This window comes from Babylonia areolata, chromosome 16 (genome assembly GCF_041734735.1).
Source record: "Babylonia areolata isolate BAREFJ2019XMU chromosome 16, ASM4173473v1, whole genome shotgun sequence".
Lineage (NCBI taxonomy): Eukaryota > Metazoa > Mollusca > Gastropoda > Neogastropoda > Buccinidae > Babylonia > Babylonia areolata.
Genome location: NC_134891.1, coordinates 25,275,816 through 25,413,315, shown reverse-complemented (window position 1 = coordinate 25,413,315; position 137,500 = coordinate 25,275,816). Strand labels below are relative to the sequence as shown.

The 137,500-nt window shown below is 43.8% G+C and overlaps 6 protein-coding genes across 7 annotated transcripts in view; 2 read left to right on the top strand and 4 right to left on the bottom strand.

Annotated features, from left to right (window-relative positions):
• The window catches only part of LOC143291254 (exocyst complex component 3-like), a 40,080-nt gene extending 11,668 nt beyond the window's left edge, over positions 1–28,412 (bottom strand). Inside the window, exons 1-18 of the mRNA XM_076601063.1 lie at positions 28,267–28,412; positions 27,289–27,433; positions 25,178–25,234; positions 23,170–23,282; positions 21,843–21,933; positions 20,355–20,461; positions 19,061–19,142; positions 17,649–17,797; positions 16,108–16,221; positions 13,930–14,035; positions 12,255–12,338; positions 8,643–8,716; positions 7,791–7,883; positions 6,335–6,401; positions 4,792–4,884; positions 3,941–4,034; positions 1,960–2,030; positions 231–403 (exon numbers count right to left, since the gene is read on the bottom strand). Coding sequence (XP_076457178.1) covers positions 231–403; positions 1,960–2,030; positions 3,941–4,034; positions 4,792–4,884; positions 6,335–6,401; positions 7,791–7,883; positions 8,643–8,716; positions 12,255–12,338; positions 13,930–14,035; positions 16,108–16,221; positions 17,649–17,797; positions 19,061–19,142; positions 20,355–20,461; positions 21,843–21,933; positions 23,170–23,282; positions 25,178–25,234; positions 27,289–27,414 — 1,694 coding nt within the window. The 5' untranslated portion in view covers positions 27,415–27,433; positions 28,267–28,412. The remainder of the gene's footprint in view (positions 1–230; positions 404–1,959; positions 2,031–3,940; positions 4,035–4,791; positions 4,885–6,334; positions 6,402–7,790; positions 7,884–8,642; positions 8,717–12,254; positions 12,339–13,929; positions 14,036–16,107; positions 16,222–17,648; positions 17,798–19,060; positions 19,143–20,354; positions 20,462–21,842; positions 21,934–23,169; positions 23,283–25,177; positions 25,235–27,288; positions 27,434–28,266) is intronic.
• An 11,568-nt stretch (positions 28,413–39,980) lies between these two features.
• LOC143291253 (uncharacterized) lies at positions 39,981–45,350 on the bottom strand. Its single transcript, XM_076601062.1, has 3 exons — positions 45,175–45,350; positions 41,965–45,137; positions 39,981–40,491 (listed from the first exon to the last, which is right to left on the bottom strand). Exons 2-3 carry the CDS (start codon positions 44,417–44,419, stop codon positions 40,094–40,096), a joined length of 2,853 nt encoding a protein of 950 aa, XP_076457177.1. The 5' UTR covers positions 44,420–45,137; positions 45,175–45,350; the 3' UTR covers positions 39,981–40,093.
• An 8,939-nt stretch (positions 45,351–54,289) lies between these two features.
• Positions 54,290–89,922, bottom strand: LOC143291252 (zygotic DNA replication licensing factor mcm3-like). The gene is made up of 22 exons (XM_076601061.1): positions 89,791–89,922; positions 88,178–88,290; positions 86,885–87,007; positions 86,330–86,415; positions 85,215–85,345; positions 83,659–83,733; positions 81,736–81,819; positions 80,412–80,491; positions 78,070–78,175; positions 76,914–77,044; positions 74,962–75,018; positions 73,791–73,888; positions 72,453–72,661; positions 70,115–70,204; positions 68,130–68,214; positions 66,207–66,336; positions 65,424–65,577; positions 64,574–64,714; positions 63,017–63,126; positions 61,061–61,155; positions 58,829–58,937; positions 54,290–55,069 (listed from the first exon to the last, which is right to left on the bottom strand). Exons 1-22 carry the CDS (start codon positions 89,857–89,859, stop codon positions 54,868–54,870), a joined length of 2,478 nt encoding a protein of 825 aa, XP_076457176.1. The 5' UTR covers positions 89,860–89,922; the 3' UTR covers positions 54,290–54,867.
• Positions 89,923–90,152: 230 nt separating this feature from the next.
• On the top strand, positions 90,153–97,617 carry LOC143290944 (tRNA-splicing endonuclease subunit Sen34-like). Its single transcript, XM_076600517.1, has 6 exons — positions 90,153–90,261; positions 90,914–91,051; positions 91,326–91,426; positions 93,481–93,697; positions 95,047–95,208; positions 96,071–97,617. The coding sequence occupies exons 1-6, from the start codon at positions 90,159–90,161 to the stop codon at positions 96,256–96,258; spliced, it is 909 nt and encodes a 302-aa protein (XP_076456632.1). The 5' UTR covers positions 90,153–90,158; the 3' UTR covers positions 96,259–97,617.
• A 16,482-nt stretch (positions 97,618–114,099) lies between these two features.
• Positions 114,100–129,398, top strand: LOC143290943 (programmed cell death protein 2-like). 2 transcript variants are annotated; one of them, XM_076600516.1, is made up of 8 exons: positions 114,100–114,596; positions 115,853–116,013; positions 116,245–116,396; positions 117,086–117,480; positions 120,094–120,254; positions 122,500–122,613; positions 127,046–127,194; positions 128,757–129,398. In XM_076600516.1, exons 1-8 carry the CDS (start codon positions 114,510–114,512, stop codon positions 128,882–128,884), a joined length of 1,347 nt encoding a protein of 448 aa, XP_076456631.1. In that variant the 5' UTR covers positions 114,100–114,509; the 3' UTR covers positions 128,885–129,398. The 2 variants fall into 2 exon arrangements, with proteins under 2 accessions (XP_076456631.1, XP_076456630.1); XM_076600515.1 differs by having other exon boundaries at positions 114,103–114,596; positions 122,497–122,613.
• Positions 129,399–137,224: 7,826 nt separating this feature from the next.
• Positions 137,225–137,500, bottom strand: part of LOC143291020 (solute carrier family 35 member F3-like) — an 81,778-nt gene continuing 81,502 nt past the window's right edge. The window contains exon 9 of the mRNA XM_076600607.1: positions 137,225–137,469. Coding sequence (XP_076456722.1) covers positions 137,225–137,469 — 245 coding nt within the window. The remainder of the gene's footprint in view (positions 137,470–137,500) is intronic.

The window sequence follows — 137,500 nt, the reverse complement described above, 5'->3', positions numbered from 1 at the left end:
ATGTGTTAAAATGTTTGATGAGGTTGTGATATAGAGTGTCAAGAGTACAATGTGTTAAAATGATTGATGGGGTACACAGTGTTAAAATGTTTGATGGGGTACACAGTGTTAAAACCTTTGATCGGGTACAATGTGTCAAAAACATTTGAAAACAAAAACAAACAACAAACAAGAATGATGACAGCAAAGCGACGGCTGAGAACATGCCATGAAGACGGCAGGCGACCCACCAGTGGTTGCCGATAGCAACAAACTGCTCCGTCAGCTGCTGGAAGCGGTCTTTGCGGATGGTGTCCGTCTCCTTCTCCCTCCCCTCCTCCTCGTACTTGTCGCTGTCCAGGTAGCGACTGCGCAGCTCTCGCATGTACTCCCCAAAGCTCAGGCAGTTGTTGATGTTGGCCACCTGCCACACACCACATGTAGGTCTCTCAGGTTGTGTTGTGTTGTGTTGTGGTGTGGTGTGGTGTGTTGTGGTGTGGTGTGTTGTGGTGTGCTGTGTTGTGGTGTTGTGGTGTGTTGTGTTGTGTTGTGCTGTGTTGTGGTGTGCTGTGTTGTGGTGTGTTGTGATGTGCTGTGTTGTGTTGTGTTGTGCTGTGTTGTGATGTGCTGTGTTGTGGTGTGTTGTGTTGTGGTGTGGTGTGGTGTGGTGTGTTGTGGTGTGTTGTGTTGTGGTGTGGTGTGCTGTGTTGTGCTGTGTTGTGTTGTGTTGTGGTGTGCTGTGTTGTGTTGTGGTGTGCTGTGTTGTGTTGTGGTGTGTTGTGTTGTGCTGTGGTGTGGTGTGTTGTGATGTGCTGTGTTGTGTTGTGCTGTGTTGTGGTGTGTTGTGGTGTGCTGTGTTGTGTTGTGTTGTGTTGTGTTGTGCTGTGTTGTGTTGTGTTGTGCTGTGTTGTGTTGTGCTGTGGTGTGCTGTGTTGTGTTGTGTTGTGGTGTGCTGTGTTGTGTTGCGTTGTGTTGCATTGTGCTGTGGTGTGCTGTGCTGCGTTGTGTTGTGCTGTGGTGTGCTGTGTTGTGCAAAATATTGGCCATTGTATTGTTTTGTGGTATGGTGTGTTGTGCTGCACTGTCCTGTGTTGTGTTGTGTCCTGTGCTGTGTTGTGCTGTGTTGTGTTGTGTTGTGCTGTGTTGTGTTGTGGTGTGCTGTGGTGTGTTGTGCTGTGTTGTGTTGTGCTGTGTTGTGCTGTGCTGTGCTGTGCTGTGTTGTGTTGCGTTGTGTTGCGTTGTGCTGTGGTGTGCTGTGCTGTGTTGTGCTGTGTTGTGCTGTGTTGTGTTGTGCTGTGTTGTGTTGTGCTGTGCTGTGCTGTGCTGTGTTGTGTTGTGTTGTGTTGTGTTGTGCTGTGGTGTGCTGTTGTGTGTTGTGGTGTGCTGTGTTGCATTGTGTTGTGGTGTGTTGTGCTGTGTTGCATTGCGTTGTGCTGTGGTGTGCTGTGCTGCGTTGTGTTGTGCTGTGGTGTGCTGTGTTGTGCAAAATATTGGCCATTGTATTGTTTTGTGGTATGGTGTGTTGTGCTGCACTGTCCTGTGTTGTGTTGTGTTGTGGTGTGCTGTGGTGTGCTGTGTTGTGTTGTGGTGTGCTGTGCTGTGTTGCATTGTGCTGTGGTGTGCTGTGCTGTGTTGTGTTGTGTTGTGCTGTGCTGTGCTGTGCTGCATTGTGGTGTGCTGTGGTGTGCTGTGTTGTGCAAAATATCGGTCATTGTACTGTTTTGTGGTATGGTGTGTGTGCTGCACTGTCCTGTGCTGTGGTGTGTTGTGCTATTGTGTTGTGCTGTGTTGTGCTGTGCCGCTTTGTATTGTGTTGTTTTGTTTTGTTCTGTAGTTGTATTTCATTGTACTGTATCTGAATGATATCGCTTGAAACTGAAAACGGTATTGTGGCTGTGATGTATTAAGTAGTACTGTGTTACATCACAGGGAAAGGACAGCGGATCAAAGCGAAAGGGAAGACGAGCGCAGAGCACTGACCATGAAGTGGACGTAGAACCTGGGCTCCTTCCTGTTGGCCAGGTGCTTGTCGCGGTACACCTTGATGGCATCTGCACCACAGGGGTCCACACGTCACTCACCTCCTCCTCTCTCACCTCCCATCTTCTTCCCTCCCTTTTCTCCCCACCCCCAAATTACCTGACCCCCATCCCCACTACCTCACCCCTACACCCCCCCTATCACTTCACCCCTAATTAATTACCTCACCCCACCCTCCATCACCCAACCCCCAACCCCATCCAAAAATTACTTCACTCCCCCCCCCCCCCCCACCCCCCCATCCATGATTATCTCAACCCCCCCCCCCAACCCCGTACCACCAACCCCCTCGCCCCCCATACTCCCCCCAAGTTGCTCCTTCCTCCTTCCTTCTCCCCAACTGTCACACCTTCTCGCTCTCCCTCCACAGTGCTGCACTGTCTAGGTTAACGGTTCACGTTACTGATTAAACCGAAAAACTTTTCTTTTCTTTTTTTTTATCACTGAATAGATTGAAAATTTCCACTGCTAAGTAAATTTTTTAAACAATTTTCATCACTTAATACATTGATCAAACAATGTCCATCACTAAATAAATTGATCAAACAATGTCCATCACTAAATAAACTGACTAAACAAACTTCATCACTTTATAAACTGACAAAAACAGTATCTATTATTAAATATACTGACCAAACACTTTTTAACAATAAATAGATTAAGTAATTTTCATTATTAGAAAAACTGATAAAACAGTTTTCATCACTGAATACCCACCCCCACCCCTGTGGAGTGATGGCCTAGAGGTAACGCGTCCGCCTAGGACGCGAGAGAATCTGAGCGCGCTGGTTCGAATCACGGCTTGGCCGCCAATAATTTTCTCCCCCTCCATGGCTAGACCTTGAGTGGTGGTCTGGACGCCAGTCATTCGGATGAGACGATAAACCGAGGCCCCGTGTGCAGCATGCACTTAGCGCACGTAAAAGAACCCACGGCAACAAAAGGGTTGTTCCTGGCAAAATTCTGTAGAAAAATCCACTTCGATGGGAAAAACAAATCAAAATGCACGCAGGAAAAAAAAAATTTTTTTTAAAAAGGGTGGCCCTGTAATGTAGCGACGCGCTCTCCCTGGGGAGAGCAGCCCGAATTTCACACAGAGCAATCTGTTGTGATAAAAAGAAATACAAATACAAATACAAAAACAACAACAATAAAATATATATATATATATATATATATATATATATATACAACAGCTAACAAGAGAGGGGAGAAAAGCAGGACATCATTTTTTCAGGTCATGAAGACATGGTAAAATCAGAAGAAAAAAAAGAATACACTACAAAAATCAGGCCAAGATAAATACACAGATAATCACAAAGATAATAAGAAGAAGCAGCAGCTGAAGATGAAGCAGGAGCAGGGGAAGGGGAGAAGAAGAAGAAGAAGAAGAAGAGGAAGAAGAACAACAACATATATATATGATAGTCAGTCAGTCGTGTCCAACTATGACCATCAGAACAGCAGAGGAGGCAACTGCTGTTCCGACTATTCGGGCTAGAATTTGATTATAGCGGAGAGTGTCTTGCCCAAGTTACATCCCCACTCTCTCGGCCAAGAGAGTTTTAGGACAGTCGGCGTTGGGATGGTTCCCAAAGACCAACCAGCCTACAAGGCTGCAGCACTAAGAGCCAGTGCAATTTTGCCTCCTAGTTTGAGAATCACAGTCCTTCACAAAAGACCAAGCTGTAAATGATTTCCCACTGACTGGAGAAACCATTGATAATACAGACTCTCACTTTGCTGTTGGCCCAAATGCAAACTTATGTCTATCTGTGATATAAGCCGAGTGTTGGGCAAAAAGAAGAACAACAACAAGAACAAGAACAAGAAGAAGCAGCAGCAGATGAACAAGAAGAAGATGAAGATGATGACGACAAAGGCAAAGCAGAAGCAGCAGTGGGGGCTGTGGGCAACATACTGTTGAAGTCGTGGGCGAAGTGGTTCAGTTCCTGTGTGAACAACTCCAGCACCTTCTTCACCATGTCTCTCCCGATCATCTTGGCTACTTGGAGCTGTGCACACACACACACACACACACACACACACGCACACACATGCACACACACACACACATGAACAAAACACACACACACACACATGCATGAGCGTAAGATACACATGCAAACACACACACACAAACACACACACACTCTCTCTCTCATGAGCAAAACACACACACCCACCCACACACACACACACACACAAAACACACATATATACACACATCCGCACCCCCTCCTCCCCCCCCCCCCCCCCCCCACACACACGTTTTTGCTATCATTAGTATGTTTTTCTACTGTCATGTAGATGTTTAACTCACTGTCGTAATTCATGTTATAATTCACTGTTAGTCACTATACAGTCCTTCGTAGCTCTTCGTTTTCCACTACTCACTATATAGTCATCCCACCACCTCTTCTCATGTACCCCCCACACCTCATCTCATATGCGCACATACTTTTTTTTTTTTCTTTTTTTGTACCCGTCTTATTTCACTAAACAGTGAAAAGACGTCAAACTAAACTAAACAAAACACACACACACACATTTATTTATCATTATTATTATTATTATTATTATTACTACTTTTTTTCTCTCTCTCTCAAGGCCTGACTAAGCGCGTTGGGTTACGCTGCTGGTCAGGCATCTGCTTGGTAGATGTGGCGTAGCATATATGGATTTGTCCGAACGCAGTGACGCCTCCGTGAGCTACTGAAACTGAAACTGAAAACACACACACACACACACACACACACACAGAGGACGTACATTCTGTCCCATCATCTGGAAGAGGATGACAGGGAGCTGTGTGATGTAGTATCCTTCACTGTCCGACTCTGGAGGGGCGTCCTGGTGCCATTCCTGTCATCACACACCACATCACATCACATCACATCACATCACATCACACCACATCACACCATCACTGTGTGATGTAGTATCCTTCACTGTCCGACTCTGGAGGGGCGTCCTGGTGCCATTCCTGTCATCACACACCACATCACATCACATCACACCACACCATACTACATCACACCACACTACATCACACCACATCACACCATCACTGTGTGATGTAGTATCCTTCGCTGTCCGACTCTGGAGGGGTGTCCTGGTGCCATTCCTGTCATCACACATCACATCACATCACATCACACCACATCACATCACATCACATCACATCACACCACATCACATCACATCACATCACACCACATCACACCATCACTGTGTGATGTATATCCTTCACTGTCCGACTCTGGAGGGGCGTCCTGGTGCCATTCCTGTCATCACACACCACATCACATCACATCACATCACATCACACCACATCACATCACATCACATCACACCACATCACATCACATCACACCACATCACATCACATCACATCACACCACACCACATCACATCACATCACATCACACCACACCATCACTGTGTGATGTAGTATCCTTCACTGTCTGACTATGGAGGGGCGTCCTGGTGCCATTCCTGTCATCAAACACCACTTTGCATCATAACGCAACGCACTGCATCGCATCGCACCACACCACACCACATCACACATCACGTGTCATGTCATGTCATGTCACACCACACCACACCACATCACACATCACAGCACATCACATCACACCACATCACACAACACCATATCACACCATATCACACCACATCACATTATCACACACCACACACATCACACCACAGTACATGACACGACATCACATCACACCACACACACCACATCACATCACACACCATGTCATCACATTACATCATCACACATAACATCACACCACATCAAATCACACACATCACACCATACATTACATTACATCACATAACACACATCACATCGTATCATATCACATCACATTTTAAATCACACATCACATCATATCACATCACACATCATCATCATTGAATGATGTTGTATCCTTCACTGTCTAAGTCAGTGACAGGGCATTCTGCTGCCAGTCTTGTCGTAACATGTTAACACAGGACACACAGTTCACTCTCGGAAACTCTTCAGAATTATGTCCAAAGTGTTTGGAGTTTTCACTTCTCCAGAACACACACCTTGCTCACTGCTAACATTTTAGCTGATACAAAAACAACAGTAATTGCCATTTACAGTTCCCATTTCTTTCAGCACAATGTAAGTTACAAAGATTGTTGTCACTCTCACTCTCTCTCTCACACACACACACACACACATACACACACACACACACACAAACACACACATACACTCACACACAAAGACACACAGATACACACACAGATACACACACACAGAGCTCACCTTCTGATCTGACTTCAAGGTGTTCTTGCTCCACTCTGATATGTTCTGCTGCATGTTCTTCATATACCTGTTCACAAAACACACACACAATGAACGGTGTGTATAAACGTACATACCCACAACTTTAAAATACTACTTTAATTTCATAGCTGCCGACCTTTCAGACACCAAATAAGGAGTCCTGTCGGGCAGTGGGTTTGGGAGGGGGGGCATGGCATGAATTGATAAATGAAAACAGTTCCTTATACTGTGAAGAAAAGCACTGAAAAACACTGTTTTTCTCTGATTTGCTGCCCACCTCACATCCACTTTCACTGCTCAACGCCATGTTGGTAAAACAGCATTGGCACCTTGCACATTCGCAGTAACTGGTTTTTCCAGTTTAATAACATAGATCGGTGTACGGACCCAGCAAACGATTTCAATTTCTCACATTTTGGGGTTGTTTTTTTGTTTTTTGGGTTTTTTTTTTGTTGAAATATCAAAATTCGGAAAATTATGCAGAAACAAATTTTGGAATTGATGCTAAAAATTAGGAATGGTTGGCAGCTATGTAACTGTCCATAAAGCATGGAAAAGTGTCCTTCAGATGCATGTATGACATCAAACATTTCCACACATTTAAAAAAACAAATATCCATGGATAAGACAAGAGACATGCCAGACTGAAACTGACTCCATTCCTTTTCTTAACCCCCCCTTCCAATACCCAACAAATCAGCACTCTACCCCTCCCCCCATCACCCCCGCTCCTACGTGGCACTAAAACAGCATGCTCATCTTACCCCATACATTTAAAGCACATGTTATATATTGATGCCCTTGACCGCTCTCACTGGAGGATGCTGTGCTCTAGTGGCATAAAGACATTTGAAAACAAGAGAACGCTGGCAAGTAAGGAGAAGTGTGAGCGAAGGAAGCAGGGCTCAACTTCTGGAGACGTTTTCCCTTGCAACACCTGTGGGAAGTGTTGTGCATCCAGAATCGGCCTCTCCTCCCATAATTATATGAGGACACACACCGACAGATAAGCCTGTCTGCCTACTCATCCGTCGATCCGACAGGAGACTCAAATATTATATAAGAATACCACTGAAGAAAAGAAAACAAAAAATTGAAAAATGAATTAAGTAATCATTAAAAAAAGAAGCAATGTGCACTAGTTATAAAAACACAGCACTCAAAAGCAATGAACAAAAGTAAGTATAAGTATTTCATTTACATAAATCATCACAAGCTTAAACAAAAGGTATAAATGCCGAAATCCCAGCAAATGTGTGGATTTAGAAAATAATAAAATAATAAAAGACCTGCTTTCTATCGTATCTATTAGACACACCCACTTAATCCAAACATTTCCACATTTACTAACTGGTTCTGCAGGTGGATGATGACGACGATGATGATGATGATGATTACAGTATAAAATGATAACCACAGTTTAAAGGATACTAACTGGTTCTGCAGGTGGATGATGAAGGAGTTGTCCAGCAGAGGCCCAAAGTCCTTCATGTCCAGGTTGATCTCAGGGCACTTCATGATATCTGGTCTGTACACACACACACACACACACACACACACGCACACACACACATAGAGCATAAATTGAACACATACACACAGAGTACACACACACACAGCAGACATTAAACACATTTACAGAGTACACACACACACACACACACACACACACACACACACACACACTCACACATACATAGATAGACCACACATACATGCAGACCCCCCCCCCCCCTACACCTCCCCCACCCCCACCAACACACACACACACACACACACACACACACACACACACACAGACCAAAAAACATAAATCCCTATCCACACATCCCCCCCCCCCCATACACATAGCATATGTACAACTACACATGGTGCATGCACACACATGCACGCATATAAAACACACACACAGAGACACAAACAGTCACAAACACAAACACACACACACACACACACACACACACACACACACACACACACAGATAGACCACACATACATGCAGACCCCCCACACACCTCTCCCACCCCTTCCAACACACACACACACACACACACACAGAGCATAAAAAGATAAATCCCTATCCACACGCCCCCCCACACACACCCTTCACCCCCTCCACACACACATACACACAGCATATGTACAACTACACATGGTGCATGCACACACAAGCACGCATATAAAACAGACACAGAGAGACACAGTCACACACACACACACACACACACACACACACACACACTGTCACGCACTCCACAGGAAAACAAAGGGGGACCATCCACTCACTCATAGTTGCCGACCCATTGTAGAAGGGAGACAATCTCATTGCCTTCCAGTTCCTGGTGAATCAGCTCTTGTAGCTGTGGGGAAAAGCAGAAACCTTGGTCAACATTACACTGCTATGATGTAGATATACAGCAGCACACCACTATGATGTAGATATACAGCACACTGTTATGATGTAGATATACAGCAGCACACTGCTATGATGTAGATATACAGCAGCACACTGCTATGATGTAGATATACAGCACACTGCTATGATGTAGATATACAACACACTGCTATGATGTAGATATACAGCAGCACACCACTATGATGTAGATATACAACACACTGCTATGATGTAGATATACAGCAGCACACCACTATGATGTAGATATACAGCACACTGCTATGATGTAGATATACAGCACACTGCTATGATGTAGATATACATCACACTGCTATGATGTAGATATACAGCACACCACTATGATGTAGATATACAGCACACTGCTATGATGTAGATATACAGCAGCACACTGCTATGATGTAGATATACAGCACACTGTTATGATGTAGATATACAACACACTGCTATGATGTAGATATACAGCACACCACTATGATGTAGATATACAGCACACTGCTATGATGTAGATATACAGCACACTGCTACAATGTAGATATACAGCACACTGCTATGGTGTAGATATACAGCACACTGCTATGATGTAGATATACAGTGCACCACTACGGTGTAGATATACAGCACACCATTATGGTGAAGATATACAGCACACTGCTATGATGTAGATATACAGCACACTGCTACAATGTAGATATACAGCACACCACTATGATGTAGATATACAGCACACTGCTATGATGTAGATATACAGCACACTGCTACAATGTAGATATACAGCACACCACTATGATGTAGATATACAGCACACTGCTATGATGTAGATATACATCACACTGCTATGATGTAGATATACAGCACACCACTATGATGTAGATATACAGCACACTGCTACAATGTAGATATACAGCACACCACTATGATGTAGATATACAGCACACTGCTACAATGTAGATATACAGCACACCACTATGGTGTAGATATACAGCACACCACTATGGTGTAGATATACAGCACACCACTATGATGTAGATATACAGCACACTGCTATGATGTAGATATACAGCACACCACTATGATGTAGATATACAGCACACTGCTATGATGTAGATATACAGCACACTGCTATGATGTAGATATACAGCACACTGCTACAATGTAGATATACAGCGCACCACTATGGTGTAGATATACAGCACACTGTTATGATGTACATATACAGCAGCACACCACTATGATGTAGATATAAAGCACACTGCTATGATGTAGATATACAACACACTGCTATGATGTAGATATACAGCAGCACACCACTATGATGTAGATATAAAGCACACTGCTATGATGTAGATATACAACACACTGCTATGATGTAGATATACAGCAGCACACCACTATGATGTAGATATACATCACACTGCTATGATGTAGATATACAGCACACTGCTATGATGTAGATATAAAGCACACTGCTATGATGTAGATATACAACACACTGCTATGATGTAGATATACAGCAGCACACCACTATGATGTAGATATACAACACACTGCTATGATGTAGATATACAGCAGCACACCACTATAATGTAGATATACAGCACACTGCTATGATGTAGATATACAGCACACTGCTATGATGTAGATATACAGCACACCACTATGATGTAGATATACAGCACACTGCTATGATGTAGATATACAGCAGCACACTGCTATGATGTAGATATACAGCACACTGTTATGATGTAGATATACAACACACTGCTATGATGTAGATATACAGCAGCACACCACTATGATGTAGATATACAACACACTGCTATGATGTAGATATACAGCAGCACACCACTATGATGTAGATATACAGCACACTGCTATGATGTAGATATACAGCACACTGCTATGATGTAGATATACAGTGCACCACTACGGTGTAGATATACAGCACACCATTATGGTGTAGATATACAGCACACCATTATGGTGAAGATATACAGCACACTGCTATGATGTAGATATACAGCACACTGCTATGATGTACATATACAGCACATTGCCATGATGTAGATATACAGCACATTGCTATGATGTTGATATACAGTGCACCACTATGGTGTAGATATATAGCACACCACTATGGTGTATTCTTCTTCTACTTCTTCTGCGTTCACTCGTATGCACACAAGTGGGCTTTTATGTGTATGACCGTTTTTACCCCGCCATGTAGGCAGCCATACTCCGTTTTCGGGGGTGTGCATGCTGGGTATGTTCTTGTTTCCATAACCCACCGAACGCTGACATGGATTACAGGATCTTTAACGTGCGTATTTGATCTTTTGCTTGCATATACACACGAAGGGGGTTCAGGCACTAGCAGGTCTGCACATATGTTGACCTGGGAGATCGTAAAAATCTCCACCCTTTACCCACCAGGTGCCGTCACCGTGATTCGAACCCGGGACCCTCAGATTGACAGTCCAACGCTTTAACCATTCGGCTATTGCGCCCGTCCATTATGGTGTAGATATACAGCACACTGCTATGATGTAGATATACAGCACACTGCTATGATGTAGATATACAGCACACTGCTATGATGTAGATATACAGCACACTGCTACAATGTAGATATACAGCACACTGCTATGATGTAGATATACAGCACACTTTTTTTTTCCGATCTCCCAGGTCAACATATGTGCAGACCTGCTAGTGCCTGAACCCCCTTCATGTGTATGCGCACGCAGAAGATCAAATACGCACGTTAAAGATCCTGTAATCCATGTCAGCGTTCGGTGGGTTATGGAAACAAGAATATACCCAGCATGCACACCCCCGAAAACGGAGTATGGCTGCCTACATGGCGGGGTAAATAAAAAACAAACAAACGGTCATACACGTAAAATGTTACATGTCTGTCTGAGTGTGTATGTGTGTGCGTCTGAAATCTGATTGAATGACACAGGAAACGAATGATGAGCGCCCAGTGGCAGCCGTCAGTCGGCTCTACCCAGGTAGGCAGCCTGTGGTGCAAATGTCCCCGTGTATGTAAAGCGCTTAGAGCTTGGTCTCTGACCGAGGATAGGCGCTATAGAAGTATCCACATCAATCAATCAATCAATCAATCACACTGCTACGATGCCAGAACTGAGGGACAGGTCTCACGTGCTGTGACAGGGCTGAGGGGAGGAGGGGGGAGAGACAGGGAGAACTGAGGGACAGGTCTCACGTGCTGTGACAGGGCTGAGGGGAGGAGGAGGGAGAGACAGGGAGAACTCAGGGACAGGTCTCACGTGCTGTGACAGGGCTGAGGGGAGGAGGGGGGGGAGACAGGGAGAACTGAGGGACAGGTCTCACGTGCTGTGACAGGGCTGAGGGGAGGAGGGGGGAGAGACATGGAGAACTGAGGGACAGGTCTCACGTGCTGTGACAGGGCTGAGGGGAGGAGGGGGGAGAGACAGGGAGAACTCAGGGACAGGTCTCACGTGCTGTGACAGGGCTCGGTGGTACATGGACGTGTAGGTCTTCACGATCTCATAGTCTGGCGGACACACTGGCGGCAGTAAGGACTGCAACATACACCATGACCTTTGACCTTTCAACGTTCAAACACACACTGACGTCATGACATCAGAACATCCTTTGACCATTCAATGTTCCAACACACACTGACCTCATGACATACAACACAATCGTGGAACTGTCAATGCTCAAACACACACTGACTCAATACACACAACACATTTGTTGAACTTTCAACGCTCAAACACACACTGACCTCATGACACACAACACATACATTGAACTTTCAACGCTCAAACACAAACTGACTCAATACACACAACACATTTGTTGAACTTTCAATGCTCAAACACACACTGACCTCATGACACACAACACAACCAATGAACTTTCAACACTCAAACACACACTGACTCAATACACACAACACATTCGTTGAACTTTCAACACTCAAACACACACTGACCTCATGACACACAACACAACCAATGAACTTTCAATGCTCAAACACACACTGACTCAATACACAAAACACAATCGTTGAACTTTCAACGCTCAAACACACACTGACTCAATACACACAACACATTCGTTGAACTTTCAACGCTCAAACACACACTGACCTCATGACATCACAACAACCTTTGACCATTCGATGTTCCAACGTATACTGACATCACGACATACCACCACAATCTTTAACCTTTCAATACATCTTCCAACACATACTGACATCACAAAATATACCACAACCTTTCACCTTTAAATGTTCCAACCCATTCTGACATCACAAAATACACCACAATGTTGTCTATCATGTGTTTACGTGTCGTCTCCAGGTGTGATGACTTACCTTGACCACCTTGATATTGTCCATCATCAGTTGACATGTTATCTCCAGGTGTGATGACTTACCTTGACCACCTTGATATTGTCCATCATCAGTTGACATGTTATCTCCAGGTGTGACTTACCTTGACTACCTTGATATCATCCATCATGTGTTGACGTGTTATCTCCAGGTGTGACTTACCTTGACCACCTTGATATCATCCATCATGTGTTGACGTGTTATCTCCAGGTGTGACTTACCTTGACCACCTTGATATCATCCATCATGTGTTGACGTGTTATCTCCAGGTGTGATGACTTACCTTGACCACCTTGATATCATCCATCATGTGTTGACGTGTTATCTCCAGGTGTGATGACTTACCTTGACCACCTTGATATCATCCATCATGTGTTGACGTGTTATCTCCAGGTGTGACTTACCTTGACTACCTTGATATCATCCATCATGTGTTGACGTGTTATCTCCAGGCGTGATGACTTACCTTGACCACCTAGATATCATCCATCATCAGTTGACGTGTTATCTCCAGGTGTGATGACTTACCTTGACCACCTTGATATTGTCCATCATGTGTTGACGTGTTATCTCCAGGTGTGACTTACCTTGACCACCTTGATATCGTCCATCATGTGTTGACGTGTTATCTCCAGGTGTGATGACTTACCTTGACCACCTTGATATCATCCATCATGTGTTGACGTGTTATCTCCAGGTGTGACTTACCTTGACCACCTTGATATCATCCATCATGTGTTGACGTGTTATCTCCAGGTGTGACTTACCTTGACCACCTTGATATCATCCATCATGTGTTGACGTGTTATCTCCAGGTGTCTCACCAGCCACATCTTGTTCTCCTCTCGCGACTCCAGCTGACTGCATTCAATCCTGTACAACACAATCTGTACTGCACTCAATCCTGTACAACACAATCTGTACTGCACTCAATCCTGTACAACACAATCTGTACTGCACTCAATCCTGTACAACACAATCTGTACTGCACTCAATCCTGTACAACACAATCTGTACTGCACTCAATCCTGTACAACACACAATCTGTACTGCACCCAATCCTGTATAACACACCATCTGTACTGCACTCAGTCATTGTACAACACAATCTGTACTGCACTCAATCCTGTACAACACACAATCTGTACTGCACTCAATCCTGTACAACACACAATCTGTACTGCACTCAATCCTGTACAACACACAATCTGTACTGCACTCAATCCTGTGCAACACAATCTGTACTGAACTCAATCCTGTGCAACACAATATGTACTGAACTCAATCCTGTGCAACACACAATCTGTACTGCACTCAATCCTGTGCAACACAATCTGTACTGCACTCAATCCTGTACAACACAATATGTACTGAACTCAATCCTGTGCAACACAATATGTACTGAACTCAATCCTGTACAACACACAATCTGTACTGCACTCAATCCTGTGCAACACAATCTGTACTGCACTCAACCCTGTGCAACACAATCTGTACTGCACCCAATCCTGTACAACACACCATCTGTATACTATATTATTGATGCTTACATAGCACCTATCTTCAGTCTGAGACCAAGCTCAAGGTGCTTAACAAAAGGAAATTTTCTATCTAAAATTACGTTTAAATAACATACTTACCATGACCCAACTAGTGCAGACTCCGGCAGGGGTCTGACATTCCTGTCCTGTGCAAACTACTATCCGCCTATGCGGAGCAGACGAAACTACGGCCGATAACCTCCCGGAAGTAGGTAACCTCCCTTTTGTCCCGCTGGTTATCGCCCTCTTTTTCCGGCAGCCATCATGACTCCTGTTCCTGTGCTCTTCATACGGCTAAGTTTTTTTCGTATTTTCTGTCTGTCTGTTGATTCTCTGACGTTCTTGTTTGTGGTCAAATTATGTCTTCAACCAGGTCACATAATTATGTAGCTCGATTGGGGAATCGTGCTAAAATTAAGGCGCGATCGCAATCGATTCCAGTAATTTACACAACACGCTGCCTACCCTGGTAGACCCAACTGACGGCTGTCTTTCTGACCACAAAAATGATATCTGGTCATAACAATAGCAAATCAGAGATGAAAAATCTGCTTTCTTTTTCACTGGAATAAACTTTGTCGAATAAACTTTGTCGCACCACAGTCTGTTCTCGTTAGGTGATTGTTTGTTCTAAATGTGGTTGAGGAGACTGTACTTTGTGCAAATGGGATAGTTCTTACAGAAATGTCTACTTGTGGTTATGATTTTTTAATGTAAAATGTTTTCTTTTTGATATATTTCACTCATGTGACATGTCTTGAGCAATACTGCATTTTATTGAAAGATGCAATTGACATAAACTATTGTCGTCATTGTTTGCCATTTGTTGTTCTTGTTTTTTTCCTTTATTTTTAATTGCTGTTTTGTAGAAAATAAAATAATACTATAGTTGTGGTTTGTTTTTTGTTTTTCATTTTTGGCTGTTGTTTTGTAAAAAAAAAAAAAAAAAAAAAAAACCCATAAAATAATATTATCATAATGCTTCTTATTCATTTTTGGTTGTTGTTTTATAGAAAATATAATAATATTATCATCATATTGCTTTTTTCAATTTTGGTTGTTGTTTTGCAGAAAATAAAATAACATCATTATTGTCTTTTCAATTTTTGGTTGTTTTGTAGAAAATGAAAAAAAAACCACTGTCATTGTTTTTAGCTTCTTTTTTTTTTTTTAATTTTGGCTATTTCGTAGATTTTTTTTTCTTTCCATTTTTGGTTGTTGTTGTGTAGAAAATAAAATAATAATAGCAATGGATGGGGTTTTTTTGTGTGTGTGTGTGTTTTGTTTTTGTTTTTTGTTTTTTCATTTTTGGTGGCTGTTATGTTGTTGTTCATTGGACATCAAATGACTTCCCTTTAACTAGACAGACAGAGTGAGCGAGCAGTGTGAAGGGAGAGCACTGACCGGGCGGCGATGCTCTGTTCCAGCACAGTGAAGCACTGCTGTCTCCACCTCTTGGGCCGGCCGGGAGGCATGAACCCTGTCTGCTCCTGCTTCCTGGCCCAGGCCACGTCCATTCTGCACACACACACACACACACACACACACACACATGCATGTGCACACACATACGCACAAAGACACACACTCACACGGACACACAAATAGACAAATACACACGCTCAAACAAATATAAAAAGACAAAACACTAACACAGACACAAAAAAAATACACACACTCACACTGACTCACACAGACACACACACGCACTCACACACACAAACACATACACACAGTGTGCTTACTGATATATGTTTTCAAACTTTGTGTTGTGCAGATGAAATGTTAACCCTTTTTTATATACATATATTTTCATGTTATCTTCTTGTCAGCAAATCTGTCAACACTTTCTCTTTTAGACCAAAAAAAAAAAAAAGAAAAAAAGAAAAAGAAAACAGAAAAAAGTATTCTTGTATTTTGTATTTTGATCTCCCTATTTTGTGTGTCAACACTCACAAACTTCACTCAAATATGTTAATAATGAAAACTTCACTCAAACATGTTACAAAAAACTTCAACCAAATAAATAACACACAACCAGTATGCAACCTCGTCCAGCATCACACGCCAAGCCCTGACCTGGAACCCGCAGGGAAAGAGGAAGAGAGGCCGGCCTCGCAACAGCTGGAGGCAAGATACCGAGGCAGAGCTGAAGCAGCAAGGGACCAACTGGACTGGAATGGCCAGAGCAGCACAGAACAGAGTGCGATGGCGAGGGGTCGTCGATGGCCTATGCTCCACCAGGAGCGATGGGCAAAATGAATGAAGTATGCAACCTCAGCAGCCACGTTAATCAACACAGCCAACAGGCGCAATAGCCAAGTGGTTAAAGCGTTCGACTTTCAACCTGAGGGTCCCCGGGTTTGAATCTCTAACGGCGCCTGGTGAGTAAAGGGTGGAGATTTTTCCAATCTCCCAGGTCAGTACATGTGCAGACCTGCTTGTGCCTGAACCCCCTTCATGTGCATACACAAGCAGAAGATCAAATACGCATGTTAAAGATCCTGCAATCCATATTAAGGTTTAGTGGGTTATGAAAACAAGAACATACCCAGCATACACACACCAGAAAACAGAGTGTGGCTGCCTACATGGCGTGTGGGGTAAAAACGGTCATACATGTAAAAGCCCACTCGTGTACATACGAATGAACGTGGGAGTTGCAGCCCACAAACGAAAAAGAAGAAGAAGAATTAACACAGCTGAGAACCCCACCTCTCCTACCCTTCAATGATGCACAAGGTGGTAACAATGAGGGTGGGTTATAGTACAACACACCACACCACACCACACCACACACCTCCCACCTCTCCCCCATTCAATGATGCGGAGGGCGGTGACGATGAGGGTGGGTTATAGTACAGTACAGTACAACACAACACAACACAGTACAACACAAAACAACACAACACAGTACAACGCACCACACCACACAAGCCTCCCACCTCTCCTCCCGTTCGATGATGCGGAGAGCGGTGACGATGAGGGTGGGCTCCCTGCGCACGGACAGCAGCATTCTCTGGATGATGACCCACAGCTGTTTTCCCAGCTCCTTGGACAGCTCCTGCACCTCGCAGAAATACTGCTTCAGCATCTGTCACACAGAAATACTGCTTCAGCATCTGTCACACACATAGAAGTACTGCTTCAGCATCTGTCACACAGAAATACTGCTTCAGCATCTGTCACACACATAGAAGTACTGCTTCAGCATCTGTCACACAGAAATACTGCTTCAGCATCTGTCACACACATAGAAGTACTGCTTCAGCATCTGTCACACAGAAATACTGCTTCAGCATCTGTCAGACAGAAATACTGCTTCAGCATCTGTCACACACACAGAAGTACTGCTTCAGCATCTATCACAGAAATACTGCTTCAGCATCTGTCACACACACAGAAGTACTGCTTCAGCATCTGTCACACAGAAATACTGCTTCAGCATCTGTCACACACACAGAAGTACTGCTTCAGCATCTGTCACACACATAGAAATACTGCTTCAGTATCTGCCAGAAACACTGCTTCAGCATCTGTCAGAAATACTTCTTCAGCATCTGAAACACACACACAGAAATACTGCTTCAGCATCTGCCAACCTCTTCAGCATCTGTCACACAGACATAAATCTATGTAACACACAGAAATACTGATTTTTATAGCAAATTCATACAACTTCATGCACTTGCATTTGGCCAAAGATAGTTCACTGGCCAATATGAATGTTGCGCACAACACACACCAGATACTAACGCAGTTGCTTCACTTACGTCACACACTGGCTAGAGAAAACTTAGCAAGTTTTATCTTTATCAGCACAATGATATGTTAATGGTGAAGATTGGTGGACACTGGCACAAACAGCTGTACATGATACAGCCATATACATTATCACAGTCAGTGTTAACAAAAAGTGCCACAGTGTTTGTCATACAGATGGAATATATGTCCTCACTCCTAAATCTTATTCATTTAATTATTTTTTTCATACTAATGTTACCGCAGCAGCAGATACTAAGGTAGACATACGCCTAAACACGACAATGTAAATGTATGACATGATGATGCAACCCTCTGACATGACACTGTAACTGTATGACATGACATTGTAACTGTGTGGTGTGACAATGTAACATTATGACATGACACTATAACTCTATGGCCGTATGACAATGCTGTAATCTTGTGACATGACAATAATGTGACAGAACCATGTAACATAACATCGTGACCCTGACATGACAATACAACGTAACCCTATTACATGGAGATGTCAGTGCATGACATGACGCTGTAACCCTGACATGACGGTGGTGTGACAGTGACAGAGAACAGTGACACGGGAGGTACTGACATGGTTATCGGTGGGGCTCTGGTTGGGCTGACGATGTAACTCCTGCAGCAGGTCGTCACGAGACATCTCCAGGTCTGCCAGACTGCAACCACATCATGGTACACATCAACACATCATGGTACACATTAACACATCATGCTACACATCAACACATCATGGTACACATTGACACATCGTGGTACACATTATAACATCGTGCTACACATAAACACATCGTGGTACACAGCAACACATCATGGTACACATTGACACATCGTGCTACACATAAACACATCATGGTACACATTATCACATCGTGCTACACATAAACACATCATGGTACACATTATCACATCACGCTACACATCAACACATCATGGTACACATCGACACATCATGGTACACATTATCACACCATGCTACACATCAACACACCATGCTACACATTAACACATCATGCTACACATTAACACACTACCCTGCACATCAACACATCATGGTATACATTAACACACCATGCTACACATTAACACATCATGGTCAACAGCACCATGCTACACACTAACACACCACGCTACACATCAACACAACACACTACACATTAACACACCACACTTCACATCAACACATCATCATGGTACACATCGACACATCAGGCTACACATTAACACAGCACACAAACCACATCATGCCCCTTGCGGTGATGCCAGAGCCTATCGCAGCACATACAGCATCCCCACCTTGAAATTATGTTCCAAAAATTTCCATCAATTTCTTCATTTCTGCCTATTTCCTTTTTTTTTTTTTTTCTGTTGTATTCAACGTTCTTATTTTCTGTCTCAGTGGTCCATTAACTCTCTCTGGACGAAGGAATGCATGAGCATTCCTACATAAAATGTATTTGGTTTCAGACGACAGAATGGAATAGCATTTTCAAGAAATAAAAATCCATCACACGCTGTACACGTGATTTTGTGATTAGCCAAGCAGAGTGCGCTATTCTGGGTCACTCCACAACCGAATGGTATGATTGGCCAGCCTGCCATGTGGCGAAGTGAGTGAGGGATGTGGCGATGTGAGTGAGGTCACAATGTTGGTGAGGGACATGGCAATGTGGGTGAGGGATGTGGCGATGTGGGTGAGGGATGTGACAATGTGAGGCAGGGATGTGGTGCTCTGAGTGAGGGATGTGACAATGTGGGTGGGGGATGTGGAAGATACATGTTGATACATGGGAGGCATGTATTGATGTGGGACATATGTATCGATGTGGGTGAGGCATGTGGTGATGTGGGTGAGGGATGCGGACACTGACTGTTTGTGTGCCTGAAGAAGCTTTCCCTCGTTGATGAGGTCCCTGGTCTTCTTCACACTCTCCGGCACCGTGAAGATGTGCTTCAGATTCTCCTGGGCTGCTGCCAGCTGTTCACACAGACACACACACACACACACACATTCACATTATTCAATTACCAGAAACTTCCCTCATCAACAAAATATATAAGTCCATGTACCAACAAGAAAATACAACTTCCCCATGGTTGATTTTTGTTAAAAAGATACTCGAAATTATAGGCCTTGATCACATTTGGAAAAATCAATTCACATTCAACGTACATAGACTGAAATACGTCGTGTATAAAAAATTAGAAAATGAATATATCAAATACTGGAAAGAGAAAAGAGAAAAAACATTAAAGCTAAAATTTTACAATACGATTGTAGCAGAGTACAAAACTGAAACCTACCTTTTAAATATATCAGATACAAAACACAGACAAGCTTTAACGAAACTCAGAATAAGCGCGCATGACCTAAAGATTGAGAAAGGTAGATATTTAAATATTCCACAAGAAGACAGATTGTGCAACAAGTGTAACATCCTGGAAGACGAAATCCATCTTCTTGATCATTGTATTAAATATAAAACCTTAAGGCAACAATTTTTAAAGGATATTCAAAATTCGAATAACACAGGACATATTCCCAGTCAGGTGATGCTAACAGATGATGAATATATACAAACAAGATTAGGAAAATTTGTGTATGAATGCTGCTGCAATTTACCGCATTAACTGATTGATAAATTGTGTGTTTTTCATTCGTTCATTCATTTACCATTGCAATTGTGTCTTATAAACCTTACGGTTTCATGACAATAAAATCTATTCTATTCTATTCTATTCTATTCTATTCACACACACACACACACAAACAAACAAAACAAAAAAACACATATACAAACACATGCACACACACACACACACACATACAAAAGCACTGTGCAAAAAGAAAATACACACACCATTGTAGACTTTAAATACATTATTAAGCACCACTCACAGAACCTACACACCCCCAAGCTATACTCTGACAAAACAGGTAGCATCCTCAGTTATCGTTTTGTGCAAATACTAACAATCGCACACAATCCAAGGGACGTAATGCTCGTACCTTTATTTAATTTTACAAGAGTTATAGGCCTGGTAGTTACTATGGCGTCGCCTCACTAATGATCTTAAAGAAACCATGCAGACATTACAATATCATGAAACAGAAGTAACAAGCTGAATTCTGATCACTGAAGTCACAGTGACAGATGACAGAGAATACAATGACAACAATGACAACAGCACGAACAATGACAACGATAACAACAAACAACAAAACCTTACGAATGATGACAAGAATGACAAAACGTATCAGGAGAATCAAGCCAGTCCTAAAAGAGGTCACAGCGACAGGTAATGTGTCGTAGGTAAAAAAAAAAAAAAAACCCAGAAAGTACAGGTAACAACTGTACCTGACAAAACTTGCTGTTCTCCCCCACCAGGGCAGCCAGGGAGGTGTGTAGAGGCTGGATGGTCTTGTACGCCTCTTCCACCTGGTCCAGGCTACACACACACACACACACACACACAATAAGCAAAACATTCTGTGGGTGCCACACACTGTCCATGCCAATCCCAAGCGCTCTCTCTCTCTCTCTCTCTCTCTCTCTCTCTCTCTCTCTCTCTCGAGTTCAGTTAGTCCTTCGTCATTCTCCACACAACATGTCACACACCCAAAAAGAAAATGTCACACAAAAATCGTGTCACACAAAACACCGTTTTCACTACTATGTCATGTAAGGAAAACCCCTTCAAATATTGAATCAAAGAATGACAGAAGAATGAGTATGACATGAGTTGTGACAGTATGCATGTTTTTTTGGTGCCTCCTTGATACTGAAACAGAATCTAGCTTCTGGTTAAGTTATAACCCTCATTTCAATGCCACTCACCTCTGATGACACAGACATCTCACAATGACAACTGTGTCACTGCCCTATGTTTGATGTCATTACTCTGTTTGATGTTGTCACAGACATCCTGCAGTGATAAAGGGACATGACTGACCTCTGATGTCACAGTAAAATGACACAACTGACCTCTGTTTGATGTCACAGACATCCTGCAGTGATAAAGGGACACAACTGACCTCTGTTTGATGTCACAGATGTCCTGCAGTGATAAAGGGACACAACTGACCTCTGTTTGATGTCACAGATGTCCTGCAGTGATAAAGGGACATAACTGACCTCTGTTTGATGTCACAGATGTCCTGCAGTGATAAAGGGACATAACTGACCTCTGTTTGATGCCACAGACGTCCTGCAGTGATAAAGGGACACAACTGACCTCTGTTTGATGTCACAGATGTCCTGCAGTGATAAAGGGACATGACTGACCTCTGTTTGATGTCACAGACATCCTGCAGTGATAAAGGGACACAACTGACCTCTGTTTGATGTCACAGACGTCCTGCAGTGATAAAGGGACATAACTGACCTCTGTTTGATGTAATAGTCGTCCTGCAGTGATAAAGGGACATGACTGACCTCTGTTTGATGTCACAGATGTCCTGCAATGATAAAGGGACACAACTGACCTCTGTTTGATGTCACAGATGTCCTGCAATGATAAAGGGACACAACTGACCTCTGTTTGATGTCACAGACATCCTGCAGTGATAAAGAGACACAACTGACCTCTGTTTGATGTCACAGATGTCCTGCAGTGATAAAGGGACATAACTGACCTCTGTTTGATGCCACAGACGTCCTGCAGTGATAAAGGGACACAACTGACCTCTGTTTGATGTCATAGACGTCCTGCAGTGCACTCTGCAGCTGGTTCAGCCCTGTACGCACACCGTCCAGCTGGGACTGAACCGCCGTCTTCAGCATGGCCTCCACTGATGCCTGCAACACCAACACACCCCTCACTGTCTGTCCCCTCACCCCCTCCCTTACTTTTCGTCCCCTCATCCCACCCCACTCTCACTCACTGCCCACCCGCTCATCTCCCCTCTGTCACTTTTCATCCCCTCACCCTCTCCCTCCTTCCTGCCCCTCAACATCTTCAGCATGGCCTTCACTGATGCCTGCAACACCACACCCCCCTCACTGTCCATTCCCTCACCCCCTCCCTCCCTCCTCGCTACCACTACTGTCCATCCCCTCACCCCCTCCCTCCCTCCTCCCTACCACTACTGTCCGTCCCCTCACCCCCTCCCTCCCTCCCTCCTCCCTACCACTACTGTCCGTCCCCTCACCCCCTCCCTCCTCCCTACCACTACTGTCCGTCCCATCACCCCCTCCCTCCCTCCTCCCTACCACTACTGTCCATCCTCCTCACCCCGTCCCCCCCTCCTCCCTACCATTACTGCCGTCCCCTCACCCCCTCCCTCCCTCCTCCCTACCACTACTGTCCGTCCCATCACCCCCTCCCTCCCTCCTCCCTTCCACTACTGTCCGTCCCCTCACCCCCTCCCTCCCTCCTCCCTACCACTACTGTCCGTCCCCTCACCCCCTCTCTCCCTCCTCCCTACCACTACTGTCTGTCCCCTCACCCCCTCCCTCCCTCCCTCCTCCCTACCACTACTGTCCATCCCCTCACCCCCTCCCTCCCTCCTCCCTACCACTACTGTCCGTCCCCTCACCCCCTCCCTCCCTCCTCCCTACCACTACTGTCCGTCCCCTCACCCCCTCCCTCCTCCCTACCACTACTGTCCGTCCTCTCACCCCCTCTGTCCCTCCTCACCCCCTCCCTCCCTCCTCCCTACCACTACTGTCCGTCCCCTCACCCCCTCCCTCCCTCCTCCCTACCACTACTGTCCGTCCCCTCACCCCCTCCCTCCTCCCTACCACTACTGTCCATCCCATCACCCCCTCCCTCCCTCCTCCCTTCCACTACTGTCCGTCCCCTCACCCCCTCCCTCCCTCCTCCCTACCACTACTGTCCGTCCCCTCACCCCCTCTCTCCCTCCTCCCTACCACTACTGTCCGTCCCCTCACCCCCTCCCTCCTCCCTACCACTACTGTCCGTCCTCTCACCCCCTCTGTCCCTCCTCACCCCCTCCCTCCCTCCTCCCTACCACTACTGTCCGTCCCCTCACCCCCTCCCTCCCTCCTCCCTACCACTACTGTCCGTCCTCTCACCCCCTCTGTCCCTCCTCACCCCCTCCCTCCCTCCTCCCTACCACTACTGTCCATCCCCTCACCCCCTCCCTCCTCCCTACCACTACTGTCCGTCCCCTCACCCCCTCCCTCCCTCCTCCCTACCACTACTGTCCGTCCCCTCACCCCCTCCCTCCTCCCTGCTGCAATCAGCACTCTTGCAATGCTCGCATTTCCGCCATCATGGTGTTGAACCTTGCTGTCTGACCACAGATCTTGCACACTGACCACGTGCCTCACAAACACCCCTCACAAAAGACCCTGGTGTATCTGCATGTACTTTGTAAGGCTTTGCTTAAGAAATTCAAACTGTCAGGTATCTAGTGAGCACCTGTATGGACCCCATGAACCCAACCCTGTTGTTGTCACTAGATCTTTCAGATGTTTTCTATCTGATGGAGCCACTAAAGATGATGCCACTAGATCAGTCATATGTTTTCTTTCTAATGCAGCCACTAAAGATGATGTCACTACATAAGTGATATGTTTACTGTTTAATGCAGCCACTAAAGATGTTGCCACTAGATCTTTCAAATGTTTTCAATCTAATGCAGCCACTGAAGATGTTGTCACTAGATCAGTCACATGTCATCAATCTAATGAAACCAGGAAAGATGTGGAGGGACAGAGTGACTCACCTTTTTGCGAGCCACACGCCTTTTGAACTGGTCCACCTTTTCCAGCTGTTCTGGTTTCTGACAGTAAAATAAAGTGATACATTTCACAGCTCTGCTTTCTGACAGCCAGTAAACCAAAGTGACATCATATCTCTGCTTTCTGACAGCCAGTAAACAAAGTGACATCACAGCTGTGCTTTCTGACAGCCATAAAACAAAGTGACATCACAGCTGTGCTTTCTGACAGCCAGTAAACCAAAGTGACATCACAGCTCTGCTTTCTGACAGCCATAAAACAAAGTGACATCACAGCTGTGCTTTCTGACAGCCAGTAAACCAAAGTGACATCATATCTCTGCTTTCTGACAGCCAGAAAACCAAAGTGACATCACAGCTGTGCTTTCTGACAGCCAGTAAACCAAAGTGACATCACAGCTGTGCTTTCTGACAGCCAGTAAACCAAAGTGACATCACAGCTGTGCTTTCTGACAGCCAGTAAACCAAAGTGACATCACAGCTGTGCTTTCTGACAGCCAGTAAACCAAAGTGACATCACAGGTGTGCTTTCTGACAGCCTGAAAACCAAAGTGACATCACAGGTGTGCTTTCTGACAGCCAGTAAAACAAAGTGACAGCACATTTAGTTACACTGTGTCATCAGCTCTTACATCATGATAGATAATTAACAAAGCAATGATGAGAATATGCCCTATATGATACTGCATTATGAGATCTTACAGCAACCACAAAGAACAAAATGATAATTTGTGTTGATTTCATTAAACTAGACTTCATATTAATCTCTGTCTATTCATTTTCTATCTATTCATTTTCTATCCCTCTGTTTTGTTTAACAAATTTGTACTTCACCATATGTGATTTTTAAAATCTAAAACATGCAACATTTCAAATCTGGAGTACATGGTCATGAAATACAGCATAAGTGGCACACACACTGTTACTGGTCTTTGAAATACCAGCTCCAAGGTTCATGGAATGGACACTTTCTTTTCTGTTGTAAATACCTTTAATTGTGACTTAATTTTTCTTTAAACTGGTTAGATAGAGGTGGTAAGTGTATGTGACACAGCACACGAAAACCCACATAAAGTAATAGCCAGCTATTCTTAGCTATGCACGAAACACGTCATTATATACAGAGTCAGACTAATGAAAATCGAGATTTTTCACCAGATTGCATACTTTAAGTCTTATCTTTGCTGTCAGGAGGTATATTAATATAAAACTTCCTAGTAAAACTGCATGGAGTATTTCTAATGTTTTCATGTCTGTATCAAAAGTCCCAGGGACTTGACAAGTATGGAGATTGTGTTGTGTGTCAGATTAGGGAGTGAGTGCATGCAAGTGTGTGTGTGTGTCTGTGTGTGAGTCAAGTGCACGCACGCACGTATGCGTGCGCACCCACGTGTATGTGTGCATTTGTGTGCGTGTGCGCCCACCTGTACTTGTGTGCACTATGAGCATCTGTGTGCCTATGTTTGTGTACGTGAGTCATGTGAAATTGTGTGTGTGTTTATAGTGTGTGTGTGTGTGTGTGTGTTTGTGTGTGTGTGAGTGTGTGTGTGTGTGTGTGCCACGGTTTGAGCACTCAGTTTCCCTGTCAAACTTATAGATTAAGTGTGAAAAGCATAGGTTACACACACACACACACACACACACACACACACACACAAACAAACAAACAAACAAACACATACACACACACCGGGCAAATCTGCACACTTCTAAACACAGGAGAAAATCTTGTTTTGCTGGCACTTTAAAGCTCACTTGTGTTAAGACTGTCTAAATTTGATCAAAACAATATACTTCACTCTGAGATGGAAGTGTTGTGTTTGGCAAAAGAGTTTGTTGGACAAATACTCAACCGCTGACAAAAACACAACCACTGACAAAATCAAACACTGACAAAACACAAAAACTGACAAAACACACAAAAACATTGACAAAGACACAGACTGACAAAACACAAACACTGACCAAAGACAAACACTGAACAAAAACAAACACTGACACAAACAATGACAAAAACACATGCACACTGACAAAAACACAAATGCTGACAAAACACAAGACAGCATGACCACAGTGACCTGACACATTGTGTGTACCTGCAGGATGCTGGCTACATGTTTGGCTGCAGCAGCTCGAGCATCCACCTCCAGACGCCCAAGGTCTAGTGGTGCCGGTGCCGGGCCCAGACTGGACTCCGGCGGAGGATCCTCGTCAAAGCTCATCCTCTGGTGTCCCTGCTATCTGCTCAGGTAACAATACATACATCTGTATGTGTCCCTGCTAACTGCTCATGTAACACTACACACATCTACATGTGTCCCTGCTAACTGCTCATGTAACCATACACACATCTATATGTGTCCCTGCTACCTGCTTATGCAACACACATCTACCTATGTCCCTGCTACCTGCTCATGTAACACTACACACATCTACATGTGTCCCTGCTACCAGCTCATGGAACAATACATACATCTCTGTAAGTGTCCCTGCTACCAGCTCATGGAACAATACATACATCTGTACATGTCCCTGATAACTGCTCATGTAACCATACATGCATCAATATGTGTCCCTGCTAACTGCTCATGCAACCATACATACATCTGTATCCGTCACTCATCTACCCGTTTGTGCGCGCGCGCGTGTGTGTGTGAGTGTGTGTGTGTGTGTGTGTGTGTGTTCTCCCAACTCAGGATCATATATATTTAACCATTACAAAGCTTTTTTTTTTTTTTAGACATATCTCATTGACTTAACAACAACAACAATAGTGTTGATAACAATCTGATGTGGAGGATAATTTATCAAAATTTAAATACAACAGATTATAGAATATCAAATTATAATCAGCAATATATTCAAAATGAGATAAACGTTATGACAGAGTGATGCATCAACAAACGTCTGATATTTGAGGCCTCGTGATATGGATCTCAGTCACCTTTCTGTTTGACGTCTACACGCCCATTTCCTGCAACTTCTGCCCAGAGCAAAAACATCGAAGAGGCATCATTATCATCGTAAGATGACATGATGTTGCCCTTTTCCTAATCGTAAAGAAATGTCCTCACCTTAAGCAATGACCTGCAAACACGTCAGTCTACAGAATAAATCCTGGGGTATGTTATCTGCTATAATAGATCCGCAAGGCTTCTGCTGGCTTTCTTTCGACACTGTCTCAGTCTCTGTCGTCTGCCATTCGGCTTCTCTCAGTTTCTCGTTTGTGGCGAGAAAAACCAATGACGCACCAGGGATCCACAATTACTTCGGTGCAACCCCTGAGCTAAAAATAGCTCAACATCATGTTGAGTAAGGTGTTAGCTTCGAAGACAGGTAAGACGCAGAACTCGAAAACCAAGTTTTATCAGAGGCTCTCTCGTGTTTGGCTGTAGCATGAAAGGATGGCATAGAGTGCAGGCACATCGCATAGTTGCTGACGACAAAACAAGGAGATAATTTTCGAGATTACCATTAGCTGCCAACTTCGAGTGACTGGCGAACTGCGTGACAATCAACTGCAGTTCAACGATGAAAAAAAACAACAAAAAAACAACAACAGACTTCTTGTTAACTGTTCCTCTTAAGTTTCGGATGGCACGATAATGCGAGGTCCCATGTGCAACATCATTAGAAACCAACAACGACAAAGGAAGGAATTTTGTTTAATGTCCAGTCACACATATCGCCGGTGATTGAAGACATTTTGTTAAAGTATTTATGAATACATCTGAGTATTATCGGTTAGAAGGGGTGGGAGATGTAGATGAATGGAGGGTTGGGGGAAACTGGGCAAATGAGGGTAAAAATGTGGGTGAAATTTGGAAGAAAAAAAACACCCTCTAAATACAGTTACAGGAAATTACTTAAAGGACTTCGTAAAAGAGAAGTCGTTAAACTGACAAGCGAAACAACTGATAATGAATGCAAAAAGTCAAAAACATCAACGTTCTCAGTCACTTGTGAAGACACACTTTCGTGTACAAAAGGCTTCATCAAGCTACAGTGAAAAATTATATGATGCTCAGTTGTCAGGTTACTAAAGCATATGCACTTGACATTAGAACAATACTTGGTCCGTAATGAATTTGATAATAGTCTGAGAGCTAAACTCAGAATTGGTCTGCGAATCGGACCAAAGTCGAAACAACGACGAAAGAGCTGTACCTGGCAAAAAAAAAAAAAAAAAAAAAAAAAAAAAAAGTCCGAGTGAATGCATGTGCGTGGTTGAAGCCTGATTTTGTGACATAGTCCGGGAAACGAATGATGAGCTCCATAAAGCAGCTGTCGGTCGAGTCTACTCGCTGACTGAAGTCCGGGTGGGCTTTCTGAGTCTGTGTAGCAAGTGACTGCAAAGCGCTTGGAGTTTGGGCTCAGACCGAAGGCTATAGGCGCGATGTAAGTGTCACTGATATAATATTATAACAAGAGAGGCAAGGCCTTCAAGACTCACTTGTGATACACTATAAATAAAAAAATCCAAGCTTTTTATGTATTGAGTATAATTTCAAAATGTAATGTTTAAGATGAGAAAGATCAGTTTAAAGCAAATTAAGTTCCCTAGCATTAATTACAGAGTAATTTCCCTTTTTTACTATCTGCACCAAAACGTTTGCAAAATAAATAAAACTTCCATGCTGAGCAAAAGAAGTTCCTGTTTGGACAACAGAAAATGATAATAATGACTGCTCTTGTTGTTGGGTCAGAATATCAGATCAAAGTGCCAAGTTTACAGAATACAAAAATATATAAATATAACAGTAAATGCAGTTTGCATATAATTAGGCTTCATTCTTTATTTTTTTGTGCCCATCCCAGAGGTGCAATATTGTTTTAAACAAGATGACTGGAAAGAACTGAACTTTTCCTATTTTTATGCCTAATTTGGTGTCAGCTGACAAAGTTTGTTTTGGGCGTAGAAGCATCGTCTGATAGCAGTCGGCCTCCATAAACAATCGGAGTGAAAGGATGAATAAAACTTTAAACTATATTTCTTTTAGATAATGAACACTCTCCTAGATCATTACCTTGGCTCGTTCCGATTCACAGTGACTCCTTCCCACTCTCCTAGATCATTACCTTGGCTCGTTCCGATTCATAGTGGCTCCTTCCCACTCTCCTAGATCATTACCTTGGCTCGTTCCGATTCACAGTTACTCCTTCCCACTCTCCTAGATCATTACCTTGGCTCGTTCCGATTGACAGTGACTCCTTCCCACTCTCCTAGATCATTACCTTGGCTCGTTCCGATTCACAGTTACTCCTTCCCACTCTCCTAGAACATTACCTTGGCTCGTTCCGATTCACAGTTACTTCCCACTCTCCTAGATCATTACCTTGGCTCATTCCGATTGACAGTGACTCCTTCCCACTCTCCTAGATCATTACCTTGGCTCGTTCCGATTGACAGTGACTCCTTCCCACTCTCCTAGATCATTACCTTGGCTCGTTCCGATTCATAGTGGCTCCTTCCCACTCTCCTAGATCATTACCATGGCTCGTTCCGATTCACAGTTACTCCCCACTCTCCTAGATCATTACCATGGCTCGTTCCGATTCACAGTTACTCCTTCCCACTCTCCTAGATCATTACCTTGGCTCGTTCCGATTCACAGTGACTCCTTCCCACTCTCCTAGATCATTACCATGGCTCGTTCCGATTCACAGTTACTCCTTCCCACTCTCCTAGATCATTACCTTGGCTCGTTCCGATTCACAGTTACTCCTACCCACTCTCCTAGTACCTTGGCTCGTTCCGATTCACAATTACTCCCCACTCTCCTAGATCATTACCATGGCTCGTTCCGATTGACAGTGGAGTGGAGTTATGTGGAGTGATGGCCTAGAGGTAACGCGTCTGCCTAGGAAGCGAGAGAATCTGAGCGCGCTGGTTCGAATCACCGTTCAGCCGCCGATATTTTCTCCCCCTCCACTAGACCTTGAGTGGTGGTCTGGACGCTAGTCATTCGGATGAGACGATAAACCGAGGTCCCGTGTGCAGCATGCACTTAGCGCACGTAGAAGAACCCACGGCAACAAAAGGATTGTTCCTGGCAAAATTCTGTAGAAAAATCCACTTCGATAGGAAAAACAAATATAAAAAAAAAACAAAAAAACTGCACGCAGGAAAAAATACATAAAAAAATGGGTGGCGCTGTAGTGTAGCGACGCGCTCTCCCTGGGGAGAGCAGCCCGAATTTCACACAGAGAAATCTGTTGTGATAAAAAATAAATACAAATACAAATACAGTTACTCCTTCCAACCCTCCTCGAGCCTTGTACTCATTGTCACTCGTTCCCATTTACTCATTTCCTCCCAGCTGAATTCCGCTTTCTTCCTTCCTTCCTTCCTTCCTTCCTTCCTCCTCTTCCCGCCTATACATACATCATCCAACTTTACCAATATTCGTTCTGCATTTCTGTTTCAGACGAACTCCAAATCAGTTTAATTTTTTTTTTCCTGTTTGTTTATTGGCCTCAAAAGTACCCTTATTGGGACATCTGATAATGATGATGAAAATGGTGACTGAAAAATAATAGTTTGTTTCCTCACATAGGTGGGCATAGGGAATAGAATGGGCGCACCACTTCTCATGCACGCCGTTTTCCAATTCAAATTTACCGGCCCAGTCATTTCTACCCGAATAAGATTCAGGTTGTTTTGTTGTTGTTTTTTGTTTTGCTCCCCCAGTTCTCTCCCCTATCACTGTTCACTGTTCGTTTTCTTCCATTGCCCTTTGTGTATTTAAAATACACCCTTTCTGTTTTTTCAAGTGAAGAGAATTGTCTCAAAATGGCCGAATGCCATTTTTTTTCTTCATTATTTTCATACAAAACCTCTTGGGTTTTTTTGTATCCTTTCTAGTACCATTCACGCCACCCGTTTCCGAAGCCTTCCGACCGCTTCGCCCCCCTCTCCCCCTCACCCCTACGCCTCCCTCCAGCCTCCTTTCCATCATCATTTGTTTGATTTGTTGTACAAGAGAAAAGTGTGTGGATGTACATTCATGTCCTTCAAATGCATGTCTTTATGTCTTTGCTGTGAGCATGAAGAAGATCACATGAAAATTTCTCTATGGAGATGGTAAAGTTGTCTTGGCTCCTGTGTTTATCTGGGGCCGGCCATTTCGGATCAGACTCTACATCTGTCCTTCAAAGAGCATAATTATCTCAATAATTCACATCAGTCCTTCAAAGAGCATATCTCAAATATTTGCTGGATAGCATACATGGGAGAATAGATATAAGTCGCCATCACTGCTTGTCCATAGATAGATGCAACCAACATTCTAACCTGCTCGTCTTGTTCTCTCCAGGCATTCTGACAGCAATGCTTTAACTCAATCAGTACGGCCAGTCCTCTCTTCTCCTCTACACAGACCCCTCGGATGTCCAGTGGGTGTCTGAATGACCCAACCTTTAGCTTCCGTCGTCAGAATTGTGGTATTCTTTGTCAACATTCACGTCTTCAGTATAAGAGCCTTCCGCTTGCAATATTTTGATGATGGTAATTGGGGTGAAACGCTGTTAACGTCGTCTCTTTCGCCGTTCGTATGGAAAGAGTTAATTCCTGGCTGCCACCCAAATGCACCTGCTGCGCAAGGCGCTCAAAAATCTGGGCTCGGTATAAAACGGAGCAATGCACCGATGCTGATTCTAAAATTGCACAGTTTAAACATATATCGCCTCTTTCCGAAATCCTTGCACTGGCTCCCAAACGACCATCTACCTGAAGATCTAGTCATCAGCTCCATCCACATGTAATATGCAGCTTCTGTTGAAACGTGTGTGTGTGTGTGTGTGTGTGTGCAGTGCGTGCATGTGTGAGTGTGCACAAGTTTTTAAATTGATATGCACTTGTATGTATCCTAATTTCTATTGTATCTGTGCCTGTGTATGATTTTCGATTTATGTCTGTATCTTGTAACCCACCCCCCAATATTCCTTGTGACCCCGGTACACTTGGTAATAAAGACATATTCTATTCTATTTTCGTCCAAGATTTCGAAACAAACTCTTCAGCCAGCTTCTCATCTGTCACCCTACAGCACTGGCCCTGAATATCTCTGACATACTTACGGTCACTGCCACACCCCATCTGTGCGTGCATGTGTGTGTGAGAGAGTGCGTGCGCACGTGTGTGTGCGCACGTATGTGTGTGTGTGTGTGTGTGTGTGTGATTAAAGTAAGTGCTTGAGTTGGATGACGTGCGTTTGCACCGAGTGTGATAATTGATTGATTTTATTGGGTCATCTACAGATTCATAAATTTTGTACATATAAAGAGCGCTGAGCTATGAGCAATAGAAATACTGATTGGCATGTGTTCAATGATGCCTGCTTCACTGACGATAAAGACAAATGACGCAAGCTGAGCACGACACAAATGACGTAAACACGACACACATTGGGTAAACATAAACTGCAAACGAAATTAACATAAACAATATGACGTCCACAGCAGACTGCAGCAAGCTGTGACGTAATTATTTCTCACGTTGTGTCAGTAAAGGATATTTGTACGTCAAAAGTCCATATATATATATATATATATATATATATATATATTGACGGAGCCGAGCGAGGATTAAACGACACACAACACACACACACACACACACACACACACATTGATCCTGATTTATTTCCATTTCAAAATCAATCTTTTTCTGATTTGACAACGAATAAATCACCCCAAACCAACTTCCTTTGGCATACAGGTGTATGCGATGAGCAGTGTTTAACGTCTCATGGAACGAACTCTTCAAATAATTGTAATGAATCCATCCAATCAACACGTTATAATGATCTGAACACAAGTAGGTCTGCTTAGAATGAGAGAGAGAGAGAGAGATGTGGGTAGAAGAGGAAGGGAGAGAGAGAGATGGGGGGTGGAAGAGGGAGAGGGAGGGAGAGAGATGGGGGTGGAAGAGGGAGAGAGAGAGAGAGAGAGATGGGGGTGGAGCAACGCTCAAATACAAACACAAGAAAGTAGGAAAGTTGTTTCAATACCAGGGATACTAACGAAAGGAACGTGACAATCTGTAAGCTCAACAAATCAAGCACCATCTACTAATTCATTCAAGAATCAGCTGGACAGTTCTTAAAGTTCTCAGTCATTTACTAATAAAATAAAATAAAATAAAACAAAATAAAACAAAACATAAAATAAAGTTCTGACGAATGAAAACATCGGCGGCTTACTGGGCGTGGAGCCACGACCAAATCTGATTATAAGCTACATCTTTTACGACACATTGAAGGGACTTAACTGTGCAAAAGCTTCACAGTATATTATATTGTCCCTATTCTACTACCACTGCTACTACTACTGCTGTTACTACTGCTGCTGCTGCTACTTGGTCCAGCTTACGAGCTTTCGTTGGCTTTGTGCAGTGAAGAATGGACTTCTTGAAGTGAAGGCCGCAGTGTGCGTCGTGCACAGCTGGCACTGAGCTTGGTCCTGTAATTCAGTCTCCTCCACGTGATAGCGATGCGGAAGCGAGTAAGGTAATAGTTTTATGTGAACACACCGTGACGGTGCGGTGTTAGTTTCGCTGATGTCAGTGACACACGGTGTTAGTTTCAAGTGTACACGTGATGTAAGTCTCACTGATGTCAGTGACACACGGTGTTAGCTTCATGTGTACACGTGATGTAAGTCTCACTTATGTCAGTGACACACGGTGTTAGCTTCAAGTGTACACACGATGTAAGTCTCACTGATGTCAGTGTTAGTTTCAAGTGTACACGTGATGTAAGTCTCACTGATGTCAGTGACACACGGTCCGTTAGTTTCAAGTGTACACGTGATGTAAATTTCAGTCGCTGTTGGCAGTGACACACAGCGTTAGTTTCATGTGTACACGTGATGTAAGTCTCACTGATGTCAGTGTTAGTTTCATGTGTACACGTGATGTAAGTCTCACTTATGTCAGTGACACACGGTGTTAGCTTCAAGTGTACACACGATGTAAGTCTCACTGATGTCAGTGTTAGTTTCAAGTGTACACGTGATGTAAGTCTCACTGATGTCAGTGAGACATGGGCCGTTAGTTTCAAGTGTACACGTGATGTAAATTTCAGTCGCTGATGGCAGTGACACACGGCGTTAGTTTCATGTGTACACGTGATGTAAGTCTCACTGATGTCAGTGTTAGTTTCATGTGTACACGTGACGTAAGTCTCACTGATGGCAGTGACACACGGTGTTAGCTTCATGTGTACACGTGATGTAAGTCTCATTGATGTCAGTGACACACGTCTTAGTATCATGTGTACACGTGATGTAAGTCTCACTGATGTCAGTGACACACGTCTTAGTATCATGTGTACACGTGATGTAAGTCTCACTGATGTCAGTGTTAGTTTCATGTGTACACGTGACGTAAGTCTCACTGATGTCAGTGACACACGGTGTTAGCTTCATCTGTACACGTGATGTAAGTCTCTAACTTATGTCAGTGTTAGTTTCATGTGTACACATGATGTAAGTCTCACTGATGTCAGTGTCAGTTTCATGTGTACACGTGATGTAAGTCTCACTAATGTCAGTGTTAGTTTCATGTGTACACGTGATGTAAGTCTCACTGATGTCAGTTACACACGGCCCGTTAGTTTCATGTGTACACGTGATGTAAGTCTCACTGATGTCAGTGACGCACGGTCCGTTAGTTTCATGTGTACACGTGATGTAAGTCTCACTGATGTCAGTGACACACGGTGTTAGTTTCATGTGTACACGTGATGTAAGTCTCACTGATGTCAGTGACACACGGCCCGTTAGTTTCATGTGTACACGTGATGTAAGTCTCACTGATGTCAGTGACACACGGTGTTAGTTTCATGTGTACACGTGATGTAAGTCTCACTGATGTCAGTGACACACGGTGTTAGCTTCATGTGTACACGTGATGTAAGTCTCACTTATGTCAGTGTTAGTTTCATGTGTACACGTGATGTAAGTCTCACTGATGTCAGTGTTAGTTTCATGTGTACACGTGACGTAAGTCTCATTGATGTCAGTGACACACGGTGTTAGCTTCATGTGTACACGTGATGTAAGTCTCACTGATGTCAGTGTTAGTTTCATGTGTACACGTGATGTAAGTCTCACTGATGTCAGTGACGCACGGTCCGTTAGTTTCATGTGTGCACGTGATGTCAGTCTCACTGATGTCAGTGACACACGGTGTTAGCTTCAAGTGTACACACGGCCGTGCAACCTTTGATTATGAAGCACTCTGATTTCTCTCTTCACAAGATGTAAAGTATTTGGTAGTAACAGCAGTGCTTACAGTAGAGGTAGCAGTAGTTGTAGGGGTAGCAGTAGCAGTCACATGAGTAGCTGACGTCAGCAAAAAAAAACTGAGGTGCTGCCACCAGCACGCGACCTTCAGTACAGGCTGCCCTGGAAAAAAACAACAACAACAACAACAAAAACAAGAGAGGCAAGGCCTTCAAGACTCACTTGTGATACACTTAAAAAAAAAAAAAAATCTAATCGTTAAAATGTGTTTTGTGTTTGTTATTATAAAGCTTCGGGTTTAAAAAAAGAAAGAAAAAAAAGAAAAAAAAGTCCTAGTAGCAGATTCGAACCCCGCGTGTTCGGGTGAGAAGAAACTGTCTTACCCATTACACTATCGTGCCGCCCTCATTGACGTTCAAAAATATAATATTTAAACATGCTTTTTTAAAGGGCGATAAATCGATTGCAGTATTCGCAGTGAGAACGCTATTTAAATCATAGTATTCTGGTATATCTTGGGCTTTAAAAAATCTTTAAGTGCACTTAAAAATTCTTTTTTAGTCCGCGGTAAAGGAGACGTGGCTATCGTCGCAATCACATTGCAACATTTAGCCGTTTTCTCTGGATCTAGATAGATGTACAAGTTTAGTTACACCTGGTTGACACGGTCGATTCAATTTCTCTTTTATGTTCATTCTAGTTTGATAGTTTTAAAGTTGATATGAAAATTGAGTATTTTGTTAAACTAATAACATGTAGAGCCAAGTACAAGGACTTCTAAACGTAATTCAAGGGTATTAAATCTCATGGTTTATTATTTTTAACATTGAATTCCGACTGATTCTGTGGATATTTTTATGGCAGTTTGGGCCATAATCCAGTAAGTGATGAGGCGTTCACAAATCTTTCTCTCGGCATAAATATTTAACGGTCTCCTTCTCCAACCTTCCATCACATGTTATCATGTATTGTCGATTGAATATAGGATTGAACGGGCAGGTCAACAAATTGAAACAAAATGGCGTCGTTCGCGTTCGCAAAGAATATGAGCACGCGCTTTGAATATGTATAAATATGTGTATGCAGTTGATTTTTGCCCATGACCTTCAGGGCTCAGCCAATAGATCTATAAGGTCCACTCGTATTGATTTTAGTATTTTCCGAAAAAGACCACTTGGGCGAATGAACATAGTGAAAGCCCTGTACACTGAGAGTAAAACACACAAGCTTTTTATGTATTGAGTATAATTTCAAAATGTAATGTTTACGATGAGAAAGATCATTTTAAAGCAAATTAAGCCCCCTAGCATTCATTACAGATTAATTTCCCTTCTTTTTTTTTTTAACTATCTGTACCAAAAACATGCAAAATAAATATAACTTCCATGCTTAGAAAAAGAAGTTCCTGTTTGAACAAAACATGATAAAAAAAATTACTGTTCTTGTTGTTGTGTCAGAATATCAGATCAAGGTGCCAAGTTTAGAGAATAAAAAAAATATAAATATAACAGTAAATTCAGTTTGCATACAATTTGGCTTCTTTTTTTAATTTTTTGTGCCCATCCCAGAGGTGCAATATTGTTTTAAACAAGATGACTGGAAAGTACTGAATTTTTCCTATTTTTATGCCAAATTTGGTGTCAACTGACAAAGTATTTGCAGAGAAAATGGCAATGTTAAAGTTTACCACACACACACACACACACACACAGACAACCGAACACCAGGTTAAAACATAGACTCACTTTGTTTACAGAAGTGAGTAAAAAAATTTTAAAAAACAACAACAAAAAACAAAACAGTAGACTAGTAATCATTTATTAGGCCAGGCTAGAGTGTGGACCGACCGAGAGACATCAGCAACGACGAGCATAAGAATGCTGTTGACACACTGTCCTATATTTACGGAAAATGCAGACACTTGAGCACTGCTGAAAGTTGAGAGCTCCGTCAGCAGCGGAAGAAAGACGGGAAATGGCCAACAACTCCTCACTTCCTCTCTGTTGAGCATCACGACACTTATCAATCCACAGTGACTGACAGGGAAGAGAAAAGTCACAATATATAGTAGTAGATAGTCACAGAAGATAATTGCATTCTTTTTCGTTAACTAAGTAACCAGTCAACTGGCTCACTAACCATGACATATGTACTAGACATATCAACAAGAGATGTTAATCGCTCCCAAAGGAGTCAGCAGTGGTTTTCAATGCCAGTTAACACGCTTAGACAACACGGCACAAGGCATCATGACACGGCACAACACAGCACGACACAGAACAACACTGCACGAGCCAGTACAGCGCAGCACGGCACAATACAACATGACACAGCACATCATGGCATGGCACAACATGGCACGGCACGGCACAGCACAGCACCACAGCACAGCACAGCACAGCACAGCACAGCACAGCACAGCGCAACACAGAACAACACTGCACAACCCAGTACAGTGCAGCACGGCACAATACAACATGACACAGCACATCACGGCATGGCACAACACGGCACGGCACAGCACAGCACCACAGCACAGCACAGCACAGCACAGCGCAACACAGAACAACACTGCACAACCCAGTACAGCGCAGTACGGCACAATACAACATGACACAGCACATCACGGCATGGCACAACACGGCACGGCACAGCACAGCACCACAGCACACCACAGCACAGCACAGCACAGCACAGCAGCACAGCACAGCAGCACAGCACAACACAGCCCAGCAAAACACAGCACACCGCAGCATGAAGACAGCCTTTCACCACTGCTGACACTATAAAGGTTACACTGAGGCAGGAAGTTCTGACAGAGAAGAGGTGGATCAAGACAAGGTGACAGTCTCAAGACGAAAAACTATGCACTGGACTTGAGACACGTGCTGGACTTGTACACGTGAGAGGGAGTGTGGCCGCCCAGCGACAATATTCCTGACACACACCTGCACAGCGCGTGAGAGGGCACGACGCGTGCCGAACAGTGTGGGGGACTGACAGACAGCTCATGTTTCACTTTCAGTTTTGTTTCAAGGAGGCGTCAGATGTGCGGACAGATCCATATACGCTACACAACAGCTGCTGGAAAAAAAAAAGAAAAAAAAAAGGTGCAAATGCCTGACCTTCCAATAGTTCAACGCGCTGATCAGGCCTTGAGCACATGCCGTCATGACAAACAGCCAGGGAGACAGCATCAGCAGGTCCACCAGTGAAGGCATGACGTCATGACAGCATCAGCAGGGCACCAGTGAAGGCATGACGTCATGACAGCATCAGCAGGGCACCAGTGAAGGCATGACGTCATGACAGCATCAGCAGGGTAACGATGAAGGCATGACGTCATGACAGCATCAGCAGGGAACCGGTGAAGGCATGACGTCATGACAGCATCAGCAGGGCACCGGTGAAGGCATGACGTCATGACAGCATCAGCAGGGAACCGGTGAAGGCATGACGTCATGACAGCATCAGCAGGGCACCGGTGAAGGCATGACGTCATGACAGCATCAGCAGGGCACCGGTGAAGGCATGACGTCATGACAGCATCAGCAGGGAACCAGTGAATGCATGACGTCATGACAGCATCAGCAGGGTACCGGTGAAGGCATGACGTCATGACAGCATCAGCAGGGCACCGGTGAAGGCATGACGTCATGACAGCATCAGCAGGGAACCAGTGAAGGCGCAGCGCTTGAGCGACAGCCCCCTGTCCCCGTATTGATGCACCGGGCTGAGGGCCCGCATCCACACCACCTCCCCCTTCTTCACCCACACCACCGCCGTGCCCGTGCCACCCAACTCCTCGCCACCCACACAGCAGCGGGCCTCCCCGCCACACACGATCTGCCCGTGCACAGTGTGACGGATCTCCCGACAGGCCACAGTGCTCGTGAAACAGTACAGACCAGCGTCGGGAGCTCTGAAGCGGCCCGTGGCGGCGTCGTAGTGACCTCCCTCGTTGACCCCCACCGTGGTGAAGGTCATGGGTCGGCCCTGCCCGGTGCGGGACTTGTCCAAGCCGTACGCGTGAAACAGAAGTCTGCCTTGGCCTGTGGTTCGTACGGACACACACACACACACACACACACACACACACACACACACATGTTGGACTGTTGGACTGTTTTTCACAGTGTAATGGTGTGTAGTGCAGTGCAGTATATACCCTTTTCGCCGCCACAGGCGACTTCAGTCGACAAGACTGTTCACCACTTTGGGCGACTTCAGTCAACATAGACATGATAGAAAGATCATGTTAAATAGACTGTTTTGTTGTATTTTCAGCTTGTAACAAAGCTTGACAGCGGCAGCCAGTTTCCCACGCAACAGAACAGTGACAGTGACCAACCTTCGTCCTTCGACAGACAAGAGATGGGAGTGAACGAGTGTATTGTTATTTTGACATGAACTGAATCCTAGGACTGAGAGTATCGAGTCGAAAATAGTTGGTGCTGGTGAGTGTTTCACACACACACACACACACACACACACACACACACACACACACACACACACACACAGAGAGAGAGACAGAGACAGAGACAGAGAGACAGAGAGATCTAAGAGTCCCATGCAATAATCACATTTCTCTCCACCTCCGTAACTGGCTCCCCGTAGAGGTGAGAATTAAATACAAAGATGCGTGTCTGCTTTTCTGCTTTCCATTCCACAGGACCAGCCTTTCTTTCTGACCTCATCAGTGCTTACACGCCCTCGAGAACTCTCCACTCATCCTCACGTCTGACTGTTACCTTCTGAACATTTCTCCTGTCAATACAATAACCTGTGGTGAACTCTCTGTCCACTGACTGTTACCTTCTGAACATTTCTCCTGTCAATACAATAACCTGTGGTGAACTCTCTGTCCACTGACTGTTACCTTCTGAACATTCCTCCTGTCAATACAATAACCTGTGGTGAACTCTCTGTCCACTGACTGTTACCTTCTGAACATTTCTCCTGTCAATACAATAACCTGTGGTGAACTCTCTGTCCACTGACTGTTACCTTCTGAAGATGGGTGGTCCATGTAATTTGTAACTTTTTTTTCTTTCAAGTAAACCATCCTGAGCTTTTAGAGACAGAGAGAAAGGGCGCTCATGCAAATGTACGTAATGTATTATCATGTGCATGATAGTTGTCCGACCGTGACCGTCAGAACAGCAGAGGAGGTAACTGCTGTCCCAACTATCTGGGCTAGAGTTTGATTATAGTGGAGAGTGTCTTGCCCAAGTTACACCCCCGCTCTCTCGGCCAAGAGGGTTTTAGGACAGTCTAAACTGGGATGGTTCCCAAAGACCAACTAGCCCCTAAGGCTGCGGCACTATATACCTTTGTACAGTATTTGTTAGTGGTAGTAGTAGTAGTAGTAGTAGCAGTATCAGGAAGAAAGATACTGCTGATGCAACGAATTGACGCCGCTTTTTCATGGATACCTGAATGAGAGGGAGACACACACAACACAGACAGAAAGAAAGACAGACAGACCGAAAGACAGGACAGTAACACCAGCCATGACTTACCTAGCCTGGTCTTCAGCACAGCGATATCGGCATTCGCCTTGGCCAGTGACGTTTCGCTCTGTTTGGCACCAGCTCTCAGTGTGTCCACTTCCGAACACAGCATGTCCCGGTTGTGTTGCAGGAACAACTTCATCTCTCCCATCTCTTTTCTGGACTCGGTCAAGTGCACAGTCAGTGTGTTCTGTGTGCGTTTTAGTGATGCCTTTAGCTGTTCCACATCTGTAGTCAGTGTGTCTTTACCTGTGCTCAGTGTATCCACATCTGTAGTCAGTGTGTCTTTACCTGTCCTCAGTGTGTCTTTACCTGTTCTCAATGTATCCACATCTGTAGTCAGTGTGTCTTTACCTGTTCTTAATGTATCCACATCTGTAGTCAGTGTGTCTTTACCTGTACTCAATGTATCCACATCTGTAGTCAGTGTGTCTTTACCTGTCCTCAGTGTGTCTTTACCTGTTCTTAATGTATCCACATCTGTCCTCAGTGTGTCTTTACCTGTCCTCAGTGTATCCACATCTGTAGTCAGTGTGTCTTTACCTGTCCTCAATGTATCCACATCTGTCCTCAGTGTGTCTTTACCTGTCCTCAGTGTATCCACATCTGTAGTCAGTGTGTCTTTACCTGTTCTTAATGTATCCACATCTGTAGTCAGTGAGTCTTTACCTGTCCTCAATGTATCCACATCTGTCATCAGTGTGTCTTTACCTGTCCTCAGTGTATCCACATCTGTAGTCAGTGTGTCTTTACCTGTCCTCAATGTATCCACATCTGTCCTCAGTGTGTCTTTACCTGTGCTCAATGTATCCACATCTGTAGTTAGTGAGTCTTTACCTGTCCTCAATGTATCCACATCTGTCCTCAGTGTGTCTTTACCTGTCCTCAGTGTATCCACATCTGTAGTCAGTGTGTCTTTACCTGTCCTCAATGTATCCACATCTGTCCTCAGTGTGTCTTTACCTGTCCTCAGTGTATCCACATCTGTAGTCAGTGTGTCTTTACCTGTCCTCAATGTATCCACATCTGTCCTCAGTGTGTCTTTACCTGTCCTCAGTGTGTCTTTACCTGTCCTCAATGTATCCACATCTGTAGTCAGTGTGTCTTTACCTGTCCTCAGTGTGTCTTTACCTGTTCTCAATGTATCTACATCTGTAGTCAGTGTGTCTTTACCTGTACTCAGTGTATCCACATCTGTAGTCAGTGTGTCTTTACCTGTCCTCAATGTATCCACATCTGTCCTCAATGTATCCACATCTGTCCTCAGTGTATCTATACCTGTCCTCAGCGTGTTTACATGTCCAGTCAGTGTGTCATGGCTGTTCTGCAGCGTGATCATTTCATCCTGGGAAGCCTCCTGAACGTTTGAGTTCTTGTCTATGTCTGTTCGGAGTTCTTCCTGGACCTTGTATAGGGTGTCCAGCTTCATCTTCACGCCCCTCTGCTTTGAGACATGCCCTTTCTTCTGCTTGACCATTTCTGTCTGAAGTTTATCCTGGTCTGAAAGAAGTTTTTCGTGGTCTGCTTGCAGTTTATCCTGGTCTGAAAGAAGTTTGTCGTGGTCTGCTTGCAGTTTATCCTGGTCTGAAAGAAATTTGTCGTGGTCTGCTTGCAGTTTATCCTGGTCTGAAAGAAGTTTGTCGTGGTCTGCTTGCAGTTTATCCTGGTCTGAGAGAAGTTTGTCGTGGTCTGCTTGCAGTTTGTCCTGGTCTGAAAGAAGTTTCTCGTGGTCTGCTTGCAGTTTATCCTGGTCTGAAAGAAGTTTCTCGTGGTCTGCTTGCAGTTTATCCTGGTCTGAAATAAATTTGTTGTGGTCTGCTTGCAGTTTATCCTGGTCTGAAAGAAGTTTGTCGTGGTCTGCTTGCAGTTTATCCTGGTCTGAAAGAAGTTTGTCGTGGTCTGCTTGTAGTTTATCCTGGTCTGAAAGAAGTTTGTCGTGGTCTGCTTGCAGTTTATCCTGGTCTGAAAGAAATTTGTCGTGGTCTGCTTGCAGTTTATCCTGGTCTGAAAGAAGTTTGTTGTAGTCAGTTTGAATTTCAACCTGGTCCGAAAGGAGTTTATTGTGGTCTGATCGAATTTTATCCTGGTCCAACAGGAGTTTCCTGTGGTCTGCTTGAAATGCCTTGATGAATAACATCACTTCCGCATACATCTGTTGAAGCTGACCATGACTGGTTTGAAGTCTGTCGAGATGTGCTCGAGTTTTTGAGCGCTCTGTCTGGAGCTTGTCATGTTTCCTCTGAAGGGCCATGAATCCATTGTCAGGGTCGGACACAGCAGTGGACAGCTGGTTGTGTTTCTCGTCCAGCGTTGTCTGCTCTTTGAAAAGAAGAGTTGTCTTTTCCTCCAGTTGGGTGAACTTGGCAGTGAGACTGTGCAGCTGTCTGGCCAGGTGGTGAACCTGTGTTGGTGACGCTGGTTCGGGGGAACGTGGGTCTGGACTCTTAGCTTCGTCCCCCATCATTTCCTTGTCACCGTCCGTCAAAACGAGTCCCAGAGCAGCAGAACGGATCAGTGAACAGATTCCAGCAACGTATCAGATGACAGAAGGCAGTCACACTTTGTGAAAATCTCAGTGAACAGATTCCAGCGATGTATCAGTTGACAGAGGGCAGTCACACTTTGTGAAAATCTCAGTGAACAGATTCCAGCGATGTATCAGATGACAGAAGGCAGTCACACTTTGTGAACATGTCAGTGAACAGATTCCAGCGATGTATCAGATGACAGAGGGCAGTCACACTTTGTGAACATGTCAGTGAACAGATTCCAGTGATGTATCAGTTGACAGAAGGCAGTCACACTTTGTGAACATCTCTGTGAACAGATTCCAGTGATGTATCAGTTGACAGAAGGCAGTCACACTTTGTGAACATCTCTGTGAACAGATTCCAGTGATGTATCAGATGACACAAGGCAGCCACAGTTTGTGAACATCTCAGTGAACAGATTCCAGCTATGTATCAGTTGACAGAAGGCAGCCACAGTTTGTGAACATGTCATTGAACAGATTCCAGCGATGTATCAGTTGACAGAAGGCAGCCACACTTTGTGAACATGTCAGTGAACAGATTCCAGCGATGTATCAGTTGACAGAAGGCAGCCACAGTTTGTGAACATGTCAGTGAACAGATTCCAGCGATGTATGTTGACTGTCACACAGAACTGACCTGTTGGTTGACCTCAACACTGACACACAGAACTGACCTGTTGGTTGACCTCAACACTGACACACAGAACTGAACTATTGGCTGACCTCAACACTGTCACACTGAAATGACCTGTTGGCGGCTCACCTCAACACTGACAAGGACAGACACACCATGAACACAGCACAAAACGTGCAGTGCCCGTCATTATTCCTGTCAGTCCCTCGTGCAGTGACTCATCTCCCATCTCCGCTCCAGTGTCCACCGCAGGAAGTGAAGTCAGGGGAAGGAAATCTCATCTGCCACGTGAGTGCTGGGTCTGTACTTCACACACACGCACGCGCTTGCACACATACACACACAGAGACACAGACACAGACACATACACACACTCACACTCGCGCGCGCACTAGTAACGCACAAACTTAACGTTCTTTCCTACGTTTGAAAGCGGAATTACTTAAGTGGTTATCAGTCTGAATATTGGATAGGTCACTTTCTTACATTTTTTTCCCCTTTATCTAACGGGATAATAATGCTTTTTTTTGTGCTTTTATAAAAATTTTTTATTGAGGATAAGCGCATTTCATCCTCTGGACATTCAGTTAGGCCAGAGTGTATCTTAATTTTGTCCAAAATTGTCAGTGAATTAGAATCGTTGAACCATCAGTGGCAATGTTCACACCCTTCATTCGTGTGTCAATGTATTTAAGTGGAAAAGAGGAGAGTATAAAACGGCCAAGAAGATATAAACTGGCCTAGGCCAAACTGTACATCGGGTATAAAGTAGCCTTGCTAGCTATGCCCGGGGTATTTTCTGGCCCTGGCCAATTTATACGGGGGTATATTCTGGACAGGGTAATGTCTGTCCTGCTACAGCGGTATGGTACTACACTGTATCTCGAGAAATCTGATAGTTTTATCGATCAGTCACACTGTAAACGTTGTGTCCAAACTGCAGTCATGTTGTAAATGGGGAAAAAAAAAAAAGAAAAAAAGTGCACCACTGCATTCATCATTTCCAGTCCGTTTGACAGGAGTTTTCGGCAAAGTTTCGCTGATATTTTTTTTAATTTTCATTTTTGAAAAGAGTAAGTCGTTTTTCTCCTTCACTGTCTTCCTGTCTCTGTTCGTCTGTGTGTGTGTCTGTCTTCTGTTTGACTCCCCCCCCCTCTCTCTCTCTCTCTTTCACGCACACACACACACTCTCTGTGTCTCTCTCTTTCACACACACACACACACTCTCTGTGTCTCTCTCTTTCACACACACACACACACTCTCTCTCTCTCTTGGATCAGAAGTTAAAAGTGACATTGAAGTGACAGGTATATAGAGGACAAGGTGATAGTTCAGAGGGCAGTGTGACAGTTCTGAGGTCAAAGTGACAGTTCACAGGTCAAAGTGTCAGTTCAGAGGTCAAAGTGACAGTTCAGAGGCCAAACTGAAAGTGACTTGTTGCCTCCAGACTATGAAATGATGTCCATGTTGGCGACCTTAATGTCAGCATAGGAGTCCCGAGCAGGCACTGGTGCTGTTGATAACTACCACAGTCAGAACTGAAAATCTCCCACCCACATCCCCCCCGCCCCTAGTCAACACTGTATACATGCCTGAATCAAAAGTTTTTGGCAATGTCATCGATGATGTCAACGACATAAACGAAATGATGAATGTGATTATTTTCGACTCACGTACACGTGTAAACAAGTCATAGCAGAAAACTTATCGGTCAGATTTATGGTTACTGACTTTTTTTTTTTAAATGGGTTCCACTCAAAATTTGTCTTTGTGTGGTGGTTCAGACCAAGGCACAAGGGACGTAACTCCTAAATGCACTTTTTTCAGTTGGGTTTGTTCCCTTTGATTTATTATGATTATTTTCTGTCGACCGTGTTCGTTAGAAAACCGGAAGTCAGTGAAAAGTTCAACCCCTTCACCTTGGGACGTCCGGATAAGGCAATATGGCGACTCTGTCCGCTGAAACTGAAAGTGCGCTTGAATCCATGAAAGTTAAAGAACCGAAAGAGTATTTAAAAAAAAAAAAAAGAACGGACAACTGATAAGTAGCGCGAAAGTTGAACTTGTTCATCGTGCAAAGATTTTCAATTGTCACGGAACCAGAAACAAGAAGGCGAAGTCAAGTCAGTTTCTGCTGTCACAGCGACATAAACCTCCCGCAGATTTTTAACTGAAGAAAAAAGTATCGCTCCTGTGTGCGACACATTCAATCAGAATCTATAAACATTCTAGCATTTCATATTGTTGCTACATAGTCGGTGTGTGTGTGTGTGCGCGCGCGCGCGCCTTCTAAAAACAGATTTCAGACTTGAGAAAATGGCCATTACTGTTCTAGTGAATCTTAAGTGCTTTGAACCACACTACCCCCCCCCCCCCCCCCCACCCCCCCAACCTTTCTTTCCTTCCGTTTTCCCCAGACCCATTCTGAAGCATTTACACAAATGCAATCGACGAACTCGCAACTTTCGCTTTTAGAGACTCCCCACGAATTCTGTTTCCGGCTTAATCAAGGGCAAATTACTCCAATTTTTTTTCTTCTAAAGAACAAGGTCTATTATCATCATTTTTTAAAATCAACCATTCGCGGAGGTTGAGTGTGTGTGTGTGTGTGGGTGTGTGTGTGTGTGCAATAGCCCCATTCATCTCGAAAACGGGAATCACCTGCTGAGTTCATCTTCTGAATCTGTGTGTGTGTGTCCCTGCTCATATCAAAACTGACTCAATTCACGTGCTGATTGCATACTCTCCCCCCCCCCCCCTCCCCCTCCCCCTCAATCAACAATGCAACAGCCCCAGGCTGTATTGAAATAATCGAGAATCACACACCGAGTGTCTTCTGAAGGTATATCTGTCTCTCACTCTATGTGTGTGTGTCCACTGACCTATCAACAAAAAAACTATAAAAAAAGCAAACAAAAAAAACCACACACACAAAAGAAAACGCAAATCACTTGTCGAGTTCAATTTCATCGCTGGTTCACTCTCTCTGTGTATGTGTGTGCTTGTGTGAGTTCTTCTGAAGGGATTTCTTCCTCTGAGGCTGACTCTGTGTGTGTTTGTATGTTTGTGTTTGCAAATGATCCCTGCTCCAATCGAAATAAACACAATCGTATGCTGAAGCCATTTTCTTTTTCTTTGCTCGCTGTGTTTGTGTGCGCGTGCTTGTGCGAGTGTGTGTGTGCTGACAACGATGCAATGGTCCCTGCTCATATCAAACAAGATCCATGTGCTGAATTCATGTTCCCTCTCACAATCAACAAGGCTAGGTAACAGCCCCTGCTCAAATCGAAACAAACGAGAATCACGTGCAGAGTTCTGTCTTCTGAATCTGTAAGTGTATCCCATTCATGACAATGCGAACACGTGCAGGCATGCACACACACACACAGTCACAGAAAGGATGGAAAGCCGGAGAAACATCGCTCAACACCAAAATACAGCCATGCAAGCAGGATGATAGAGAAAGTATGGTGTTGCGTGGTGTTTTGAAACGGAATCCACTAAGAATCACGTTAGGGAATAGCGATCAACATGCAAGTCCCATCAACTGGATACGGACCCATCACATATACATATAATCATTGATTCTCTCAATGAATTTACATGAATCTCCTTGACTGGTGCAATAGCCAAGTGGTTAAGGTGTTGGACTTTCAATCTGAGGGTGCTGGGTTCGAATCTCAGTAACGGCGCCTGGTAAGTAAAGGGTGGGGATTTTTGCGATATCCCAGATCAACATATGTGCAGACCTGCTAGTGCCTGAACCCCCTTCGCAGATCAGAGATACGTGAGAGTTGCAGCCCATGAAAAAAGAAGATACGAGTCTCTGAAACAAGCCCGAGGGCTCTCAGATTTACTGATTTCAATAAATCCACAGGTAAAGGGAGGGGCGCTCACTCAGTCTGGCTCCGCGACTAATCCGTTATTGTCGTTAGTAGGGGGCTTAGTAGGTGGTGTCCTAAGTACATTAAAACAGAACAGGCACCACGGAACACCATCGAAGTGACTCAGCAGCAGTGCAGGGTCTCCTCTGGTGTGTGGCCTCCTGGCGACCTAACATCAATGGTTCCCTGTGGACTGCCGAGGCTGGAACTGCAACGGACGAACCCGGGTGTGGCCGTGAATGGGGGAATCTAAACGAGCGGTGTGGGAGTAATGCCACTGAAGCGGTGCAGATGATGAGGCAGCAAAAAAAAAAAAAAAAAAAAAAAAAAAAAAAAAAAAAAAAAAATCACAGGTTAACCTCATCTGGATTTCACCTTTCTTTTCCCCAACAGAAATGTATATGAAGCACTGCATTCTCATTGAGCAAGGCATGTGGAAAAGCAAAATCAAGTGTAGCAGAGCAGAAAAAAAATCTGTGGAAAACGGGTTAGCATGTCAGAGCATTTTATAAACCTACACCATGTGGAGTGGTGGCCTAGAGGTAACGCGTCCGCCTAGGAAACGAGAGAATCTGAGCGCGCTGGTTCGAATCACAGCTCAGCCGTCGATATTTTCTCCCCCTCCACTAGATCTTGAGTGGTGGTCTGGACGCTAGTCATTCAGATGAGATGATAAACCGAGGTCCCGTGTGCAGCATGCACTTAGCACATGTAAAAGAACCCACGGCAACAAAAGGGTTGTGCCTGGCAAAATTCTGTAGAAAATCCACTTCGATAGGAAAAAGAAATAAAACTGCACACAGGAAAAAATACAAAAAAATGGGTGGTGCTGTAGAGTAGCGACACGCTCTCCCTGGGTAGAGCAGCCCGAATTTCACACAGAGAAATCTGTTGTGATAAAAAGAGATACAAATACAAATACCATGAGTTGAAGGATATAAAACAGAGAGGGAGAGGAGACGGAAGGGGGACAGTGTTTCACAGAGCAGACCCAAACTTTGGGGACAGTGTTTCACAGAGCAGACCCAAACTTTGGGGACAGTGTTTCACAGAGCAGACAAACTTTGGGGACAGTGTTTCACAGAGCAGACACAAACTTTGGGGACAGGTTTCACAGCAGACACAAACTTTGGGGACAGTGTTTCACAGAGCAGACCCAAACTTTGGGGACAGGTTTCATAGAGCAGACCCAAACTTTGGGGACAGTGTTTCACAGAGCAGACCCAAACTTTGGGGACAGGTTTCACAGAGCAGACACAAACTTTGGGGACAGTGTTTCACAGATCAGACACAAACTTTGGGGACAGGTTTCACAGCAGACACAAACTTTGGGGACAGTGTTTCACAGAGCAGACACAAACTTTGGGGACAGGTTTCACAGAGCAGACACAAACTTTGGGGACAGTGTTTCACAGAGCAGACACAAACTTTGGGGACAGTGTTTCACAGAGCAGAAACAAACTTTGGGGACAGTGTTTCACAGAGGAGACAAATTTTGGGGACAGGTTTCACAGAGCAGTGTGACGTCATTAAGAGCAGACCAGCACAAACGGCAGAAAATTCTACGCGCATCTGTGCATTAAGAAGCACTCCCTGACTCATCTCGTTATACACATTCCGGCGGTACCGCAAGGCCCCGCCCCCTATCGCCTGGCCCGGTTGAGCATCATGATGCGGAGATGCGCCGTACCGTAGTTACTAAAAAAAAAAAAAAGCAGAGATGGTGCATAATAATAATAATAAAAAAACATTTAGATTTTAACTTGTTTCTTTTAAATTGTTATTCATTGCGCTAGTTACGTAAACTTCACACTGAATGACGGTCAAACATTTAAAATCTGCTTTTTAGTACCTGCCTTTATAAAAAGGAGAGTACTATTACGATGGAAGCCATGTCGCAAAATTTATGTCTGTGTGTGTGTGTGTGTAAACACAAATGTGTGGCAAGGGCTACATCAAGATCTACTGGATGTGTGTGCGTGTGTGTGCGTTTGTGTGTGCGTGTCTGTGTGTTTATTATGTGTGTTTCACAGTTTGTTTTGTCTACTTCATCGACGGTGAACTGGACTATGAATAGTCCAACAAGTATTTCTGTTGTGTAATTTTGATATTTGTTGTTGTTGCTTCTTCTTATTTCTTTTTTGTTGGGTTTTGTTTGTTAGTTTGTGTGTGTGTGTGTGTGTGTGTGTGAGATATAATATTTCTGGGTTTTCTTACATGGTTTCTTAAGTAGTTGATGTGTCGCTAGTATGTGGTTTGTATTTATATTTTGTTGTTGTTGTTTTGTTTTTAGTACTCTCCTTTTATAAAAAGGAGAGTACTGTTATGATGGACCAGTGCGAGAAATTTCCGTCTGAGTGTCTCTGTGTGTGTGAGTGTGTGTGTGTGTAAACACAAATGTGTGGCAAAGGCTACCACAAAATCTACTGGACCAATTGATCTGAAATTTGACACACAGTTCGGCATAATTCTAGTGATGATGCCCGGCCATTTAGATTGTCACTTCTGGTTCTGGGAGACTATTTCCGGTCCAAAAAACAGTTTGGGCGCTTAAGCACAATAACACAAGAACTAGATCTAGCCTATGGCTTTATTTGGCCTATGACTGCGTTGTCTTTCTGTGTTTCAAGTTACGTCTTACACCTCTGCAATTCGTTTCGACAAGCAGAGAAAAAAAAATGACGTCCAATAATGACACGATTTGATGACGTAATCTCACTAGATTATCAACACCGCATTATCTGGGGAGAACTCATTGAATGATCAGGGAAGGGAAAAAGTTAATCTACATTATGTTTGCTGCTTTTATTGATCAACAAATTCTTAGATGGAGGATAATTAACATTATCATTGTGAATTAATTACCAAGTTAGTGACGCATCCCGCTTATCATCAGATTCTGCGAATTTTCTGCCGTTAGTGCTGGTCTGCTCTTAACGACGTCACAGAGCAGACACAAACTTTTAACAGTTCAAAGGTCAGAATTTTATTGGCTACTTATGCTACATTCTTCACTGACACAAACATGACATTCATGCTCTTACTGTCCTGATCAACTCTACTGATCACAATAATCATCCTCATGATCATAATCTTCCACAACAATTGTCATTATCATAATTTTCTGTAAGATGAAACACTTCTGATTCCACCTGACGGTAGAATGCCACCGACACCAACAACAAAGGTGACATAAAAAAAAGGATTAAATATTTACACTTAGAAATATTTACAGTAAATAAATCCGGGTGATCTATTTCCTTACATTGATTTTGTGATATAAAACCACTGCCATGGAGTACCAGTTTCCCACAACACACACACAAAGAGCATGCACACACTTTGCCCTGGGTACAGAAAACAACCCACATGCCATTCACACTGAAACCACTCACCATTTCCTGTCAGGGTACTCATGTTTTCATTTCTCCATAGTGGAATCAATTTTGTTCTTCGCCCCAAACGAGGCAAAATGTTTGATTTCTATGGGTACAAAATGGTATTTCTTTACCCATCTTTTCACTGTTAGCCGCGCGAAATTTGGCTAAGCAGAGCAAACCCATAGGCCTAGTTTGCATCAGTTTGACATGGTACGGTATGTGACACCAAAATGTTATTTCTTCACAGTGGAAAAGGAAATTTTCTAGCTAAAATTACGTTTAAGTAACACACTTACCGTGATCCTCTTTTTCTGGCAGGAATGTCAGACCCCTGCTGGAGTCTGCACTAGTGGGTCACGGTTAAGTATGTGTAATTAAATCCGACTCCTTCACGCCATATAAGGCAAAATGTTTGGTTTCTATGGAACAAAGTGACATTCCTCCATGGTGTAAACCTCTTAGTTCTTCACCCTGCACAAACCAGTGACCACCCAGTCCACACCGCACATCACCAGGATGGTCATTCTCCCTGCAACACAGGGTTACTGTGCCCATGCTTAACCACCTGACTTCTGAACCCGGCTGAAATAAGATCAGCCTGGCAATAGTGGCATATAAATGTGTGAAGCAAAACTTGCGTACCTGTACTGGTGTTTAAGTAAATTCACAAAACAAAAGAAAATACAATCCCGAAATGACGTCCCGAAGAAAATAGTGACCGACGTCCCGACACATCATTTCAATCCATCCTTATCAACAGCGCTTCACCGACACACGTGGTCGGCAGCAGTCCACAGGTAAATCCCGACACATCATTTCAATCCATCCCTGTCAACAGTGCTTCACCGACACACGTGGTCGGCAGCAGTCCACAGGTAAATCCCCGACAGATCACTTCAACCCATCCCAATCAACAGGGCTTCACTGACGCATGTTGTGTGGTCGGCAGCAGCCCAGAGGTAAACTCATTCTATTCCAAGTATCAGTTAACTTGTACCACGATTACTTCCCCAGTGGACCAGGTAGGAGCATTCTTGTACAAACACACTATTCTAATCTCGTTTATTCATGCTTGGTACAGATCGCATTCTAAACTGAACCATTTGCGGATTACTCAAGCATGAAAACGAAGCTTTGACTGATTAAACTCACAATTCTCCACCTTCTTCTTCTTCTGCATTCACTCGTATGCACACGAGTGGTCTTTTACTTGTATGACCGTTTTTACCCCGCCATGTAGGCAGCCATACTCCGTTTTCGAGAGTGTGCATGCTGGGTATGTTCTTGTTTCTATAACCCACCGAACGCTGACATGGATTACAGGATCTTTAACGTGCGTATTTGATCTTCTGCTTGCATATACACACACAAAGAGGGTTCAGTCACTAGCAGGTCTGCACATATGTTGACCTGGGAGATCGTAAAAATCTTCACCCTTTACCCACCAGGCGCCGTCACCATGATTCGAACCTGGGACCCTCAGATTGACAGTCCAATGCTTTAACCACTCGGTTATTGCGCCCGTCACAATTCTTCACCGATTTTCGCTGTTTCAGTGAACCACACTGTTCTTTCTGCAGTGGTCTCATGTAGTGCTGGTCCTTGGGGAGTTGTAGCAGGCATGTGGCTGTGGGGTAGAATGAGTCAACACACTCATCTGCCAATACACGACGGGCGCAATAGCCGAGTGGTTAAAGCGTTGGACTGTCAATCTGAGGGTTCCAGGTTCGAATCACGGTGACGGCGCCTGGTGGGTGAAGGGTAGAGATTTTTATGATCTCCCAGGTCAACATATGTGCAGACCTGCCAGTGCCTGAACCCCCTTCGGGTGTATATGCAAGCAGAAGATCAAATTCGCACGTTAAAGATCCTGTAATCCATGTCAGCGTTCGGTGGGTTATGGAAACAAGAACATACCCAGCATGCACACCCCCCGAAAGCGGAGTATGGCTGCCTACATGGCGGGTTAAAAAACGGTCATACACGTAAAAGCCCACTCGCGTATATACGAGTGAACATGGGAGTTGCAGCCCATGAACGCAGAAGAAGAAGAAGTAGCAGGCATGTAGCTGTGGGGTACAATGACACAAAGAATGGCGGCCAGCCGTTGGGAGAGACGCTCGCTCAGTCTGGCTCCGCGACTAAGCCATTATTGTCGTTAGTAGTGGGCTTAGTAGGTGGTGTCCTAAGTACGTTAAAACAGAACAGGCACCACCGAAGTGACTCAGCAGCAGTGCAGGAACTCCTCTGGTGTGTGGCCTCCTGGCGACCTAACATCGATGGTTCCCTGTGGACTGTCGACGCTGGAACTGTGACGGATGAACCCAGGTGTGGCCGTGTATGGGGGAATCTAAATGAGCGGTGTGGGAGTAACGCCACTAAAACGGTGCAGATGATGAGGCAGCCAAAAAAAAAAAGAAAAAAAAAGGGGGGGCGGCCGTTGAACAAGGAAGAGGATCTGGTCAGTCTGCCGGACCTGGTTAGATGAGGAAGAGGATCTGGTCGGACAGCATGACCTGGTTCTCATCCATCATGGCGGAGATGGCGGCCATCGTTTCATCGGCGGTGAAGGGCTGGTGGGGGAGGTGGGCGTGGAGGTGAGTCTTGACCTGGTCCAGGGTCACCGACTGGGCGCGCTCCTTCTGGAACAGCTGGTACAGCGCTCCCCGGAACTCCTTCAGTCTGCACCACACACAGCACACGGGGTTCGACTATCATAGCACATAGTGTTTGACTATTATATAGCACACAGTGCATGGTGTTTGACTATTATACAGCACACAGCATATGGTGTTTGACTATTATATAGCACACAGCACATGGTGTTTGACTATTATACAGCGCACAGCACATGGTGTTTGACTATTACAGTGCACACAGCACATGGTGTTTGACTATTATACAGCATACAGCACATAGTGTTTGACTATTATACAGCACACAGCACATGGTGTTTGACTATTATACAGCATACAGCGTATGGTGTTGACTATGATATAGCACACAGCACATAGTGTTTGACTATTATACCGCACACAGCGTATGGCGTTTGACTATTGTACAGCACACAGCATATGGCGTTTGACTATTATATAGCACACAGCACATGGTGTTTGACTATTATACAGCACACAGCACATGGTGTTTGACTATTATACAGCACACAGCACATGGTGTTTGACTATTATACAGCACACAGCACATGGTGTTTGACTATTATATAGCACACAGCACATGGTGTTTGACTATTATACTGCACACAGCACATGGTGTTTGACTATTATATAGCACACAGCGCATGGTGTTTGACTATTATATAGCACACAGCACATGGTGTTTGACTATTATACAGCACACAATGTATGGCGTTTGACTATTATACAGCACACAGCGTATGGTGTTTGACTATTATATAGCACACAGTGCATGGTGTTTGACTATTATACAGCACACAGCGTATGGTGTTTGACTATTATACAGCACACAATGTATGGCGTTTGACTATTATACAGCACACAGCATATGGTGTTTGACTATTATATAGCGCACAGCCAATAGTGTTTGACTATTATACTGCACACAGCACATGGTGTTCACCTATCACAGAGCATGGAACACAGTTTACCAATAACACAAAGCATGGTGTTAACCAATAACACACATGGTATCGTACAGCACACGGTGTTTACCAATAACGCAGCACATGGAGTTAACCAATAACACACATGGTATTACACAGCACACGGTGTTAAGGTGGACCACTGCGTCATTTTTAGCTAATTTTTGTTTCTCAGGAACTACTAAAGATATCTGCATGAAATTTGGTACACATACTCAGGATGTTAATATAGACATCTGTGCTAAGTTTGAAGATTATAAGTCAAACAGATATGAAGATATGATAATTTTATCATAAAAATACACACGGTTATTTGGCCCATTTGCAGCACTGAACACATGCATTACATAATGATTCTCATCATTTCCACAGTTTGTTTTGACATCATTTAGTGCAATGATCACAAAAGCAGATGCCCATTGTCCACAAGCATTGTTCTCTGTCTTGTCAAAAACGCATAAAATTATGCATTCACGTTTGTATGCTTTAGTCACTTGCTATGAAAAAAACTACTAAAGGTAGAGAGTTCTAACTATGTTCATTGCACTCAGCACACATTTTTACATCAGTGTGCCTAATTTTATGATAATATTTTCACTGTATCAATTGTTACACGTGGGCCACTGACGCACCTGCAGCAGAAATTCAACTTTTGAGAAAAACGCCTTCAAAGATTGTGTTGAGAACTCACAAACTGCAACCCATAGTTACACACTAAAAAAATAATACACAGGAAAATAGCACTTGGCCAATATCACTAAGTGGTGAGAGAGAGTTTTTTACAGTTACTTGATTGTTCAAAATGCTCCTGGGGCGTATACTTCTCCCTCATCTGCCCGTCGATGTTCACGTTCCTGACGTCTCACAGTTTCAATTTTTTTCCTCTTTTGTTTTGCTGCATCATCTGATGGCTGACCTAGACCCATCTCTGCATAGGCTTCCCGCACATGGTGAGCTGCATCCTGCAGGTGTGTGCTGGCTGCTCTGCTTGCACCCTCACTATATTTTTTTTGGTAGTGAAGCCATGTTTTTTGGTGCATGGGTCATGGCATATTCACCATACCAAAAAAACGGCATAGCTGGGTGTAGCCAATCCCAGTTGCAGAAGCAGCAGCAACAAGGTGACGGTTGATGTCAAAACCTGTGAAGACAGTCCCCGTCTTCAGCGATGTCATGGTCTGTGTCCCTGGAATCACAGCGGCCACAGGAAACACACCTCACCTCCAGACTGCATGCTGACCCCATCCTCTTTGTCTCATCTTCAAATACAGAGACCTGAAAAAAAAATCAAATGTGTGAGAATTGAAGGTACAAGAGAAAGAATGAGAGAGAGAGAGAAAGAGAGAGAATAAAGAGACTCAGACTGACAGTTTTTTTTACACACACACACATACACACACACTGACAGTATGTCAGACTCAGTAAAAATCCACAGAAATATTACTTGGAAAAGTATTTCAATACTTGAGAAAAATAAAAACTGCCTCTGAAAACAAAAATCAAAGAACTTGAAAAAAAAAATGAAAAAAAAGAAAAGAAGTAAATCAATGGGCTCACAAAAAAAGAAGAAGAAAGGTATTCAGATGGCTTTTTTTTCTTTCTTTTTTTTTTTTTTTGCTATGAAACAAAACAAAAACTCATGAAATAAAATAGAATACTATATTATATTTATTAAATATTATATATCTGTAGACTATTATATTATTTTCCACAAACCTTTGATATGCATTTTCCACAATGAACTGACGACACCAAGCAGTCCAATGTTGACACATCAACGATGATGTTCTGTGAGGACTGTGGCTGTCCCGAGCGAAGTTGTACTTCGGGAACTGATGCACTTTTTTTTGACGGTGGTTCTTCGACTGAACTGGAGTCACTGTCACCCGTACACACATGTTTTCTGGTGAAAACGTCCAATTTTCTCTTCGAACTGAGAAGCGGCGTGCTTTCACTGACGCCGGTCGATGTCGAAGGCACTGCTAAGTCGGTTGCTGTTTCGGCAGACTTTTTTTCAGCTTGTGTTGTAATCTTTCGCTTTCTCTTCTTTTTGCCGAATGCAGAGACAGTCCTAAACTTCTTTCCAGCGTGTCTTGGCACTGTCCGTGACTTTTAGTAAAAAATTTCGATCAAAATCTTAGGCAACTGGTGTGTCGATTGAAACCGTGATGAAAACAGACGCCATCTTGGAAAAAGTCACATGACCGATTGGGCCAATGGGCTATTTTTTTACTCCGACAAACCAATCAGAAACCTCGACTCAGCCACAACCCCTAAAAAATGCCTCTCGGGTTCCTTCGGATTTGCTCTTCGTGTGTTTCCGTGAGTGGAATTTTCCACAGGAAATTGCAATGAGAAGACAGACCGGTGAATGACCTTCACACTGATACCAAACAAGATGGGGTTTCCAAACCAGATCGCGAGCACCAGGCTGTCCAAATCGATGCAAACTTCGAGTTTTTTGTCACATTCGCTCAAACTTCACACACACCCAGGTCAGAAAATGATTTTATTTGCAATGAAATCGGTCAAATTGAGCAAAATGGTTGACAGAAATGCAAAGAAGAGACATTGTTTGACCAAATACAAGTATAATCCCAAAACACGTTTTTTAATGATTTTTGGTGAAAAACCTATGCCGTGGTCCACCTTAACCACTAACACAGCACAGAGCGCATGGTGTTTACTGTCAGTCCACACACTACAATGACACACCACTGAAACAAATCAACCTCAGTCCACACACAACAGCAACAAAGCCTGAACTGTCATGTTATCAGCTCAGAGACGGGAAGGGGGAGGGGCACAGCACTGTCACTCACCTGTCAGCACTGATGTCCGATGAGGAAGTGGGCGGGGCTGGGGTGCCTGGAGCGGACGACCCATCGGATGCTCTGCGTTTCTTTCGGCTCTCCTCCAGTGGCTCTGGCTCTGCGTCACACAACGCCACCCCATCAGGACAACATGACACACTGCATATACGTCACCGTGACAACACACCACAGACATGTTACCATGGCAACATGCACCGTTTTACACACCACATACACATCGTCATGACAACATGCACCGTTTTACACGCTGCACGCACCTTATCTTGACAACATGCACCGTCTTACACTCTACATATACATTGTTGTGACAACATGCACTGTTTTACACACTACATACACACTGTCGTAACAACATGCACTGTTCAAAAGACAACATGCACGTTACCATGGCAACGCACACTGTTTCACACATCACAATGTTACCATGGCAACACGCATTTTCACACACCACATGCACTTTGTCGTGACAATATGCACTGTTTAACAGACTACATTCACACTACCATGACAACCCACACTACATACATGCTGTCATGATGGGATGGTTTTTTGTTGTTTTTTTTAAAACATATTTACCATGACCCACTAGTGCAGACTCCGGCAGGGGTCTGACATTCCTGTCCTATACAAACTACTACCCGCCTATGCGGAGAAAACGAAAGTAACTACGGCTGATAACCTCCCGGAAGTAGGTTACCTCCCCTCTGTATCCCTGACTAGCTTCCTCTTTTTCCGGCAGCCATCTTGACTCCTGATCCTGTGCTCTTCATATGGTTACGTTTTTTCTTATTTTCTGACTGTCTATTGATTCTTTGACACTCATGCTTTGTGTCTGACGAGAATTTCTAACAGGTCACAAACTTAGCTCGTTTGGGCATACGATCTAAAATCTCTCAACAAAAAGTGCAAACATTCATTTAAAACACTAAACAGAAAAACTTGCATGCACACCCCTCTACAGGTAGCCAACCATACACTCAAGCACTAATTCATGTTCACACACACACACACAAACCCTAACAGATTATACTAACATAATCCTCACAGACTATACAAGCTGATCATACATATCACATCAGAATACCTACATAACGCAATACATTACAATACCACAGTACCAACAAATACCCAGATGCACTTGGTGGCAAAAATCAAATTATGATGCTTAGAACCTCGCTGACCACTATGGCCATCTCAAGGCTATCGCCATGTTAATACCTACTACAAGGGTTAAACACAACAACAACAACAAAGTCACCGATTTAAGCTTTCCACTCAAGGTTTAAAAAACCTTCCATAGTTTAAAACCTTCAAATCTGATAAAAAATGTTCACTTCTTTCAAGAAGTCCATCAGCGTCCACGGAGGGACATCACGAAACAAAGTCTTCAGAGAAACCGCCATGTAATGTCTAACGTCACGCAGATCCCAACAGTCAAGGAGCACATTTTTCACGGTGAGAGGTTCATCGCAGGAAATATATCAAGGGGCCTCTTCCCCCTTCAGTAAGTAAGAATGAAAAAAAGTGTGCCCCGCACGCAGTCTGCCCAGCACAGACTCCTCCTTTCTGTTCTTCACCCCTGATGGGAGGGTCTCTTTTAGGTCTGGACGGATTTCGAACAGCTTGTTGTCCGTCCGGGTGTTCCACTCCTCTTGCCAAAGATCCTTACCGCAAGTGTTCATTCACCTTCTGCTTCATATCTGTGTATGGTATGAAGGATCTAGACTTGGTGGCACAGGCTGTAACCTATCAAAGTGACAAGATGTCTGTAACCATGAATACGACCTCACATGATCATCGGCAGTGTGCTGCAGAGGACTGGCTAGTGCTGAAGTCAGAAACAGCTGCTGAATAAAATCCACATTCTATATTCCAGCATGCAACTACTGCAATACTGTCCATACACTTCGAATCTCTGGCACTGGATAGCACGCTGTCAAGATTTATAGGAAATTTTCTATCTAAAATTATGTTTAAATAACATACTTATCATGACCCAACTAGTGCAGACTCCGGCAGGGGTCTGACATTCCTGTCCTGTGCAAACTACTATCCGCCTATGCGGAGAAACGAAACTACGGCCGATAACCTCCCGGAAGTAGGTAACCTCCCCTGTGTCCCACTGGCTAGCACCCTCTTTTGACGGCAATATCAGGTTTTTGCACACACCACAGTGAAAACAACATCAGACCTATGAAGAAAAAAACAAACACCACCCACCATCCTCTCCTTCCGTTTCAGACTTGGAGAAGTCGTAGGGGTCGTAACCCTCGTCGCCATCCGTTCTCTGAGGTCTCCTCCTCCTCTCCTTCCTCCTGAAAGAACAGATCAAATCAAATCAAACCATGCTGCACACAGCCTGACTGACCACAAAGGAGCCATATCAGGACTCAATACCTGTCCATTATTAAATTCAGTCAGCCACACTTACATCACTGAAGGTCACAAAGGTGCAAGGGCACAGCTACAGCTGCGAGAGTGGGCCTTCTAAGTGTGCACCGATTCAATTCCCTTGTCTGGACAGGTGATTTTTAACTAAGCTTTTAACTCAGTACTACCAGTTTGCTCCTCTGACTTCCTCACAGACGACCCATATTTGCATGGGAAAGAAAGAAAAAATCGCAAAAAAACAACAAATGTCAGAATTTATGAACTGAAAACTTCAAAACTGGTCAGTAAGATGACAAGTTAGTTGGGGACACAATATAAAATTCCCCCCTTTCTTATGCTATCATACAGTAAGCGATGAAAGTATCCATATTTTTTGTTTGCAATTTGCACACACTGACGAATTGTTAACAAATCCAGGGAAGCACAAAGAGATTGAAACAGATCAAATTCAGAATGGTTAACAGCCACCATAGGCTATGAAACAAAACCTTTTTTTTCTTCAACAATACAAAAATAGAATAACTGTGTGAAAATAACAAATCAGTTATATGACGTAGTATGTCAAAGTTAGTAAAAATCACTATTTGTCAAAAATTTTTTAATTATTTTTTATTTTATTTTATTTATTTATTTATTATTATTTTTTTTTTTACAAAATATATCAACTAATTCTTGTTGTATTGGGTCTCTTTCTAACTGCTCTTTCAGAAAATGTGTGCTGTCAGTACTACTTCTATAATGGGATTTTGGCTGCTGGTACCAATTACATACTGTGACGACAGTACTCATCGCAACAATGATACTGTGGTGACAACACTCACTGTGACACAGCCATGGCAACACTGAGTCACTCACTGCTATGACGACACTGACAGCAATCACTGTGACACTACTGTGACAACACTGAGCGACTCACTGCCATGACAACACTGTGACAGCAGTCACTGTGACACTACTGTGACAGCACTCAATGACACTGTGACAGCACTCACTGTGACACTACTGCGACAGCACTCACTGTGACACTACTGTGACAGCACTCAATGACACTGTGACAGCACTCACTGTGACACTACTGTGACAGCACTCAATGACACTGTGACAGCACTCACTGTGACACTACTGTGACAGCACTCAATGACAATGTGACAGCACTCACTGTGACATTGCTGTGACAACACTGAGCGACTCACTGCCATGACGACACTCACTGTGACAACACTGAGCGACTCACTGCCATGACGACACTCACTGTGACATGGCCTAGTGACACTTTGGAGTGATGGCCTAGAGGTAACGCGTCCGCCTGGGAAGCGAGAGAATCTGAGCGCCCTGGTTCAAATCATGGTTCAGCCGCCAATATTTTCTCCCCCTCCACTACACCCTGAGCGGTGGTCTGGATGCTAGTCATTCGGATGAGACGATAAACCGAGGTCCTGTGTACAGCATGCACTTAGCGCACATAAAAGAACCCACGGCAACAAAAAGGGTTATTCCTGGCAAAATTCTGTAGAAAAATCCACTTCGATAGGAAAAACAAATAAAACTGCGTGCAGGAAAAAATTTAAAAAAAAAGAAAAAAAAAAGGTGGCGCTGTAGCGTAGCAACGCACTCTCCCTGGGGAGAGCAGCCCAAATTTCACACAGAGAAATCCACTGTGATAAAAAGAAATACAAATACAAATATAAATACACTGAGCAACTTGCTGCTGCGACACTGACAGCACTCACTGTGACATCGCTGCGACAACACTCAGCAACTCACTGCCATGACGACGACACTCACTGTCTCTTTTTGGGCGGTGGGGCCTCCCCCTCGCTCTCTCTCTCCTCCTGACTGTCTCCCTCCTCCTCACTGTCCTCCCCCCTCTTCCGCCGCCTCTCCTTCATCAGCACCTGCACACCCACCATCACACACATGCAGCAAGGGCCACACACCTTTTATCAGCACCTGCACACCCACCATCACACTCATGCAGCAAGGGCCACACACCTTAGTCAGCACCTGTACACCCACCATCACACACATGCAGCAAGGGCCACACACCTTTGTCAGCACCTGCACACCCACCATCACACACATGCAGCAAGGGCCACACACCTTTGTCAGCACCTGCACACCCACCATCACACTCATGCAGCAAGGGCCACACACCTTTGTCAGCACCTGCACACCCACCATCACACTCATGCAGCAAGGGCCACACACCTTTGTCAGCACCTGCACACCCACCATCACACACATGCAGCAAGGGCCACACACCTTTGTCAGCACCTGCACACCCACCATCACACTCATGCAGCAAGGGCCACACACCTTTGTCAGCACCTGCACACCCACCATCACACACATGCAGCAAAAGCATCTCTGTGCATTGGCCACACACCACCTTTAGTCAGCACCTGCAAACCACCAGGGCCACACACAACAACTCAAAACACCCTCCCATCACACCGTCTCCCAAGACCCCCGGCTCTTTCAGGAAGGAACAAACCACATATCAACGAATCCAACATCCACACCCCCCTCCCAACACATCAAATCACACGCATGCAGTTTAACACTCACACTGCCGTCACATTCTATGCTGACACAGGTCCAGAAAAATGGAAAATTCAGACTGATCATGTAAGATCAGTCATACTATCATAGGTAACCGCCGGGGGTTAATCAATGTCACTGTTAGGAAAAATCATATGACCCAAATGACACCCACAAGACACCCCATTCACTAAGTTCTGAAGTAGGTGAAATGGACCAGAAACACACTGACCTTTTAGAAGTAGGCAAACTGGACCAGAAATACACTGAATGTACTGAAGTAGGCAAACTGGACCAGAAATACACAGTGTACAGAAGTAGGCAAACTTGACCAGAAATACACTGATCGTACTGAAGTAGGCAAACTTGACCAGAATTACACTGAATGTACTGAAGTAGGCAAACTGGATCAGGAATACACTGAACATACTTAAGTAGGCAAACTGGATCAGAAATACACTGAACGTACTGAAGTAGGCAAACTGGATCAGGAATACATACTGAAGTAGGCAAACTGGATCAGAAATACACTGAATGTACTGAAGTAGGCAAACTGGATCAGAAAAACACAAAGTACTGAAGTAGGCAAACTGGATCAGGAATACACTGAATGTACTGAAGTAGGCAAACTGGATCAGAAATACACTGAACATACTGAAGTAGGCAAACTGGATCAGGAATACACTGAACATACTGAAGTAGGCAAACTGGATCAGAAATACACTAACGTACTGAAGTAGGCAAACTGGATCAGAAATACACTAAATGGACCAAGTAGGCAAACTGGATCACCACACTGACCTTTTTGAAGTAGGCAAACTGGACCAGCTCCACAGCGCACTCAGCGTCCTCGCGATCCACAGACTTTGAGAGTCGACACTTGGCGTGAGCCGTGGCCAAACGGATCATTGTCTCCAGACATCGTGCCGTCACTGGCTGGGTCTGTCACACAGACACACCACTTACGTTGTGAACACAACACATTATCTGTCACACACACACACACCACTCATGTTGTGACCACAACACTGTGTCACACAGACACACCACTTTCATTATCTGTCACACAGACACACCACTCATGTTGTGAACACAACACTGTCTCTGTCACACACACACACCACTCATGTTGTGAACACAACACTGTATCTGTCACACAGACACACCACTCATGTTGTGACCACAACACTGTGTCACACACACACACCACTCATGTTGTGACCACAACACTGTCACACACACACACACACACCACTCATGTTGTGAACACAACACTGTCTCACACACACACACACCACTCATGTTGTGAACACAACACATTATCTGTCACACACACCACTCATGTTGTGAAAACAACACTGTCTCTGTCAAACGCGCCAACTCTGCGGTCATCCTGGTTTGTAACCACACCAATAAATTTTATAACTCTACTAGAAACCATAAAACAAAAAGACAAACCAAAAAAAAGAAGGTTTTTATGTAATATTTAAGTTTCCAGATGGGTCGACCTGCTGCCTGCTTAACTAAAGCGCATGTCTCAATACCAAAATCAAATAAATAAAGGAAAAAATATAATACTGCATCCCATTAAATGCATTAAAAAAGACAATAGGAAAAAAAAAGGTTGAACACCTCAACCCCCCTGTCTCACCCTGGCCAAATTGTCTTGGTTCAGGGAGTCCTGACTGCGCAGTTTGGCGTACTCCTCGGCAATCAGCTCTGAGGCCGGCCGGGTCAAGGTCGGTGAGATGTTCTTGGCCACATGGATGTACTTCCTCATGAACTGCATGCTGACGATGCGGTCACTGCAAAGGGACATCACACACTTGGCATGAACACGATGCGGTCACTGCAAAGGGACATCACACACTTGGCATGAACACGATGCGGTCACTGCAAAGGGACATCACACACTTGGCATGAACACGATGCGGTCACTGCAAAGGGACATCACACACTTATCATGAACACGATGCGGTCACTTCCCTCACCAACACACCACTTCCCCACACCAACACACCACTTCCCCCACACCACACCACGTCCCCACACCAACAACACACCACGTCCCCACACCAACAACACACCACGTCCCCACACCAACAACACACCACTTCCCCCACACCAACAACACACCACGTCCCCACACCAACACACCACTCCCCCACACCAACACACCACTTCCCCACACCATCAACACACCACGTCCCCACACCAACAACACACCACGTCCCCACACCAACGCACCACTTCCCCACACCATCAACACACCACTTCCCCACACCAACAACACACCACTTCCCCACACCAACACCATCACACCACTTCCCCACACCAACACACACCCACACCATCACACCACTTCCCCACACCAACACACACCCACACCATCACACCACTCCCCCACAACCTCAGCACAGGGTCAGTCGCTGACCTTTTTTTCCGCGAGGCGCCGTGCAGCATGTGGTCGTACTTCTCGTAGATGGGGGTCTCCGTCTGTTCTCTCTCCTCCGTGTCTGGGTCCTGTGTGGCCAGGACACTGCTGTTGCTGCCCATCGCCAGCACTGCAACACGCCCACACCACGCCCATGTCCTCACACTGTCAGCGTTTAGTGTATGTACCGTTAAGTTCGGTCTATTGAGCGCACTGGTATATAAACCGCATCCACTAAATTTTGGGAAAAATTGAACTTTATACATACACATGGCTTATAAGCCGCACTTATTTCTGGTACCGGAACACATGCCGATACTACAGAAAAGCTGTCAATACTGTAGGTTATGAAATAAACACAAGTGGGAGCAACACAAAGAAAGCAAGCGAAAGTACTACTAGTGCCACAAAAAATAATAAACACAACGAAAATAAGATCCATAATTTAGGGATAGTCACATTTATTCCACGTCATCCTGCTCACTGAATCCACTGAAATGTTGACTGGACAGGGTTCCCAGGTGGTGGGCATGAAGCCAAAAAAGGACCTTTAAAGGACTTTATAAGGACCTCAAATCAGTTTAAAAGGACCTTTGCCGACATGACTTTACAGTACACCCCAATCTATTTGACATGCAGAACAGCAGACACTTACCTCTCATAAACGGAAGAACAGCTAATCCCATTTGACTGTTGTATTTAGTCTTTGCAATTCACGTCACTGTAGGCTAGGCCTAAGCAAAGCAGCAGCAGCAGGCGTGACTCACAGCCACTGTACCACGCTTCGCGTCTGCCACCGAGCAGAAAGCGCACTACTGTTAGGGCCTAGGCCTATAGGCTGTATCCTCCTACAGTAAGTACTGAGTTTCAGACGATCGCGTCGGCATCTTTCAACGCGCTTTGCAACTTACGGTTTTGGTGTCGAAAGTGTTTCAGTTTCGTTCTCAAGTCTCTTTCTCTTCATAAAACAGGACTTAACAGTACCTTTCAAAAATTAAAAGGACCTCCTGATGAGTTAAAAGGACCAACTTGCTGAATCAAAGCACTTAAAAGGCCTTTTGACCAAAATCCAATTCCTAAGGACTTAAAAGGACTTGAAAGGACCCTACGAACCTTGCTGGAGTAAAAAGCCGTGGCTTTTAAACCGAACTTTACTGTAGTACTGTCATGTGTGTACACTGATATACATACATGTTCATTTTTTTTTTAAGTGATCACATGAGCACTTAATATATGTAGTGTTGTGTGTGTACATCGATATACATACATGTTCATTTTTTTTTTTTTTTTAGTGATCACATCATGCGCACTTATTATATGTAGAGTTGTTGTGGTGTATATTGATACACACACATGTGCAAGTATGTTATTATGCACAACTGTATTGTTTCATGTGAAGCGGTGACAGCGCATTACACAGGGAGTTTGCACCATACAGGTCGGAAAACTCTCAAGACGTGATATTCTTTCTTTTTCGTCTTTGTTCTTGAAATTTTCTGAACATCCCTGGCACCAGCTGAAAGAACAAGCAGTGCATCCTTTCCATTTCGAAAGTGTCAGGGTCGCATGTTAACTCTTTCCATACGAACGGCGAAAGTGACGACGTTAACAGCGTTTCACCCCAATTACCATCATCAAAATATTGCAAGCGGAAGGCTCTTATATTGAAGAGGTGAATGTTGACAAAGAATACCACAATTCTGACGACGGAAGCTAAAGGTTGGGTCATTCAGACACCCACTGGACATCCGAGGGGTCTGTGTAGAGGAGAAGAGAGGACTGGCCGTACTGAGTTAAAATGGTCAAACACGTAAAAGCCCAATTATGAAAAAAAGTGAAAGTGAGAATCATAGCCCAATAAGGGGAAAGAAAAAAAGACTAAAAAAAAAAAAAAAAAAAAAAAAAAAAAAAAAGGACACCCACCATCACCGTCCTGCTCCCCAGCGGCACGGTAACGATGCATCCTCAGTACGTGGTCTGAGATCCTCCGGTCCTGGTCTGGGTCCATCTGTAACACATCATGGAGTGGAGTGATGGCTTAGAGATAATGCGTCCGCCTAGGAAGCGAGAGAATCTGAGCGCGCTGGTTCGAATCATGGCTCAGCCGCCGATATTTTCTCCCCCTCCACTGGACCTTGAGTGGTGGTCTGGACGCTAGTCATTCGGATGAGACAATAAACCGAGGTCCTGTGTGCAGCATGCAGTTAGAGCACGTAAAAGAACCCATGGCAACAAAAGGGTTGTTCCTGGCAAAATTCTGTAGAAAAATCTACGTCAATAGGAAAAACAAATAAAACTGCACGCAGGGAAAAAAAAAGAAAAAAGGGTGGCGCTGTACTATAGCGACGCGCTCTCCCTGGGGAGAGCAGCTCGAATTTCACGCAGAGAAATCTGTTGTGATAAAAAGAAATATGAAATACAAAAAAAATACAAATCATCACACCTACACTGCAGGGGTGGATGTGTGCTTGCAGCGCTCATTTAAGCAACAGGAGTTTGAAACCAAAATGGGCAAAGTAATTGCTTGTAGCTGTTAACAGTGTGTGATTGGCTCAAGCAGTGTGGACCTGTTGGATGTTTTTTTACTGTGTTGCCGCGAAATTTGGCCTAACAAACTGACAGGCTTAATTTGCGTCAGTGCGATATGTTACAGTATATGATACCAAAAAAGTAGTATATGACACCAAAGTAACAGTTACACAATAGCAACTGCACTTGCAAGTTACTGGATTGTCTGTGGGTGTGTGTTCATGCTTCTTGCGTTCCATCTTGCCACTATGCCACGTCTATCTATCTAATAACAGGTTTACTGGATGAACGTCTCAACTCTTTACGTAGAAAGAAAAGCATTAATCGAAACCGAACACTCATCTGACATTAAAAAAACCCTCCCCCTTCATTTTCTAGGGGGCAGGGAAAGAGAGAGAGAGAGGGGGGGGGAGAGAGAGGGATGATGGGAAACAGAGAGAGGGGGAGAGGGGGGGGGAAGAGAAAGGAATGATGGGAAATAGAGGGGGGGAGAGGGGGGAAAGAGAGAGGAGGGGGGGAAGAGAGAGGAATGATGGGAAATAGAGAGAGGTAGGGACAACGGGAAACAGACAGGAAAAGACAGAAAAAGAATGGGAAATAAAAAGGTAGGCAACGAGAGAAGGGATGGAGAGAGGGAGGATGGGGAATAGAGGGGGGGGGGGGGGGGGAAGAAAGAGGGAGGGAGGAAGGGAAATGGAAAGAGAGAGGGTGGAGAGAAGGAGGGATGATGGGAAACAAAGAGAGGACGGGGGGGGGGGGGGGGGAAAGAAAAGATGGAAAGAGAGATGGAGCAAGGGAAGACGGGAAGAGAGGAGGAAAAGAGAGCGGAGAGAGGGACGAAGGATGGCTAAACGGAGAGAGGATGAGAGAGGGAGGAATGATGGGAAACAGACAGGGGGGGGGGGGGGGGGGGGGGGGGGTGGGGGGGGGGGGGTGAAGAGAAAGGGAAGGATGAGAAATAGAGGGGGGAGAGAGGGGGGGAGGGGAAAGAGAGAGGAATGATGGGAAATAGAGAGAGGTAGGGACAATGGGAAACAGACAGGAAAAGAATGGGAAATAAAAAGGTAGGCAACGAGAGAAGGGATGGAGAGAGGGAGGATGGGGAATAGAGAGGGGGGGGGGGAGAAAGAGGGAGGGAGGAAGGGAAATAGAAAGAGAGAGGGTGGAGAGAAGGATGGATGGTGGGAAACGAAGAGACGGTGGGGGCAGGGGGGGGGAGAAAAGATGGAAAGAGAGATGGGAGCAAGGGAAGACGGGAAGATAGGGGGAAAAGAGAGCGGAGAGAGGGAGGAAGGATGGCGAAACAGAGAGGGGGGGGGGGGGGGTGGGGGGGGGGGGGGTAGAGAGACAAGAGGCAGAGAGGGAGAGGGAGCCCTGACCTTGTCCAGGACGATAAAGAGCAGGTCAAAACGCGACAGCAAGGAGTCCTGCAGTCCGATGTTCTCCATCGGCGTCTTGTACTGGTCGTACTGCACACACGTCACACCACATCACTGTTTACACACGTCACACCACATCACTGTTTACACACATCACACCACATCACACAGTCCTATGTTCCCCATGGGCGTCTTGTACTGGTCGTACTGCACACACGTCACACCACATCACTGTTTACACACATCACATCACACCACATAACACAGTCCTATGTTCTCCATCGGGGTCTTGTACTGGTCGTACTGCACACACGTCACACCACATCACTGTTCACACACGTCACACCACATCAGTGTTTATACACATCACACCACATCACACAGTCCTATGTTCCCCATGGGCGTCTTGTACTGGTCGTACTGCACACACGTCACACCACATCACTATTCATACACATCACACCACATCAGTGTTTTATACACATCACATCACATCACATCACACAGTCCTATGTTCCCCATGGGTGTCTTGTACTGGTCGTACTGCACACACGTCACACCACATCACTGTTTACACACATCACATCACACCACATCACACAGTCCTATGTTCTCCATGGGTGTCTTGTACTGGTCGTACTGCACACACGTCACACCACATCACTGTTTACACACATCACATCACACCACATCACACAGTCCTATGTTCTCCATGGGCGTCTTGTACTGGTCGTACTGCACACACGTCACACCACATCACTGTTCATACACATCACACCACATCACTGTTCATACACACCACACCACATCACTGTTTATACACATCACATACCATTGTTTACACTTCACAGTTTACACACATCACATCACTATACACATCAATGCTAACACACATCACACCACAGCAATGTTTACACACATCACATCACAGTTTATACACATCACATCAATGTTTAAAAACATCAGTTTATACACATCACAGTTCAAACACATTACACCACATCACTGTTTATACACATCACATCACACCACTGTTTACACACATCACATTACACCACATCACAGTTTATACACATCACATCAATGTTTACACATCACTTTATGCACATCACACCACACCAATGTTTACACATCACACCACAATGTTTACACACATCACATCAATGTTTAAAAACATCACAGTTTATACACATCACAGTTCAAACACATCACACCACATCACTGTTTATACACATCAGATCAAATCACTGTTTATACACGTCACATCACACCACATCACTGTTTATACACGTCACATCACACCACATCACTGTTTATACATGCCACATCACACCACATCACTGTTTATACATGTCACATCAAACCACATTACTGTTTATACATGTCTTATCACACCACATCAGTTTATACACATCACTGTTTACACACGTCACATCACACCACATCACTGTTTATACACATCACACCACATCATGGTTTATACACATCACTGTTTACACACATCATGGTTTACATACGTCACACCACATCACAGTTTATACACGTCACATCACACCACATCACTGTTTATACACGTCACATCACACCACATCAATGTTTATACACATCACAGTTTACACACACACACCACATCAATGTTTACACACATCACATTACATCACGACACATCACTGTTGATACACATCAGATCAAAAGGAAATTATCTTCCTAAAATTACATTGCAGTTGAAAATGAACTCGTCGGAACAATTTTGATGTTGGCATTATGTCGGAACTAACTGCTATCGAGTTTCAGTTTCAGTAGCTCAAGGAGGCGTCACTGCGTTTGGACAAAACCATATACGCTACACCACATCTGCCAAGCAGATGCCTGACCAGCAGCGTAACCCAACACGCTTAGTCAGGCCTTCAGAAAAAAAAAAAAAAAGACCGGGGGAATAAATAACAGATAAGCTTACATAAATAAATAAATAAACACACACACACATCACACCACATACGCTGCTATCGAGCGTAACAAAAATACATCATCATTTCAGCTGGCATACATGCTCACCCGTCCATACACCTGGTTGGCACTTAGCCGTATGGAGAGCACAGGACAGGAGTCAAAATGGCTGCCGGAAAAAGAGGGCGCTAGCCAGCGGGACAAAGGGGAGGTTACCTACTTCCGGGAGGTTATCGGCCGTAGTTTCATTATCTCCGCATAGGCGGTTAGTAGTTTGCACAGGCAGGAATGTCAGACCCCTGCCGGAGTCTGTACTAGTTGGGTCACGGTTAAGTATGTGTAATTAAAACAAAAATACAGCAACATCATTTCAGCTGGCATACATGCTCACCCGTCCATACACAGGGTTGGCGGCGGCCAACACGCTGCAACGTGCGTTCAGCTTGGCGTGGATGCCGGCCTTGGAGATGGTGACACGCCCCTGTTCCATCACCTCGTGGATGGCCGTCCGGTCGATGTCCGACATCTTGTCGAACTCGTCGATACACACAATGCCCCGGTCTGCCAGCACCATGGCTCCTGCCTCTAGTCGCCTCTCTCCTGGAGACACAGAGTGGTCGTGTGACACTGTTAGCGTTGTTGATGTTCGGGTGACACGAAGTGGTTGCGTGATGTTGATGTTCAGGCAACACACAGTGGTCATGTGATACTGTTTGCATTGTTAATGTTCGTTTGTGCATCGTTTTACATTTGTTCATTTACAGGTTGTTTTTTGTTCATGTCATTTTTATACTGTTTGTACAGCGTTTATATCGCATAATTTACTCTATGATTTACAATATGAAATTAATACCATTTGAAAAGAGTTTCTATCGCATAATTTACACCATTTGTACAGCATTTACATCACATCATTTACACCATTCTCAAAGGGTTTTTATAACATAATTTACATCGTACAGCATTTACATGGCATCATTTACATCATTCTCAAAGCGCTTTTATCACATAATTTACACCGTACCGCATTTTCATCGCATCATTTACACCATTCTCAAAGGGTTTTTATCGCATAATTTACACTATCGTTACAGGGTATACATCACATCATGTACACAGCTCACACAGGGTTGTAATTTTTCTTTTTTTTATCACATTGTGACGCAAAACCATAAATACAGGGTTTTCATCCCGAGTGATTCAACAGTTCAGTTTCAGTTTCAGTAGCTCAAGGAGGCGTCACTGCGTTCGGACAAATCCACATACGCCACACCACATCTGCCAAGCAGACGCCTGACCAGCAGTGCAACCCAATGCACTTAGTCAGGCCTTGAGAAAAAAAAAAAAAGGAAAAAAAAGAAGTAAAAGTAAATAAATAATAGATAAATACATAAAAAAGAACTACTACTATGTGTAAGGTGCAAAAACTTGATGAAGTCAACAATAAGTGTACACACACACACACACAAAAATTTAATAAAAAGATAAATAATAATAACAAAAATAATGATAGTAATAATAATAAAAAAAATAATAAATAAATAAATAAATTCAACATCATAGATTCAACACCATTCATGCAGTGCTTTCATCGTATCATTTACTGTGTTCCTACATGCCTTCATCATACTCACAATGCTCATACCGGGTTTTCATCATCTTCTATGCTCATCATCACTTGTCTACAGTACAAATGAGTGATGCACAGCAGGTCATCACTCTGTCTCACCTGTCTCCTGGTCGGTGGTGACGGCGGCCGTCAGACCTACACCGGATGACCCCCGACCTGTGGTGGGGATTGCACGGGGAGCAGTGTGAAGGACATACCTGGACACAGCATGTCACATTTACAGCATACCTGGACACACACATCATACCTGAACACGCGTCACATTTACAACATATAATTGCAACATACCTGGACACCACCATCACAATCATAACATACCTTGACAACGTGTCACAGTTACAACACACGTGGACAAAACATGTCACATTTACAACATACCTAGACACACTCGTCATACCTGGACACACACATCACAATTACAACATACCTGGACACAACACGTCACAACTGCAACATACCTGGTCACAACGCGTCACAATTACAACATACCTGGACATAACATGTCACAATTACAACATACCTGAACACGTCACAATTACAACATTCCTGGACACAATGTGTTACAATTACAACATACCTAGACACACACATCATGCCTGGACACGCACGTCACAATCGCAACTTACCTGGACAGACACGTCACACTTACAACATACCTGTACAGTGGTAAAGCGATGGTCTAGAGGTAACGCACCCAACTAGGAAGCCAGAGAATCTGAGCATGTTGGTTTGAATTGCGGCTTAGCCGCCGATATTTTATTCCCCTCCACAGGACCTTGAGTGGTGGTCTGGACGCTAGTCATTCAAACGTGACGATAAACCGAGTTCCCATGTGCAGCATGCACTGAGCACACGTAAAAGAACCCACGGCAACAAAAGGGTTTTGTGATGTGCCTTGAGCATTTTTGTATATATTTTACTATGTGATATGCCTTGAGCATTACAGTATATATTTTACTATGTAATGTGTCTTGAGCATTATTGTATTTTAACTCACTCAGTACGGCCAGTCCTCTCTTCTCCTCTACACAGACACCTCGGATGTCCAGTGGGTGTCTCAATGACCCAACCTTTAGCTTCCGTCGTCAGAATTGTGGTATTCTTTGTCAACATTCACCTCTTCAGTATAAGAGCCTTACGCTTGCAATATTTTGATGGTGGTAACTGGGGTGAAACGCTGTTAACGTCATCTCTTTCGCCGTTCGTATGGAGAGAGTTAATGACAGGCCCAACAGAAAAAAACTATCATTATGATTATTATCAACATTACCTCAACATCTGTGACTTGGCCACGGAGGGGTCTCCAATCAGCAGAACGTTGATGTCCCTGCAACAACACCAAACAAGCCCCTTTCACAGTGTCCTGGGGTCAAACTGATCCATACTCCTATCCACCCCCCCCCCCCCCCCCCCCGTGTGAAGGGAAGCTACTCTGCACAGAACTTGCACATGCCTAAAAAAAAAAAATCATATACAACATGGCTTTATTCACCTTGCTGCAGGAGCAGCTCAAATATGCAGAAAATGTACTTTTTCATACAAGTAATTTGGGAACATTCTAACTGTTAGGAATTATTTCCAAATCTGTTTTTGTTTTTTTATCCGACGTGCTTGAAAATGTGTGTGCTCAACAAATTTTTTAAACGGAGTGATCTGTTGTTTGTGTGCATGCATTTTCATCCTCAACAAACTCAGCTCAAAATACTAATTATCCTAACAGTTGCCCATGACTGGTCTAAACAATCGTTCCAAGCCGTCTGTCAAAAAAACCGTCAACTTTTATAATGAACTGCTCAGAAACTACTCAACCAATTCACATGCTTCAAACGTCAAAATGGCAGCTGCGGCAATTGAAAAGCATTGTGGGATAGCTCAAAGTGAAAGTAAAAAGACACTCTGTGCAGTGGGCCACACCGTGTGGTTCAGGGACGGAGCTGAGCACTTCCAGCCGGTCACACAGCGACATTCTGGGGGCACTGGGGCATACACTACACATTTTGAGCCCTGAGCAATTTTAACCCTTCTGCCTGAGCTCCTGAGCCAAAATTTGCAAGTAATTGGTATTTAATGTGTCACAGCAGATATAAAAAGAGTGCCCTGACCACAGCTTTACCGGTGGTAGAGAAAAATGACATAATGCCTAGCCACCGGTTGAGCGGTGCGTAAACACTTGTGTCGTGTTTTGCTATTGGTTGACTGAAATTGAAATCGATCTTTTTTATCCAAAGCACATGCACAAAACACAGTGAAAAGGCGCGGCCATGCTGGTACTACGTTCACTGACGTCAGAATATTACGGTCTTTCTGATTGGCTCTTCAATATAAGTCGACCAATAGCAAAACACAACCCAAGTGTTTACACACCGCTCAACCAGTGGCTAGGCATTATGTCATTTTTCTCTACCACTGGTAAAGCAGAGGTCAGGGCTCAAAGGGTTAAACAACTAAAAAGTGAGGCAAATGGGCATCATAGTTACACCATGAACCAACAGGTCCATCAATGTACAAAGGGATCCCCAAAACCTTTGCATGGAGGTATGTACGAATACAGGGTAACCCGCACCGTCCAACACAGCTGACACAAACACACCTGACCCCAACACACCACACATGGACCACACGTCACAGTGTGGTCCCCACTGACCAACAGACGCAAGTGCTGTTGGCCAACACAGTTGAAACACAGACACAACACACACCAGACCCCACACATCACAGTGTGGGTCCAAGTGTTTCTGGCCAACGCAGTTGAAACACAGACACCAGACCCCACACATCACAGCGTTGGTCCAAGTGTTGTTGGCCAACACAGTTGAAACAGACACTACACACACCAGACCCCACACATCACAGCGTTGGTCGCAAGTGTCAGCCAACACAGTTGAAACACAGACACCACAAACACCAGACCCCACACACCACAGCGTAGGTCCAAGTGCTGTTGGCCAACACAGACAGAACACACACCAGACCCCACACATCACACCGTAGGTCCAGGTGCTGTTGGCCAACACAGTTGAAACACAGACACAACACACACCAGACCCCACACATCACAGCGTTGGTCCAAGTGCTGTTGGCCAACACAGTTGAAACACAGACAGAACACACACCAGACCCCACACATCACACCGTAGGTCCAGGTGCTGTTGGCCAACACAGTTGAAACACAGACACAACACACACCAGACCCCACACATCACAGCGTGGGTCCCCACTGACCCACGGAGGCGAGTGCCGTTGGCCAGCACTTTCTCGTTGCCGCCCAGCAGCATGCACAGCACCGCCTTCTTGATGTACTCGTGGCCGTGGATTGACGGCGCCATGGACCGTGATAGCACCTCAAACACGTCCTGCACATGCCAAACAGTCATGCTTCACGAACTTGAAACTACAACATTTCTCCATTGACCATGACAGCACCTCAAACACATCCTGCACACGCCAAACAGTCATGCTTCACTAACTTCAAACTTCAACATTTCTCCATTGACCATGACAGCACCTCAAACACGTCCTGCACATGCCAAACAGTCATGCTTCACGAACTTGAAACTACAACATTTCTCCATTGACCATGACAGCACCTCAAACACATCCTGCACACGCCAAACAGTCATGCTTCACTAACTTCAAACTAAAACATTTCTCCATTGTCCATGACAGCACCTCAAACACGTCCTGCACACGCCAAACAGTCATGCTTCATGAACTTGAAACTACAACATTTCTCCACTGACCATGACAGCACCTCAAACACGTCCTGCTCATGCCAAACAACCATGCTTCACTCACATTTGAAACTACATTTCTATCATAAACCTTAAAGCACCTAAGGCCCTGGAACATACAACTACCTTGTCAAGAAGCCAGAGGAAAGAGCAGTATCTGCCACACAGACGATTTCTGGTTTGAAAGATCCTTTTGGGATCTCCCCCCCCCCCCCCCTTCAGTTAGTGCGTGCGAGAGAGAGTATGTGTGTGTGCGTGTGGATTTTTCAAGTAAAGAAAGCACTGTGTGTGTGCGCACGTGAGAGAGAGAGAGAGAGAGAGAGAGAGGTTTCGTGTATGTGTGTGTGTTTTTCAAGTAATGAAAGCACCCCTAACTTTTTAAAATTTAAATCCAAAACACACAAAAAAAGGAAAAACAAATTTTGGTCAGTTTTTCTACAGACATCTCATAAAAAAACAAAAAAAAACAAAAAAAACACACACAACAAAACCCCTGACTTTTAACCTGAGTAATTCTATAGACAAATGATGTTTCAGGAAGCTAGGAGATCAGTATGATACACACTACATTTTCTCAGAAGCAATAGTAAATTCTGTTTGTAATTCTGTGATTCTGAATGCTAAGTTCCTGTATTGGTGAAACTCACCTTCTTCTGGCGACTGAACTGTTTGATCTTGGAGATGTCATCCACAGAAAACACAGGGGACAGTTCTTTGCTCATCAGGGAAATGTTGTTCGCTATCAGTATGGTTCTGAAATATACAACAGTTCTTTGCTTATCAGGGAAATGTTGGCAATCAGTGTGGTTCTGAAATATACAACAGTTCTTTGCTCATCAGGGAAACGTTGGTAATCAGTGTGGTTCTGAAATATACAACAGTTCTTTGCTTATCAGGGAAATGTTGTTCGCTATCAGTATGGTTCTGAAATATACAACAGTTCTTTGCTCATCAGGGAAATGTTCGCTATCATTATGGTTCTGAAATATACAACAGTTCTTTGCTTATCAGGGAAATGTTCGCTATCAGTATGGTTCTGAAATATACAACAGTTCTTTGCTCATCAGGGAAATGTTCGCTATCAGTATGGTTCTGAAATACACAACAGTTCTTTGCTTATCAGGGAAATGTTCGCTATCAGTATGGTTCTGAAATATACAACAGTTCTTTGCTCATCAGGGAAACGTTGGTAATCAGTGTGGTTCTGAAATATACAACAGTTCTTTGCTTATCAGGGAAACGTTGGTAATCAGTGTGGTTCTGAAATATACAACAGTTCTTTGCTTATCAGGGAAATGTTGGCAATCAGTGTGGTTCTGAAATATACAACAGTTCTTTGCTTATGTGATTCTGAAATATACAACAGTTCTTTGCTTATCAGGGAAATGTTGGCAATCAGTATGGTTCTGAAATACACAAGAGTTCTTTGCTCATCAGGGAAACGTTGGTAATCAGTGTGGTTCTACCCCCGAAAGCGGAGAATGATTGCCTACATAGTGGGGTAAAAACGGTCATACACGTAAAAGCCCGCTCGTGTGCATACTAGTGAACGTGGGAGTTGCAGCCCACGAACGCAGAAGAAGAAGAAGAAGAAGTGTGGTTCTGAAATATACAACAGTTCTTTGCTCATCAGGGAAACGTTGGTAATCAGTGTGGTTCTGAAATATACAACAGTTCTTTGCTCATCAGGGAAACGTTGGTAATCAGTGTGCTTCTAAAATATACAACAGCTGTTTGCGCATCAGGGAAACGTTGGTAATCAGTGTGCTTCTGAAATATACAACAGTTCTTTGCTCATCAGGGAAACGTTGGTAATCAGTGTGGTTCTGAAATATACAACAGTTCTTTGCTCATCAGGGAAACGTTGGTAATCAGTGTGCTTCTGAAATATACAACAGCTGTTTGCGCATCAGGGAATGTTACCTATCAGTGTGGTTCTTACAAGACAGGTCTCTGCTCATCAAAGAAATGCTGCAGTAAATCAGTATGGTTCTTACACAACTTCTTCTTCGTTCACCCGTATGCACACGAGTGGGCTTTTACGTGTATGACCGTTTTTACCCCGCCATGTAGGCAGCCATACTCCGTTTTTGGGGGTGTGCATGCTGGGTACGTTCTTGTTTCCATAACCCACCGAATGCTGACATGGATTACAGGATCTTTAACGTGTGTATTTGATCTTCTGCTTGCATATACACACGAAGGGGGTTCAGGCACTAGCAGGTCTGCGCATATGTTGACCTGGGAGATCGTAAAAATCTCCACCCTTTACCCACCAGGCGCCGTCACCGTGATTCGAGCCCAGGACCCTCAGATTGACAGTCCAACGCTTTAACCACTCGGCTATTGCGCCCGTCGCTCTTACACAACAATCCATCAGCTTCTTGCACAGAGCACTGACCACCCAACTGTCCAACTCCCCCAGGACAACTAAACCTAGTGGAGTGATGGCCTAGAGGTTAACGTGTCCGCCTAGGAAGCGAGAGAATCTGAGCGCGCTGGTTCGAATCACGGCTCAGCCGCCGCTATTTTCTCCCCCTCCACTAGACCTTGAGTGGTGGTCTGGACGCTAGTCATTCAGAAGAGATGATAAACCGAGATCCCGTGTGCAGCATGCACTTAGCGCACATAAAAGAACCCACGGCAACAATAGGGTTGTTCCTGGCAAAATTCTGTAGAAAAATCCACTTCGATAGGAAAAAATACAAAAAAATGGGTGGCGCTGTAGTATAGCGACGTGCTCTCCCTGGGGAGAGCAGCCCGAATTTCACACAGAAAAATCTGTTGTGATAAAAAGAAATACAAATACAACTGTCCACTTGTCTCATAGGCAGCAAGTTGCTGAGTGTCAGCGGAACAGTGAATGAGCTGAGCGATGGCACTTCTAACCACCCCCACCCTCGCTGAGAAAAGGTATGTTCAATACCTGCCAGCACGGAAACCATCGATCTGACTTAAAATTCTCCTGAGTGAACTGCAGATGACTCACCTGAAGGTGCAAGAGGTGAAGCTGTTCTTCTTGCCAGGTAGACAGCGGTACGTCCCTATCAGCTGAACCCGGTCACCTGGCTGCACAGCATTCAACACATCACCTTTATACACACCTGCACATCATGGCAGTTATCACCATCACCTTCACACACACCTACACACCGTGGCAGTTATCATCATCACCTTCACACACACCTACACACCATGGCAGTTATCACCATCACCTTCATAAACACCTGCCCACCATGGCAGTTATCATCATCACCTTCATAAACACCTACACACCGTGGCAGTTATCATCATCACCTTCACACACACCTGCTCACCATGGCAGTTATCAGCGAGGCATTCAAACATATCCGTCTGCTTGGATCAATGTTATACTTTAAGGACCTCCCCCCCTCACCCCACCCTTAAAACAGCACGTCATCTAACATGCTTACCTCAGACTTTTCTCAAGAACATAATGAGCCAGCAGGAAAACGTTAAACAGCCATCCCTGAAAACGGAATATGGCTGCCTACAAGGTAGGGTGAAAAGAATCACACGTGTAAAAGCCCATTCACCCTTGCCAGTAAATACGAAGATTGCAGGCCACCAAATGTAGAAACAGAAACAATAACCATCGGCTTATCCACTGGCCACACCCTAAGGTGCGTGTGGTTCGTCTGTCGGGATCGACGAGGACCATCTAGTCCTGGGGATGGGTGGGTTGGGCTCTGTGGGTGCGCAGATGACTGGTCAGGCCAATCCGCGCCCGGAAGGTTCTGACGCAGTGTGGACAGGGGATGGTGGCAGCTGTCGGGGACTTGCTGGCACTGCTTTTCCTGGCCTGTCTGCATTGCTCTGCTGCAGTGATTCTGTTGGCCTCACAGGATTTGGCACCTTTGTGGACAGCTGAACGCCACTTTGGTCTGTCCATTGCATTTAGCTCCCACGTGTCGTGGTTGATGTTGAAGGCCTTCAGAGAAGCTTTCAGAGTGTCTTTGAAGCGCTTCTTTTGGCCTCCATGGGAGCGCTTGTCATGTTGGAGTTCACCGTACAGCAGTTTCTTGGTCTGGCATGCACACCGTTCCTTCCACCCCACCCCCAACAAATAGCGAATTAGCCATCAACTACTGCTTGCTAGTGAACCCCAGCCCCACATCTGACACCACCGCACAACTTGAGTGCTCTCTCCTTTGTCGCCCTTTTCCGAAGCCACTTACAGTACTCCTACCCGGCAAAATGTACTCTGCAGAAATAAAAAACAAGACGACAAAGTAAAAGAAGGAAACATGTCATTTCTGTGCCGAGACGCAGACTACAGTTGTCCCCCTTACCTTGCAGCGGTCTACCAGGTCGCCATCGGCAACGATGTCCACGGAGCGTGGCAGCTGTCCTGGGGGAGCTTTCTCCGGCATCTCCTGCAGACACCCACCTCACTTCATTACATCTCCTGCAGACACCCACCTCACTTCATTACAACATCTCCTGCAGACACCCACCTCACTTCATTACATCTCCTGCAGACACCCACCTCACTTCATTACAACTCCTGCAGACACCCACCTCACTTCATTACAACTCCTGCAGACACCCACCTCACTTCATTACAACATCTCCTGCAGACACCCACCTCACTTCATTACATCTCCTGCAGACACCCACCTTACTTCATTACAACATCTCCTGCAGACACCACCTCGCTTCATTGCAACTCCTGCAGACACCCACCTCACTTCATTACAACATCTCCTGCAGACACCCACCTTACTTCATTACAACATCTCCTGCAGACACCCACCTCACTTCATTACAACTCCTGCAGACACCCACCTTACTTCATTACAACATCTCCTGCAGACACCCACCTCACTTCATTACATCTCCTGCAGACACCCACCTCACTTCATTACAACATCTCCTGCAGACACCCACCTCACTTCATTACAACTCCTGCAGACACCCACCTCACTTCATTACAACTCCTGCAGACACCCACCTCACTTCATTACAACATCTCCTGCAGACACCCACCTCACTTCATTACAACATCTCCTGCAGACACCCACCTCACTTCACTGCAACTCCTGCAGACACCCACCTCACTTCATTACAACATCTCCTGCAGACACCCACCTCACTTCATTACGTCTCCTGCAGACACCCACCTCACTTCATTACAACATCTCCTGCAGACACCCACCTCACTTCATTACAACTCCTGCAGACACCCACCTCACTTCATTACATCTCCTGCAGACACCCACCTCACTTCATTACAACTCATGCAGACACCCACCTTACTTCATTACAACTCCTGCAGACACCCACCTCACTTCATTACGTCTCCTGCAGACACCCACCTCACTTCATTACAACATCTCCTGCAGACACCCACCTCACTTCATTACAACATCTCCTGCAGACACCCACCTCACTTCATTACAACTCCTGCAGACACCCACCTCACTTCATTACAACATCTCCTGTAGACACCCACCTCACTTCATTACAACATCTCCTGCAGACACCCACCTCACTTCATTACAACTCCTGCAGACACCCACCTCACTTCATTACAACTCCTGCAGACACCCATCTCACTTCATTACAACTCCTGCAGACACCCACCTCACTTCATTACGATGTCTCCTGTAGACACCCACCTCACTTCATTACAACTCCTGCAGACACCCACCTCTCTTCATTACATCTCCTGCAGACACCCACCTCACTTCATTACAACTCCTGCAGACACCCACCTCACTTCATTACAACATCTCCTGCAGAGACACCCACCTCACTTCATTCCAGTCCAGTGAATCAGTACTGCTCATCACAGTGGCAGACATGCCAATACTGGACAGGCATGACCTTCATCACTGATGCCAATGTAATGCCGACAAATGTACACCATTGAGGGAAACTGTCATAAACTTGGCCTAATACCGTACTGTATGCGTAGCTGAAACTGAACACTGAAACATGTCCTGAAGTATGCTAACCCACAAAGTGGAGGAAGCATTTCCAGCTCATCTGAACATCATACATGTACAAATGTTGAAGCAAATGCAAAATCACGTGTTTAGTTTTTCCAGTTCATATGTATATCGTCATGCATCAATGATGATGCAAATGCAAAATCATTTATTCTTTACTTTTTCCAGCTCAGCTGATGTATGAATATGTTGATGCCAATGCGAAATAATGAATTCTGTAGATGCAAACTATCTCAGTTAAAGAGGCAGTGTTAAGCTCACCTGAATACTGAAAGTCTGGTGATCTTTGTAGACGCACAATCCATACTCCGTTTCCAGCAAGTTGCCATCATCATCCTGATAAATCAGATAATACATCACGTCTACACAAGTTCTTGCAGCATTAAGCATTTTCATGATTGTTATCCTCATAAATCAAACCAACTCTACAGAACCCTATTCACTGTCCAAAAAAATCTCTATCACGATAAAGAAAAATCGCCGCCGCGGTCCCTATCGGGAGAAATCATGAGCTCCGGGCCTGGGAGAGTCTCTTGGCGAGTATCTCTGCCAGCATCATGATCCCTGCCTTCGTAGGATGGCAAACGAGGCATGGTACCGCGCGTAAGCACCCAGCGAACAATACGATCCCCAACAGAGAAAGGAAAGACAGGATCGACTCAGAGGTAGAAAAATACGAAGAAATCGAGGGGGCCGAGTCGAAACGAGTACACAGAATGTAAGCACAATACACATGCAAGCCGCATACAACAAAATAAGGCCAAATGAAAACGCTTAATAGCCAAAAAAAGCGTTAGACGAGACAGAGCGAAAACCTGACAAGATGGCGTGGAAAGCCTTGGCCAAAGGAATGATTCAGCGCTTATAGCTGTTAGAGGCGTTTGATTGGCTAAGAGCGGGCCAGACTAAGAGGGGCGTCTTTTCACTGTTAGCCGCGCGAAATTTGGCCAAACAGAGCAAACCATAGGCCTAGTTTGCATCAGTTTGACATGGTACAGTATATGACACCAAACTATACAATTAGAACTTGATTTCCCCATCACAGTTCTCAGAAGGCACCACTTGAAATACTTTTCATCAAAAATATTTCTCAGATAAATATGTATCACACAAAAATCAGATTAATGCCTTTTACACTGCAAACTTTCTCCTAACAGACCAAACCAAGGAACACACATTTCAAATCAGAATAATGTCTATTACATCAAATACTTTCCCAGTAACAGATCAAACCAGGGCATACGCATTTCAAATCAGAATAATGTCTATTACATCAAATACTTTCCCGCTTACAGATCAAACCAGGGCATAAACACATATCATCCCTTCAACTTTACAAACGGATGTCACAAGTGGGATGCGGCAGTAAAGAATTGGTTTAGATGGGCGCAATAGCCAAGTGGTTAAAGCGTTGGACTTTATATCTGAGGGTCCCGGGTTCGAATCACGGCGACGGCGCCTGGTGGGTTAAGGGTGGAGATTTTTATGATCTCCCAGGTCAACATATGTGCAGACCTGCTAGTGTCTGAACCTCCTTCATGTGTATATGCAAGCAGAAGATCAAATACGCACGTTAAAGATCGTGTAATCCATGTCAGCATTCGGTGGGTTATGAAAACAAGAACATACCCAGCATGCACACCCCTGAAAGCTGAGTATGGCTGCCTACATGGCGGGGTAAAAACGGTCATACACGTAAAAGCCCACTCGTGTGCATACGAGTGAACGTGGGAGTTGCAGCCCATGAACGCAGAAGAAGAAGAAGAATTGGTTTTACAGACCCCCCCCCCCCACCAAATCTCTCCCCGGGCAGTGACCTTAGTGGGGTAGACAGCGGAGGACGGCTTGGCGTCCAGGGAGGTCATGTCAGTGTAGCGACGCTCCATGGTCTTCTTGGTACTGGGGCAGTAGTGCACGCTGCGTACCACTTTGGGGTGGATCAGCGAACCTGGACGCATCACACACCGCTAGACGCTACACTCTGCTGTCTCCACGCCTCTCGACACCACACAAAGCTCACCTCTTGACACCACACACATCTTAACACCACACACCTCCACATCAGACCGCTCACCTCTTGGCAACATACACATCTAAACACCACACACCTCCACACCTCTTGACACCACACACCTCCACACCACACACCGCTCACCTCTTGACAACATACACATCTAAACACCACACACCTCTTGACACCTCCACACAGCCAACCTCCATGCCTTTGGACACCACGCACCACTTGTCTTCAAGCCTCGAGACACCTCCACAATACCACACAGCACAACGCCTCTACACACCACTAGTCTCCACTCCTCTAGACATCGCTCATCTCCACACCACTAGACACCAAACACCGCTCACCCCCATGCCTGTAGAGACCGCTCATCTCCACACCACAACTCATCTCCACACCACCAGACACCAAACACCGCTCACCCCCATGCCTGTAGACATCGCTCATCTCCACACCACCACTCATCTCCACACCACCAGACACCACACACCGCTTACCTCCACGCCTCTCACACCACACACTGCTCATCTCCACACCACTAGACACCACACACCCATCTCCACACCACTAGACACCACACACCCATCTCCACACCACTAGACACCACACACCCATCTCCACACCACTAGACACCACACACCCATCTCCACACCACACACCTAATCTCCACACCAGCAAAGACAGAAAACAGAATGTCCCAAATTCTGAAGGGGAAACAAATAAACAAAAACAACAAAAATCACATTTCCCCCTTTTCCCGATTAAACTGAGAACGACTCCAGTTGCATTTTGATATTACGAACCGTTTTGATATCACAAACACTGCTTATCTGAGGAGGGTTGGTTACTTGACAGTACAGTCCCTGACAGCTGTGCATTAAAAACCTGCAGACATAACCAATCAAACCGACTTACACTTGGTAACGATGCCCTCCACACACACCAGGTTGCCCAGAAACTTGCTGGTCAGCGTTCTGGGGGTGACGTGCTTGTTCCCAAAACTGTAACACAGGGGTACCGTGAACTGTCACTCACAGGCCCTTGTTCACATGTTCCCAACAACACACACACACATGCTCACAAGCTGACAGAAACTGCGTTCATTTCATAAGACACAACTTTTAAAACTATCACATGCACAAGCTGATAAAGAAGAATGATGGAAGACGTGTAGTTAAGGATGAAAAACTTGCTTGGATCAACAAAACATAACAGAAGTTCTTCCAAGATTAGCTATTGCTAAACACGTGAAAAACACAGATGTTCACTGCATTTTAGTATTTATAACATTGTTTATTAAACATGTGAAAAACACAAGTGTTCACTGCATTTTTGTATAAATTTATGTTCCTCCATGGACTGACTGGTAAAACTATTTCTCTTTTCTTGAATCTTTCAGATTACACTAATTCTACATCTACCAACAATGTCTTCCTCTCAAGATGAAGCTGACACAGAATATTTTCTCACCTTCCTTCAAAGCCCACGAAGAATTCCTCGTGCTGCTTGCTGTACAGGGGGTCAATTGAGGCGACAAACTCGCGCAGTGCTCGGTTGAAACACAGCAGTTCTTCAAAGGAAGCGTCCAGCAGCCTGCATTGATTCAATGCATACATGTGTTCCTTACCCATTTATATTTCTGGGACACAAAAATTATAGAGCTAAAATTCTTCAACAAAGTTCAAACCTACTATGTAAGGTCAATAAAAGAAACAACTCAACAAGCACCAGCACATCAGGCATCGTACTGAGGTAAACATGTTCTCAGTTGATCCATCGTCAGTATACGATTATTTTGTTACTGAAGAAAGCCCAACAGTCTGTTCTTACCGCACTCACATTTAATTATTCCCAAGCGACAACACAGTATGCTATGGTAAAAGAACAGTGTGTGTGTGAGAGAGAGAGAGAGAGAGAGAGAGAGAGAGAGAGAGAGAGAGAGGAGATGCAGGTCCTTGCATGTTAACATGAAATTTTCTTGTTTCCAAACTGAGGAATGGAACTTTTGCAAACCATTCAGTAACGTAAAGCAGTATTCATTCATTAGCCCAGTCCAACAATGCAACATTATCTGGTTACCTCATGACAAGACTAAACATGTCAACAATAAGTGATATTGTATGCCGATTATTTTTGACGTGTAAACAAAGCGAGTCTATGTTTTAGCCCGGTGTTCGGTTGTCTGTGTGTGTGTGTGTGTGTGTGTCTGTGTGTCCGTGGTAAACTTAAACATTGACATTTTCTCTGCAAATGTCAGTTGACACCAAATTTGGCATAAAAATAGGAAAAATTCAGTTCTTTCCAGTCATCTTGTTTAAAATAATATTGCACCTCTGGGATGAGCACAAAAAAATTAAAAAAAGAAGCCTAATTATATGCAAACTGCATTTACTGTTATATTTATATTTTTTGTATCTCTTAACTTGGCACTTTGACCTCTTATTGTGACACAACAACAAGAGGAGTCATTGTTTTCATTTTTTGTTCAAACAGGAACTTCTTTTGCTAAGCATGGAATTTTTATTTATTTTGCAAACGTTTTGGTGCAGTGTGTAAAAAAGGGAAATTACTCTGTAATTAATGCTACGGGACTTGATTTATCACAAGTGAGTCTTTAAGGTCTTGCCTCTTTTGTTAATCTTCTGGTTCACCTCACAAAAAGATTTCAGTGGCAACCGACAGCTTGCACAGAGCTTTGCTTAACATTCTTTATGGTCTGATTTACCTCACAGCAAGTCTTCAGTATGTCAACTCATAACTTACGCTGAGCATCGCTTGGCATTCTTTCGACGCAGGTCATTGATGTTGACCACCAGCCGTACCTCCATGTTGGTCACCATGTCTCTGACCTTCTGCTGGTAAATCCCTTGGTCCTCCTGCAAACACCACCATGAACAGACACTGTATCTGCTTCCCTGGGAACTCCGTAAACTCTGCTCCCTCTCTCTAGCTTTAAATCCGCCAGGTGCTAATACTCAGATCCTGGACCCTCTGTTCTGAAATGGCCTACGCATCTGGTTGTTTTCATTTAAAGGAAATTTTCTATCTAAAATTATGTTTAAATAGGAATGTCAGACCCCTGCCGGAGTCTGCACTAGTTGGGTCATGGTTAAGTATGTGTAATTAAGAAAATGTTTGTTTGGCTGAGAGCGGACCGGGCCAAGACTGCTTGTCTTTTCACTGTTAGCCGCGTGAAATTTGGCCAAGCAGAGCAAACCAATAGGCCTAGTTTGCATCAGTTTGACATGGTACAGTATATAACACCAAATATGTTTTGTTCTATTTTCGGGTACAAAGGGTTGTGTTGCCCAGATGGAACTGACATCACGCTTTTGTCTGTTGAAGATGCCATCAGTAAAAGAAAAGGCAATATCAACTGAACCTGGTTCATGTGCTTATTTGGTTGAATGTTAGCATTGTTGCACACCCTCAGACTGCGACAGTGCGAGTCTAGTGATGTCCTTGTTTGTGGGAGTAACTGGGTGGGTGGGTGCGGTGAGGGTTGGGAGTGTTTTTACGACAGACCCAATACATTATAATGATTGATGGGGGTAGCGACAGGGGAAGGGGAGGAGGATTCCGAGGGGATTGGAGGTGTGCATGGAAGAGTTCAGGGTTTGAGATGGGAAGAGAACAGCGTGCGCGTGCACGTGTGTCAATGAAGTGAAGCAGGGCTGCGTCCTGGCACCCATACTGTTCTCCATTCTCTTCTCTGCATGCTGATCGACACTCCATCACATCCTTAACTTTCGCTTTAAGAACTCGGTTTTGTTTTAATGATTGTCCATGTCCGACATTAATGTTCTCCACCTAACTACAACTACAAGCCACCTATCTTGATTCTGGTGTCAAAGCGCTTTGCACTCACACACATCGCGCTGAACGATCATGAATCACCGACGTGTTAAGTCACCATCGTGGACCTCTCCGCTGACCAACCCCAACTTCAAGATGAAGTCAATCATCAAACGGAAGACTAAATATTATAATTCGTAGGCGTGAACAATGTAATGACTTTCCCTCACTAGCGCATTTTACATGTTTCAAGGGCCAAAAGCATTTGTAATCATCACTTCTCCCGTTCGTGTGATTCGGCTAGCTGTGCGGGATGAAGACGAAAAACGTAAGATCGATGAGGCTAACCATTGTCTACGGACGAGGCAGCCAAATGTCTTCATGATCAAGATCTTACCGAAACTGTTGGCACCTACACCTAGCAGACGAGACTGCGGGCATTCAAAATACCATATAATAATGAATATATATGAAAAACATAATTATTTGAAACTGAGGTGACGAGCATCGCGCTGAGATGACCATTACACCGAACCACTTCACATTTCTTTTATAAATGCTTACAATGGCTGAATACTAACCTCGTCATCAAGAAAATCCAGGTATTCCCTCTGAATCTCCCGCAAGCGCTGATCGACTTCAACGGCCATACTGATCACTAATCACAGACACAAAATTTAGTTAATATAGCACAGAAATTAATGACAACAAACACCCGCAGCAATTTCGCGCGAAATATTCCACGTGATCAATTTCCCGCGGTTTCGTCACCGCGTCCCCATGAGACTTTCCAACTGAAAGTGTTGTGTAGGAAATACGATGGTCCTTAAAAACTGTTTTGTGATATGAAAGTAAACGTATTGTATTCATATGATCTACATCAAGAAAAAAAGACCCGCAAAAAAACGTGAAAACGAGAGCTTAACCGGAAGTAATGTTTGTTTACAACATGGCGTCTGAGCATGATGCATGTTCTTCTTCGTCAGTGATGAATCCGCATAAAATACCAGTCTTCCTTGTCAATGGAAAACCCAAGATATGGAATGCTAAGGGTAAAGAGCTTTAAAGTTTTATCCCATTGTTAAATAGTTCAGAAATTTGTGAAGCTAAGATAGGCCCGGGGCTTCAGATTAGTAGGGAGTCCACTGCAGCCCACGTGGACCTCAAAACCCCTGGTAGCTAGAAGAAGTATCCATATGGTAGCTATAAGTGATTGGCCACAATCTGAAGGCAGTGGAACAGACAAATCAAACGTGGTACTTTAAGTTAGCATACGGCTTATTTTGGTGGTGGTGGTAGAACATTTTTATTTTCGGGTTTTTTTGTTTGTTTGTGTTTTGTGTGTGTATGTTTCTGTGTGTGACTTATTTGAAATTTAAGCACTTCTTTTAGCTGCTTTATCAGTCATCTAGTTGTTGTCACGACCAGTGACATGAAAAGAAACCTGACAAAAGTTGACATCCATGTCTTTCATCTTTAAACAAAACCTGATGTGTGTAATTTCAGATGCAGTGACATGCATCCATACCAAAAAAAAAAAAAAAAAAATTACCATCATGTGGTGGGGATGTTGGCAGGTTGTCTGCCTTGTCAAAACCTGATGTGTGTAATTTCAGACGCAGTGATGTTACATGCATGCCATCATGTGGTGGGGAATGTTGGGAGGTTGTCTGCCTTGTCAAAATCTGATGTGTGTAATTTCAGACGCAGTGATGTTACGTGAGCACCATCGTGTGGTGGGGGTGTTGGTGGGTTGTCTCCCCCGTCACCCACGTCAGAACCTGCACCTGGGCCTGCCCCTGCAGCTCCTGCCAGAGGAACTGACCCTGCTGCTGGACAAAGGTCAGTGCCACACTCAGCTTCTGATTGGTTGAAATGCTTTGGAGTCTCAGGGACTCTCAAGGGAATCCCAGACTACCTTCAGAGAGTCATTCTAATGCTGCATTTCTACATCATACATACCAAGGCAAGCATACTGTCTACTTACAATCTTCTAGGTTTCTTGGCCAAGATATGGTGAAGCGAAATAACTCTTTCTTTGGAGCAGATGATCCAAACAATGTGTGTTGTGTAGACAGCGGTGATGAAGATGCAAAGTCAACAGTGTGTGTTGCAGGCGTTGTGAGGCTTGTGAAGGAGAAGACGACCACATCGCAAGAGTACTTACGTCGAGCAGAGGTGGTGGAAGAGGAGAGGAAAGCGAGCTTTGAGTCACAGGTAAGTATCTTCACTGTCACAATGAAAGAATAAACCAGCCTGCTACAATAGTTTCCCAGTGATAATACAGAGGATTGTTTCATCTACAACCAGTGATGTCATGAGAAAACAAGACAATGACCACTGTCACACTGTTAGCCATTCCCTGTCATGTGTTGTGGGGCAAAAAGCAAAAAGAGCCCATATGGATACATTGCAGTGAGTGGGCAGACATTAACAAGATCATTCATGGAAAAAACATTCTCCACAGGGAAAGAGCAAAGACAGATGAATGACAGGTCATTAGTAATCATGCCCCAAGGAAAGACCAAAGACATATGATAGGTCAGTAACAATACCACAAGGAAAAAGCAGACACAGATGACAGGTCAGTGGTAATCATACCACAAAGAAAGAGCGTATATTCATTGTGCAGCTCTTATTTTCATGTGTGCCGCAAGCAAATATTTCTTAGTCTGCAGACTTGCAAGCCACCCACTACCCAGTCTGTCAATCAGTTGACATTATCTGATTATGCAATATTAACTGAATGCAGATACACAAAAACCAGATCATGTTACATGTCGCCCAGCTGACCACAGACTTGACAAAGGGTTCGTTTCAAGACTGAAGATCCTTACACTACAGCTGAGAAAAAGACATGTTGTGATTCATTGGTAATGGACTACAGTCAGAAATGTGTGTGACAAACAAGGAAAAATGGTCAGGCAGTGAAATATACCATTGGGAGGAGCATGTATTGAAGAGAACTTGTTTCTAAAGGCTGAAGGAAATTCATGACGCAGTCTTTATGTTGTGAAAGTTGTAGAAGTAAAAAGAGTGGTTCTGAATAAATCATGTTATTCCTGTGTCACTAAAAGTCGATTTAACACTAACACTGACAGACAGAGAAAAGAGCATAGGGCTTTTCCTCAGAACACTCTTATGGATGATAACAGTGTTTGCTTTCTCACATCCATGCAAATTATGAAGATTCATGCACGCTTGCGTGCTTGCACATTATGTAATGTGCTCATCTGGTGGAGTGGTTGCTGAGTGGTAAAGCACCTGACTGAAGCAACTGTTGACAGGTTTGAGTTTCTGCACCAGACCAAGAGGTTTACTCCCCCCTCTGCTATACCGTAACTGGTGGTCTGGGTGCTACTCTTTTGGATGAGACAACAATCAATGTCCCATGAGCAGCTTCAGCATGCACTTAGCCCACATAATTAAACTCATTGCATTCCTGGTAAAAATTCTGTAGAAAAATCCACATTAATAGTAAAATACATGCTTGCAGACAGAAAGAAAAAGTGCTACACTGTGGTGACACATTCTGCACTGGGAGAGCAACCTGAATTACACACAGAGAAATCTGTTGTGACAAAAATGCAATACAATGCAATGCAATACAATACAATACAGTGCAGTATTTTTTTTTGTTTGTGCTATACAATACAATGTCGTGCAGTATTATACATTAAATTTTATAACAAAGCAATGCAATACGGTATACAACAAAGTACAGTACAGTATAACACAGTGTATGATGTTGTCACGAAACGTGTTTCCTGCAACAAGAGTTATATTAATACAACACACTACAGTGGAGTGATGGCCGAAAGGTAATGCGTCGGCCTAGGAAGCAAGAGAATCTGAGCACACTGGTTCATATCCTGGCACAGCCGCCAGTATTTTCTCCCCCTCAACTAGGTCTTGAGTGGTGGTCTGGGTGCTAGTCATTCAGATGATGATAAACCCTGGTCCCATGTGCAGCATGCATTTAGTAAAAGAACCTTCTGCAACAAAAGGGTTGTCCCTGGCAAAATTCTGTAGACAAATCCACTTCAATAGGGAAGAAAAAACAACAACAAAAAACAAAAAAAACCACAACTGCGGGCAGGAAAAAATACAAAAAATGGGTGGCGCTCTCACTGTAGCGATGCACTTTCCCTGGGGAGAGCAGCCCCAATGTCACACAGAGAAATCTGTTGTGACAAAAAAGAATAATACAATACAATACAACACAGTACAATACAGTGCATTGACGTTGTCACGGACCCTGTTTCCTGCAGCAAGAGTTGTTCCAAGAAGAACGGCGGCGGGAGATGTTGCGGAACAAGGAGCGCATCCTGGAAGGCCAGCGAGAGAAACGCCAGCGACTGATGATGACACAGTCACAGAACACACCTCCCACACCGGAGACTGACCCAGACGAGGAGCAACTCCACCTGGACAGGATCCAGTTTCCAGCCACGGCAGAAAAACACTTGTTGGTCCAGCTTTTTTCTGGTAGGTCATACCTGTGGGAGAGGTTAGGAGGGGTGTGTGCAGTGGGGGGGGGGGGGTAATTTTGGGGCAGGGTTTTGGTGTGAGTAATTGTGTACCTGTAGATTGGAATCCATATTTGGATGGGGGTTGGGAGTGTTTATGTCAGTGCATGTGGACACCCTTGACATTATTAGATTATGATGTGATTTTGGAGTGATCTTGATTATTTGTTCTGAGACGGGAGCTTGTGTAGTGAAGGGCGATGGGTGGAGGGGGAGTGGTGGCAGAGAGAGAAGGGGACCAGCTGTGACCAGTGACCCTGTGTTGTGATGAGTGACCCTGTGTTGTGACCAGTGACCCTGTGTTGTTGTGACCAGTGACCCTGTGTTGTTGTGACCAGTGACCCTGTGTTGTGACCAGTGACTCTGTGTTGTGACCAGTGACCCTGTGTTGTGACCAGTGACCCTGTGTTGTTGTTGTGACCAGTGACCCCGTGTTGTTGTTGTGACCAGTGACCCTGTGTTGTGACCAGTGACCGTGTTGTGACTAGTGACCCTGTGTTGTGACCAGTGACCCTGTGTTGTTGTTGTGACCAGTGACCCCGTGTTGTTGTTGTGACCAGTGACCCTGTGTTGTTGTTGTGACCAGTGGCCCTGTGTTGTGACCAGTGACCCTGTGTTGTGACCAGTGACCCCGTGTTGTTGTTGTGACCAGTGACCCTGTGTTGTTGTTGTGACCAGTGACCCTGTGGTGTTATGACCAGTGACCCCGTGTTGTTGTTGTGACCAGTGACCCTGTGTTGTTGTTGTGACCAGTGACCCTGTGTTGTTGTGACCAGTGACCCTGTGTTGTGACCAGTGACCCTGTGTTGTGACCAGTGACCCTGTGTTGTTGTGACCAGTGACCCCGTGTTGTTGTTGTGACTAGTGACCCTGTGTTGTTGTGACCAGTGACCCTGTGTTGTGACCAGTGACCCTGTGTTGTGACCAGTGACCCTGTGTTGTTGTGACCAGTGACCCTGTGTTGTTGTTGTGACCAGTGACCCTGTGTTGTTGTTGTGACCAGTGACCCTGTGTTGTGACCAGTGACCCTGTGTTGCTGTTGTGACCAGTGAACCCGTGTTGTTGTGACCAGTGACCCTGTGTTGTGACCAGTGACCCTGTGTTGTGACCATTTGTGACCAGCGACCCTGTGTTGTGACCAGTGACCCCGTGTTGTTGTGACCAGTGACCCTGTGTTGTGACCAGTGTTGTTGTGACCAGTGACCCTGTGTAGTTGTGACCAGTGACCTTGTGTTGTGACCAGTGACCCTGTGTTGTGATCAGTGACCCTGTGTTGTTGTGACCAGTGACCCTGTGTTGTGTGGGCAGAGAATCCCTGGCAGCAGGAGACAGAGAGTGCTGAAGACGATTGGGCCTTCCCCCACACTTACCTGGAGAAGGTTCGGTGTTTGGTGTTCCGTGACCTGTGGGAGAAGGGTCATTTCCTAACCTCCGGCCAGAAGTTTGGAGGGGACTTTCTGGCTTACCCAGGTAGGCCTGGGGAAGAGGTTTGGGGGGAAAATAGCAACCTGTGTGTGTGTGAATCAGTCATGAAAACCGTAAACGAAAAGTTTATAGACACAGTAAAGGGTAAAAAAAGAGAAAGAAAATAAAAGAACTAAACTAAATGTAAGGTGTTCTGTGTGTGTGTGTGTGTGTGTGTGTGGTTTCTTTCAGCATTCTTGTACATTGTGTGCCAGTGAGGGAGACAGACAAGATGAAGAGACATGTCAGTGTATGTGTGTGTGCCCTCTTTTGAGTCGAATGTTACCTTTGACAGTTTCTATATATGTTAAAAAGTTTCACTGCAGTAGATTACTATGTAGTCAACAGTGCTAAGAGAGGTTCAACCAAGCTCAGATTTAACAGCTTGTGACATTAGCAGTGTACACACATATGGTCACCACAACAGAGAAGACTTCCTGTTTGGAATGCGAGAACATGTCCAATCCACTGTTTATAATTTTGTTGCAAGAACAGAACTTGTCTGGAGAGATTATTGTGTATATTACACCTCAAAACGGAACACAGATTTATTTTGTTACTGGTTGTTTACTTTGACTATTGCTGAACAAGCAAATGAATGCACATGTAGATAGTTGCAAAAGAACATGGCGGCAGGTTGTTTCGAAGAGCAAGTTGTGAGCTGAAGTAAGGACACATGCTCCCAATGGCATTTGCTGATTTGGTGCTATAGCTGAGCAGTAAATAATTTTTGTTTGTTTTTGTTTTGGATTAACAATTTAGGGGAGTGTCCTTTTAAATCAGTAACATCACATGTGAGCCTATATTGTTTATTATTATATAGTCAGCAGTGACAGTAGAACCATCATTTTTTCTTTCTTTTTTTCAGGAGACCCGTCCCGCTTTCACTCCTTCTACATTGTGATGTGTGTGGAGCAGGATCGCCAGTTACCTGCCCTTGACCTCGTGGCCATGGGACGACTTGGAGCCACCGTCAGAAAGACTGTGCTGATTGCCTCCCTTGACAGTGAGAGCAGTGTGCAGTACACATCCTTACAGTGGACCTGGATGTCCTGATTACCTCCCTTGACAGTGGACTTGGATGCCCTGATTTCTTCCCTTGACATTGAGGGAAGTGTGCAGAACACATCCCTACAGTGGACCCGGATGTCCTGTTTGTCTCTCTTGACAGTGGACAGGGATGTACTGATTACCTCCCCTGACAACGGATTTGGGTGCCCTGATTACTTCCCTTGTCAGTGAGGGCGTTGTGCAGAACACGTCCATACAGTGGGCCGGGATGTCCTGATTACCTCCCTTGACAGCGAAGGTGATGTGTAGAACATGACAGATGGCTTAAAAGTTACCTGTATGATCAATGGTTTCTCCACTGCAGTGGGAAATCATTTACAGCGTAGTCTTTTGTGAAGGACTATGACTCAGAGTTGGGAGGCAAAATTGCACTGGCTCAGTGCTGCAGCCTTGGGGGCAAGTTGGCCTTTGGGAACCATCCCACCACCGACTGTCCTAAAAACCTGCGTTCCCCCATCTTTCGACCCCTTTCAGTTCGCCTATAGAGCTAACAGATCATTTGAAGGTGCTTTAGCATAGGTCTCTACAAGGTCCTCTAGACATCTTGAAAATCCTTACAGCAATGCTAGTGCCCTTTTCACTGACCTCTGCATTCAGCACAACAGTACCATCAAAACTATATTTTGAATTGAAAGACATCTTGTTACCTGAATCGATGTATGTGTGGAATTGATCCTAGATTTTCAAAGATGCTAACCTTCGCTATTACTGTTTGGTACGAAACATTTCCAAGGCAGAAATTACATCCCTGAACATATTTGTAAAAACTGCCACCAAGATTAATGGGGCCGATCAACCTTCTCTAGAAGACATATATATATATATATATATATATATATATATATATATATATTATAAGCAGCTACACAAAAAAGCATAATCAGCCAGGATGAATCACATCCAGCTTTTGGGATTTTCGAGATGCTCCCCTCAGGTCAACGGTACAGAAGTATAAGGACGAAAACCAATCGCTTTGCCAATAGCTTTTTCCCCAAAGCAGTCAATGCCCTGTTTCTCGAACAAATCCAGTATGATAAATAGATCTAGTCATCAGCCCCATCCACGTTATATGCAGTTTCTGTTCAAACATGTGTGTGTGTGTGTGAGTGAGAGTTTGTGTGTATGTATGTGTGTGTGTGTGTGTGTGCATGTGTGAGTATGCGCAAGTGTTTATATTGATATGTACTTGTATGTATCCTAATTTCAACTGTACAAGTACCCTAATTTCTACTGCATCTGTGTTTGTGTATGATTTTCGATTCATATTCGTACCTTGTTATGTACTATCCCCCCCAATATTCCTTGTGACCCTGGTACACTTGGTAATAAAGACATTCTGTTCTATTGTGAAGAGGAATGTTACACAAACCTGATCAAATTGCATGTGCAACTTCAAGTTTAAATATTGTGCATACACACACTTCTACACACACCACCTGAATCTATGAACACACACAGCGGACCCCATGGTTGGTGTTGTCAGTAAAAATGTGTTATTTCCATAAAAATCCAACAGCAGTTTCAGAAATACAACACATGCAGTGGAACAGGAACTCTTCAAAGCACTATGTTCATCTTGCAATAACAGCTTAGCTTTACACATGCAATGATACCATCTAACCTTTTTACATGTAATGTCCAGCATGCAATAACAGGTCGGCTTTTCACACGCAATCTTATCACCATATCTTTTTACATACTGTATCCTTCACCATCTTATGCAACAACTCCTGACTTTCAGACACAGCATCACCCTGCTACAACAGCACACCTGTTCACACGGCTATGTTCATTGTATGCCAATATACAGTTTTGCTAGTGAGTGTGCACATGGCAACAGAGTGGGGAACGTTGTATTTTGGTGACTACACTGTGGGTGATCATCACCTGAACCAGGTACAACCATCTGGTCCCCCTGGGCATGACAAACAGCACACCTGGTGATGTCCTTTTCATGGTTTCTGTTCCTGTTCTACCTTCCACATGGTGTCCTGTATTCTTCATTTAGTCATGGATTGGATATTTTACCTCTTTATTTTTTCAATAATATAAAAATCATACTATTGTCCCTCCCCCAACTTCTCATTTAAAAATCTTATTGAACATGGATTCAAAATCTAGATTCTTTAGTCCTTATATAGCTTATGCAAAATGTTACGCACATGAATTCTTCTTTTAATATAAATCTTGCATCAAAAATTTAGATGCGACTTGGAAAAAAGGATAAAAATGTCTCTTTAAATAAGTTTAATATAATTCTGTCATTACACATTTAGATCTAACTTGAGAAAATGCTAAAAATTATTGAAATCATTAGTGATAAATGTTTCTGATGCTATGAATCAGGGAGTCTGGGAAAAGGACAGTAAAAGTGAATGTTTAAAAAAATCCTAACGGTGATGTATGCTCCATATTTGGATTGACTCTTGACTAGCACACCTAAGACCAGTAATATTAACAAGCAGATCTTTTAAAACGTGAACAGTGCTGCAAACTTTGATGGCCAGAGGAAAAAAACATCATAACATACGTTCTGACAGACTTGTGTCAGTCCATCAATGCCAGCAGCAGGCACTTGGAAGATCTGTCTGTGTCCCAGTATCTCAGCTTGGAACTACCATGCACTCTCACACACATGCTCAGACACTTACACCCACACTTTCCAGGTGTGCAGATACACCCAGACACCTGGACTAACCCAGCACATGGGATGTATCTCAGCCAGCTACACCAGCCTAGATCAGGGGGGGAAAGCTGCGCATTTCATCTCAGTGTTGACCCTCTGCCAGTCTTTCTGTACACCACATGGTGCACTGGGTTGGGTTTTCCTTCTCCTTCTTTCAGTCATACTTCATTGGGGTTTTCCCATGATGCTCACAAAGCTCTTCATCTTTGGCATTGTCTGTTAAAAACGGCATAAAAAAATAAGGGCATAAAACCAGTTTGGGGAGTTCTAATGGCATGAAACCAGTTTTGAAAATTAAGAGGACATAAAAATCTGTTTTAATAGTTCTAAGGACATTAAATTTGTTTTAATAGTTCTAAGGACATTAAATCAGTTTTAATAGCCAGTTCTAAGGACATCAAATCAGTTTTCATTGTCATTTCCCATTTAACATGTTTAAAAGTAGTATGAACCAAGATGGAAGCAACCCACACTTGTAGTCTCTTGAAAAAAAATTTTTTTTTTTTGCAATTCAAAAAGAAAGTTTCCAGAAGTTTTGCTTGAAGCAGGCAGGTGGTTTGGGCACCAAGTAAGCCACATTCTGCTACCTATTTCTGCGTCAGATGTTCAGGTCAAAAGAAGTCAAACACAATAGCTAAATAAAAGCCTTAAAAACCATGTTTCTCTGTGTCCAAGTTCAAAACAAAGGAATGGTTCCAACTCAAAGCCAGAAAAGGAAATAGCATTCTGTGTCATAGGCTGTAAACTAACAGCCACCCGTCATAGAAACAATGTATGATTTTAAAAAAAAAAAAAAAAAAAGGTGTGTAAAAAGTGGATAAAATGGAGGCAAGCAATTTGAAACAGATGGTAAAACCTGGCCTGTTTGCTAAGATGTGGGATTCGAAAAAAAGAAAAGAAAAAAAAAAGAGGTTTGAAATGAAGTAGTAAAATCTCTTATGTCTTTGTGACACACGTCCACTGGTGAATAGAATTATAACAGGTAGCATAGATACAGAAGAGCAGAAGTCCTCTGTGTGTATGCACACACATTTTTGCGTGTAGCTGACCGAAAAACCAAAAAAACCAAACAAAGGTTAAAGTAGTTCAAACATGCCTGACATGTGGATGGCCTTCAGAAAGGAAAAAACAACTGGCAGACAGAATGAGCAGCTTGTGTCAACGGTTAATATCTTGTGCAGAAGCACACAACGCTAGTTTGTAAAAATGCAAAACACTCGTGCTAGACCCAAGCTGCATCTGAAGATAGCTTTTGTCTCGTTAACAATAATCAAATGATACTGAAATAAAGGTTTTGAAAGAAAAATTCCGGCTTTTGATGATGTTCATCCACCAAGGTTCAACAAATATCAGAATGAAAAAAGAAAGAAAAAAAAAACAACAAAAAAAACCCACAAAAAACTGAAGCTCTTGATCTGTTAAGACTCAATTCGTTTGTATACACACACACACACACACACACAAATCGAACAAAAGGAGAGAATTGTTGAAGAACTCAGGATCAAACTTAAAAGGCAAACTACAGGTAGTCAATATATTTGCTTAATGAACAACTAAAAATCTGAATGCATGATATTTTACTTAAAAAAAAGAAGAAAAAAAAAGGCTTGTCAATGACGCCTCCTTGCACTAACAGTCAAACATCAAGGGAAAGGAATCCACAGATCGAAAGAGAAATGGAAACAAGTTTTCATTGTTTAAAACAAAACACAACAAAAGGAAAAAAAAACAACTACAAAAAACCAACAAAAAACCCATGAGCGGGTGAACTAATGGCTTTTCATGTAAGTCTCACACAGCAGAAAGTGAGAAACAACCACTGGCTAGTCGTCTGTTGATCAGTTCACAGACTATCACTTGTCTGTTTAGTTTGCAAAAAGTCATCTCAAATTTGCTGGCTCCAAATTCAGCAATAGAAACTGTTAAAAAAAAAAGAAAAAAAGATGTTATTCAAAGTGAAAAGTTAACCATCAATAACTTAACATGGCTGGTCAGTTTTCCACCACTTAAAAAAAATAAAAAAATAAAAATAAAAATAAAATTAAAAAAGGAAGAAAAAAAGATTGACACAGTAAATTGTTACATTGAAGAAAAAAGAAAAAGAAAATAAAGTGATAAGCAGCACAGGGAACTGGTTGCTCTCACTCTCAGGCACACTGTCCTTTGTTGTTGTTCAGAGGATAGACAGGATAACGTAAGAAAATGGCAAAAAGTATCACAGTTCTGCTGCATTCTGCACGTCGTTTGGGAATAAAAAATAAGTTAAGACAATAAAAATATATTACTCTGGATATCTGTACAGTCTCAGTCTCTCTCTCTCTCTCTTGCACACCTCACTCTCATTGATCAGCACATGATAAAACACTGTGTAACAGTCCACCAGTGTGGAGCGGTACCCTATTATGTTGATCAATGGTCCTGTCTCTTCAACTGATTAATGGGGCCGGTCCTGTGTCTTTTTGTACACTTCATACAGGGTAAACAACAAAACAAAAAGAATTTGCACATAATGGGCCAGCCTCTCTCCAAGTGTTAAAAAAAAAAAAAAAAAAAGAAGAAAAATTTCACACTTGATCTTTCTACAAACAACACACACTGAAGACAGCACAGCTCCCCCACATGAGTCCTCCTTTCAGCTGTGAAGAGAGCAGAGAAAGGCAGAAGTGTGGTCAGGGTAGTGGAACGCCAAACTCCTTGGAGACATCTCCATGGTAGAACGGCCAGCCAGCCCCTGTGGACAATAGACTGGTCACCATGGAGACTGTCCTCACATGACCACTGGCAGACAAGACAGACAAAGAAGGAAAAGATCCACAAACAGAATGAACACAAACGCTGACAGCCTGTGCACCAGGAGAGAGGAAAGGCCCAAGTCAGTGACTGATGAACACATGGGGTAGACATACTAGGTTAGACAAACTGCAACGCTGAACACAAATGTGGCTGAACACAAACCAAGGCGCAATCTCTTGACATTGTGCTGAGTATCTGAGTAGCTCTACAGTCTGTAGAGGTATGTTCAGACTGAAACCTTGCCAACTGTCTGTAGCTGACATCAGAAAGGTTTGTAGCTGTGAGTACATCACTGACTGGCTGTGTGTACATAGCTGATTAGCTGTGTGTACATCACTGACGGTGTACTGGGTGACTGGGACCTGCCCTCTTTGACAGCAAGTCTTCACGTCTTGTCACTGCCAGACCCAGCTGCCTTGACTTCCCTGTCTTCATGTGTACATGATGACACTGTGATGGACTATGCCCTGCGCAGTGACAGACTGTGGTGCACTATGCCCCATGCAGTGACAGACTGTAGACTATGCCCTGTGACAGACTTTGGTGGACTATGCCCTGTGCACAGTGAGACTGTAGTGGACTAAGCCCTGTGACAGACTGTGGTGGACTATGCCTTGTGCAGTGACAGACTGTAGACTATGCCCTGTGACAGACTGGTGGACTATGCACTGTTCAGTGACTGTGGTGGACTAAGCCCTGTGACAGACTGTGGTGGACTAAGCCCTGTGGTGGAGTATGCCTTGTGCACATTCAGAGACTGTGGTGGACTATGCCTTGTGCACAGTGACAGACTGTGGTGGACTAAGCCCTGTGACAGACTGTGGTGGACTATGCTTTGAACACAGTGAGAGACTGTGGTGGACTATGCCTTGTGCACAGTGACAGACTGTGGTGGACTAAGCCCTGTGACAGACTGTGGTGGACTATGCCTTGAGCACAGTGAGAGACTGTGGTGGACTACGCCCTGTGCACCGTGACAGACTGGTGAACTGCCTTGTGCACATTCAGAGATTGTGGTGGACTATGCCTTGTGCACAGTGACAGACTGTGGTGGACTAAGCCCTGTGACAGACTGTGGTGGACTATGCCTTGAGCACAGTGACAGACTGTGGTGGACTATGCCCTGTGACAGACTAGTGGACCATGCCCTGTGTGCACAGTGAGAAACTCTACACACTGTGGCTCACAGCCTGCAGCAGACTGGCGGCATCGGAGGCCATGCATTGCAGCAGCAGCCCTGTCCCAGGATGTGTCTCCTCTCTCTCCAGTGGGAGCCTGTGTCATAATAAGCTACTAATACGTTTCAGCTGTTTCTTGCTCTTTCTGGTGCCTGGCACGTGACGCAGTGTGGGTGGGTGGGCAGGGCAGGGGAGGGAGGGATGGAAGTCGGCCAGACAGCGGGTGCAGAAGTCGTAGTTGCACCGCCCATTCTGGCACTGCGCCCGGTCCTGGGCCTCCGCCACCTTGGCTGTTCCCTGGCATAGCGGGCAGTGCCGCAACAGCTCCTCCCACCGCAGACTTTTCCGCGCCTGCACACACACACACACAGTGTGACAGATAAGAAATTGAAGACTTATGCCATTTTTTGCTTGTCTGTCCAAAATATGAATCCTTGCATAAAAAATACATTCCCCTCTGTTATCAGATTCCATTCAAATTTTAAAATCCAGTTGCTCTGCTGAAACTTGTCAGATATTGGGATCATCAAATTAGGAATCTACATTAATCAATGCCGGAAGATCAGATCTGTACAACTGCAATATTACTTCCAACAATTGCAAAAAGCATACTTATAGTGAGTGCTTGAATATGAAATAATCTGGAATGTACTGTGGTTGCTATTGTCTACCCCTTTGTTCATGTGGGTCTAATGGCTTGTAAAAACTGAATAAAATTTATTTTTGTATTTGTTTTTTTTTTTTGTACACACACACACAAGCAGTGAGATACAACACAAACCTGTCCAACCGCAGATCTGCACAATCATACAGTGGAACAAGGCTACTTCTCCGACAAGGACAGACAGACCTAACAGTGTCAGACAAGAAAGATGTTCACAATATGATGGCACAACACAAGAAACATACAGTATCAGCAAGACAATTCCAGAGACATTTACAGTGAGGGACACAGGGGGAAATGCTGCTATGTCTAATCCAACTGCAGTTCTTTTGTTTTGTTTTATAACAATAGTGCCAGTGAAATTGATAAGAAAATTGTACTTATCTGTGTAATGCTCGCCATACCAAACCTAGTATAAAATTGTATTAAGTGGTATTGGGCTTGCCACAGCAAAGTAGTAAGAGTAACCTTGCTAAAAAAAGAAGAAAAAAAGTACTAACTTTTTCTATGGACTTAAACAACTATAAATTTTACAGATATGTCTTGTGCATTTGCTTGAAATATTATTCATAGTATTTATCAGTAACTGGCAGTGGTACCCATGCATGAAACTTGTGGAATACCACAGCACTTAATAACTATTGTATGCATTAAAAACAAATCTAATGCACAACAATGCCACAAAATATGTGATAGTAATACTGTATTGTAAATGGGGATAGTCATGCTGCTTCTTACATGTCATATATTATCGTCAATATTGCTATATTAATGTGTCACTTCACTTTGAGTTTCTTGTCCATTCTTGTTCTTGTAAAAGATTACTGATCCTATACTGGTCAATATCTAAACTGCACGACAGTTTTGTTTTCCTTGTTCACAAGCCTTGCTGATGGATGTGCTTTCACATGAACTCACCCCCCAAAAATGTGAATTAAAAAAAGTAAGAAAAAAAAAAAAGTAAGAAAAAAGTAGAATACTATGCTGTACATAGTGCAGATGTCACTGACCTTTTCATAGAGGTCAGGGGAGGACAGGTTGTGTTTAACAGGTGAGGGCACCGTGACCTGCACATTCCCCAGACAGACGGACGCACGGGTCAGCCCCTGTGCGGAGTCACCATGGCAATCTTTGTGTAGACCGCGGTTCTCCTGGAGAAGTGGCACAGACCAACTGAACATGACTCAACTGGTGTTTCCTAAATCACATATAAATGCACAGAAATAAAGAATTAGAAAGATTTGTGATGATGTCACATAGTCGGGGAACATGGTTTTCATTTTGCTGCAGCCCAAAAAATATGGAACTCGTTGCCACCCAGTATGTGTGATATTCCTAACTCAGTGACTTTGAAGTCAATCTTGAAATATATATTTCATGAAAGTAAACAGACCAAATTCATAACTTAAAACAACAACAAATAAACCCACAATGTAATGGATTCAAATTCAAATTTTGATTCCAGAACCTGGGAATGATAGAACACTTCTTGACCTCTGAGAAGTCATCAGCTGCATGAGTCAGACAAAAACAACATTCCTCAATGACAAAATGGATTCACTTGTGACATTGCCTCAAAACCCCGAAGCCACTGATAACTGCCATCCCACTGGCCAGAACAACTGAACCTCCTGGTGGACAAGTGGAGATGCTCTCTTGTCCATCGGACAACTTTTGACTGTGTCAATGAAAGGATGACTGGCAGTCAGCTCTCCTTTTACTGCATTCACATTAACACTCCACTCCCACCCCCAGCACTGCTTTTTCTCAGAGTGGAACCTCAGTAGAAGGCAGTCTCGCTGAGCCAAGATGTGTTCTGTAAATAAAATATGTCAGAGCAGAAACAATACATATAGTTTATTTCTCTCTCACAGATGAGTGTCGTATGTGCAGAACATACCAACACTGGCTCATTTCAATCATCTTTGGCCTTCAATAGTTTGTTATGCAAGCCTGCTTGAAGTAGAGCAGTTAAATCCTCTTTTCCTCAAACAAATACTACAACATGCAATATACAGCTGTGACTTGCAAGTGCACACTGCTGGCACATGTGTGTAGTTACTTTTATTACCCATCACTTTACTTCTGGAGGGCAAGTTGAAAGCTGGGGAGACAGGTAATTAAAAAGAAAAAAAATCAACCTGTCCCCAGGACAACTCAAAAGGATTTCTCGCCCTGCATTGAGACTGACAGAAAACAAGAAAGATGGAGCCAATCTTCTTCACAGTACCTAATCCCAGTTTAGCCACTTATAATGAACTTAAGACAGATCAAACTACTCCCAGTTTAGCAACAAAGAAAGACAGAGTAGGCCACTCCGCAACATAGTCACAAATAACAAACTTAGACAGAGGCCTGGCTTGAAGCTCATGAGGCCCAAGCTGTGAACATTCAGAGCTGTTTCCACACCTTCTCATCAGGGCTGTCATGGATCCGGGCACACAGCTTGCGGTAGCGGTTCACTTCCCTGTCCTCCAGGCAGATTCGCCGCCACTGTTGACACACTCCGGACATCCTGAAATGAGGACAGGTAATGGTTATATCACAACACTTTGTGAAACAAACACAACACACAAGTAATCATCTTATTTGAAATATGGATGTCATCTTCTAATGAGAACTGAGCACAACAACCAGGCTGAGCTGACAGCTTAATTTATTTTTATTTAAAAAAATAAAATAAAATCAAGAAATAATATTCTCTGACTACAACTTTGATAACAAGTTCTGTGAGAATCCATTTGAAATATTTCAGTGCAGCTGCTGCACAGCCTGTAGCGTGGATTTCTTCAGCATTTGCAGGCTGCAACTTCTTGCTTGAAAGGTGTCACTGTTTTCACTCCTGCAATTCTGTGGTTATCACAAATTTCAGGGTGTGTGCATGTTCACCTTATGTACTTTCCCACCAAACTCTGTGCACGGCAGATGACTAGACGCACACTCCAGGTTTTTTAGTTGCCAGATTTGTATGTGTACACCACTCAGTGATCATTCAGTGGTTTTGGTGCAAGTTTGAATCAGACGATACATGACGCCTTCATGGTCTCTTTATTATTAAAACATTATGCACTAGATGGGGGTGTAGAACAACCTTCACTTCAACAACTGAACTTGAAGCTGTCCTGACAAAACAATATAGAAAAAGCAAATAAAAAAAATACACACAAATATGGAGGCTGACAGAAAAAGAGGAAAAGTTGCGGCATTGGATTATGCTCTTCCCAGAAGGTTAAGCTGAATTTCACGCACAGAGAAATCTGTTGTGAAATAAAAGCACATGTATGTAAACTGTAATAGTACTAATACAACATGAAACCGACAAGTGGCATACTATATATATCTTAATATGTGTAAACATGTTGAACAGCCGTTTTTTGACTACAAACACAAAACAAGAAAAGTCAACAGCTGTAAAGTACCAGTGGCATCACCACATGAAGGACTATACCTGATGAAATCTGGCATCTGGAGGTAGGGGCGGAGCCAGGCAATGACCCCAGAGGCAGGCAGATCACGCTCATATAGTTCCACTAATATGTCCACATGCTCCACCCCAATGTAACGGCCCACCAAGCGGTCAGCCACAGGTGGGGTGAACTGACGAAGCATCTGCTTCATACGTTGCAACAACCCTTGACTAAGGTTCGAATCCTCGTCCATCATGGCAGGGGAGGGCTGAGAAAGAAGAGAGGCCGTGAAGTACGCTTCATCCTCACTATCTTCCTCCCCCCAAGGGGATAGGGAAGGAGAGTCCCAGGGCAGGTGGTGACTGGAGGAACGTGCAGAAGTGGAGGCTGTGCTGGTTCTGTGCTGCTGGAATAAGGGGCCCGACAAGACACAGGCACCATCGCTGGCCTGGGAGTCTGTGAGGTGTGAGTCATGGGAGTCTGTGAGGTGTGAGTCATGGGAGTCTGTGAAGTGGGAGTTGTGGGAGTTTGTGAAGTGGGAGTCATGGGATTCCTGTGTGAAGTGGGAGCCATGTGTGAGGAGTAAGGTGTGGGAGTCATGTCTGAGGAGTAAGGCGTGGCAGTCATGTTCCAGCTCTAACTGTAAGGCATGAGGGTCCTGTGTGAGCTGCAAGGCATGGCCAGTGATGGGACTGTCACCTTCAGGAGGGGTGCTGGCCACCCCCATCCCCCGTAGTGATGAGGCAGAGGGAAGGGACAGGGAGAGGGGTGTGGAAAAAATCCCGCCCTTCACATGGCTGTGAGGAGTCACAGTCTGTCCACTGACGCTGCTCACTGGCGGTGGGGAGGTGGTCTCCATGTCCTCAGCCCTGGGGCACAGACTGTCTTTGTGCAACGACAGGAGAGGAAGAGTCACAGGGTTGGACGGAGTGGAGGTGAGCGAGGATGAACAGGTAACGCCCACAGTGGATGTCACCCTCGATGAAGAAGCAGAGAAAGGAAGGGAATGTCCTAAACCGCTGTCCTCTGCGCTGAGAAAGGCCAGGTGAGTGTCCAACAGACAGGACTGGCTGCGTAGCGTGCAAGGTGTGCTGGTGCACACTGGCAGAGAGGGGAGACCATTCAGGCCATCCACAGCATTATCATCAAGTTCAATGGGGGAGTGCCGGGGAGTGCCGTCATTCACCATGATGCAACAGTCGTCATCCATATCAGTGTGGCGTGTGGCGTCCAGGGAAGTATAGCTCTCATCATTCTCTGCTGCTGTGTAACTGATGACATCTTCATCACTGCTGCTGCACTTTTCTTGTGCATGTGCCATCTAAAAAACACACCAAATTCATAAAGCATGTAATTTTCTGATGTAGCCTCTTGGTTGGCAGTCTGCCCGACTTACAAATGGTCAACTTTTACTGACACAATGACAGCAATCTATGCCACGCTGAATCAAATTTCAGCTATCATACATGTATGTCTATATAAATTTGAATGTTTGTGACAATCTTTCAAAACACCTCATAAATCACTTCTTTTAATTTTTTTATAATTTTTTTTTTATACTACTCTCATCATTTCTATTCTATGCGAGTGAATTAGTGTGAAACACTTAGACTAGAGCTGGGGTGGGGAAGAGAGGAAATTGTGAAGAACAAGAATTAGAAAGAATCATTTGGTTGGGGGGGGGGGGGGGGTAAAAAATGAAACAAAGAAAAAAAACCTAAGACTAGTAGTAGTAAGAGGATGCATCAACTCAGTTGGAGACTATTTCGCATAAAATTTTAAAAAAAAACCTAAAATAAGTAGGTAAATTGAAAAGTTGATTTTATCATCAGTCTGTCATAATTAACAAGACAGTAATGACAGCAATAATAATAATAACAATGTTATTGTAATGATTCCAATCAGAATAACAGTAAATTAATGATGGTGACAATATCCTTGATAATGCACATGACATGCTGACATGAAGTGAATTCATAACACACATACACCCCACACATGAGTAATCTTGATACATGTATGCATCCATACAGTGAGACATACACACCCACACATGTAAAAAATCTAGATGAGTTAGACATGTCACACATTTTGATTAACCTTTGATGAAATCCATGATTAAGCATATACCACCCCACCCAACAAAAAAAGCAATTATGTTACACAGGCTGTAACTGAAAGCCTGTAGACATCTGGACCTAAAAACAGCATCACATTCACAGCAATTTCATATAATATTATATCATATCAAAATAAAATTGATTTTACAAAAAGAGAACATAACTGGTGAACTGAAAACACAACACAATATTCTGATACAACCAATATTAAACTAACAACAAAAGGAAAAATACTTACATTCAGTATATACTAATCAGTGCACTTGTACTAAAATCAGAGCAGACGAAGGAATGAAGAGAACACCATGATTACGACAAACGTGCTCGCGGGCATTTCTGCCATTGTAACGTGTGCTTCAAGCCAGACTTTTTCTGTTCTTTTCGACGGCAAAGTTTTCGTATGCTGCTTCAACGAACTGCTCTGAAATTGGAAATTTCAGTAGTATAACAATGCAATAAATAGAAAATTAACTAATGGAGTTAGATGGTTTTTGCTCTTATCCTTGTCCGAAATTTTTTTCGTGCTTTCCCTCACCTTGAAGTTGCGGTTCAGTTCAAATCTCTCGCCATCACCATAACGGAGCCAATCAGCGAAGCTGTTTGTTGCCGAGAGGTAGCTCTTCCGGGTCAGCAGAATGCGCTTAAAGTGATGTGGTTAAGTGAGCAAGACACACACTCTGTCTCTCCATATGTGTGTGTGTGTGTGTGTGTGTGTGTGTGTGTGTGTGTGTGTGTGTGTGTGTGTGAGTGTGTGTGCGCGCGCGCGCGCGCGTGCGTGCGGGGTATATGACTGTGTATGACATATGGCTGTGTAGGTGTTTGAAACGCCGGGAGGATATTCACGAAATTGGAAAAGTTTGTTGTGTGACAACTTCTTTTTCTTATCATTCTTCCACAGTTAAGCGTCTAACTCATAAGCCGACATTTCGTTGCCGCGTCAGTTGTTAAATCAACAAATAAACATCGTCACTGAGTTGATTTTCGTATTATTCAACGATTGCATATATAGTGTTAATGCACATATTTAGAATCCTCCATGACAGAGTCAAATTTTGAGGGTGTGTGTGTCAGTGTCGTGCAGTGTGTGTGTGTGTGTGTGTGTGTGTGTGTGTGTGTGTGTGTGTGTGTGTGTGTGTGTGTGTGTGTGTGTGTCCGAGTGTGTGTGTGTCGGTGTGTGTGTGCCAGTGCTGTATGTGTGTAGTGTGTCAGTGCCTACGGTATGTCAGTCCAAGGGTTTACACTTCTTTCAGTTGAGCAAGCCACATATAAACGTTTGTTTTTGGTGGGGTTGTTGTTGTTTTTGTTTTTTTGTTTTTTTACCAGTCTGTGTTGTCAGTGCCAGGTACTATTATGACACACTCAGTGTGACAAATCGATCCTTTCACTGACACTGTCCATCTCACTTTACTTTTTCACTGCATTCTGCTGCTGTAATGATGTGCACTCGGATGTTAGTGATGTCTCATCACTGAGTTGCCGGCATCTGATAATAGTTCGCCGGATCGTCATTTTGCTTGTACCATTTGAGTATGTTGTCATTCCCAGTGATATTGTGGTCACAGTGTAGTTATGATGATATGTATCACTGAGTAGTTAGATGGGTCCGAACTAGGACGCGGTCAGTAAACGAGTGGAAAGAGAGTTCACTGACTGAGTGGTCTCCGGCCGTCAGGATGGTTTTCGCCGGCCAGGTTTCGAATCCCGGCAGCCGCGGCAGTGCCGGTCTATTTCAGGGATCCGGGCATCATATCGTCAGTGGCGCACGCCGCGCTCGCACGTGCGCATTCACACGCACTGACACACACATACATACACACACACACACACACTCACACACACACACACACACACGTGACACACACCGTGACACACACACACACACACACACACACACACACACATGTAAGAATGTACAGTATGTATGTATGTATAGTGTATGTACCGTGCTCAGTGAGTATATATGTATGTATGTATGTATGTATGTATGTATGTATGTATCTCTCTCTCTCTCTCTCTCTCTCTCTCTCTCTCTCTATATATATATATATATATATATATATGCTCCTGGCCTTCCAAATTCTAGTCATTGTCCTGACTGTGGCTCTGCTTCAGTTTACTGTGACATCAGAATCATCTCGATCGTTGGCAAGCGATTATACAAAGGCACCGAAACAACCAAAACAAAAGGAAGTAAAATAGATGAAATGAAATGAAACAAGATGGCATCAATTAATGTTATCGTTAAAAGAAACAGCTGGGTAAAAGGAAATATTGGTGTCGGAGTACATAAATTTATTCATTTATTCGAAAAGAATAAAACAAAAACGTTCATTAATGATATTTCTTTCTTTGCTGTTGGTATTGTTGTTTAACCACAGACATATTGTACGCCAATTCAACACAAAAAAATAGATGAAGTATAATACTTTATATATTTTTAAACCCAGCTGATGGCGTGTACCCCGAATGGACAATAACGTTGGAAAGGTCAAGGCCATATTGATACATCTGTGCTTGACCTCGTGGGTTGGTTTGGTTATTTTTTAGTCATCGACGATCAGTTTTGAAGTGTTTAAAACCCTTGGTGATCTTAAGATCAAATTTAAGTGCATGGTGACATCACTCATGCAGTTCCGTCTGCTCTTCAAGTTCTCGAGCAAGTTCGCCTGATTGTCACGTGACTTTGGTAAATGTAAACAGAACCAGCTGTCATATTTACAGAAACAAACAAAACAAACATGGCAGTTCGTGCGTTCACAACAGACCCCCGCTGCGGGTGCAGACAAAGACATGTGATACCCCACAGAGCTGTCAGTGTCTTTCCTGACCAGATCATTGAACATTGTCAACAATGTTTGCTCAAAAGCCACCAAGACCCTCGGCTTCCGGTAAAGGCAAAATCTAAAAATCAGCTCCCGGAGAATCAGTCAAAGAGACAGCATACAAGACCCTTGTACGACCCATCATGGAATATGCTGCAACAGTCTGGGACCTCCACACGCAGGAGAGTATTGATAAGATGGAGGTTATCCAGCGCAGAGCAGCACGCTTCGTCTTGAGGCGCTGTCGTAACACCTCAGTCCAGCGTATCAGACATGATTGAGTGGACTACGATGGCGATGCTGTACACAATTCGGCATGAAATGGTATGCATAAACAGCATGAAACAAAAGATGGAGCCTGCCGTAGCCCGACAGAGGAGAGCCCACCTGACACCCTCAATACACCCCGAACTGAACACTGAAGATGCCGCACACAACTTGAATATCAGCAACAGTCCTTCCGGCCTACCAAGAACAATCCGAGGCTGGAACAGCCTGCCCCAGAGCGTCGTCAGTGGAGGCCACAACCATAAACACCTTCGTGTCAAGGGCTTCCAGACTCACTATATATATGTATATATTTTTTTTTTTCAAGTTTTTAAAAAAAATTATTTTAATTTATTTTATTTTATTTTATTTTTTCCCCGCTTCCGACCTCCTCCAAAGTGACAACAATAAATGGTTACGATTGCGGTCGCTTCCCTGGAAGAAGGAGAAGAAGAGCTGATTGGAACGAGTGTTCGCTGCACTGTCACCATGCTGTTACTGACAGTGAACCCGAGAGGATTTCATCGATCTCTCCATTGCCCATTTCTTTTTTTTTTCTTCTTCTTTTTTTGTTGTTGTTGTTGTTGTGATGTTCGCTGTGCTACGCTCGTCACGACCCGCCCCCTCTTTCGTTTGACAGTTTGTTTAGATAAGGCCGGCTCATGGTCTTGTCGGCAGTGTATGCCGGCGATAGGAAAAATGTTCAAGAGTTGGTCGGGGTTTGCGCCGGGGTAGTTCGCAAAGCTCTCTGCTTTAACTTATTATAAGGGTTTCAAGTTTTTAACGTGAGTATTTGATCTTCTGCGTGTGTATACACACGAAGGGGGTTCAGGCACATATGTTGACCTGGGAGATCGGAAAAATCTCCACCTGTTACAGAGATTCGAACCCGGGACCCTCGGCTATTGTTATCATGTGGCAGTACTGAAGATGACATCATCGTAAGATGCAAATGACAAGCAGAAAACAAACTAAAGGAAGAATGAGGGAGACTGACAGTCACACTAACACAGAAATAGACAGAAGAAGATAGCGGAGGGAGAGGGTGTGTGTGTGTGTGTGTGTGTGTGTGTGTGTGTAGAAAACGGGCTGACATGGGCAGAAAGGCAAACTTACAAGCAGAGATAGGCACAGTGACAACAGAATGACAGAGACAGACAGACGGACAGGATAATGTAGATGTGCATGTGTTCGTGCATCCTCTTAACCAGCTCTTCAGGTGGGGAGGGCCAATTAGAAATAAGTCTAAGGGAACTAACCACCAATTGAACCCCGTGTGAACATCTTAGGCACAGTATTGTCCCTTGGACGTAGGGCACGACCGTCTCAGTAATGCTTTAATGTTGACATCTGTCTTCATTAAAATCATTGTTGTATGTAATCACATGGAAGTCAAACCAGTAATATGATATGATACGATATCATATCATATAACATAAACATAACATAACAATTAATACAACACAATACAATATCATATCATATGATACGATATGATACAATTCAATGCAATACTACATAACATCACATCACATCATATCACATCACACATATCATATCATATATTATATCATATCATGTGATGTGATGTAATATAATATAAATTATGATACGATACCATACGATACGATGAGATGTTAAAAAAAAAAAAGAAAAAAAGAGAAAGGAATAGAACTGAATATTCATAAATGATGATATTTAAATACAAATATGAACACTCATCATAATGGTTAGTTATATATCATTATGTATTATAAAAAAAAAGATACTTTTGACAAAAGCCTGCGCAATTACACACACACACACACACACACACACACACACTCTCTGTCTGTGTCTCTGTCTCATTCTCTGTCTCTCTCCCTATTTCTCTCTAGCTTTCGAGGGCTGGATGCAAAAAAAAGTCTTGCTTACTACACTACTCTCACACACAAAAAGAAAAGTAAAAAAAAGATATTTAATTTCTCTCTCTTCCGTTTTCCATGGGAAACAATTCCTAGGTGTAATATTTACTGAAGTTATCTCCCTTAATAGTTTTTAAATGGCGCTATTCTTATTTCGCCCAATCTATCTAGCACTGAAATAACATTGATCTAAACAACAGAAAAGACCATAAAAAAGAACCGAACTTTTTAAGTTTTCTTTTAGCACATTTTATGGGACTTGAGATCGCCACCAATTATTTCATTGTTGTAAATATTCGTTAATCTTTAAACAGTACAGGAAAAGAAAGATAACCACGTGGTTTTGTGTACTCCAAAATCTCTGGTTTAGCACTCGAACGTCGAGCACATCAACGATGTCGTTGCTCCTTGGGGTCCCTGATAGACAAGTGAATTCAGACGAAATCACAACCTGGGAAACCAACAAAGTCGGTGGAACACCGGTAAGTGTACAGGTCACACGTTTGCCTTTCTAGAGGTAGACCCAGTCGTGGGCCAGAAAGTGAAACGGAACTTTTGTTCTTTTCGACCTCTTAGTTAAAAACAAGCCGAACCCTTCATACAGTGAACAATAATTCATTGTCCCGATAGCCGTAAAGGGCTATCGGACCTGTAACCTTTTCTATCGTACAGTTAGATCGAGATCTACAAAAAATAATAACAGGACTGTAGGGTAATAAAACTAATATTATTGTTATGGACAACGGTTTTGTTAGCGAAATGCATAGACTTTCTGAGCTGCTAGCGAAAGTGTATAGATTCGAAATTAAATGCTAACAAAATGCTTTCTTTGGGATGGGTTTTTTTGAAGACCTTGAAATGAATGCACAGAACCACCAGGCGAGCCTCGTGGGAAAAATACCAAACAAACACACATGCTCGTGCAACAAATTACTACTACTACTACTTCTTCTTCTTCTAATAATAATAATAATTCATAACTTTTCTATGGTGTGATATCCAGTACTACTTTGGCGAATTAGTTGGACATAACCTGCCGCTCCTCCATCAGATACTCAGGGTATCTGTCCATAATTATAGATGTATTCACAAAACTGCCCCTTCCTATCTCTGTGGTTGCCTTCACAAGTTCACCTCTACACTCCATCTCGCTCACTATGATTGGCTTCGGATCCACTCTGTTTACGCATACCCAGACTCAAACACTTGAGTGTTGGCCGCCGTTCTTTCTCTGTCTCTGGACCTTGTGATTGGAATGAACTTCCTCTTTCGCTTCGTCAAGTCTCCACACTCAGCTCTTTCAACTAATTCAAGTCTGGCCTAAAAACCCACCTCTTCCCAAAATAGCCTCCCTTGCCTGCCCTTCCTTGTCTTTAGTTTCTACAGTTTTAGAGTTATGCATGGGTGTGAATGACTGGTGCGAAAGCGCTTTGATTTGTCTCTGCACAAGATTCAGCGCAATATAAAGACCATTATTATTATAATTAACTGACAGTTCGAAGTTCCTTTACACTGTACACTACAGTCTGTTATATCTTCAATTAGCTGTGACATGGGCGACTCACATGTTTCTTGCACTCATGTACAAGCATGCACACATGTACATTTATGTGTGCACATTAATACACACGCTTGTACATGCACAGCACACACTTGCATGTCACCATGCATGTTCACACATGACACCCTGTTGTCTAATCACTTGTGTTTACAATCCATGTTGCCACCTTTGTTGCAGGACTGGTTTAACCAGAACACACCCTTGCCATGTTGCCCAAAGTGCCAAAGGAAGATGACTCTGGTCACTCAAGTATATTGTCCCCTGTCTGACTCCCCCTTTCACAGATGTCTGCACATCTTTGTCTGTCCAGTGAAGCCTTGTTCCCTGCAGAGTGAGGGGTATGTATGAAGAAATTGCTATTGTCAAATAACCTTTCACATATTATATGTGTAACTTTTTATTATTGTTATTTCTTTTTAATGAAAAAAAATCCACCACACTCTAGCTCTTGCACTAACATACAGCCACATTGTTCATGTTGAAACCACAGTCGTTTAGATATGATTAATATAGATTTTTTAGTTTGATTGACAAGGGTTTTTTTTTTTAAAGGTGTGTTGTTGATGCAGGTGGAGGGTGATACGTACACAGCTGCTTGATGAAAGGTCCAGCCAGCAGGCAGAGGTGAGCGGTGGTGAGGAAGGAGGCTGGACAACAGGTCAAGACGACTGGGGCGTTGACCAGGATGACTGGGGTCAAGACTGTGAGGACTTCGGTCAAGGTTAGACTCTAGTCAGATTCACACACACACACACACACACACACACACACACACAGAGTTCAAATCAAAATATCATATGTTTACTAAAATTAATGTGGTCAAACCACACACACATACACACACACAGACACACAAAACGAATGTGTGTGTATGCGTGACAAGTATGAGTGTGTGCGCACATATCACAATGACACGTGTGTATCACATACTGATACCATACATGCATACACAGACATGCGTGCACACACACATAATCATGTTAACTGTCTATGTTAAACTACAATATATATATATTATTTTGATATATATATATATATATATTATTTTGATAATACTTAAGTTCTGAAATCTGAGTCACACAGACAGATACACAAAATACAGAAACATTTATTTGATGGAAATACAGTTTCTGTTTTGTCCCTCATTCTCTTTCTGTCTCTGGGATACATGTACATACACACATATGTACATACACACACACGTGCACACACACACACACACACACACACACACATACATAGATATCTATATATATATACATATATCCCACTACCTCCTCTCCATAGCCTCCTGCTCCCCGTATCACCATTTGCCATTCATGTCCTCAGTTTCTCTTCTTCGTTGTTTTTCCTTCCTTTCATTCAATTATTTATCCAGTTTCATCATACAAGCAATAATATGACGTGCAGCTGACGACCCTCCCTCAACCCGGCAAGACATGACAGACAGACTGTCGGAGATGCGAATCTCCAACAATCTCCACCCGGCAGCCAGGGACGATGAGGAGTTGCCTCAGTCGGAGTCTTCAGACAGGCATTCACCGAGACCGGGCGAAGGTGACGGCACAGATTCACCAAGCCTCGGTGGAGATGGAGATGTGCCGATGGGAGGGACACCGTTGGAGTGCACAGGTTTCCGTTTCGCCACTGCTGGTGGCGGCAGCGTTGTTGGGGTGGAGCCTTCGGAGGAGGTTGAGGCTGAGGCTGTGGCCGTGGCCATGGATGAGGAGGGACTGCAGAGGATGGTGGGATTGCTGGCTGGCGGGAAGGAGTCTGGGGAGAGTCGTGAGGGCAGCGAGAACACGGTAGTTTTGGTGTTTTGATAGGGTATGGTTTGGTGTATGGTTGTGTGTGTGTGTGTGTGTGTGTGTGTGTGTGTGTGTCCTTCGTGTGTGTGTGTGTGTTTGTGTGTGTCCTCTGTGTGTGTGTGTGTGTGTGTGTGTGTTTGTGTGGAGTCTTCAGTGAGATATTACTTGAAAAAAAAAATTAAGGTTAGATTTGGTTAGATTAGGTTAAATTAGTTTGAATTAAAAGTTTGTATGCATACGTGTGTGTGTGTGCATGTGTGTGTTTGGTGTGTGCGATTATGTGTGTCACAATGTGTACATGAGTCATTGAGTGTGTGTGTGTGTGTATGTGTGTGTGTGTGTGTGTTGGGTGTGTGCGATCATGTGTGTCACAATGTGTGCATGAGTCATTGAGTGTGTGTGTGTGTGTGTGTGTGTGTGTTCCGCGTATGTGGATATGTGTGCATGCATGTGTGGTGTGGTTTGTCATTTTGTTTTTGTTGTTTTTGTTTTTTAATCATTCAAGAACGTAAAGAATAAAAATGCAAAAAAAAAACCCCCCAAAAAAACAAAACAAAACAAAAAAAAATAAAAAGGATCACAGTAGAATCCTTTGTGATGTAGTGCCACTATTGGCCAGTAAAGGAGTGGATTCTGTGGTTTCGGTTAGTAAATTGCTGACACACATTGCAGCTTTTTAGACTTTTTCTTTAAAATGATGGTGAAAGAGCTGAGTACTGGTGCTGCGAGCAACCCTGTGCTGTTTTTTTTTCAGAGTTTTATGTCATGTTTTCGTCACATCTTTGGGAATATATTGCTCTAGTCTAAGAAGTCTTGAATTCTGGAATTTTTATTACGTGATAGTCATACACCATTTAAAAAAATTTTTTTTTAATCTTTATCTATTGATTGAAAGTATTATAACAGTAACTTGAGTATGTACAAACCTTTGGTGGCGAAAATTTCATCTGTTAATTTACACTGCAGATATCGTATTTGTCCGAAGCACATTTGTTATTCTCCATAATTAAGTCAAATTGTATTTTATATATATATATATATATATATATATATGTATAATAGATAGATAGATAGATACCAAGGTGTGCTTGGAAGCAAAATCTGGTTTACTATTCTCTCTCTCCCTCCATCTCTTTCTGGTTGCTCTCTCTTTCTCTCTGTAACTCTCTCTCTGTGTGTTGTAAGTTATATTTATGCACCTATTTATGAGTTGTTTTTTTTTTTTGTCTTTACATAATTTGAAATTTCCCTTTGCAGTGTTATAATTCATGTATATGCTTTTTGCATTGTGGGTGTTCTATTTTCGCTTTATGAGGGTAGGGTGAAAACAAGTCTAATGATTTGCTTATTCCTTTTTTCGCCTGAAAATTAAAAAAAAAAGTTTGTTCATTCACTCCTTCTCACTCTGTATCTCTCTTTCTCTCTCTCTCTCTCCCTCTCTCTCTAGTTTATGCAGCTACTTTCTCCCACTATTTCTCTGTGTTATTTAGATTTTAACCCATTGCTTCATGTTTCACTGCCATCCAATGCCTGTTCTCTGAATCCCCCCCCCCCCCACATCACCCTCTCCCCCAACCCCTCCCGATCCCCCCTGAGCCTCCCCAACCCCCCCAATCTTTCCCACTCCCTCCTCCCATTGCCAGCTTCTTTCTTGCACAACAGTCAGTAGTTTTGACCTGAAGAAGTACACCTCAGGTAAACTTGCATGTATTTTGTATTTCTTTTTATCACAACAGATTTCTCTGTGTGAAATTCGGGCTGCTCTCCCCAGGGAGAGCGCGTCGCTACACTACAGCGCCACCCATTTTTTTTGTATTTTTTACCTGCGTGCAGTTTTGTTTGTTTTTCCTATCGAAGTGGATTTTTCTACAGAATTTTGCCAGGAACAACCCTTTTGTTGCTGTGGGTTCTTCTACGTGTGCTAAGTGCATGCTGCACATGGGACCTTGGTTTATCGTCTCATCTGAATGACTAGCATCCAGACTACCACTCAAGGTCTAGTGGAGGGGGAGAAAATATCGGCGGCTGAGCCGTGATTCGAACCAGCGCGCTCAGATTCTCTTGCTTCCTAGGCGGACGCGTTACCTCTAGGCCATCACTCCACTTCTGGTCAGTGCATCAACAGAAAATGTACAGGAGCATGAAGCTGAAAGCAGTTTATTAAGGGATGTTTTTGTGATTATCCAGTCAAAAAGGCAGTTGGAAGGGTGAAAATTGAGGGATCTTTGTGTGATTACCCAATCAGAAAGGCAGTTTAAAGGCTGAAAAATTAGGAATCTATGTGTGATTACCCAATGAAACAATTTAGAGAATGAATATTAAGGAATCAGTATGATTCCTCAATAAAGAAATAAAAAAAGCAATGTAAAGTGTAAATATTATGGAAACTGTACAATTTAGTCACCTAGTTAACTTAACGTAGTCAAAGCCATCTAGTCAGAGAGGTGGTTTTTACTAAGCCTGTAAGAGAGGTGATTTTTAAGAGTGAAAATGACCAGATCAGAAGGGCAACTTTAAACCAAGACTGTAAGAGTGAACATTGATAATTCAGTCAGGAAGGCAGCTCACAACAGACTGATTGTGTTGGATGAAAATTTTTTTTCTTTTCAGATGACAGATGCAGTGGGAGGAGAAGCGTTTCCAGCGTACTACCTGAACGTGTTTGCCGAGGCAGAGTTGGAGGATGAGATGGCGGATCATGTCGCCACGCTGCTGAAGGACTACCAGCAGAGAGAAGGACCGGAGTTCTCCTCTCGCCTTTCTGCTGCAGGGTAGTTCTCGTTTGTCTGTTTTGGTTCTGCAACAATCGTCTGCACTAAACAACTGGAGTTAATCTGCTTTTAATTACACATACTTAACCGTGACCCAACTAGTGCAGACTCCGGCAGGGGTCTGACATTCCTGTCCTGTGCAAACTACTATCCGCCTATGTGGAGAAAATGAAAGCAACTACGACTGATAACCTCCCGGAAGTAGGTAACCTCCCCTTTGTCCCGCTAGCTAGCGTCCTCTTTTTTCCGGCAGCCATCTCGACACCTGTTCCTGTGCACTGCATACGGCTAAGTTTTTTTTTTCGTATTTTCTATCTGTCTATCGATTCTTTGGAGTCCTTGTCTTCTGTGTTCTGGTTTGTTCATAAAATTCAGGCTTCCCAGGGGCCATATTCAAGACAAAAATCATTTTGCCAGAAGGCAAGTTACCCTTGACATGTGCAGGGACCTGCGGGTCCAGTTTACCTTGAAGGCTAAGTTTTCTTTGAATTCAAGACACACCAAGTACACTCAGGCAGCTAACCAACTGTCTAGAAATAAAAATCCTGGGGATTCCCTTCTGCTCATGCTCTTTTACTTCACACTGCACCCACGAACCTATGAATAGATATGTCCGTGCACTGCACCAGTGTGAAAAACAAAACAAAGATAAGACACAACTTTATTAATAGTCTGTAAATTCACAGAAGTTTTGTCTTTGGCTCGAGTACATGCAGTATCACTCATATCAATCAAGGTCACGAGCATGAACATCCAATAAAACATGAAACACAGTAACGTAAGTAATAAAATCGATGTTGACAATGCAAGAAAATCCACATGTCACTGACACTGAAACACGTGGTAAGCCAACATTCACCAACATAAGTAATAAAATTAATGTTGACAATGCAAGGAAATCCACATGCCACTGACACTGAAACACAAGGTAAGCCAACATTTCATCTCCTGCTTCAGCCTCCTCCACCCACATACATAAACACCTGACCAACACTGCATGTGTCTGTATCTCTCGGGCCTGGTTAACGCCGGGATATCATTATGACAGGAAGCGTAGAGTACAGCCTTGTCACGCAGTCCCAAACCAAAATGGACCTCCATAGCAACATCGTCATCATCATCGTCATCCTCCTCCTTCATCGTCATCAATAGAAACACCAACATAAGTAATAAAATCGATGTTGACAGTGCAAGGAAATCCACATGCCACTGACACTGAAACACAAGGTAAGCCAACATTTCACTTCCTGCTTCAACCTCCTCCACCCACATACATAAACACCCGGTTACACCCCTCCCTCCTAACACATGCACATACATCAGTGCACACAGGCAACAGCAGCGTACCAGCCTTGCCACAGTAGCATGAAGGTGAAAACCTCATAGAAAACATAATTAATTACACATACTTAACCGTGACCCAACTGGTGCAGACTCCGGCAGGGGTCTGACATTCCTGTCCTGTGCAAACTACTATCCGCCAATGCGGAGAAAACGAAACTACGGCCGATAACCTCCCGGAAGTAGGTAACCTCCCCTTTGTCCTGCTGGCTAGCGCCCTCTTTTTCCGGCAGCCATTATGACTCCTGTTCCTGTGCTCTCCATACGGCTAAGTTTTTTTTCTCATATTTTCTGTCTGTTTGTCGATTCTTTGGCATTCTTGTTTTTTGTCAAATTTTGTCTTCAATTGCTATAATATTTTTCAATAATAATATAATATTTTATTTTTTATATAACGCTATAATACAAGCATAAGCAAGCTGTAAGCGCTTTACAATCTAGTACCTAAAGTGAAGCAAGAAAGTATATAAAAAAAATAGAAGAAACATAAAACAGAATCATTAATATTCTGAAAACACAGTGCATAAAACTCACAAGGTAACATACTATCAATGCTACAACTGTTACACTCCAACACTCACATTAAAACCCACACACAGACACACACATGATTAAACGGCTGAGATGACAGCAAATTTTCACTTAAAATACATACATGTAAAAAGGAACATAATTGTAATCTGCATGCCACAGATTTTTTGTAAAAATTGTAAAATGAAATTTTGGATAAAAAGGTAAAAGGGGTAAAAAATCGGGTCATTCTCCCTTTCGAACCACACCACCACCACCATCCATCTACCCACCCCCATTCTCTCTACTCCCCCATCACACACACTCACATTGCCATGGGCCTGGGACGACAGCACTGTTGATCATAGCGGGGAAATTTGTGTGTCACCAGCAGCGGTCAGCAGGGAGGGAGCACGGAGACGTACGACAAAACAGAAGTCAAACACGGCGACAGGCAGTGCTACAAGTTCATCAAGAGACTTCAGGCCTGTCCTCAGCAGTGCATCAGGTAGGAGGAGGGGCCTGGGAAAGGATTGGGATTGAGAGAACAAGGTGAGCTTAAGAGTTGTTAGGGGTGTGGGGGAGAGGGGGGTGGGGGGGGGGAGAGGGGGGTGGGTAGCTGTGGGAAGGAGCTGGGGAGTGGGTGGGTGAGGATCATCCGGTTGTGTTAGTGTTATCAGGTAAGTTGACACTTTTGTTTTATTTCGTTGTTCACAGAACAAAGTTACACCCTTACAGTTCCTAGAGTATCGGTGATGGTGGTAGGAGTAGCAATAATCGAATGACACACTTTTTTTTTTTAGAAGAAAAAGGAAAAAGAATAAGAGAAGAAAAAAAAAATCCTCTGACCAGCTGTGTGTACTAAGGGCGGAACTGAGCACAAAATAAAACAGAAAAGAGCACAGGAGCAGGAGTCATGATGGTTGCCGGAAAAAGAGGGCGCTAGTCAGGGGGGCAAAGGGGACGTTACCTACTTCCGGTAGGTTATCGGCCGTAGCTACTTCCGTTTTCTCCGCATAGGCGGGTAGTAGTTTGCAAAGGACAGGAATGTCAGACCCCTGCCGGAGTCTGCACTAGTGGGCCACAGTAAGTATGTTATTTAAATGTAATTTTAATTACACATACTTAACCGTGACCCAACTAGTGCAGACTCCGGCAGGGGTCTGACATTCCTGTCCTGTGCAAACTATCCGCCCATGCGGAGCAGACGAAACTACGGCCGATAACCTCCCGGAATGTCAGACCCCTGCCGGAGTCTGCACTAGTGGGCCACAGTAAGTATGTTATTTAAATGTAATTTTAGATAGAAAATTTCCTTTTAATCACACATACTTAACCATGACCCACTGGCGCAGACTCTGGCAGGGGTCTGGATTCCTGTCCTGTCCAAACTACTAGTCCGCTATGCGGAGAAATCGAAACAAGCTGTGGCAAATAGCCTCCCTTGGTAGGTACCTCCCTTGTGTTACTGGAACCAGCGTCCTCTTTTCTGGCAGCCATCTTGGATTTCCTGACCTGTCCAACATTTGCGGCAATTTTTTATTTATTTATTTATTTTTTTTTTAATTTGATACATTTCTGTCCTTTCATTGACTCCTTGTCTTTGCCATGTAACCATGTTTTCAAACAGGATACACGACTGTGTCAATCCTTGGTGCTTTGATTGTTGTCACGTGTGGAGTGATGGCCTAGAGGTAACGCGTCCGACTAGGAAGCGAGAAAATCTGAGCGCGCTGGTTTGAATCACAGCTCAGCCGCCGATATTTTCTCCCCCTCCACTAGACCTTGAGTGGTGGTCTGGGCGCTAGTCATTCGGATGAGACGATAAACCGAGGTCCAGTGTGCTAGCATGCACTTCGCGTACGTAAAAGAACCCACAGCAACAAAAGGGTTGTTCCTGGCAAAATTCTGAAGAAAAATCCACTTCGATAGGAAAAAACAAATAAAACTGCACGCAGGAAAAAAAAAAAGAAAAAAAAGGGTGACGCTGTAGTATAGCGGCGCGCTCTCCCTGGGGAGAGCAGCCCGAATTTCACACAGAGAAATCTGTTGTGATAAAAAAGCAATACAAATACAAATACAAATACAGTCCTGGTTTCTGTCACTTCTCTGCTGATGCACAGGCCAGCCATGAATCCCTGCAGCTTTTGAACAACAGCTTCTCTGTTCTGTTAGTCCCCGTCTGTCCGTGGGCCTCACACCTGTGCATTGCGCTGTGTGAGACAGACCGACCTCATGTCTGACCCTGCAAGGCTGGAGGGCTTTCCTTGACAAGTCTGACCCTTGTGGTGAACTGGCTGAAAAGTACACTGGCCACCCTGCCCCCTGTGCGTCTCTTCACTGACTGGCATCGTACTGCGCTCACGCTCTTGACGACTTACCTGGTCACCCCCCTGACAACTTACCTGGTCACCCCTGACAACTGGTCACCCCTAACTGGTCACCCCTGACAACTTACCTGGTTACCCCTGACAACTGGTCACCCCTGACAACTTAACTGGTCACCCCTAACTGGTCACCCCTGACCAACTTACCTTGTCACCCCCCTGACAACTTACCTGGTCACCCCTGACAACTTAACTGGTCACCCCTAACTGGTCACCTCTTACAACTTAACTGGTCACCCCTAACTGGTCACCCCCCTGACAGCTTAACTGGTCACCCCTAACTGGTCACCCCTTACAACTTAACTGGTCACCCCTAACTGGTCACCCCTTACAACTTAACTGGTCACCCCTGACAACTTAACTGGTTACCCCTAACTGGTCACCCCCCTGACAACTGGTCACCCCCCTGACAACTTAACTGGTCACCCCTAACTGGTCACCCCCCTTACAGCTTAACTGGTCACCCCTAACTGGTCACCCCTTACAACTTAACTGGTCACCCCTGACAACTGGTCACCCCTAACTGGTCACCCCTGACAACTTAACTGGTCACCCCCCTGACAACTTAACTGGTCACCCCTGACAACTTAACTGGTCACCCCTAACTGGTCACGCCCCTGACAACTTACCTGGTTACCCCTGACAACTGGTCACCCCTGACAACTTAACTGGTCACCCCTAACTGGTCACCCCCCTGACAACTTACCTGGTTACCCCTGACAACTTAACTGGTCACCCCTAATTGGTCACCCCTGACAACTTAACTGGTCACCCCTGACAACTTAACTGGTCACCCTGGACAACTTAACTGGTCACCCCTAACTGGTCACCCCTGACAACTTAACTGGTCACCCTGGACAACTTAACTGGTCACCCCTAACTGGTCACCCCTGACAACTTAAACGGTCACCTCTAACTGGTCACCCCTGACAACTTAAACGGTCACCTCTAACTGGTCACCCCTAACTGGTCACCCCTGACAACTTAAACGGTCACCTCTAACTGGTCACCCCTAACTGGTCACCCCTGACAACTTAAACGGTCACCCCTAACTGGTCAACCCTAACAAATTATGCAGCCTGGTCACAACTTAACTGGTCACAACTTACCTGGTCACCCCTGACAACTTACCTGGTCACCCCTGACAACTTTTTTTTTTTCCCGGACTTTCTTGGGTCGACCACCGTTTTATTTTGTATATGAATTCATTATAACAATTCAGAGTAGATGGAAAAGAAAGGGGAAAAAACAAAGAAAGAAAAAAAAAAAAGAATACAGTGTACATTAACAATAACATCGTCATCATAAGTCATTATACTTATAATATATTGTTCTATCAATTTGGTCAAGGTGGACACATTTTCATCATGTGTAACAGTGCAGTTTTATAACATATAATAGACATTATATTTAGCATTGGCATGGACACTTTGCTTAGCTAACGTAATGTGGAAAGAACACAACCCACACATGCGATATCTTATGTATGAACACATTTCCTCTAGTTTTCTATACGTGATTATATAAAACACCCATTACACAGTCATGTTAAACATTACTGACAACTTACCTTTCACATGGCGTTGCAGTACAGACAGTCTTGCTTGTGCAGTCCAAGCTGTGAGGTGCTTCATTGATGCTGCCGGGTAGGTGGGGCCCAGGGCCAGTGCTGACTGACAGCTTTGTGCTGTAGTGTCCCTGTCCATGGCAGGCACAATAGGCGATTGGGTATAGTACCATTGGACTTTTCGTCTCCAGCATTGGGTATAGTACTATTGGACTTTTCATCTCCAGCATTGGGTATAGTACTATTGGACTTTTCATCTCCAGCATTGGGTATAGTACTATTGGACTTTTCGTCTCCAGCATTGGGTATAGTACTATTGGACTTTTCATCTCCAGCATTGGGTATAGTACTATTGAACTTTTCATCTCCAGCATTGGGTATAGTACTGTTGGACTTTTCATCTCCAGCATTGGGTATAGTACTATTGGACTTTTCATCTCCTGCATCCATGAACTCATGGATCAAACCCTGTCCGTGTCTGGTGAGTTGAGGGTGCAGATATTTTCAGTACCCCAGATCAGCCTCTGCCAATTTCTACCAATTTCTGTAATGCCAGAATTCCCTTCATGTCGTTAATGCACGCAGGAGATCAAACACGCATGTATAAAACAAGGATTTCAAGGATAATCCTGTTAAGACTGATAGGTTGTAGAAACAGGAACATGCTCAGCAGGCACATGCACGCACACAGGAATGCATACTTCCACGCAGGCTCCCACAGGCACACACAAAAATTGGGGTGTGTCCACCTGAATTGGAGGACACACCAACCGTTTGAAACAACAGGTGAATGTGCGTTTGAGGTCACAAACACATTGCAGTATTTTTCTCTCCCTCTTGACTGATGTGGGGGGCTTCCTTTGGGATTTTCTTTTTCTTTTCTTTTCTAGCGAGTTCGGGTTCACATTTTCATTTTCTTTTCATTTCTTTTTTTTTTACATTAAAGAAAAAATCATCCTGTAAGTGTGTGACTGACACGCCCTCAGGTACCAGTGGAACGGGTCCCCCTTGCTGATGAGCAAAGCGAGCGCGCCACTGGCAGCAGGCAGGTGCGAGCAGTGCCAGGCGCCACGTCTGTTTGAACTCCAGCTTGTCCCACCCCTCATACCACTGCTCAAGTTTCCCGCACAATCAGGTGAGAGCTTTGGCTGCCAGAGTAGGTGCCCTTCCCAACCACCTCAACCCCCCATCCTTTCCCCCTGGGTGGTGGGGTGTTATTTCTGGAGGTGTGGTGATTATGGTTATGTGTATAGAAAGGGTATGATTATTGATGATAGCTGTGGTTATATAGAAAGTGTATTATTTTTGGAGGATGAGTTTGGTATATGTAAAGAAAGGTTGGTTGTTTTTTTTTTATTATGGTTGCAGTGGTTTATGTGGGGAAAGGGTATTATTTTTGGAGGTGTGGTGGGAAAATGTAAAGAAATTGTATTATTTTTTTTTTATGGTTGCAGTGGTTATGTAGAGAAAGGGTTTGGGAGGGTGTGGTGGGTATATGTATATATACTGTAGCCCCCCGTTCTTTGGAATCAACTTTCTCAGCCTCTCCGTCACTCATCTTCGCTGCAGTCTTTCAAATCCAGTCTGAAGACCCACCTTTTCCCCCTCCTGAATAATTCTCAACAACTTACCTATCTCTTTTCCAGTATGAACTAAAATGACTATCAGTGAGTTTGTAAGTTTGAGAGTTTCAGAATTTGTAGGTTTTATTTTTGATTGTGTACTATTTAGTATTGTGTACTATGACTTGTGTGTGTGCGTGCGTGCGAACGTGCCTGTGTGTGTTGTGTGTGTGTTTGGGGGCGTGGGAGGGGGCGGGGGAGGGGTTTGAATGATTTAATAATGTTTTGTTTCTTCAAATTCTTGTGTTCAATTTTTCCTGTTTGATATTCATGTGTGTGTGTGTGTGTGTGTGTGTGTGTGTGTGTGTGTGTGTGTGTGTGTCACTGTGTGTGTGTGTGTGTGTGTGTGTGTGTGTGCTTTTTTTTATTTTTTATTTGTAAACACCTAGGGCTTAGTTTCAAGATGAGGTATAAATGCTCATAATAATGATGATGATAATATATGTATAGAAAAATTGTTATTTTTGATGGTTGCTGTGGGTATGTAGAAACGTTATTATTCTCAGGTTACTGTTTATATTACTGTGTGTTCAGAACTAAATATCCAACAGGTTACTGTTTATTATTATATTGCTCTGTGTTCAGAATGAGATCTGCATCAGGTTACTGTTTATTATTAATCTGTGTTCAGAACCAAACATGCACCAAGTTACCGTTTCTTTTTGCTATGTGTTTCGAATCAGACATCAAAAAGGTTGCCATTTATCATTTACTGCTCTGTATTCAGAACCAAACATCATTCAGATTACTGTTTATTATTTATTGCTCTGTGTTCAGAACCAAACATCAACCAGGTTGCCATTTATTATTTACTGCTCTGTGTTCAGAACCAAACATCATCCAGGTTGCCATTTATTATTTATTACTCTGTGTTCAGAACCAAACATCCACCAGGTTGCCATTTATTATTTACTGCTGTGTTCAGAACCAAACATCATCCAGGTTTCCATTTATTATTTATTACTCTGTGTTCAGAACCAAACATCCACCAGGTTACCATTTCTTTTTGTTCTCTGTTCCGAATCAAACGTCCACTGATTGCTCGCCATTGATTATTTACTGCTCTTGTGTTCAGAACCGCAGGTGGAGTTTGGCACCGTGCTGGTGTACACGTGCAGTCGCAGCTGTTGGTCCGTCAGCGAGACGTGCAGAGAGGAGGTGGCGCTGCTGCAGCATGACCCTGATCAGCACCTGTTCAAGTGACCCCCCCCCACTCCCCGGCTTCCTATGACCCTTCAGGCTTCCTGTGACCCTCCCGGCTTCCTGTGACCCCTCCCGGCTTCCTGTGACCCTCCTGGTTTCCTTTGACCCTCCCGGCTTCCTGTGACCCTCCTGGCTTCCTGTGACCCTCCCAGCTTCCTGTGACCCTCCTGGCTTCCTGTGACCCCTCCTGTGACCCTCCCGGCTTCCTGTGACCCTCCCAGCTTCCTGTGACCCTCCCGGCTTCCTGTGACCCTGTGGCTTCCTGTGACCCTCCCGGCTTCCTGTGACCCTCCCGGCTTCCTGTGACCCTAGCAGCTTCCTCCGAACTTCCTATGACCCTCCCGACTTGCTGTGATCGTCCCAGCTTCCTGCCGCTAGCTCCTGTCCTCTGTTGTGCAGGACTGAGGGGCTGTAGCGTTTGAACGACAGAGCAAAGAGATGAAGAAGAGAATGATTGAGTGATGGAAGGAACAGTTGAATAAGTGTGAATAAAGCTGACAGCTTGAGTGGTATCTTTGATTGGTTGTAGGAGTGGTTTTTTTTGGTGGTTGTTTTTCTGTGGGAAAAAGAGGGACAGAGAGAGAGTCTTTATGTCTTTGCTTGCATATGTTGTGAAGACACACATTCACACATACACCCACACATGCATAACAGATATGCACCAAACATGCAGTTTCACAGATATGAAAGCAGAAACAGAAACAGGAATATTGTAATTGATTGAAACTGAATTGTTTGGTGCAGCTTCCTTGGCACAAAAATTGGCCATTTCATTACCACGAAGATTAGAATGTCCAGGAACCCACAAGAGTGAAATGTCAGAACCTTGCATAATTAACCGGTGGATTAAATACAAAATTTCGTACATGATATCTGCTCGTTCAGATGAAGATTGATTATTTAAAGCCATCAGTGCTGATTTTGAATACACACACACACACACAAACACACACACACACACACACGCGAAGAGTCATTCAGAAAGTTTATTTCATCAAGTCTGTTCCCAGATCATCTTTTCTTGTTCTTTTTTTTTTTTCTGGCAAGAAATCTGACAGACATGTTTCCACATCCTAGAAATAAATAATTATGAATTCCAAAGTCACATGACAAAATAATTAAATCAATTAATTTTTCATCCTTAACATTATCTCTTTTGGCACATTGCCCTATTTTTCGGACACGATTCTGACACACCATCCACATAATCACATGATGAACCAAACACTTCACCTCCATCCTCACCCAACTCTGGCATTCAGCATACAGAAAACATAATGCTGAGTCAGTAAACTGGACAGGCCATACAAACATTTTGTTCGCTCTGACGATTCAACATAAATAAATAACACATGAAAAGATTATTATCAAAACACATTGAAAGATAATTATATTGTCAACCTCACACATTCAAGTCGTGAAGACGGAACACATGCTAGATATTGAACAAGACACAAGAGAAAAATGTTTTTTTGAGAAACAGATCTTGCGCATGGGTATATAAGGATAGAACGGAAAAAAGGTAAATGCGCATGAATATGTACATAATGCCAACGCACACTTAGCCTACACATGGTGGACATGAATGGTTATAGAGTTATCTTTGCAGACGGTCGTATCTATATAACATAATTATAATCCAAAAGACAAACTTGTGCGCATATCACACACACACACACACACACTTACATCAAATTGGGAAGAGATGGGAGCGGGAGGATCAGGCAAGGTGATGGGCGACCGAGCAAACATATTTTCACAATTCATGAGGATTGGAAATGCCTGTTTTTGAGGTTATGTAACTGAAACTAAGAATTAATCATTCTTCATATGTGGAAAAATCGTTATCTGCACTATTCCTCAGCAATTTTTTCGGATTATTTTGGCAGGCTTTTAGCATGTGTATGAAGTTTGACAGTTTTATACTGATTTCACACATTTAATCCTCTGCATATATGTATCATTTGTGAAATGTTTTCGAATATGCTTGCATTGGCGATCTGTTGGTGTTGTATGAGCAAGTTAGTGAGCGTGAAATGGGGGCAGGTGTGGTGTATTTGCGCAAGAACGTGTGTATCTATACGTATGTGTGTATATACGCGCGTGTATGAATGTGTGTATGAAAGTGTGTGTGTGTGTCCAGCCCAAAACTCCGCTTACATCACAAGATTGACATAAGGTTACAGTTGAGACCACAGGAAAGTGAGAGCTGTATTATCAATGGTTTCTAAATTGTGATGGGAAATCATTTACAGCTTAGTCTTTTGTGAAGGACAATAACTCTCAAACTAAGAGGCAAAATTGCACTGGCTCTTAGTGCTGCAGCCTTGGGGTGGCTAGTTGGCCTTTAGGAAAGGACCATCCCAACACTGACTGTTCTAAAGCCCTCTTGGCCCAGAGATTTGGGGAGGGGAGGGGTGGGTGTAACTTGGACATGACACTCCACGAAAATCAAACGCTAGCCTGTATGATCGAAGTCCGCCACAACTGTATGAATGGAGATATAGTTTTTTTTTGTTTTGTTTTGTTTTGTTGGTTTTTTTTTGTTGTGGTTTTTTGTTAGCTGATTTATTTTGTCGTTGTGAAGCATGCTTTTAAATCAAAGCAGAAACTGTTTAGTTTTCTCCCTCCCCCCTATTCCCCCCCCCGCCCCCGCCCCCCTCCTCCCCCCCCCTCCTCTCTCTCATGTGCCTGTAATAAAAGGCATCCATGCAGATTACATACCCTTATGCGCGCATTTCAGGGAAACATCTTTGAATTCAGAAAGTACATCACAATAAAAACGAGCGCGCGTGCGCGCACACACACAGAGATTTAACCAACAGCAAAGTAACGTGTCTGGTTTTGTTCTGTTGTGGGTGACTTGAAAAAGAAGTAAAACGTTATCATTGTCCATGTTCCCAAAAGTCTTGGAACAAAAGTTCTCCTGTGACCAGAGAGTACCCAAAACCTGAACTATTGTAGGTAGTGGTTGCTGTATTTTTGCTTTCTTTTATTTCACTTTATTTTTGGTTTTACAATAGTTTTTGAGTAATGAAAGAGTTCGCGAAACTGTTGTGGAGTGCTTGTTCTGTGTGTTTATTTTATTTCATTTTTTATCATATATTTTTTTTTTTTCATTATTGCAGATTTATCATCATTATTAGTACTGTGTGCATGGTGTGCTAATCATTGCTTATATGTATTTTGCTAAAAAGTGACGCATTTCACACACATATCGTCAAAAAAAAAATTATACACACACATGTATATATATATATAAAAGATTATGACATTTAGAAGGATTTACATGTGAAAAAAAAAGTTAAATATAAACTTTCTGGCGTGACTGTACAAGGGACATAACCCCAGCACAGTTGACCTGACGGTACAAGGGAAATTACCCCCAGGACAGGTGACAACAAAACGGTTCCCATGTCCCAAACCAATCCACTCAGTAAAAACAACGAACAGCTTGGTTTGTCCATTTTCATTCATTAAAAACAAAAACAAAAAACAAAACAAAAAAAGCAACAACAAAAAACAAAAACCAACCCTAAAATCGGTCTATAAAATCAATTCAAAAGCAAATCGAGCAAAATGTTCTGATCATAACTGTCAATACTCAAAAGAAAAGAGAGAGAGAAAAAAATTCTGTGAGAAAAACAGAGGGTCTTCTATTTTACATTTTGAACAACAACAACAACAACACACACACACACACACACACTTTGTCAATTTTTCTCTCCAAACAATAGTCATGGCCAATACTCAAATTGCAGCATACACAAAATAGTGATATAGTGACACTATCTCTCCCCACACACCACGCCCCTATTTATTGCTTTTTTTTCTCTACATAGCAACCATCGGTATGCACGAGGATGATGGTGATAACGCTATGATATACTTTTTTTTTACAGGGCTGTACTGATCTGCTTTCTCCTTCAAGTGAACAGAATATGGATACTTATATAGCGCCTATCCTCGGTCAGAGACCAAGTTCTAAGTGCTTTACAAACACGTGGTCATTTGCACAACAGGCTGCCTACGTGGGTAGAGCCGACTGACGGCTGCTACTGGGCCGCTCATCGTTCGTTTCCTGTGTCATTCAGTCAGATTTCAGGCACGCACACATACACGTTCAGACAGACATGTAACATTTTACGTGTATGACCGTTTGGTTTATTTACCCCGCCATGTAGGTAGCCATACTCGGTTTTCTGTGGTGTGCGTGCTGGGTATGTTTTTGTTTCCATAACCCACTGAACCCTGACATGGATTACGCTAGTTGTTGGCGTAGTGGTAACACGTCCGCCTAGGAAGCGACTGTAAACAGAGTTCCCGTGTGCAGCATGCAATTAGCGCACGTTAAAGAACCAACGGTAGCAAAAGAGTTGTTCCTGGGATAATTCTGTGGAAAAATTCCATTTTAATAGGAAAACAAATAACACTGCAGACAGAAAAAAAAAAAAAAAACCCGAAAAATGTGTGGCACTCTCAGTGTAGCGACGTGCTCTCCCTATTATAAGGAGAGCAACCCGAATTTAACAGAGAAATATGTTGTGACAAAATAGTAATACAATATAATACAACACAATGGCTCACACGTCTAGAAGTGAAAGGTGTAGTGGCTGGTATATCCAGAAGATAAAGGTATGGTAGATCTCGCATATAAAATGTAAAGGCTTAGTAGCTGACATATAAAAGCTAAAAGGCATTGAATGAAAATCGATCGGCTTCGAATCATTTCGATCAAAACCATTTCATTATAAAAACCTGTTATTGTTCTGATAATTTCAGATTGATCTAATGCCAGATGAAAGCTAAACAAGAGAGGCAAGGCCTTCAAGACTCACTTGTGATACATTTAAAAAACAAAACAAAACTTTTTTATGTATTGAGTATAATTTCAAAATGTAATGTTTAAGATGAGAAAGATCAGTTTAAAAAGACTCACTTGTGATACATTTAAAAAACAAAACAAAACTTTTTATGTATTGAGTATAATTTCAAAATGTAATGTTTAAGATGAGAAAGATCAGTTTAAAGCAAATTAACTCCCCTAGCATTAATTACAGAGTAATTTCCCTTTTTTACTATCTGCACCAAAACGTTTGCAAAATAAATAAAACTTCCATGCTTAGCAAAATAAGTTCCTGTTTGAACAAAAAATGATAACAATGACTGCTCTTGTTGTTGGGTCAGAATATTAGATCAAAGTGCCAAGTTTAGGGAATACAAAAAATATAAATATAACAGTAAATGCAGCTATCAATGCTTACTGTCATCCAAAACACTATTCAGTAATGTTCTTCAACGGCTATCAATGCTTACTGCCATTACAAACACTATTCAATAATGTTCTTCAACAGCTATCAATCCTTACTCTTTAGTCTAGGTTTGGCTTGTTGTTTATTACTTATGCTCAGAGCGAACCGTGAAGGCTCATGGAAGGTTGTGATACAGTTAATCTTGTGCACACAATAATCTGAACAGAAAAAAAGAGTACATTAAAACAATCATTCAAAGAAAACCCCCCCAAAAAAAACCCACATCAAAACCCTACATTAAATGAATAAATTCATTATAACATACGAATTGAAGTTTTGACGGGCGCAATAGCCGTGTGGTTAAAGCGTTGGACTGTCAATCTGAGGGTCCCGGGTTCGAATTACGGTGACGGCGCCTGGTGGGTAAAGGGTGGAGATTTTTACGAACTCCCAGGTCAACATATGTGCAGACCTGCTAGTGCCTGAACCCCCTTCGTGTGTATATGCAAGCAGAAGATCAAATACGCACGTTAAAGATCCTGTAATCCATGTCAGCGTTCGGTGGGTTATGGAAACAAGAACATACCCAGCATGCACACCCCCGAAAACGGAGTATGGCTGCCTACATGGCGGGGTAAAAACGGTCATACACGTAAAAGCCCACTCGTGTGCATACGAGTGAACGCAGAAGAAGAAGAAGAAGAATTGAAGTGAAAAGAATAAGTTATGAAGGCAAATAACCAAACAAATGTATCAGCCACACAGAGCTAAACATACATTATGCTAATCATATGCAAGATAGATTGCAATCACGATTTTATTTCTTAATGTTTGTGGTGTTTGTTGTCGTTGTTGGTGTGTCATTGCTTTTTTTTTTTTCTTTAGGGGTGGGTTTTTTTGTGTTTTTTTTTGCATCACCATTTTGCAAAGAACCAGGATTTTTTTTTTTTACACAACCGACAGACCTGGAGGAATCTGATGAACATTTCTTCAGTCCGTCGCCCTAGTGACTATACACAGAGTTGAGGGTACTTTCGCAGGCCTGCTGCATGCGAGACCTTTCTGCACAGTCTGTCTCCAGGCTGACCGTTCGAGGGCTGTTGCTTCCCAGTTGTTCTGGTCGATGTTCAAGGCTTTTAAGGTCCCTCTTGCACACGTCTTTGAATCACAGCTGTGGTCTGCCTGTGGGACGTTTTCCCTGCACAAGTTCTCCGTAGAGGAAGTCTTTAGGGATCCGTCCGTCGTCCATGCGCACGACATGGCCGAGCCAGCGCATACGTCTCTGTCTCAGCAGCGTGTACATGCTGGTGCATCCAGCTCTTTCCAGGTCTTTCCAAGTTCGAAGAGACACTCGCTCAGCAGCACGAGGAAAAGAGAATGAGAAGAAAGACTGCAGCCCAGGCAGACAGACCAGCGTCAGACTTCATCTGTGCCCTCTGCCACAGGAACTGTCATTCCCGCGTCGGACTGGCCAGCCACACCCGACAGCTGTACCAGAATAAACACCTAGAGCGCAACTCCATAGTCTTCCGATGCCTATCGATGCATGCGAGATTCAAGACAACGACACCACTTAATAACAACACCACCAACACCACCAGCAGACGGATGGGATGACTTATTTCATATACAATGCAAGGGACAGTAAATTACAAGAGATTAAGTACTCTGCAAACAATCCAATGAACTAATGTAAGAGTAACTGTTTAGAAAGCAGTTCAACACCCGACCCAGGATAAGTCATCACCAAATATTTTAATGGTGTGCAAGTCTTTGGCAAAACTCTTTCTGAATGGAAAAAAAAAGAAAGAAAAAAAGCACAAGTGCATGCACGTAAACGCAAACACAGAAACACACACCTGCACACACATACTGTCTCTCTCGGATACCCCCCCCCCCCCACTCCCACCCGAAATATCCCCCGCACACGCACACACACACATACACACTTGCGCACGCACACACACAAACACTCACTCTCGCACGCGCACTCAAACTCACTCTGTCTCCAACTCCGACATGATTTCTCTAATACTGTCTTCCTCATACTGTTTCTCTTGCACATTTCCTCTCTCTCTCTCCTCTCTCTCTGTCTCTCTCACTTACAACACACACACACATACACACACGCGCGCGCACAATTTATACGCCGGTTTTGTTTCGTTGATTTACTTGTGTTCAATCCCTTTTTTGTGTGCCGGGTCTTATTTTCAAGACCGAAGTACAACCAGCATACTCCAGAGCCGCTTGCATGGAATCGATGATCAAAAAACATTTTTTCCCTTATTTTTTTTTTTCTGGCCATTGACAAAGTGGCTCAGGTGACTGTCGGACCTTTCAACAGCAGCTGACGCGATAAAGGGTGACATTCGAGTCGCATTCTGCGCTTGTATGTGTTGACGATTTCCTGTAAACGGTACGTGTGGTATCTTATTAACTCACTCAGTACGGCCAGTCCTCTCTTCTCCTCTACGCAGACCCCTCGGATGCCCAGTGGGTGTCTGAATGACCCAACCTTTAGCTTCCGTCGTCAGAATTGTGGTATTCTTTGTCAACATTCACGTCTTCAGTATAAGAGCGTTCCGCTTGCAATATTTTGATGATGGTAATTGGGATGAAACGCTGTTAACGTCGTCTCTTTTGCCGTTCGTATGGAGAGAGTTAAAACATGACACAAAAACCATGCAAAACCCATAACGGCGACTCGGGCATGCGCGCGCGCGCGCACCCTTCCCCCCCTCTCCGCACCCCTCCACACACACACACACACACACACACACATCAACTGAAACCCAGCATCACAAACGACTGTCGCTAAAGCGAGGAGAAAGAGAACGAGAGAGGAAAAAAACACGTCACATGTACGTCATGATGAGGCGGGCGTCACAACCAACTGACGTCACAGCGAAGACGAAAGAGGAAGAGAAAACACGTCACATGTTGTACGAAGTCACGGTGAGGCGAGCATCACAACCAGCTGACCTTCACAGCGTGGAGGCAAGAGAGAGAGAGAGAGAGAGAGAGTGAGAGAGAGAGAGAGAGAGATCCCCCCCCAAAAAAACAACAACAAACCCCAAACAAAAACGCGTCACATGTATGACGTCATGGTGAGGCGGCCACGCAGCGTGTGGTGATTGGCCGAGGCTGAGGTGCAACCGGAAGCCGAGTGCCTGCCGCGTCCGTGGCGACTGGCCTTGCGCTTCTTGAAGGGCGCGACGATGACCTTGGTCCAGTCCTCGGGCAGAAGGATTAGCAGCAGGCCCAGGGTGATGAGGACGAAGGCGGCCAGCTTCATGCCCGTGTACTGCTGGCCTCCCCACACTGTATCCCCCACTGTGTCACACACACACACACACACATACAT

What these genes read in the sequence shown, in the direction of transcription:
- LOC143291253 (XM_076601062.1), bottom strand. Translation starts at nt 44,419, where the DNA reads ATGATGGGGGACGAAGCTAAGAGTCCAGACCCACGTTCCCCCGAACCA. An exon ending in TGTGCTGAAGACCAGGCTAG is followed by an intron (nt 40,492 to 41,964) that starts GTAAGTCATGGC and finishes TACGAACCACAG; the next exon opens with GCCAAGGCAGACTTCTGTTT.
- LOC143291252 (XM_076601061.1), bottom strand. Translation starts at nt 89,859, where the DNA reads ATGGCCGTTGAAGTCGATCAGCGCTTGCGGGAGATTCAGAGGGAATAC. An exon ending in AGTTCAGTCGCCAGAAGAAG is followed by an intron (nt 77,045 to 78,069) that starts GTGAGTTTCACC and finishes TGGCATGTGCAG; the next exon opens with GACGTGTTTGAGGTGCTATC. An exon ending in CACCACCGACCAGGAGACAG is followed by an intron (nt 72,662 to 73,790) that starts GTGAGACAGAGT and finishes CTGTGTCTCCAG; the next exon opens with GAGAGAGGCGACTAGAGGCA.
- LOC143290944 (XM_076600517.1), top strand. Translation starts at nt 90,159, where the DNA reads ATGGCGTCTGAGCATGATGCATGTTCTTCTTCGTCAGTGATGAATCCG. An exon ending in GTTGGTCCAGCTTTTTTCTG is followed by an intron (nt 93,698 to 95,046) that starts GTAGGTCATACC and finishes TTGTGTGGGCAG; the next exon opens with AGAATCCCTGGCAGCAGGAG. An exon ending in GGACTTTCTGGCTTACCCAG is followed by an intron (nt 95,209 to 96,070) that starts GTAGGCCTGGGG and finishes TCTTTTTTTCAG; the next exon opens with GAGACCCGTCCCGCTTTCAC.
- LOC143290943 (XM_076600515.1), top strand. Translation starts at nt 114,510, where the DNA reads ATGTCGTTGCTCCTTGGGGTCCCTGATAGACAAGTGAATTCAGACGAA. An exon ending in TGTTCCCTGCAGAGTGAGGG is followed by an intron (nt 116,014 to 116,244) that starts GTATGTATGAAG and finishes TTGTTGATGCAG; the next exon opens with GTGGAGGGTGATACGTACAC. An exon ending in TCTCGCCTTTCTGCTGCAGG is followed by an intron (nt 120,255 to 122,496) that starts GTAGTTCTCGTT and finishes GTGTGTCACCAG; the next exon opens with CAGCGGTCAGCAGGGAGGGA.